The 143,713-nt window shown below is 44.2% G+C and overlaps 8 protein-coding genes across 9 annotated transcripts; 7 read left to right on the top strand and 1 right to left on the bottom strand.

The window, feature by feature from the left end:
* The first annotated feature begins 1,224 nt into the window (after positions 1-1,224).
* On the top strand, positions 1,225-10,878 carry LOC120920136 (high affinity immunoglobulin gamma Fc receptor I-like). The gene is made up of 5 exons (XM_040332050.1): positions 1,225-1,597; positions 1,682-1,951; positions 3,718-3,999; positions 6,919-7,200; positions 10,787-10,878. The coding sequence occupies exons 1-5, from the start codon at positions 1,225-1,227 to the stop codon at positions 10,876-10,878; spliced, it is 1,299 nt and encodes a 432-aa protein (XP_040187984.1).
* A 7,176-nt stretch (positions 10,879-18,054) lies between these two features.
* LOC120920549 (Fc receptor-like B) lies at positions 18,055-42,363 on the top strand. Of its 2 annotated transcripts, XM_040332691.1 has the most exons (9): positions 18,055-18,450; positions 22,368-22,388; positions 25,520-25,780; positions 25,865-26,134; positions 32,192-32,473; positions 34,503-34,652; positions 37,034-37,096; positions 38,833-38,849; positions 41,475-42,363. In XM_040332691.1, the coding sequence occupies exons 1-9, from the start codon at positions 18,420-18,422 to the stop codon at positions 41,520-41,522; spliced, it is 1,143 nt and encodes a 380-aa protein (XP_040188625.1). In that variant the 5' UTR covers positions 18,055-18,419; the 3' UTR covers positions 41,523-42,363. The 2 variants fall into 2 exon arrangements, with proteins under 2 accessions (XP_040188625.1, XP_040188624.1); XM_040332690.1 differs by lacking the exons at positions 18,055-18,450; positions 22,368-22,388 and having other exon boundaries at positions 25,230-25,780.
* A 10,721-nt stretch (positions 42,364-53,084) lies between these two features.
* LOC120920660 (high affinity immunoglobulin gamma Fc receptor I-like) lies at positions 53,085-69,034 on the top strand. The gene is made up of 8 exons (XM_040332863.1): positions 53,085-53,164; positions 54,022-54,045; positions 60,441-60,701; positions 60,786-61,055; positions 62,750-63,022; positions 66,950-67,210; positions 67,295-67,564; positions 68,570-69,034. The coding sequence occupies exons 1-8, from the start codon at positions 53,134-53,136 to the stop codon at positions 68,863-68,865; spliced, it is 1,686 nt and encodes a 561-aa protein (XP_040188797.1). The 5' UTR covers positions 53,085-53,133; the 3' UTR covers positions 68,866-69,034.
* Positions 69,035-72,695: 3,661 nt separating this feature from the next.
* Positions 72,696-78,740, top strand: LOC120920446 (Fc receptor-like B). The gene is made up of 4 exons (XM_040332551.1): positions 72,696-73,217; positions 73,302-73,571; positions 74,575-74,847; positions 78,287-78,740. The coding sequence occupies exons 1-4, from the start codon at positions 72,884-72,886 to the stop codon at positions 78,376-78,378; spliced, it is 969 nt and encodes a 322-aa protein (XP_040188485.1). The 5' UTR covers positions 72,696-72,883; the 3' UTR covers positions 78,379-78,740.
* Positions 78,741-100,615: 21,875 nt separating this feature from the next.
* Positions 100,616-105,213, top strand: LOC120920650 (Fc receptor-like A). Its single transcript, XM_040332846.1, has 2 exons — positions 100,616-100,878; positions 104,688-105,213. Exons 1-2 carry the CDS (start codon positions 100,662-100,664, stop codon positions 104,777-104,779), a joined length of 309 nt encoding a protein of 102 aa, XP_040188780.1. The 5' UTR covers positions 100,616-100,661; the 3' UTR covers positions 104,780-105,213.
* A 1,459-nt stretch (positions 105,214-106,672) lies between these two features.
* Positions 106,673-118,192, top strand: LOC120920876 (low affinity immunoglobulin gamma Fc region receptor IV-like). Its single transcript, XM_040333243.1, has 3 exons — positions 106,673-106,828; positions 114,944-114,964; positions 117,714-118,192. The coding sequence occupies exons 1-3, from the start codon at positions 106,798-106,800 to the stop codon at positions 117,977-117,979; spliced, it is 318 nt and encodes a 105-aa protein (XP_040189177.1). The 5' UTR covers positions 106,673-106,797; the 3' UTR covers positions 117,980-118,192.
* LOC120920877 (ubiquitin-like protein FUBI) lies at positions 108,428-109,213 on the bottom strand. Its single transcript, XM_040333245.1, is given in 3 exon segments — positions 108,428-108,568; positions 108,570-108,755; positions 109,089-109,213. Coding segments are annotated over 3 exon segments (414 nt in total). The 5' UTR covers positions 109,176-109,213.
* Positions 118,117-126,079, top strand: LOC120920135 (Fc receptor-like protein 6). The gene is made up of 5 exons (XM_040332049.1): positions 118,117-118,121; positions 118,225-118,325; positions 120,677-120,952; positions 121,085-121,372; positions 125,608-126,079. Exons 1-5 carry the CDS (start codon positions 118,117-118,119, stop codon positions 125,697-125,699), a joined length of 762 nt encoding a protein of 253 aa, XP_040187983.1. The 3' UTR covers positions 125,700-126,079.
* Positions 126,080-143,713: the final 17,634 nt, after the last annotated feature.

Here is a 143,713-nt window from a genome sequence, read left to right as displayed (position 1 = left end):
CGTTGCACCACTAGTACGACGTGACAAGCTTTGCACACCTGGACTGTGGTATTTTATGCATTCTTTCTTGCAACTAAATCCTCTCTAGCTCAGTCAGGTTGGGGGGGGGGGGGGGTACTGTTGGTGGACAGCCATTTTCAGGTCTAGGCTAAACTTAGGCTTTAAGAGAAGTCGTTTTCTTTATTACAGAGATGTTGAAAAATCTCTGTGCCAAGGACTACAAACCAGTGGCGGCTGACAACCAGTGCACCCGACCACCCGACTCCCTCCCGACAACGGGGCCCCACGCAGGTGGTACTCACGCGGATAAGCTGTGTTGGTGCTGATGCAGAGCACTGCGAGATCGCTCTCATGAGGACGCTCTCCTCCGGATCTCCCGGATGTCTACGTACATCCTCCCCCCTGCCCAGCCAATACGGTGGCTTCTCCTCTCGGCTAATCGGGTCTCAGGACCAACTTCCTGATTGGTGGGGAGGAGAAGCAGGAGGACAAAAGCGAATATTAATTTGCTATTGTTACACAAGTGGGTGGGCTCAGGGCACATATATGACATTGCTATGACTCTGTAGCACCCGCTAGTGTGCGACTGGTGTTAGTGCAGAGAAATTCAAGTTATGACTCATGATTCGTTTCTGAAGCCTCGTACACACGGCCCATATTCTCGTCAGGAAAAAAACGTTGTTTTTCCTGACGAGATTCCTGGCAAGATTCTCTTGGCGGCCGAGTGTACAGACGTACCATTCAAAAGAACCGCCGTTCTTTTGAATGGCACGAACGCGGTGACGTCATCGACTATGACGAGCATGCACTCATCACATTCGATGCCGTCACCGCCATCTTGCTTCACCCTACCTATGCCTTGGAAGCTACCGCGCATGCGTCAAAGTCATTTCGAGCATGCGCGGGTTTCCACGTCGACAGTTAAGTATACAGACGCTCGGGTTTCTCATCGGGAAACAGGCCGACAAGAGCCCAGACGAGAAAATAGAGAGCAGGAACTCTATTTTTCTCGTCGAGATTCTGGGCAGATTTCTCGACGAGAAACCTCAAAGCCTCGTACACACGCACGGTTTACTCGTGCGTGTGTACGAGGCTTGAGTCTGAAATTGGGTCAGGTTACAGCTGGTCAGGCTGGATGGCTCTACAGAGGCAGGTGTAACATGACAAAATGTGGAAAATGTCAAGGGGTATGAATACTTTTTCAAGGCACTGTAAATGTTGAACATGCAACATGACAACTTTCTTTTTTACATAAAATGTGATCACCTCTCTGTGTTTTGCTGCACACTGTGCTCTCTATGTGTTCTGTGTGATCTCTTTTCTTCTATAGGAGGGGCCATCAAACCTGTGGTGACCTTCACACCCAACTGGGGGAATATATTATATTATGACAATGTGACTCTAATATGTGATGTGCCGTCTACTGTACCAGAGGAGCCCCGGACCTATCAGTGGTTTAGAAACAAGACACCGATAGAAGGAAATCAACAGAACCTTTATATCATTAAATCTTCAGTAAAGGAGAACAGAGGATATTACCAGTGTCAGACCATCAGTGGTGATATCAGTGATCCCGTCTTCCTAAATGTTGAATATAGTGAGTGATCTCATCTCATCTCCATCATTACAGATTGTTGGGTGTGAATAGAACAACATAAAGTATCATTTTATTACATTTCAGGTTATGTCATCCTGCAGAGACCCCCATCTTCCATCTATGAAGGAGACCCCCTGACTCTGAGATGTCATCATGTAAAAGACTTTAATTCAATAAACAGAAAATTCTACAAGGAAGATCAGGAGATACAATCATCAGAATCTGACTCCACATTCCATATTCCTAATATAAGGAGGAGTCAGTCTGGACTCTACAAATGTACTCAACGAATACACCGATATGATGATTCAACTGTACAGGAGCGCTCAAGTGTATCCTTTATCTCTGTGAAAGGTAAATTAATGCCCAAGTCATGGCAACTTTATTTTCTTAATGATGCCCCAGCCATAGTTAAAAATAAAAATCAACCTGGCATACACACCTCCTCTCTGACTCTGTCCCCACAGTGATTACATTCTACAACTAGATGTCGACAGGCTTCTGGGTTGAATGAAACCCAGCGTCATTAAGCCTGAAAGGTTGAAGACATCCTGTGGCTGTAGGGTGTCATGGACATCCTGTGGCTGTAGGGTGTCATGGACATCCTGTGGGTGTAGGGTGTCATGGACCTCATGTGCCTGTAGGGTGTCATGGACATCCTGTGAGTGTAGGGTGTCATGGACGTCCTGTGAGTGTTGGGTGTCATGGACATGAGTGTAGGGTGTCATGGACATCCTGTGGCTGTAGGGTGTCATGGACATCCTGTGGCTGTAGGGTGTCATGGACATCATGTGGGTGTAGGGTGTCATGGACCTCATGTGGCTGTAGGGTGTCATGGACATCCTGTGAGTGTATGGTGTCATGGACATCCTGTGGCTGTAGGGTGTCATGGACATCCTGTGAGTGTAGGGTGTCATGGACATCCTGAGAGTGTAGGGTGTCATGAACATCCTGTGAGTGTAGGGTGCCATGGACATCCTGTGAGTGTAGGGTGTCATGGACATCCTGTGAGTGTAGGGTGTCATGAACATCCTGTGAGTGTAGGGTGTCATGGACATCCTGTGAGTGTAGGGTGTCATGGACATCCTGTGAGTGTAGGGTGTCATGGACATCCTGTGAGTGTAGAGTGTCATGAACATCCTGTGAGTGTAGGGTGTCATGCACATCCTGTGAGTGTAGGGTGTCATGCACATCCTGTGAGTGTAGGGTGTCATGGGCATCCTGTGGCTGTAGGGTGTCATGGACATCCTGTGGGTGTAGGGTGTCATGGACATCCTGTGGCTGTAGGGTGTCATGGACACACAGGAGGTGTTACCCCTATGCTCTGCACTCACAGTGTAATGGGGCAAACATTGGCTTCAGCCCCACTCTCTGCATCATTGAGAACAACCCAACACCAGAGGAGAGGACCCTGTATGTCACATGACTGGCCTGAAGACATTCTAAAAAGGTCAGTATTAAGAAAAGAAAATACATGCAGAAATAAAATTAAAAAACAAAGTTTCCTCAAGCCAATTCTCTGACTTTCTTTTAGAGCAAAGTAGTGGGAAAAAAACATCATATCCTAGTCCCCAACCATGCCATCAACTGTTCCCTATAGCACTACAGTACCTGACTGTCTGTCTGTTGTCTTCTATAATGTCTAGTGTGGCTTCTCTGTCACCCATTGTTGTTAGTGCTAATTGACCCTGGAACTGTGTGAAGGTGTTCTGTGTTGTACTTATGATAATGTATAATCTACTGTGCGAAGCTGGGTGACAACAAGTCTGACCTGTAGTGAAATCCTGATTTATCATAACAATGACCAGGCTGCTTTAAGGGATTAGTTAATTAGCTCATGTTAATTTATGTTCCGGTTACCTCCTCTTTGACTGTATATAAGACTTGTATTCTGGTTCTTAAAACAGTCCATGTTCAGCAACTAAACGAGTCTCGTCTTGCTTGATGTTGATAGCGGTTGGATTATCTGATATCTATATTCAGACTTGGAGGAAGTGGTATATGACGAAAGCACTCAAGCGGATTGTGGGACGTTTCGTTACACCGGGTGTATCATCAACATTTTGCTTATAATTAATATATTCCAATCAATTTTAATTTTTAACAATTTCCTCTTCCAGAGCTCTTCTCTCCTCCAGAAATAAAAGTGACCCTGTCCAGGGTAATAGAAGGAGATGAGATGACGGTGACATGTGACACCAGACTGGATCCTCTCAGAGGCGGCACAGAGCTGCACTTTGCCTTTTACAGAGATGGACGGACTGTGCGGGAATTCGGTATATCCAATACATACAGAGTGCGATCATCTCAGCTGGAGGATTCTGGGAATTATACCTGTGAAGTGAGGACGGCGTCTGACACTGTGAGGAAGATGAGTGATGGGATCTATATCCACATACATGGTGAGTGTGTTAAATTAGGCCATTTTTAGTTATGTCCAATTGTAAATTACATTACTACTGTAGCACTACCCCCATAGGGGCCACTGGTAATCGACTCTCCTATTCCGGCACAGCCAGGCAACACACACTTTACCACTTGCAGCCAGACACAAGAAGTCAGTCCCGAAACTTTATTTTTATTTTTTTTAGGGGATAACAACTTGTATAGCGTAAAGGGATTCATGGAATGCCCAGCAAACAATGAACTAGGACTGCAAGATTATTTGTAAAAAATCGTTATCACAATTCAACCCCCCTCATAATCTTTTTTTTTAAATAACAAACATATCATACTTCCCTACATTGCGCAGTTTGTTTTGTACAGAGTTGCCCCGATCTTTGTCTTCTGGGGTTCCCCAGCGGAGGTGGTACCTCCTCCCCGCATTGTATAACTCCCTGGGAGAAGCACTCTGCCAGGGGGTTACCTTGCTGGTACGCTCCCAAGTCCAGCATTTGCATCCATAGACGCAGAATGCCGGACTCGGCCCCCGGCGCCCACATCATTGGATTTGATTGACAGCAGCGGGAGCCAATAGCTGTGCTGCTATAAACTCAGGTGATTAAAATGGGAGGCTGGTCAGTGACAGAAGTTGTTTCACCTTAATGCATAGGATGCAGGCCTTTTTTTCAGCAGGAAAGCGGGGGAACACAGTTCCGGCACCTCCAGCTCTGAATGTATGTTATGGTGCTCGGAGGTGGGTAGGGGGTGGAACCAAGGAACGGTGCTCGGAGGTGGGTAGGGGGTGGAACCAAGGAATAGTGTTCGGAGGTGGGTAGGGGGTGGAACCAAGGAATAGTGTTTGGAGTTGGGTAGGGGGTGGAACCAAGGAATAGTGCTCTGAGGTGGGTAGGGGGTGGAACCAAGGAATAGTGCTCTGAGGTGGGTAGGGGGTGGAACCAAGGAATAGTGTTCGGAGGTGGGTAGGGGGTGGAACCAAGGAATGGTGCTTGGAGGTGGGTAGGGGTGGAACCAAGGAATAGTGCTCAGAGGTGGGTAGGGGGTGAAACCAATGAATGGTGCTTGGAGGTGGGTAGGGGGTGGACACAAGAGGTTACTCAGAAGGAGGGAGTTCCTGCACCTATTCCCTGATAGTATGTATTAAGGTGAAAAAACATGAGGGTTTACAACTCCTTTACAATCCACTTTGTACTACAGGTAAGCCTATAATAAGACTTACCTGTAGCTACACGGTTTAGGAGCTATCCCCTCTATCTGCATGTGCCGACGTTATCGTATCGACGTATCAACTGTGGGTATGGATTTGGGTATATGGGATTGTACGATATTTTTTTTTTTATGGTTGAACTGGGTGGACTTGTGTCTTTTTTCAACCTGACTAACTATGTAACTATGTACGTACGTGCCGTTGCTTCAGTGAGTGTGCCATTAACAGCGGCTCCCATGCGCATGCGCAGGAGTGACATCATCGCAGCTCCAGCCAATTACAACGGCGGAGCCCGCGATACCCGGAAGTAAACATATATTTCAATGAATTAAAAAAACTAAACAGTAAAGTTAGCCCAAATGTTTTGCATAATGTGAAAGAGGATGTTACACCGTGAGAATCGCGAGAGAATCGTGATCTGTATTCTAAACAAAAAAATTGTGATTCTCATTTTATCCAGAATCGTGCAACTCTACAATGAACACAGCAAAAACTTGGGGACAATCTTCCTCTCTCTGTACAAAAATCCTGAGCTGCTTCTTTCTGTACAAACTCACAGCCCTCCGTAGATTAATAGCAAGAGTCCATTTTCGACTAAGGGCCCTGGACCCTTCTGGAAAGTAACTGCTTGCAGGGGTATATCCCCTCTCTCTGTGGATCTGGTCCCAGCTCCACTACTCATCTGGTCCTACCAGCCCACCTGGCTGCTCCAGAGATCTCTCAGGGTAAGGATGAAGGGATGAAGCACACCGCTGTCCCTCCAGAAAGCTGGCTTCATATGGTATACTTTCCCCTTGTAGTATACTTGAGTGTGCTAATGTAATTACTGTCCTCTCTTTGCTCCCTGGTGGTGGTCCCAATTACACGTCACTGCAGACGGGATCCTTCCTGAGCTTGCCCAAGCCTTCAGCCTGTGGGCCCCCCCTAGACCTATAGAGAGCCCCTTAAGACCAATGACAGACTCCTCAGCACTCCATCTTTATCTTCCACCAGACTCTCTTTGCCATGAAAAAAAACAAACAAGGAAAAAGCACCTCTGTTTTAATAGAGTAGTAAATTAATATATCGAACACTTACATAGTAGTAAACGAAGCAATGCTCGTGACGGGACAATGGCATAGTCCTAGTTGGTATAGGGTCCAGAGAAGGAGGGTACATCCAAAGGTGTCCTCAGGTCCAGACTGTAGTGGCCGCTCGGAGACGGGGAGAAGCGACTATGTCCGTAGATGGAGGTGGCGGCTAAGCTGGAGTCTCGTGGACTAGTGTGTGACGTCAGCTGGACAGGAAGCAATGGGAAACCACGACGCATTTCAGAGCATGCACAGGGGGAGGAGCTCTTTGCCAGTCTGACTCATTCATACTTAATTCATACTCATTCATACTTAAGGGCTGGCTCAGGCACCCTGCCATGTCCACTGCCTGGGGATTGCCCAAGCTCCCCTGAGTATGCAGAATGATCCTCCTAGCTTCTGCCGTCTAGTTTCCAGAACGTTTTTTAACTTTCCAGAACCAGTGGGAGGCACCAGAAACCTGGCTGTATGAGTCAACCAGCCTTGAACTCAGATAAACCCTGACCCAGATTCCACGACTCAAACTTAACCATAAGCCAAAATATGTTTTGCCTGTTGTTCAGACACTAGTAGCCCACTAGAGGGTGCTACACTACATTCATACTCTTTTTACTGTTTCAACCAATCATTATTTCCTCTTCCAGAGACCTTCTCTCCTCTGGAAATAAAAGTGACCCCGTCCAGGGTAATAGAAGGAGGTGACATGATGGTCAGATGTGACACCAAACTGGATCGGTTTAGAGGTGGCGCAGAGTTTCACTTTGCCTTCTACAGAGATGGACGGACTGTGCAGGAATTCAGTGTATCCAATTCATACAGTGTGCGATCAGCTCAGCTAGAGGATTCTGGGAAATATACCTGTGAAGTGAGGATGATAAATGACACAAGGAGGAAGATAAGTCACGGGCTCTATATCCAGATATATGGTGAGTGTAACCCTAAATTAATGTACAATCATACATTATCCTTATACAGTAGAACCCCAGTTTATGAGTAACTCAGTTAACAAGCTTTTTGAAAGACGAGCAACTTTTTTAAAATTATTCTGACTCGGTTTGTCTCGCAAAACAAGCAGAATTCAAGCTAATGGGGCCTTCAGTACCGCATTTGGCCTGAGGTGGGGGGGCGCCGGAGCCGAACGGCAACAATCGGCGCCGTTCGGAAACGGGCGGAAAGGCCCGAGAGCAGTTCGGCTGACCTCAGCAAACCTCGGAAATGTGGCCTAACTGAAAAAACATATGAAATGAATATATTTTTACTAACAATCTTCTCAACACCATAAATTATTGTCTGTACCACTTACACAACACTTTACGAAAACACTTCAACGTAGACATGCTAGCTTGGTGGACGTCAGCATTTGTATGGTCAACAGGACGGCCATGATTAATTTGGTGGTACAAGAACTTAACAATGGTGGCTATCTAAGTATGCTGTAAAGGGAGATATAGAGGATGTATAAGAACAAAAATAAGGGCCAGGAAGAAACCGAAACCCAACCTAGCTTCAGTGGAGTTTTGGTTTCTTCCTGGCCCACATGACATTAAAGGCCTTTTTCTTTCTCCTCTTCTTATACATCTGTGATGAAACCAGGACTATGTCCGCTGTCAATGCTTCCTCTGTCCAGAACCAGCACTATCCAAGACTCTTTAGCCCATCCAGTCCCAAGACAACACCAGTCTTGGAGTACATCAGGAATAGCCTCTTTATTTGAGATCTCACACAAATATATACACAAGGATGACAATACAAACTGTAACCAGAAACTTAATTAACATGAGCTAATTACTAATTATTTGGACAGCCTAGGTGACTCAGAGACATGACCTTTAGGATAGACTTGCCGTCTTTTAGCTCAGAAGACACAATCAACATTATCATATATAGAAACATAGAAAACCTTCTCACAATAGCAGAGTTAATTAACACAAACAACAACGGGTGAAATACTCCTAGAACCCACAATAGCCTTATTTACAATAAACACATTATAGCAGACAACAGACAGGTGGCTGGAGTTGATGACATCAGCATCTTCTATGAACCCCAACATTATGAAGCCATCACCATAATATGGCATATACAGGGTTCCCAGAGTGAACTTGAATTACTTCAAGGTCCCCAGGCATACACCTTGCAAAGAGTATTGTTCCCTTAAAATCCAGGGCCCATAATCAGAAGGCAAGAGGCTAGCATTCAGTCCTCTCCAAAAGCCTCTGTCCCAGCTAGGTCTGTCACACCATCTTTCAGGTGGACCTACACTGGCATGGTAGGCCCAAATAAGGCCCTGATGTTGGGGCTTTGAATCTTATCTCTTCTCTAACCAACAACTATATTTAACCACCTATCCCGTCTAAGTACCTATCATGAATCAACAGCAGGGGCCAAATCTGCGTTGCTGCACTAGTAAACTGAGGCCAGACTACATATGATTTAAGCAAATTTATTAACAGTGAAACAAAGGACATCCAAACACCAGCAAATAGGAAACACAATAAAAACATGAAAATATACAAGTAAACCATCAACTTAGTGCATTTGTTTTCGTCCGAATGCATTTTCAGGGATTTTCACGTTCGTTTTAACAAATGATAATGAATGTGCAGAGTCCGAAATCCAAAAGATCCAACGTAAAAAATGCTTTATTTTCGTTTTGTTGCGACAACAGTTCAATATAGATAGAAGATTCGACATGACGGTGATAATAGTGATTTGTGTCTATCGAATCTGCGGTTGAAAGTGCCTAACCTAACTCTATTAGTCCAAGATTATTCTACATAGAGAGAAAAGATTCGACATAGAGAGAAAAGATTCGACATTATAGAGACATGAAGATTCAATGAAGCAGTCGCCGAGCAGACATTTATGGTCAAATGCTCCGCCCATAGGCTATAGAAGAATTCTAATGTTGGTTGACTAGTAATAATAATTAATAAATATAATTATTACTAGTCATACTACATTAGAATTCTACTATAGCTTGTGGGCGGAACATTTGAGCGGAAATGTACGATCGCGGCATCGTACAGTTTAGCTGCTTCGTCCAATCTTCTTAGAACATTCGACAAACACCATAAGCCTTCAATTGACAGATTCGACCTTAAAGCCAGGGTTCACCCAAAACATTTTTTTTAACATTACATTCAGCCGAGTTGTTAGAATCACATTAGGCTGTTTTTTTTAATTTCCTTGCCGTACATACCGTTTTATATATATATGTTCCTAATTGATTGACATGCTTCCGACCGGCGCATACAGCGTGTCACAAGTTGCCGAAAGAAGCCGGACTGCGAGTCGGCTCTATACGGCGCCGGCTTCTTTCAGGAAATCGTGACGCGCTGTATGTGCCGGTCGGAAGCATGTCAATCAATTAGGAACGCCCAGTCCCGCAGATTATACCCGGAAGCCGCGGTGAACATATATATATAAAACGGTATGTACAGCATGGTAATTAAAAAAAACAACCTAATGTCATTCTAACAACTCGGCTGAATGTAATGTTAAAATTTTTTTTTTGGGTGAACCCCCGCTTTAATTAATTCGGATTATCGGACTAATACATTTTTAACGAAACTAAATAAATAAAAACGAATTTCAGAAGTAACTAACTAATTGTATTTTTCGGACGAAACCGAAATTCCGAAACAAAATAATTCAGTGTGCACATGTGTACTAACAAGTAGTATAACTAGGTAAGAGAAATCCTAACTACAAAATGAACTACATACAATTATGTTCAAAATGAGGAACACAAATAAATAAAGCAAGACCAGAGATGCAAGGAAGGGGGGAGCCAGGACTGGGATCAGGAACAAGGAGAGCAGGTACAAAGGAGCAGGGTAGAGGATACAGAGCAAAAGCAGATCAAGATCAGGGTCAGGATAAATGGCAAGCAGTATCTGGCTAGCAGAGCAAAACACTGAAGTGAGAGGTACTGGTAGAGGAGTGACTAAATACCTTCCCAGCAGCCAGCATTAGGTGGAGACTGATGATACTGGGAGACACCTGCTGGTGGAAATCGGAACTAGAACCTTCCGCTCTGGGAACCACAGTGCCACAGCAGGTGATCCAGGTTCTGACAGTAACATTTCAGGCTGTAATAAAAAAATATGTACTCGTTTACCTCAATAACGTGAAGACACCGTAGAGAAAAATTATTGTAAAAGGTCTTCTAATATAAAACATAAGGTTAAATACACAGTTGAAATACATATTTTTAACAGTTTGCCTGCCAATGGATTTGTAATCTTGGTTAACCAATCTTGTGACTTGCGCTTCTCTCTTGGGGGTGACGCACTTATCTCTCAGTTTAGTTTTGTTTCTTCCTGTATCACGTCTCCTCCTATTAATGGAATATATTAGAACATACTGTATTACTGGAACATAAAACAACAGTATTTCTTCTGTTCAATGAGAAGAAAACTTATCCAGGCCTTTCATAAACAATTTTTGTAATATTTAAAAATTGTAATGTAAAAATCACATGACTTCCATCTCTGGTTCTCTCCTCAGATTACACGGCACAGAATATAATACGACTGGTGATCTCTGGATTTATATTATCTGCTGCTGTTTGTGTCACCTACTTCCACAACAAGTGGTAGAGAAGAAGAAGAAGAACTTCTAGGAATCTGAGGACCTCAATGAAACAAGTGAATATGGAAATGGTCTTTGGTTGAATTTCAAGGAACCTCCGCATATTTACAATTAACCACTTGCTTACTGGGCACATATACCCCCTTCCTGCCCAGGCGAAATTCCAGCTTCCGGCACTGCGTCGCCTTAACTGACAATTGCGTGGTCGTGCGACGTGGCTCCCAAACAAAATTGACGTCCTTATTTCCCCACACATAGAGCTTTCCTTTGGTGGTATTTGATCACCTCTGCGTTTTTTATTTTTTGCGCTATAAACAAAAAAAGAGTGACAATTTTGAAAAAAAACACAAGGGGCCGAATTCAGAAAGACTTACGACGGGCGTATCAGTAGATACGCCGTCGTAAGTCCGAATCCGCGCCGTTGCAACTTTAAGCGTATGCTTAAACTGAGATACGCTTAAATGTTGCTAAGATACGACCGGCGTAAGTCTCCTACGCCGTCGTATCTTAACTGCATATTTACGCTGGCCGCTAGGGGCGTGTACGCTGATTTACGCCTAGAATATGTAAATCAGCTAGATACGCCTATTCACGAACGTACGCCCGGCCGTCGCAGTACAGATACGCCGTTTACGTAAGGCTTTTTCCGGCGTAAAGTTACCCCTGCTATATGAGGCGCAGCCAATGTTAAGTATGGACGTCGGGACCGCATAGAATTTTACGTAGATTACATCATTTGCGTAAGTCGTTCGCGAATAGAGCTGTGCGTAATTTACATTCACGTCGAAAGCATTATACACGTGGGGTCACAATAAATTAACATAAAACACGCCCACATCTTCCACATTTGAATTAGGCAGGCTTACGCCGGCCTATTTACACTACGCTGCCGCAACTTTGCTTTGTGAATACTGCACTTGCCTGTCAAAGTTGCGGAGGCGTAACGTGAATAGGATACGTTACGCCCACACAAAAATATGCGCTCCCTACATGAATCTACCCCAATATTTTTAACTTTTTGCTATAATAAATATCCCAATTTAAAAAAAAAAAAAAAAAATTCTCAGTTTAAGCTGATACGTATTCTTCTACATATTTTTGGTAAAAAAAAAAAAAAAAAATAAGCGACTCGTTTGCGCAAAAGTTATAGCGCCAACAAAATAGGGGACAGCATTATTATTTTTTTTTATTATTATTTTTTTATTAGTAATGGCGGCCATCTGCGATTTTTATTGGGACTGCGACATTATGGCGGACACATCGGACACTTTTGACACATTTTTGGGACCATTCACATATATACAGCGATCAGTGCTATAAATATGCACTGATTACTGTATAAATGTGACTGGCAGGGAAGGGGTTAACACTAGGGGGCGAGGAAGGGGTTAAATGTGTGCACTGCATAGTGTTTCTAACTGTGGGGGAAGGTCACTGACTGGGGGAGGTGACCGATCTGTGTCCCTATGTACAAGGGACACATCATCGGTTTCCTCTCCCTGACAGGACGTGGATCTGTGTGTTTACACACACAAATCCACATCCTTGTTTGTGTAACCGGCGATCGCGGGTATTTGGCGGACATCGCGGCCGTCAGGCACGCGCATCGGCACCGCAGTGATGCGGCGGGCGCGCGCCCCCCAGTGGCCGGAGGAGCCGAGGACGTCTATAGAAGTCCTTCCGGCAATTGAGAGCCACCTTGTGGCCATGGGAGACAAAGTGGTTAAATTAATATTCAACAAAAAATTGGTATTAACCACTTGCACTCCGGATGGTTTTATCCCCATCATGATCGGGGGAATTTTTGATATTCAGAACTGCGCTATTGTGCGGACATAAATCACTGTGCCCACATTAGAGCTTTCTTATTTTGTATTTTTTATTTACTGCTATAAAACATATCCAATAAAGAAATTCAAAAATCATTTTTTTTTATGAATTTAGGCAAACATTTATACTGCTACATGTCTTTGGTACAAAAATCCCAATAAATGTATATTATTTAATTCTGTGAAAGTTATAGCATCTGGTATAGTGACCAGAATATATATATATATATATATATATATATATATATATATATATATTTTTATACTAGTAATGGTGGTGATCAGCGACTTGTGCGTGGCACTGTGATAGTGTGGAGAGCAATCTGACACTAACTGACACTGACATCAATAGTGACACTAATACAATGGTCAGTGCTAATACTATGAGATACTTAAAGCGCCGCATACTAGCTCATTATGAAATACTTACCTGAGAACGAGGTCCCTGTATCGCAGGCTGGTCCATGCCGAGGGCGCTGACATTTTGCCCTTGGCATGTCTTCAGCGCTGTGAGTGGCTGAAGCCGCGATGACGTCACTCCCACAGACCTTCAGCTGGGCATTCACAGCGCATGCGCCTCTGACGTCAGTGGCTACATGCAAAGTGAATATCTCCTATACCGTACAGGTTTAGGAGAAATTCATTTTACCTACAGGTAAGCCTTATTTTATGCTTACCTGTAGGTAAAAAACAAAAACAAATGGGTATACAACCACTTTAAAAAAGAACAAGCGCCAGAACAAAAGGCCTGACCAGAACTCTGGTGTAGCTGCAGTGGAGGATGGAATTCAGTGGGTTGAAGTTGGACTTGAGAAAGCGGATGCACGTGAAATGTGTTGTCATAGCAGTCATGGTTTCTGAGAGCAGGCTCCCATCAAAAGCCGCAGATGGAGATACAGAAGGTGGCATCCCTGTGCGTAGGCTAGGGTCGCGGCACCCAAGAATGACGTCATAACAGGCCGCGACGATTGTCGACCGAAGCTGAAGAGGAGTCGCACCCTGTGGAGAGCACAAACAATGGTGTGGGGCGTTACTATGAAAACATGTTTCGCACGCATGCGCTTTCTCAAGTCTAACTTTAACCCAATGAATTCCATCCTCCACTGCAGCTACACTGGGGGCCTGGTCAGTTTATTCATATTTCTATCGGCTGAGAATTTCTTTTTACCATCTCCACTCAGCATGCAGATGTAAGCACTACCGCTATGTGTTATGGCAACTAAACTTCTGAGCTTGTACACCGAATACAGTAAGTTGTGGTGAAAGAAGAAGTGGTCACTGAGATCACACATTGAGGAGAGTTTATCAGGAAGGAAATAAAGTGGTTTTCTTGAAAAACAAAAACGAAGATAAGATCCAAAACACAAATATAGCAAAATATTAGGTGGCCATGGACATTTTGAGGAGCACATAGATATAACCAAAACACTGTATATACAGTCTCTCACAAAAGTAAGTACACCCCTCAAATTTTTGTAAATATTTTATTATTTCTTTTAATGTGACAACACTGAACCAAATACGTTTATCTTGGTCTCGTCAGACCACAGGACGTGGTTCCAGTAATCCACGTCCTTAGTCTGCTTGTCTTCAGCAAACTGTTTGCAAGGCTTTCTTGTGCATCATCTTTAGAAGAGTCTTCCTTCTGGGACGACAGCCATGTACACCAATTTGATGCAGTGTGCGGCGTATAGTCTGAGCACTGACATGCTGAACCCCCACCCCTTCAACCTGCTCCCAATTCACACCTGAGACCTTGTAACACGAATGAATCACATGACACCGGGGAGGGAAAATGGCCAATTGGGCCCAGTTTGGACATTTTTACTTAGGGGTGTACACACTTTTGTTGCCAGCGGTGTGTTGAGTCATTTTGAGGGGACAGCAAATTTACACTGTTAAACAAGCTGTACACTCACTACTTTACATTGCAGCAAAGTGTAATTTCTTCAGTGTTACATGAAAAGATAGAAGAAAATATTTACAAAAATGTGAGGGGTGTACTTACTTTTGTAAGATACTGTATAAAGAAACACATTTTATTTATACATCAATAAAAGAATAATACAAAATCCTCAATAAAGTATGTCTGTGTTGAAGGTTCACATAAATAGATAGATCTACTGTAGTCCACATGGACACTCCACATGCTCCTGGAATCACAGAAAAGGTATTTTCTCCCATTCGTTGAGAATGACCAAAGACTGAAAATTGTGGTTTTGCTTTGCCCCATTTAAAATAGTCCCCCCCCTGTGAAAAAATATATCCCACTTGATATACACTCACCAGCCATCATACAGGTGATCTCTGTATTTGTATTGGCTGTGTGTTTCATCTACTTCCACAACAAGCGGTAGAAAAGAGGAAGATCTTCTAAGAAACCGATGACCTCATTGAATCTTTGTAAGTATGAAAAACATATTTTTGAAGTAGGATTTAAAAAGGAACCATCAGCTAGAAGTCAATATTATTCTTAGCCAGACATTAGACATAAAAATTGAACCAATTAAATCATACACTAAACACAATGAGCCGTGGACAAAGCAGAAGTGGTCGCTGAGCTCACATATTTAGGATTGTTTAACAGGAAGGAAATTAAGTGACGTTCATAAGAAAATCTAAGATGAGATAAAGATGGATTTTGCTAGTTGCCTAATTTTTGCTGTGCTCTAAAATTTACAGTAAAAAACGAGCAGTGTAAACTTCAATACTGGATGGACATAAATACAAATCATTCGGCACGTATCTCATCTGTGTATTCAGATTTTGTTTGGAGTTCAGAATGTGCAGATCAGTACAATGCAGTGGTGGCCAGTGGTAATTTTTTTTGGGGGGGGGGCAGCAAACAGTTACACCCCCAAGTCGGTTCGACCAGGTCTGGAGCACTTACCCCATCTATGGTGGGCAGTGCTTCTCCCGGGCTTCACCGGCGGCTTTCCAGAGCTTTACCGGTGGCTTCACCTTCCCCTGCCCTCCACGGCATCACCGGGGCTTCCTTTTCCTCCCTCCTCCTCGGCAGCCAATTGGGACTCTTTTCGAGCCAGTCGGAAAATGTGTCTCATACCGGCTGTCACGGTCTGGAGTCGGGCTCAGAGGCCAGTAGCTATGACAGCAGAGCAGGTATTTACACAGGTCACCCTGGCTCATGACACGGGTTCACATGAGGTGCGGGGTCTAAGCACTAACCGGTATTCACCAGAGCTCCCGATGGTGGAGATGGTCTTTGCTGCGTGTTAGTGCCAGGTCGCGGTCCTCAGGATAGCCCCACCAGGAGGTGAGCAAACCGTGGTCCGGAAGCAGATATAACAGGTAGGGATCAAGCAGAAGCGTAGTCGGGCGACGAGCCAAAAGTCGGTAGCAAATGGTTGCAGGTTGGGATTCAGCAGAAGCGTGGTCGGGGACAAGCCAAATGTCGGTAGCGAATGGTAGCAAAGATACGGTCGGCAGCAGGAGGCAGGAGGCAAGATATTGGCTGGTAAAGGCACAATATTCTGGCAACCAGGAAGTGCAGGGACATGGATTAAATAAGGAAGTTCATGGGAGGAGCAAAGGGTTCAAGGTTCAAGGCAAACAAGATTCAAGAAAAGATAATTCAAGGAAATGTCTAAGGAACTATCCAAGGAACTCTCCAAGGAGCTATCCAGCATTCCACGTGGCTCAGCAAGCAGAGTCACCACCAGACACACCAGAGGTCCCAGGTTCAAGCCCAGGTCCTAACACCTGCTTCTGATTGGCCGGATTGTGAATATTCATTTACACAAGCCCATGTTATTTGGAAGCCTTAGAGGTGCTTAAAAAAAAAACCTGCCACTGTAATTCAGGCGTCTGGTGTCCTGAAAGGGGTCAGATGCATGAATACGGGGTAGCGGCCGTGGATCATAGAGCATTAATTAGGATGTGGCTGCCGTGGATAGAGGGGGCAGCGTCCTCTATCTAATGGATGGGCCACCACCGGTACAATGCCGTAAACAGAAAAGGTGGTGGAAATTATTTCCTCCCAGGACCCGTCTCCTGAATTTCATTCCTACACTCGTGGAATTACACTTCCTGTTGAATAGAACATGAAAAAATTAAGGTGACCATGTTACCAACTCAAAAAATTGCAAGTAGATCACAAACAAGTCAAGTATTTTAAATGTTTACTTTAACTCCTTTCTATAAATGATGTTTTATTTGCTTGGAATGTGCCTTTAAACTTGCTAGAAAATGTGACTATTCCAGGAGAGTCAATTCACTAGTACAGCCCTCTCCATCATTGTACATCATAAACTGGCCCAGCTCCTCCACCCCTCACTTCTTTACTTAAAGCAGAGTTCCACCCATTTAAAAGTCAGCAGCTACAAAAAGTGTAGCTTCTGACTTTTAATAATCGGACACTCAACTGTCCCGCGGTCCAGCAATGCGGGCGAACGAACCCCCGCTCCTCGCCACCTCCTCTCTGTGGCGCCAGCATTGAAACTGTGGGTGCCTGGCTGTGGCTTCACAGCCGGTCAGGCATTGCACATGCGCGAGCCACACTGCATGCTGTGAATGGCCAGGCAATCTTCTGGGACCTGTGACGTGTCCCAGATGATTTCCAAGAGGTAGGGGGGAGAGGTGAACTTCCTTACGGTGCCACAGAGCCCCGGGAGGAAGTGGGGGCTGGATGCCTCTAAAAAGAGGGCATCCGCTCCCCCCCCCAAAAAAATGACATGCCAAATGTGGCATGTCAGGAGGTCGCCATCACTTAAAGCGGAGTTCCCGGCTTTTTTATGTTTATTAAAAGTCAGCAGCTACAAAAAGTGTAGCTGCTGACTTTTAATAAGCAGACACCTACCTGTTCCACGGTCCAGCGATGCGGCCTCACGGAGCGTCGCTCCTCTCCGCTGGCACCTCCATTGCCACTCTGGGCACCCGGCCGTGACAGCTTTCGGCATCACGGACAGGCACGCACTGCGCATGTGTGAGTCGCGCTGCGCTTCCGGAGTGGACAGGTGATCTCCTGGGACCTGTTACGTGTCCCAGGAGATCGCCTTAAGGGAGGGGCCATCTAGGGGCAGAGGAGGAGTCGCCTAGGCAGCCCCTGGGTGGAAGGAGGAAGTGGGACAGGAAGTCCCACTCCTAACGAAGCCTCCACCCCCCCAAAAAAAAATTACATGCCAAATGTGGCATGTAAAGGGCGAGGAGTGCTTAAAGCGGAAGTTCCACTTTTGGGTGAAACTCTGCTTTAACCTTTTATGTAGCAGCTGGGTGAGGAACGAATACTATAGAGTGTTTACTATTCTTAATTCTTCCCCAAAAAAGTGCTTATTTCTATTCTAATTGGTACATCCGCCCCAAAGAATTGCCGTTAGGGTGTAACCTGACATTACAATTTGGTACATTTACCCAATAGAGGGCACACATGGTATCACCTGAGTGTACTATGCAGTGTGGTAGAGCAATGAAAGCCATACCATTGCCAAAGTGACAACATTGGACTCCAAACATGACTCCTGACTATTGGATGATCCAGATAGACCAGCAATCCCGGGTGCAAACCAGCAATGTCCACCCTCAAATGTAATACAAGTTTTGTCTTAGATCTGATTGGTTCTCAAAGATTATTCCTCTTTCTACATTTTCACTGCATTTTTTTTATCTCTTATGAAACGTCTCTTGTATAAAGCTCAGGAAATGTGAGGACACTCATAACTTCTGCTTCTCAGAAAAACAGTCGCAACATCTGAGTCTCGGCTAACATGACTGTCGTCCTCGCCATTGTGTTCCTGTGTAAGTAGAACGGTTTTATTCTTTCTATTATCTGAGTATCAGCTGAGTGTCTTTCCTTCGAGATCACATGAAACACAAAGAACATCTCATTGTTATCAACCTGTTGAAGGATTAACGTAATTATATTTGCTTTTTTGTGGACAAAGTATGTCGACCTTTCTTCTTGTTCTTGTTCTTCTTCTTTTTCTTCTTCTTCTTATTATTATTTGGTATTCACCATCTAATGGGCACTGTACCAACTGTCTTGTTTCATGAGAAATACATTATGATACAACAGTTTAGTATAACTCGATGTCAGTAATGGTGGATTACACATCATAGGAAGGAGCTCTGAGCATTTCTTGACTTGTGTTGCCTTGTAAGTGCCGATTGTAGGTAATGTTCCTGGTCTTGTCACACAGGCTGGAAGGTTCCCATGTATCTAGATAAATCAGCACTGCAAGATAGATTTTCAGAAGAACTTTGTTGTAATTGCCAGTAATGAAGGTAGCTGAGTGTCATCTCTAAGGAGAAAACTGTAGTTAAAGGTTGGTGCAATGTTAGGGTTGGGCACCAGGGTGAGTGTCCTGGGTCTACTGCCAGGTGCCCCTATCTCATATATATTATTATAATATTAATATTGTTTTAAGTTATATCATCTTTCCTAGTACTAGTACATCCCAAAATCCCAGTATCTCCCCCCTATGACCTATACAGCTCGGGGGGGGGGGGGGTGCTGGGGGTTCTGGTTGTTTGTTTTAGTAAAGGGGCAGCTGGTGGCTTCATAGTTCAGTCCTGATGGTTCTATGATTAAGTTCCAGTGATGGAGGTAATATAGAAAAAAAGGAATTTGGGACTTTAAATGAAGCAATTTGAAATGCAGAGGTAAGAGTGGTTAAGAAGTATTTTATTCATGACATAAATATAAGGTAAATAAAAGAATAATTTCATGTACCGTATTTATTCGAGTATAACGCGCACATGTGTATAACGCGCACCCCTAATTTTCGATTAAAAATCGGTATAAAATCATTGTAATTGCCAAAAATCATTTATTGTATTTATTGTATGTCCAGCCATGTCCCCCGTATGTCCAGCCATGTCCCCCGTATGTCCAGCCATGTCCCCTGTATGTCCAGCCATGTTCCCCGTATGTCCAGCCATGTCCCCTGTATGTCCAGCCATGTCCCCCGTATGTGCAGCCATGTCCCCTGTATGTCCAGCCATGTCCCCCGTATGTGCAGCCATGTCCCCTGTATGTCCAGCCATGTATGTCCAGCCATGTCCCCCGTATGTGCAGCCATGTCCCCTGTATGTCCAGCCATGTCCCCCGTATGTGCAGCCATGTCCCCTGTATGTCCAGCCATGTCCCCCGTATGTGCAGCCACCTACTGTTAATCACCGCGGCGCGGGAACATTACAGACAGCGTTCGTTTGAACAGCTGTTTTCCCTGCCGCGCATAGACACTCCCCCTTGCTCGCGATTGGACAGATCCGTCCAAGGGGGAGTGTCTATGCGCGGCGGGGAAAACAGCTATTCAAACGAAAGCTGTCTGTAATGTTCCCCGCACTGCAGGGATTAACGTTGTAGCAACGGCGGTAGCAGCGGCGGTAGCGGCGGGGGGAGGGGGGAAGTATTCTAGTATCGGCGGTATTAGCGGGAGTACGAGTACTCCCGCTAATACTCGGTATCGGTCCCGCCACTGTCATCCCATCCCAGTCCTCGTGTATAACCCGCACCCAAAACTTTGATTTTTTTTGGGTATAAAATTTTGCGCGTTATACTCGAATAAATACGGTATATACATATAATTTGCACAAGGTATAAGCATGATGGATAAACGAGTACATATAAATCAACACATAATCATAGCAGATACATGGTAATTGATGTAATTATATATAGAACAATAATATGGCCAGCAAGTGCCAACGGCGGCATGCCTGATAGCTGTATCTTGTATTCACATGATATATAGATATATTAGTTTGTATATTGGTGACATCTTCAAATATGATAAATGGTAGGTAGATAACAATCCATATATGGTGTAGCTGTGGCATCAGGTCTAGCTCGATGCATTTTGTGGATGTGTCCACTCCTCAGTGATGGCGGGGAAGATATCAGGGTAGCTGTCACACCAGGTGGATTTTGAATGTTGCATCCTTTAGCTCAGTGGTTCTCAACCTTTCTAGTGTCGTGACCCCTTGATAAAATTTCCCAGGTTGTCGGGACCCCTAACAGTAAAATTATTTTCGTAGCGTGGGTTGTCAGCACCCAAGGCAAGACAAGTAATTTGCACCCATTACCCATGAAAATTTACAGCTCCCTGAGTTCCTTTCCACTTTTACAATATTAAAACCCCTTTGTGGTGTCTCGTAGCAGTGACACCTATGCCGAAATAAGGAGATAGGGTCTCCTCCAGCCCCTCCCACTTCACATTCCTCACCAGTCAACTGACCTCTAGTCTCTGCCCCCCAGTCATGCCGTGAACTGAACGGGCGGCTGCGAAGAGGCTGAGTGGGCAAAAAGGCTGGGAGGGCAGTGCGGGCTTCAGGAACAGCCCAGGATTCAGTGACCCCTAGCAAATCATCATTCGACCCCTGAGGGGGTCCCGACCCCAGGTTGAGAACCACTGCTTTAGCTGTATATTGAATTTACATTGGCCTTTTGGTGAAAGTTTTTTTCCAGAAGACTTATATGCAGTATTGAGCGCTCATTGACTGGATATGTATAGCGAGCAATAAGAAGGGTCGGGCTGCTGATTAAAATACACTTATAAAGGTCGTGATGGGCTGACTGGAGGCAACATAATGCATACTAGAAGTGTCTTGGTAAGGGGGGTTGATGATGGATACATGAAAGGATCTTTTAGGTAAATTAACATGGCAAGTCAATGTCTACTGAGCCAGAGGTGGTGGAACTGAGTTCCACCAAGTTCCCCCTGAAAAAAAGCCCTGTTAAAAACCAATAAGTTACTACAGTTACGAAAATTCTCGTACGACTTTGGAAGTGATGTAATGTGTTGTAATGTATTCTGTTGTTTCTAAAGCACTCGTGGTCTGAGGCCTCGTACACACGACCGAGGAACTCGTCGGAAAAGACACATCGTTTTCCTCGACGAGTTCCGTGTTAGGCTAGTCGAGGAACTCGACAAGCTTGCTTTTGCGTACACACGGTCAAGACCAAATCTCGTTGTTCTCAAACGCGGTGACGTACAACACATACAATGGCAGGGGAAGTTCGATTCCACTGGCACAACCCTTGGGGCTGCTTTTGCTAATCTCATGTTACTGCGTGTTAAGTAAAAGTTTGGTGAGAGACGATTTGCACTTTTCAGTCTGTTACAGCGTGACGAATGTGCTATCTCCATTACAAACGCTACTTTTACCGAAGGTGCGCTCCCACCTTATATTTTATTCTGAGCATGCGCGGGTTTCTTAGCATACACACACTCGCGTTCCTTGTCGAAAACCAGCCCGACGAGGAACACGACTAGGAAATTGAGACTCCCGTCGAGGAAAAAGAGAACTTGCTCTCTTTTTTCCTCGTCGAGTTCCTCGACAGTTTCCTCGATGAAAAACGTACACACGACCGGTTTCCTCTGCAAAAAAGCTCTGCCACCAAGTTTCTTGATGGATTCTGTCGAGGAAAACGGTCGTGTGTACGAGGCCTTAGTCTTCAGATTTTTTTTTCCGGATAAATACTGTACTGATTAATCGAAAATCATATGATCCGGTATTGTATGAGAAAAAAAAGAGTGGCAGTTTGATCTACTGATGACCTGAGAAAATGGTGATCCCAACATCTTTGTTATAAATAAAATGCATAATTTCTAACTGATCATAAAAGAAAAAAGAATGAAAATGCTTTAGATATTTTTTAATGACGCGCACTGTTCATGATTTTTTCTAAAAAGTGCATTTTGGCTTTTCAGCTTTAAATGTGGGAAGATCTGGTGAGTACAGAACTGATACTGAATGATATGCCATGAATACAACAATATTACAAAAATGTTGATCTAACTTTTTTTATATAAAAAAAAAAGGTTTGGGTCACTAATTATTATTTTGTTTATTGATTTTCATTAATGTATTGGTAGAAGACTATAAAAAAATAGTCCTGGTTCATCTAAAATCTCCAAAGTTCAAAGCCAATAGGAGATGTTTCTTGGTGGTCATATTTGGCTCTATGGAGTGTTCCTTAATAATTTCTAGACATGTGCACAAGAAAAATTTTCGTATTTTTTTTGTTCCGTTTCGTCTTGTTGCGTAGATTCGTAAAGACGCAAGTTTTCCTATTGGGACCCGTTCGTATTTCGTAAGACGCAAGTTTTCCTCTTCGGACCCGTTCGTATTTTCGTAGCAGTTTTGTTTTCGTTTATACTGAATGATTCGTAATTCTGTCTAATTTATTTTCGTTGATTCGAAGTTCGTAATTTTGTTAGATAATAAATTTCATTTAATGGATTTGTAATTTTGTACTTTCGTAAATACATCGCAACACGCGGCTAATCCATATTAAGGGCCAGATCCACAGAGCGAGTACGCCGGTGTATCTACTGATACGCCGGCGTACTTTCAAATTACCCGCGCCGTATCTTTGGTTTGAATCCTCAAACCAAGATACGACGGCATCTGGGCTAGATCCGACAGGTGTACGTCCTCGTACGCCTTCGGATCTAAGATGCAATACTTTGGCATCCGCTGGGTGGCGTTCACGTCGTTTTCCGCGTCGGGTATGCAAATTAGCTATTTCCGACGATCCACGAACGTATTAGCGGCCGTCGCATTCTCTTACGTCGTCTCTAGTCGGCTTTTTCCGGCGTATAGTTAAAGCTGCTTTTTGGCGCGTATAGTTAGACTTGCCATGTTAAGTATGGCCGTCGTTCCCGCGTCGAAATTTGATTTTTTTTTTTTGCGTAAGTCGTCCGTGAATCGGGATGGACGTAATTCACATCTAAGTTAAAAAAAATGACGTCGTTGCGACGTCATTTAGCGCAATGCACGGCGGGAAATGTAGAAACGGAGCATGTGCAGTCCATTCGGCGCGGGGACGCGCTTTATTTCAATGAAACACGCCCCCTAATCGCCGATTTAAATTCCGCCGCCAGAGATAGACTACGCTGCCGTAACTTACGGCGCAAAATCTTTAAGGATTCAAAATTACGCCAGGTAAGGTACAGCGGCGTAGCGTATCTCTGAGGCCCCGTACACACGTCAGAGGAACTCGACGTGCCAAACACATCGAGTTCCTCGTCGAGTTCAGTGTGGAAGCCGCCGAGATCTCGGTGGGCCGACTTTCCTCATTGAACAACGAGGAAATACATGTTCTCTTTTCGGCCCGACGAGTTCCTCGTCGGCTTCCTCGCTGAAAAGTGTACACACGACCGAGTTTCTCGGCAGAATCCAGCTCCGACCGAGTTTCTGGCTGAATTCTGCCGAGAAACTCGGTCGTGTGTACGGGGCCTGATACGCTGCACGGGTGCAGATCTCTGTGGATCTGCCCCTAAGATAGACTTTCTCTTAAGCCCCGTACACACGGTCGGACTTTTTGCCAACAAACGTCAAAATGAACGTTTTCCAAAAGATCCGACCGTGTGTACGCTCTATCGGACAAACTTTTTCGGTTTCAAAAGTCCGGCCAACTCCCTTCAGACAAAAATCCACGGAAAAGTTTGTTTGAAGTCTGATCGTGTGTACGAGGCTTTACACTGTACAATGTGACTCAGCACAAAAGAGATAAGCTGATTGGCTAAGATATTAAGTAATCACTCACTAACTACACTGCCCAGTGCCCATTCTAAAGAACGATACAAGTACACAAATTTACCAACAGACAAAGAAACGGATTTACAAAACACACAAATGAAAATACGAACATACGAATGAAAATACGAACAGATTTAAAATACGGAAACGGAATGCAAATCGTTCGTTATAGATGTCATTTTCGTTCTTTTGCTTTTTCGGTGTTTGGCATTTTAGTAATCGTACATTCGTATTTTCGCTTGTTCATTATTTTACTTATTCGTAATTGCGTAATTTTCGTATTTTGGTTCTTTCAGCTTTTCGGATGTTCGAATTGATGCGAATGTACGAAAACTAACAAATTCGTACGAAAATCCATTCATTACGAACGGGAACGCACATGTCTATAAGTTACTGTCACCCTAAAAACATGGCCAAATGGGCACAGCTGCGGGGATCTTCCCAAAGTACAAGGCCTCCTTAGACAAGCAAAATAACTAGTTTTAAAACGTTTTTTTGGGATGGACAATAATCTTTTCTATATACGGTAAATATACAGTGCCTTGAAAAAGTATTCATACCCCTTGAATTTCTTTTTTCACATTTTGTCACCTTACAGCCAAAAACGTAAATGAATTTTTTGGGGGATTTTATGTGATAGACCAACACAAAGTGGTATATAATTGTGACGTGGAAGGAAAATGATAAATGTTTTTCCCAAAAATATCAGAAAAGCGTGGCAGGTACGCAAATATGCGGCCCCGGGGAAAAAAAAGCCCAGTCCAATGGGGCCGCATATTTGCGTGAAGGCCTTAAAACACTATAAAGTGGATGTAAAGCCACTCTCATCCTTTCTAAACTACTGCCATAGTGCTGATCTATAAGGATATAGACGCCTCCTCCATGTATCCTCACCTGTCAAATGTCTCCCCTCTGTCTGTTATGAGATCCGAAAAACTGCAGATTCTGTGGGTGGATCTGTTGTCTGGAGCTCTGTGGGTGGAGTCGTGATGTCAGTAGACTCCCCGCCCACCTCTACACTCCCCTTGTCAACATGCATTTTCTCTTGTGTATTCCTTACACTAAATTCTGCTATGATCACTAACATCCAGTCAAAATTCAGAAAAGTAACCTCATGACTTCTGAAAAGGAGTGGGGGTGGGAATGAAAAAATAATGCCTGTCTTCAGGCTAGTGCAAATCTCTGTTACCAGGAGGACTACAAACATTCCCATTTCTATAGAGAATGTATTTTTCTCATACAAGATGTGATCATCTCTCTGTGTTTTGCTGCACACTGTGCTCTCTATGTGTTCTGTGTGATCTCTTTTCTTCTATAGGAGGGGCCATCAAACCTGTGGTGACCTTCACACCCAACTGGGGGAATATATTATATGGTGACGATGTGACTCTAACATGTGATGTGCCGTCTACTGAGGAGCCCCGGACCTATCACTGGTACAGAAACCAGACACTGATAGAGGGAGATCAACAGAGACTTCAGATCATTAGATCTTCAGTGATTCGGGACAGAGGAGATTACAAGTGCCAGACCATCGGTGGTGATATCAGTGATCCCGTCTTCCTAAATGTTACATATGGTGAGTGATCTCATCTCATCTCCATCATTACAGATTGTTGGGTGTGAATAGAACAACATAAAGTATCATTTTATTACATTTCAGGTCGTGTCATCCTACAGAGACCCCCATCTGCCATCTATGAAGGAGACCCCCTGACTCTCAGATGTCATCATGGGATATTTTCTAATGGAACAAACACAACATTCTACAAGGATGATCAGGAGATAAACTCATCAGAATCTGACTCCACATTCCATATTCCTAATATAAGGAGGAGTCAGTCTGGACTCTACAAATGTACTAAAAAAATATGCAACAATGATTGGTCATCTGTGTTTGATCAATCAGATGTCTCCTTTATCTCTGTGAAAGGTAAATTCATGTCCTGTTTAAAACTGTATCCTTAGAAAAATTGGTTGATCCAGAGGAAGGTGATCTCGTACAAAAAAAATGCTTTAAAGTGACCCTGTAGCAGAAATACAAATATAAAAGTCCCCCCCATACAAGAACAGACTTAATATTTACCCATACCACCGCCTATTCCTCCTTGAACCCTTGTTCTTGGGCAGAGCATGACAGTTGGCAAAATCTTCCCATCCAACATACTCCTCCCGGGTTTGTTGATGTCTGATGCCCAGGGCTGGACTGGGACAAAAATTTGGCCCTGGACTTCATCCAGACTGGCCCACTTTCACAGGTCTCTCCCATGGGGGCCGGACAACTCCCGCACCCCCCCCGGCCACCCAAGCCCCCTCTCCCCCTTCACTAGCCACTAGCCGTTCTACTTTATTAGAGTAGAACGGCTGGTACTGGTACTTTTATAGGCAGTACCAGTAGGGAAGCTAGACATTATTTCACCCAGGGAAAAGAATCAGTTTGGTGCCCCCCCTTATGGGACAAGATTAGGCAGAAGTGAGAAACTCCCAGGCCATAGCTGTTAAGTCAGCTGTCTGTCCCCTCCCCCATGCTCCTCTCTGTCATCCCCCCTGCTCCTCTGGTCCTCTCCCTGCTTCTCTGTTCCCCCCAGGTGAGCGCTGCGGGAAGGGAGAGGAGGTGAGTGCCGGCGGGAAGGGAGAGACAGAGGAGCGGAGGGGGGCGGTGGTCCGCTGTCACTGAAGCCGGCCCACTGAGCCACCGGCCCACCGGGAAACTCCCTGTAGTCCCAATGGCCAGTCCATCCCTGCTGATGCCCCGTACACACGATCGGAATTTCCAATGGAAAAAGTCAGAAATTCAGAAATTCCGACCGTGTGTATGCCCCGTCGGATTATTTCCATCGGAAATTCCAAGGAATTCCGTCGGAGTTTAGATAGAGAACATGTTCTCTTTTACAAAGGTCCGACCATGTGTACGGGGCTTTAGTCTTCTCCCCATGCATTGTGGTTCCATTCACTGGCCCAGACGTCAAAACACAACACACACAACTAATAAAAAAATATTTTTACTCCTAACCATAATGACCAACTAAAGACCAATCAATGGGGTTGATTTACTAAAATTGACTGTGCAAATTGACTGCAAATTCTATGTCTATTCTCATAACCGAGGTTCTCCATACTCCTTGTTAGTTGATGCACCCTTCCCAGTTCCAGGAAATCCATATTATGGACTGTTAACCAAAAGTCAACTGCAAAATCAATATGAGGTCTTACTAATGCTTTGAGTATGGACAAAATTATGTGTTTTTCTTCAGTTTACACCTTAACCACTTCAGCCCCGGAGGACTTGGCTGCCCAATGACCGGGCCATTTTCTGTGTTTCGTCTTTTTAACTGACAATTGCACGGTCGTGCGACGTGGCACCCAAACAACATTGACGTCCCTTTTTTCCCCACAAATAGAGCTTTTTTTGGTGGTATTTGATCACCTCTGTGGTTTTTATTTTAAAAAACAAAAAAAGAGCGTCAATTTAGAAAAAAAAAAGTTTTTTGTTACTATAATAAATATCTCCCAAAAATATATATATATATATTTATATATATATATATATATATATATATAAAATCTTTCTCAGTTTAGGCTGATACGTATTCTTCTACATATTTTTGGTAATAAAAATCGCAATAAGCGTATATTGATTAGTTTGCGCAAAAGCTATAGCATCTACAAAATAGGGGATCATTTTATGGCATTTTTATTATATTTTTTTTATTAGTAATGGTGGCGATCAGCGTTTTTTTATCGTGACTACGACATTATGGCAGACACATCGGACACTTTTGACGCTATTTTGCGACCAGTGTCATTTATACAGCAATCAGTGCTATAAAAATGCACTTATTACGGTGTAAATGACACTGGCAGGGAAGGTTTTAACCAATAGGGGGTTAAGTGTGTCCTAGGGAGTGATTCTAACTGTGTGGGGGCTGGGCTACCAGTGACATGACATTGATCACTGCCCCAATGACAGGGAGTAGTGGATCAGTTTCCTGTCACTAGGCAGAACAGGGAAATGCCTTGTTTACACAGGCATCTCCCCGTTCTGCAGCTCCGTGACACGATCGCGGGACACGGGCAGACACTGTCTCTTCCTTTTCTGCATGAACACAATGGGGTTGATTTACTAAAACTGAAGAGTGCAAAATATGGTACAGCTGTGTATGATAACCAATCAGCTTCTAACTTCAGCAGTTCAAATATATGTTGACAAAAAAACCTGAAAGCTGATTGGTTTCTATGAACAGCTGCACCAGATTTTACACTCTCCAGCCCCAATGGGTTATCGGTACTGATCACTCACTGTGTTCATTCATAACTGCATGGAAGCATTGTAAACTGGGCTTACTATGCTTCCGTTTATGAATGAACAGGAGCCTCTTTACAGAGCGCCTCCTGTTCATTCATCTCCGCTGCAGCTGAGGCTGCAGAGAAAGGATTGGGAATCTATGTCCTCAATTCCTTTCTGTATCTCAAAAGTAGAGCCACCAGAAATGCCCTCTCTATTGAGGTTGCCTGCCTTCTACTTGTTTATGTGGTTCTTTCCTTGTACTCCAGTTTCCTTCCATTAGCCATACACATAACTGGGTTGAGGTTTGTAACAAAACGTACCATACTGCGATTGAGTGCTTTCGTCATATACCGCTTCCCACACAGTCTGAATATAGATATCAGATATTCCAACCACTGACAAGCACCAAACAAGACAATACTCGTTTGGTTGCTGAACATGGACTGTTTTATTTGAGATGACACACAAATATATACAGCAGGATTACAATACAAACTGTAACCAGAAACCTAATTAGGATGAGCTAGTTAACAAAATCACTTACCTAGACTAGGTGTCTCAGAGATACAACCTTTTAGGGTAGACTTCACGTCTCCTAGCTCACCGACTATACAATACACATTATCATAAACACAAACACAGTACTTCTTCACACAATAGCAGGGTTAATTAACACAAACAACAATGGGTGAAATCAGGCCCGGATATATTCCATTTGCCGCCCCAAGGCCGGGTCCTTCAATGCCGTCCCCGCCTGCGCAGTGCAGGGGGGACATTATCCGCCGGGGGAAATTACATTGGGAACCATCTCACCTCCTCTTCTCTCTGTTTTCTCTCCTCTCACCATCCGTGACATGACAGGGAGGAACTCCCGAAATGAAAGTGAAAGTGTCTTCTCCTCTCAGCCGCAGTGCGGCCCCTGCACCCACTGCCGCCCCGAGTCCTGGCCTTGTTGGCCAGGACTGGAATCTGGCCCTGGGTGAAATACTCTTAGAGCCCACACTAGCCTTAGTTGAAGACATCAGCATCTTCTAGGAGTCCCAACATTATGAATCAGTCACTGTAACGGAATGGCCCGTGATACCCAGAGATTTTTGAAGGATGCAGGGTACTCCTGTGAACAACAAAAACCTGGGGAATGCCCAGGGAAAAACCAAGCCTACTTACCGATCAGCTTGCGGAAAACCAATTAACCTGTCTACAGTATGCGTTAAAAACAGGGGTTCGGTCCGCACGCATTTGCAAACACATGCGTGAGCCACAGAGCCGCGCCAAGGCACCCTGTAATATCTGTGGTCCTAACACTAAACAATGAGCGTCCCCACAGTGGAGGCACATGCATTTTAATGGATAGACAGGGGCAGGTGAACTGAAGGGAAGCCACCCCTCCTTTAAAGGTACAAGAGCACACCAAGCACCCAGCATGTAGCACAATGGCTGCAAAGGTGTTGGTGCACTGATGGACCAATATAAACACCACAGGTGAAGCATAAACATGTCCACTGCCCCATCTATAGCTGACCATAACAGTAAGTAGCATTGGAAGGCTAAAGCAGATAACAACAAAAACCTGGGGAATGCCCAGGGAAAAACCAAGCCTACTTACCGATCAGCTTGCGGAAAACCAATTAACCTGTCTACAGTATGCGTTAAAAACAGGGGTTCGGTCCGCACGCATTTGCAAACGCATGCATGAGCCACAGAGCCGCGCCAAGGCACCCTGTAATATCTGTGGTCCTAACACTAAACAATGAGCGTCCCCACAGTGGAGGCACATGCATTTTAATGGATAGACAGGGGCAGGTGAACTGAAGGGAAGCCACCCCTCCTTTAAAGGTACAAGAGCACACCAAGCACCCAGCATGTAGCACAATGGCTGCAAAGGTGTTGGTGCACTGATGGACCAATATAAACACCACAGGTGAAGCATAAACATGTCCACTGCCCCCATCTATAGCTGACCATAACAGTAAGTAGCATTGGAAGGCTAAAGCAGATAACAACAAAAACCTGGGGAATGCCCAGGGAAAAACCAAGCCTACTTACCGATCAGCTTGCGGAAAACCAATTAACCTGTCTACAGTATGCGTTAAAAACAGGGGTTCGGTCCGCACGCATTTGCAAACGCATGCGTGAGCCACAGAGCCGCGCCAAGGCACCCTGTAATATCTGTGGTCCTAACACTAAACAATGAGCGTCCCCACAGTGGAGGCACATGCATTTTAATGGATAGACAGGGGCAGGTGAACTGAAGGGAAGCCACCCCTCCTTTAAAGGTACAAGAGCACACCAAGCACCCAGCATGTAGCACAATGGCTGCAAAGGTGTTGGTGCACTGATGGACCAATATAAACACCACAGGTGAAGCATAAACATGTCCACTGCCCCCATCTATAGCTGACCATAACAGTAAGTAGCATTGGAAGGCTAAAGCAGATAACAACAAAAACCTGGGGAATGCCCAGGGAAAAACCAAGCCTACTTACCGATCAGCTTGCGGAAAACCAATTAACCTGTCTACAGTATGCGTTAAAAACAGGGGTTCGGTCCGCACGCATTTGCAAATGCATGCGTGAGCCACAGAGCCGCGCCAAGGCACCCTGTAATATCTGTAGGGTACTCCTGTGCCAGCTTCACCAATGACTCTTGGGTCTAGGGTCATCCTATGTCCAATAGGGGAATAGGATGACTGAGAAATGATATCCCGGATAACATGAGATGGGACAGTAATGATATTTGATGTATTGCAGGATATCTTAAAATATTACAGGTGGTTAATTCTGACCCCAACAGGTCAATAGGAGAGTGACTCATTCATGTGGGGACACATACTGTTGAGGTGTTAATTGAGTCTGGCTCCTAAGATATTTCATTGTGTAAAGTGATGATAATATGTGTTGTGACTTAGCACCCACTAAAGGTCAGATGTCTGACTTACGTCTACAAAGGAATGTGTATTGTGTAGCAGGTGAGAATAACTTATCGCGGAGTCAGAATGTCTGGGTAATAATTAGTAAATTAGTTCATGTAGATTATCTGAATGTCATTATCTAAAGGAATGTGTATTGAAGTTCCTTTTATCATGTTGTGGGTGAAGTTGAGTCAATGTCCATATTTGGTTGCTAACTGTACAAGAAGAGCTGAGTTTACCATTAAAATATTCATTTGTTTTGGAACCATAGACAGAGCTATGTGTGTCTCGTTTCTGGGGGAAATCCAATGGGTCCTGTCTGCTGGATTGTGGCGTGTCGGAAGCTGTCTTGGGTTGGTGGAATGGAATATCGTAACAGCGTTAACCCCTGACCTTTACAGTCACTATTTCTAATATGGCATATACAGGGTTCCCAGAGTCTGTGTGTCTTGGGGGGACATGGACCTGAATCCAAAGTAACACCACCTCGGGGGTCCCCACGCATACAGCTCACAAAGAGCACCGTTCCCCCAAACGCCAGGGCCCATGATCGGTAGGCAAGAGGCTAGCATTCAGTCCCCTCCAAAAGCCTCTGGCTAGGTCTGTCACAAGGTTCTCCATCTCTATGGATGATATGACTATACAGAAATTCCTTTCAGGGACTAATCAGAGATTCATTGATGATATAGGTGCAGGAAGTGAATCACTCAGCATAATAAAACATAGACTGTTACCAAGTGGATAGAAAACCGACTCCAGGAATGGGTCACTGTCATGTATTTCTCTTCCAGAGCTCTTCTCCCCACCGGAAATAAATATAACTGCTTATTGGGTAATAGAAGGAGATGAGATGACGGTGAGATGTGACACCAGACTGGATCCGCTCAGAGGCGGCACAGAGCTGCACTTTGCCTTCTACAGAGATGGATGGAATGTGCGGGGATACAATGTATCTGATACATACAGAGAACGCTCAGCTCGGCTGGAGGATTCTGGGAATTATACCTGTGAAGTGAGGACGGTGTCCGACACTGTGAGGAAGATGAGTGATGGGATCTATATCCATATATACAGTAAGTGTTTAATAACTGCTTCTATCATCAGCGTGCTTTTAAAAAAGAATAATCGCCTCAAATGACATCATATTTTAGTTTTGCCACATCTTCACACCTACCTGTCAAAAAATGCAAGTACCAAGCGCAATGAGGTTCCAAGGGGATCTGTAGATAACCACCGTGAGGGCATCTCCAACTACTCACCCAACCAGCAATGAGATGTAGAACCCTGTAGAAGTGTGCTACTAGTGTCAGAGTAGGTAAAACTAATTCTGACTCAAGTCTAAACCTTGTAAGTCCTAATCTGTTTTAGGGTTTAGCGCTAGCTGACTCATGCAGACAAGTCTCTGTTGCCTCCGCCTGGGTCTGGAAGTTTGGAGAAACTTATAGAGGCTAGTGGGCGGAGGCCAGGAGGATTCATCTGCATACTTAGGGGAGCTTGACCAATCCCTGGATGGTGGGTGTAACTGAACGTCCCACACTCCGCTTGAGTGCTTCAGTCATATACCGCTTCCTATCAGTCTGGATATAGATATCAGATATTCCAGCTGCTCACAAGCACACGAGACGAGACTTGATTGTCTGCTGAACATGAAGGGGTAGATCCACAAAGAAAGTATGCCGGCGTATCTATTGATACGCCGGCGTAATTTCAAAATTCCCACGTCGTATCTTCGTATCTTTGTTCCTCAAAACAAGATACGACGGCATCTGGGTTAGATCCGACAGGCGTACGTCTTCGTACGCCTTCGGATCTTAGATGCAATTTTTCGACGTCCGCTAGGTGGCGTTCCCGTCGTAATCCGCGTTGAGTATGCAAATTAGCTATTTCCGACGATCCACTAACGTACGAGCGGCCGTCGCATTCTTTTACGTCATTTCCGTTCGGCTTTTTCCAGTGTATAGTTAAAGCTGCTATCTGGTGGCGTACTCAATGTTAAGTATGGCCGTCGTTCCCGCGTATCATTTTGAAAATTTTACGTCATTTGCGTAAGTCGTCCGTGAATGGGGCTGGACGCCATTTACGTTCACGTCGAAAACAATGACGTCCTTGGGAGCAATGCACCCTGGAAGTTTTGACGGACGGGGCATGCGCAGTTCGTTCGACGCGGGGAAGCGCTTCATTTAAATGAAACACGCCCCCTACTCGCCGCATTTGAATTCCGCGCCCTTACGCCGCGAGAGATACCCTACGCCGCCGTAACTTACGGTGCAAATTCTTTCAGGATTCAAAGAATAGAAAAGTAAGTTACAGCGGCGTAGCGTATCTCACATACGCTGCGTCCACGCAGATGTATGTGGATCTGCCCCGGATTGTTTATTAGAACCAATAATACAATCTTATATACAGTTAAAGAGGAGGTAACCAGAACATAAATTAACATGAGCTAATTAACTAATCATTTACCCAGACTAGGTGACTCATAGATATGACCTTTCAGGGTAGACGTCACTTCTCCTCAATCACCTGCTATACAATACACATTATCATAAGTGTAAACACAGGACATCTTCACACAATAGCATGGTCAATTAGAACAGAGGACAGACAGATGGCTGGAGGTGACGGCATTAGCATCTAACAGTATGTGTCCCAACATTGCTGATAAGAAAAGAGGCTCGGGATCGGGCAGTGGATAAAGGCCAATCAATGTTCATTGTTGACCGCAGTGATGAGAAAATTCGAAGGTGCAGGATAGACTATTTTTTTTTAAACAAAAATATTTCTAACAATGTATATGGTTTTAATTTGGTACATTTAATCCAAAAGTGAATGTTGAAGCATACAAAGTACGTTTGAGCGACATTCACCAAGTCATCGAATATACTCACGAAGAATCTCCTAGTGTGTGGCCAACTTAGGTTTTTCTCTTCTGGTAAATTTCAAGTTTGCACGACAGCAAGCCCAGACTTATACCAAAAACAGGCGCTTCTTAGCATATATATATATATATATAACATCTTTACCCATTGATTTCCTTATTTTGTGTGATTTCCTCCAATTTTCACAACAATATTTATGGTCTTTTTATTTTATTTCCTACAGGCCGAGAAGTCTATGTGACAGTCATTGCTGTGGGCTCAGCTGGGGTTCTTCTGATCATGGTCCTTTCTGCTGCCCTTATCTGGAGATGTAAACATAGAAAAGGGTCTTCTGCTTCTTGTCAAGTAACATCCCAAGAGACGGCTACAATGGGTAACAGCATAGCTCCCAACTGTCCCTGATTTCAAAGGAACTTTCCCTGATTTCGAGGGACCGTCCCTGATTTGGAGCAATGCCCCTCTGTCCCTCATTCCTTCTCATTTGTCCCTCATTTTGGTCTGATCTATATAGTTGTATATAAAATGCATTATTTTTTTTTCAAAAAGTGTTTCCCAGTGCTAAACCTTTCATCCAATCTCTAAATTGCTGCGTTTGTAAATTTCAAAAGCCAATTTACAAGAATGGTAGTGGTAAAAAAAACAAAAAAAAAAACAATGTCCTATGCCTACATACTTTTGCTAATAGGGGCAGGGCTATCTTAATGAGAGGGCACACCTGGGCACTGCCCAGGGGCCCCAGCTGCATGGTATACAAAGAAACACCCGCATGAAGCGCTACACCATAAGGACGGTAAACCACAGTGTTGTCAGTGGTTAAAGAAGTTTCACTAAAACACAATCCGTGCAGCTGTCAACCACTAAGGAGACATGGGCAAAAAGCAAAAGAACAAAAACATACAGCGCACAAGGGTTAAGTGAATGTCACTTTATAGTCTGTGATGTGTGGAAAAACATATATGCATGAAAAATTGAAAAGTTGAAAAAATTTAAAAAATTGAAGTAGCCACAAATAGCACACAGGAAAATAGCACATTAAAATTTTTTAAATTTAAAAAAAAAAAAAAAAAAACTAATAACAATAGTCCGCATAACATAAGCAGCAGTTCACGTGGAGATGGTAGAGTGAAAACACATACACTTCGGGGGAGATGTTAGGAATGAATCCAGGTAGTGTGCATACACTTGTATGCAGAGGTAAAACAATACCTCAATAAAAGCAGCCGCTTCTACGTCTCAATGCAGGGAGATGGAATCCGTTGGTGGGATGATGACAGCCACACTGGGAGCAGATGTAGAAGTTATATCCATGCAGAGATGGATACTGCCGTTTAAAGACCACTAGCTCAGGGGCTGATGGAAAGGAAACCTTCCTCGCAAACAGAAATCTCCAGCGGCAGGGGAAGTCCTGGAGGGGAGCCACCAAGCCGGTTCAGTGACGCAGCCGCGTCACACGGGAGCGAGGAAAGGGGGATGGTAGCCTGATGGAGTCACACAGAGAGCAGGAGGTGTCCGGACACCTTCGATCCAGCGTCAGGTGACTCAAAGCACCAATCAGTGTGGGCAGAAAACGAGCAGTAGAGATGCTGGCGCTAGTGTCACTGAGAGAATTTCCCGAGTGTCGGCACTACACATCAGCTGCAGTGTGCTTGCTGCAAACATATAGGGGCATCAAAGATTGTACTGGTGAGCCGTGACTGACATGTTTCGCGTGCCAGGACGCTTTATCAAAAGCTCTGACATGTTTCGCGTGCCAGGACGCTTTATCAAAAGAGCTTTGGGGTGCCCTGCACATTTCCCAAAGTAGCTGGTCCTTGAGCCCACACTGCCCTGAAATTTCCCCATGATGGCACTTAGGCCTCGTACAAACGGACAGGCTGTTCGCTGAAAACGGTCCACCGGACCGTTTTCAGCGGACATGTCCGCCGGACCGTTTTCAGCGGACATGTCCGCCCGGAGATTTCTGTCTGATGGTTGTACACACCATCAGACAGAAATCTGCGCGTACACGATCCGCGGTGACGTGGCCGTGCCGTCGCCGAGACGATTATGCGGCGACGTGCACGGCCCTGGAAGGTCAATGCTTCCACGCATGCGTCTAATCACTTTGACGCATGCGAGGGATGGCGGCCGATCGGACATGTCCGGTGAGTCTGTACAGACGACCGAACATGTCCGACGGACAGGCTTCCAGCGGACATGTTTCTTAGCATGCTAAGAAACATTTGTCTGCCAAAAAACGGTCGGCTGGACAAATGTCCGCTGGAAACCTGTCCGGTCGGCCGTACACACGACCGAACATGTCTGCTGAAACTGGTCCGTGGACCAGTTTCAGCAGACATGTTCGGTCATGTGTACGGGGTCTGAGAGTTATAGATGCAAAGGGGAAACAGTCTGCCTCCTACCTACTTAATGTCTGTTTACCTGCACTGTCATCATTGTAGGGGCCCCAGAGCATTACTTTGCCCAGGGGCCCATTATGCTATTAAGACGGCCCTGAATAGGGGTCCCTCGCTCCCATCAGAAAGTTGGGAGGAATGGGTAACAGTATTATCATGGGTGTACACTCCCTCAGTACAGAAGAAAGAAGGGTGAGCAGAGTTGGGGGGGTGGAAAAAAGGGTGAGTGAGCAAAGTTTGGGGGGTGTGGAAGAGGGGGTGAGCAGAGTTGGGGGGATGGAAAAGAGGGAGGGGGGGTGAACAGAGTTGATGACATTACTATTATTGAATAGAACATTTTTTTGACCTTCTTTCTCAGTAACTGATGCAAACCCAGATCCACAAGATGTTTGCTACCTAGAATTAAGTCACATGCCTAAAGGTAAGTTCAGTTATTTTGTGGCAGTAGAGTGATCTAGAAAGTTTTTTAATGTTCTGTCATATTTCACCCCTTCCTGTCCTCAATCTGTATACTACACTCCCCAGTACAATGCCCCATGCTGGCGATACGTTATTAAATGTCCTCCATTTGACATCCATCAACTGACTCTATGCAGCGGGTGACTCACAATTCTGGCTGCCAGCTTCAGTCTCCACTGAAGCCTCGTACACACGATCGAGTTTCTCGGCAAAAACCAGCAAGAAACTTGCTGTTTTTTTTTGCCGAGGAAACCGGTCATGTGTACATTTTTCGACGAGGAAACTGTCGAGGAACTCGTCGAGCCAAAAAGAGAGCATGTTCTCTATTTCCTCGACGGGAATGTAGAAAATTGGCTTGTCGAGTTCCTCGACAGCCTAACAAGGAACTCGACGAGCAAAATAATGTGTTTCGCCCATCGAGTTCCTCGGTCATGTGTACGAGGCCTGAGGGTCAGGAACCAATCAGATTAGTTTACAATTATGTAAGCTTCATATCATATACATTGTTTATATGCAGACTGGAGGCTAGGCTGACAAAATGAGCTTTTAGCCTTCAGATGTTACTGCAGCCAGGGCCGGTGCTACCACTAGGCAAACTAGGCAGCCGCCAAGGTGCACTGCTGCCTAGGGCATCCGGCCACAGGTGTTGCTAAGCTCTTCTCTCTGCAGCAAGCAACTAAGTCTCGGCATCAGCAGGCAGCACATATTGTCAGAGGCCTGTGTCTGGACTCCCGAATGAATGGAAGCAATCAAATATTCATTGATGGGCGTTTCATTTAAAGGGTGGGGTATACAAGGGCAAGGCAAAGGGGGTGGAGTCAGAGGTGGAGCCAGGGGGGGGGGGGGCAAAATTAGGTTTCGCCAAGGGTATCAAAAATCCTTGCACCAGCCCTGACTGTAGCCTGGTTGTGACAGTGGGCATCTTTTTAATACTGTAATTGTCATCACTATCACCGATGAGAAAAAGCTTAAGGGTCCACACTCATGCTGTCAAGCCCCGAAGAGTTGGATGCCACTGACTAGTGAGGGTGCAGGTTGAGGAAAGGTCTGTCCAGATCCAAAACATGCTGCAGAAATAGGAAGAGATAGCCCGGGTGCTGAACATCTAACCAGTCCCGAGTGGTTAGCAGGTGAAAGCAGCCTCAGCTCCATTCATGGACTATGCTCCATGATTAGGCCCCAGGGGTGGGGGGGGGGACATGTTAGAGTCATGGTATGGATCAGTGGGTCTCCAAACTGCGGCCCGAGGGCCGAATGTGGCCCTTTGCTAGCCTTCATCCGGCCCTTGGGGTACTATTGCTCCCAATGATATGAGGCACTATTCCTCCCAATGACACCAACAATGGGGCACTATTTCATCCACTAACACCAATGATGGAGCCTGAAGTCTGAAGGACAGTAAACTGGCCCTTTGCTTGAAAAGTTTGGAGACCCCTGGTCTGGATGAATCAAGCTGAGGCTGCTTTTACCTGCAAAACCACTTGTGACGGGAGAGGTGTGAGTGGCAGCTGGGCTATCTCTTCCTATTTCTACTGTAATTGTCATATATATATGTCAATTTGATCAAAAATATTTAATTATTTTTCTATGATTAAACCTTTTGTGATAATTATTATTATTATTATTATTATTATTATTATTATTATTATTATTATTATTATTATTATTATTTTTGTTTTTGCATTTCATCCTTTGTAGGAAATAAAATCAGAAATGTAAGTATGAAAATACTTTTCACACTATATCTGAGATTGATAGTATCACAGTGCCAATTTTTTTAGATAGATATATAGATAGGAATAGATAGATAGATAGATAGATAGATAGATAGATAGATAGATAGATAGATAGATAGATAGATAGGAATAGATAGATTGATAGATAGATAGATAGATAGATAGATAGGAATAGATCGATTGATAGATAGATAGACAGATAGATAGATAGATAGATAGATAGATAGAAAGATACATAGATCGATAGACAGATAGACAGATAGACAGATAGATAGATAGATAGATAGATAGACAGATAGACAGATAGACAGACAGATAGATAGATAGATAGATAGATAGATAGATAGACAGACAGACAGACAGACAGACAGACAGACAGACAGACAGACAGACAGACAGACAGACAGATAGATAGATAGATAGATAGATAGATAGATAGATAGATAGATAGATAGATAGATAGGAATAGATAGATAGAAAGGAATAGATAGATAGACAGACAGATAGATAGATAGATAGATAGACAGATAGACAGATAGATAGATAGACAGATAGACAGATAGATAGATAGATAGATAGATAGATAGATAGATAGATAGATAGATAAATAGATAGGAATGGATAGATAGATAGGAATAGATAGATAGACAGACAGATAGACAGATAGATAGATAGTATAGTATTGGGTGTCCCAACCTAGCTGACAGCGCCCCCCCCCCATGTTACATATGTTTGTGAGATGCTGTGTCATTAATTCTGAATGACACCCCACACCCCAACACACCCCGACCATTGGAATCCAATGCGTCCGGCACCCTGTATGTAGATCAGGGGGCTGGACACATCATGGACGGGGGGGGGGGCGTAGCTGACTGGCCACACATCTGTTGCAAGGTGCATTGGGGTGTTATTCAGAATTTATCAGCCCAAGGCATATAACACGCATTGCCACAACACCATAGCATGAAGAGGCATTAAATTCCATTGCAAACATCTGCTTAGAGTACAAGAGGTGACCCCAATACATGTTAAGCCAGGTCAGCCCACCAGGGGGAGGGCAGGAGGTACCTACAAGCAGGGCTGGACTGGGACAGAAATTTGGCCCTGGACATCATCCAGACTGGCCCACTTTGACAGGTCTCTCCCATGGCGGCCGGACAACTCCCGCAACCCCCCCCGGCCACCCAAGCCCCCTCTCCCCCTTCACTAGCCACTAGCTGTTCTACTTTATTAGAGTAGAACGGCTGGTACTGGTATTCTTATAGGCAGTACCAGTGGGGAAGCTAGACATTATTTCACCCGGGGCAAAGAATCAGTTCGGTGCCCCCCTTATGGGACAAGATTAGGCAGAAGTGAGAAACTCCCAGGCCATAGCTGTTGAGTCAGATGTCTGTCCCCTCCCCCCATGCTCCTCTGTCGTCACCCCTGCTCCTCTGGTCCTCCCCCTGCTTCTTTGTTCCCCCCAGGTGAGCGCTGCGGGGAGGGAGAGGAGGTGAGCGTTGCGGGGAGGGAGAGGAGTTGAGCGCTGCAGGAAGGGAGAGACAGAGGAGCGGAGGGGGGTGGCGGTCTGCTGTCACTGAAGCCGGCCCACTGAGCCATCGGCCCACCGGGAAACTCCCTGTAGTCCCAATGGCCAGTCCATCCCTGCCTACAAGGAATGATATTGCTGCTCCCCCAATATGAGTTCACTGCTGAACAATATGAGAAATGATATCGCTAATATAAGGGATGATATCACTGGTCCCAAATTATAGGGGAGTGCCCTCGGGTTCCGGGACAAAGCTCTGAAGTTCCAGCAAGGTATGTTGGACCTTCAGAGCGCATGCGCCAGTGATGTCACTGGCTGCAGGATGAATATCTCCTAAACGATGCACGCTTAGAAGATATTCATTTTTCCAACCAGTAAGACTTATTAAAGACTTATTATAGGCTTACCTGTAGATAAAAATCACAAATCTGGCTTTACTAAAGCTTTAAGGGCTCATTCTCACAGGTATTCTGTTTTTTTCATGTGGGTGAGGCCGTCTGTTAGACTTGGTTCACTGTTACTTTCATCTAGGCCGTATGGGGCCCCATGATTTCGAACAGCAACCCTGCTTGATGGGTCACCCTCACATCTGGGCGGCTCAACTCTGCTAGTCCCAGGCAAGAGGCAGGAGCGGGGCCAGTGGAAGTCTGATTGACAGTGCTCCCAAGTCAAGAGTTGACCAAGACTTGACCCACCAAGGCTGTCACTGGAGGGTTGCAAAGGAACGCAGCATGTCCACCTAATTCACTGGCGGTTTTTCATGTTCCAGTAACAGCCAGTGAGTTGGGTGGACATGCCGCATTCCCTCACGATTCTGTGACAGCTATGGGGGAGATGCCTTAACTCTCCATGGTACAGTACTTCCAAGCTACTGACCCCCCTGCTGATCCAATGGGGCCTGGGCCCAATACGCGAGGGATGGCTGTTCCCCCCTCCAGTGACCTTAAGAACATCCCTATAGCTTTATACATAGTGGTGCAAAGTTCCCAGAGTATTATTGCAGAACACCTGAGATGATATAAAGCCACCGAATGTCTCCACTCACTAACCTGTCATATGTCGCAATTCTTTCCCAGGATGGGATGACCGTCACCTATGCTACTGTGAAGGATCCAGATATCTGAGCGTGTATAGGAGACCCAAACCGGCTGGAGCATCTTCACTGTCCAGGATGTTAAAAAAAGTTCTTATGTGGTCATCATATCCCGAAAATAACTTCAAAGCTATTATTAAAGTCAACAGTCAAAATAATTGGACTTGATGGAGTGAAGAAAGATTAGAACCTTTTAGATGTTCTCTGTGTCTGAGTTGGGGAAATGTCACTTCCCTAATGAAGGGGTCTTTTGTGGCCCTGAAATGTCACTATTTTGCCGTGATGGGATAAAAAAAAGCTTTGGACCCTTTTTGGAGATCCTTTTGTACTGGTGACATATCCTTCAATCCCAGTTGGGGAAATTTTCCCTCACTCGCTCTGCTGGCTGACACCCATCAGGGGACAGAAAGTAAGGATGAATCTCCCCTGCTGGCACACATATAACAATGAAAACCGGACAGAGGTTCTAATCCTACATTAAAAAAGTTTTGTCCGGAGTTTTTTATCAGTAAATGGAGCATTTATCTTCAGGGCCGCTAATAGGGGTGGGCCACCGGTCCTCTTGTAGGGGGCCAGAACACACAGTGGAGCCCACACAGCAGAGCCCACACAGGGAAGGAGAATAGTGATGGACGACAATTGCAGAACTTATCCTCCAGCAGCTGAAAGCTGGTCTCTCCCCCTCTCCCTGCTGCCAGCTTTTATATGCTGAGAAAGAGACAGTCCTCCATCACTAATTCCCCTCCCTGTGCTGGCTCTAATGTTAGCTCCGCTCCTGAGTTTGTTATCTCTGTAACTTTGTTTTTCTCCCTCTGTCTCTCTGATCCCGGCACTCCTGCCTCTGTCTCTCTGATCCTGGAGCTCCTCCCTCTGTCTCTGTCTCTCTGATCCCGGAGCTCCTCCCTCTGTCTCTCTGATCCCGGAGCTCCTGCCTCTGTCTCTCCGATACATGAGCTCCTCTTTCTGTCTCTCTGAACCCGGACCTCCTCCCTCTGTCTCTCTGATCCCGGAGCTCCTCCCTCTGTCTCTCTGATCCTGGAGCTCCTCTCTCTGTCTCTCTGATCCCGGAGCTCCACCCTCTGTCTCTCTGATCCCGGAGCTCCTGCCTCTGTCTCTCTGATCCTGGAGCTCCTCTCTCTGTCTCTCTGATCCTGGAGCTCACTCCTCTGTCTCTCTGATCCCAGATCTCCTCCCTCTGTCTCTCTGATCCAGAGCTCCTCCCTCTGTCTCTCTGTTTCCAGAGCTCCTCCCTCTGTCTCTCTGATCCCGAAGCTTCTCCCTCTGTCTCTCTGATCCCGGCGCTCATGCCTCTGTCTCTCTGATCCCAGAGCTCCTCCCTCTGTCTCACTAATCCCGAAGTTCCTCCCTCTGTCTCTCTGATCCCGGAGCTCCTCTCTCTGTCTCTCTGATCCTGGAGCTCCTTCCTCTGTCTCTCTGATCCCAGAGCTCCTCCCTCTGTCTCTCTGATCCCGAAGCTCCTTCCTCTGTCTCTCTGATTCTGGCACTTCTGCCTCTGTCTCTCTGATCCCAGAGCTCCTCCCTCTGTCTCTCTGATCCCGGAGCTCCAACTGCCCAGCCTGTATATTTTATTCATCTCATCTTTTTATTTGTTAACTCAGTTTTGTGTCTAATGATTCTATTTTTTTATAATGATTTTATTGTATTTTTAGTGAAATGTAGCTTTAATATTTTCTTGGGGGGCCCTTTCGGGTAGTCTGTATGGGGCCCTGCGATTTCTATCAGCAGCCCTGTTCACCTTACTTAAGCAATCTGTGAATTAAGAGATGTATAACTGTTACACGTTTTGTTTTGGCTGTAAATAAATTATTTCATTTTATAAAACATGTTTGTAATTTATTTCGACCCCCTTCACAAAAGAAGGTTCAAGAAGAAGAGTTTGATGTTAAAAGTTTTCTTATTGGAAGATGGAAAATAAAAGTTACATTGTACAGTCTTTTGCATGGCTTCTATGTGGTGGTTGTTAGATTCCTCCTACTGGAGTGGTTAGGGATAACCAATCAGAAGAGAGCACAGGGATTTCTACTGTAGGACAACCTGAGCTCCCTCAATCCTGACATGTGATCAGAGGAGGACAGCGCTATCAGGGGGCTCCAAAGTAGGCCAGGTGTACAGGGTAGGTGAAGACTAAGTCAAGCTTCAGACCAGAACGGCTAAAGTACAGTTTCACTGAAGAGTTAAAGCAAACCTACAGAATTTAGGACCCTGCAGCCACCTACCTTCCCTTGAAGCCCCTCCCTCCAAGTGTTTTTCATTGAAAATTGAACCCTACACATACCTTTTTCCTGCAGTCTTCTACCTGGTGATAACACCAGTTCTTCCTCTGGAAGCAAAAGGGGGTGAGCATTCTTCCAGGACTGAACAGCAGTCAAGTTATGACAAGTGAGCGCTGCTCATTCCTGGAATACTGTGAACTTAGCCTGCTTGATATCCCGCCCCCGAGGTGCTGTGTCAACCACAGGCCAGGCTTACAGGATGTGGGAAGAATGATGTGAGTGTCATTGTGCCCAAAGAGGACTACCGTCTCTGGACCAAGATGGAAGTTAGGGCTGGAGCATGAAGAGTTTAAATGAAGATTAAAAAAGAAAAGCGAAATCTTGAATTTTTTTTAATGATTATTTGTACTTTACTTTGAACCGATTAATAGCATTTTATATTATGTTTTGTTTTTACTTACTAGTTCATTTTATAATCACCATTTAAAATTACCATTTTATATTGACAATTACACCTGTTACATAATTAGAAGGAAAGATTATGCAATTCTTGATGTATGTAAGAATTACCAAACCCATACGTATATTCAACAATAGTGTCACGTACCTGGGTGAAGTCTGAAGTGACGAGGTCAGCCTCTCTTGAATCTCCGGCCCCGGTCCCACTGAGAGTGGAGACAGGGGAAACCAAGGGCCAGGGGAGACACGAGTGCCTGCGGATGTAATTCCAGAAGGCCTCAGCAGGTGATGCGAATCTTGAGAAGCAGACAGTCGCAGCCGGTCGCAGAGACCAAGTCGCAGGTACCCGGGAAGTACAGCGGAACAAGACAGGAGACAGGTGCGTAGTCACATGGAAAGCCGGGTTCAGCAACGAGCGGGCAGCAAGGCACAAAGTCATCAGGCAGGAAGCAGGGTCACGAGGGAAGCCGAGATCAGAAACCAGGAATCAGAGAATAAGCAAATCCAAAGCAGGGTCAGGGAAGCCGAGGTTCAGTAACAGGAAGTCAGGAACGCAGGAACAGGCACAGAAAACAGGAACCGGAATAGCTGAGATCCGTCAGCACTGGGCTGGAGTCAGTGCATCCTTTAAATAGGGCGTTTGGCGCCAAATACGCGCGGGTACGCTCCCGCGCCCGTGCGCGTGCATGTGCACGCGCATGTGCGCGTGCACACGCGCGCACACTGCCGCGAACTCGCTCGCAAACGCGCGCATGCGCGCGCGCGTTGCCGCGAGTTCACAGGGACAACTCTGGTTGTTCTCTTACATTGCCCCCTCCCTACGGGCAGCCTCCGGATGCCCCTCAGGGGTTTCTTTTCCGGATGGCGCTGAAAAAAGGCACAAATCTTTTGTGGGGCATGCACATTGGAAGCTGGTTCCCAAGAGTTCTCTTCCGGACCAAAACCCTTCCATTTAATTAAGAATTGGGTTTGACCCCTCTTAGTCTTGCAATCCAGAACAGCTTCGACTTCATACTCCTCGTTGCCTTCGACAAGAAGTGGAGGAGGGCTTTCCGGATCCCGATTGGAAAATGGGTTAGGCACCGTTGGTTTTAGTAGGGAGATGTGAAATACCGGATGAATTTTCAGGTTCCTAGGTAGAATTAGCTCAAAAGCCACAGGGTTAATTCTCCTTTTAACTGGGAAAGGTCCTAAAAACTTTGGTCCAAGTTTCCTGGAGGGACATCTCAGCTTTAAATTTGCAGTAGACAACCAGACCTTGTCTCCTGGTTCCAGATTTAAATTACCTCTCCTCTTTTTGTCAAAGAACCTTTTGTTACTAGTTTGAGCTTTAGAGATGGTATCCTGGAGTAATTTATTGTTAGTGTTAAAAAAGTTCAGTTTGTCTTGTACAGCAGGTACGGAGGACTCAACAGGCAGTTCAGGCAAAAAGGAGGGATGGTAGCCATAATTGGCGAAAAAGGGTGATTGCTTGGTAGCAGAGTGGATAGAGTTGTTATATGCGAACTCCGCCAATGGGAGAAGGGAAGACCAGTCATCCTGAGAGAAGGAGGAAAAGCACCGCAGGTACTGCTCCAGGGTTTGATTAGTTCTCTCCGTCTGTCCATTAGTCTGGGGATGGTAAGCCGTGGACAGACGGAGCTCAATGTTTAATGCTTTACACAGGGACCTCCAAAATCTGGAGGTGAACTGCACCCCACGGTCAGAGACAATGTTGTCAGGGATCCCATGCAATCTCACTATTTCTTTGATGAATGTGGAGGCCGTCTCGGCGGCAGAAGGGGTGCCCTGTAAAGGGACAAAGTGCGCCATCTTGGTCAGACGGTCTACCACAACAAAAATAGAGGTGAAGTTCTCAGACGGGGGAAGTTCAACAATAAAATCCATAGAGATCATGCTCCAGGGTTTCTCAGGTACAGGAAGGCTTTCCAGTAGACCCCACGTTTTGGCACGGCTGGTCTTGCAGCGCAGGCAAGTCACACAGGATCCTACATATTTGTTACAGTCCTGTATCAGGTTGGGCCACCAAAAAGAACGGGAAATTAAGTCTATAGTCTTGTGGATACCAAAATGGCCTGCCAGGGGATGATCGTGACACCGTTTGAGAACAGAGACTCTGAGCTGTTCCGGGACAAAGATTTGTTCCCTGTGATAGTAGAGCCCATCTTTAAACTGGAGAGATAAATCTGGAGATGGGGAATGCTCTGCCACATCCGACTTTATTTGGGACATCAGGTCTGACTGAAGAAGAAGGAAGTTCTTGGCTGGCAGAATGGTGTCTGGCTCTGAAAGTTGAATTGAATCATGGAACATGCGCGAAAGCGCATCTGGTTTGCCATTTTTTGAACCAGGACGGAAGGTAATGTGGAATATGAAACGGGAGAAAAATAATGCCCATCTTGCCTGCCGGGGTCTTAGTCTCTTGGCTGTCCTCAAATATTCCAAGTTCTTATGGTCAGTGAATATGAGAATAGGGTGGGCGGCTCCTTCCAACAAATAACGCCACTCCTCAAGTGCAGCTTTAATGGCTAATAGTTCCCGATCCCCAACATCGTAGTTCCTTTCAGAAGGATTCAACTTTTTGGAGAAAAAGGCTACGGGATGTAATAAGGATTTAGGACCTTGTCGCTGCGACAGAATAGCCCCAACGGCACTTTCGGAAGCGTCCACTTCCAAAACATAGGCCAGGGACGGGTCAGGATGCTTCAGGATGGGAGCCGAAGTGAACAGGGTCTTTAATTGTTCAAATGACACTTGTGCTTCAGGAGTCCATCGGAAAGGAACATGCTGTTTAGTTAGTTGGGTAATAGGCGAGATTATGCCAGAAAAATTCTTAATAAATTTTCTATAAAAATTTGCAAAACCCACAAACCTCTGCACTGCCTTCCTGTCAGTAGGAGCCGGCCATTCTAGAACTGCAGCGACCTTCTGGGGATCCATGGAAATGCCATCAGCAGAGATGACGAGTCCAAGGAACTGTATGGTCCGTTTTTCGAAGTCGCACTTCTCAGCTTTGGCATAGAGATGATGTTCACGGAGTCTATTCAAGACCTTCTTCACATGGGAACGGTGCAGCTCAATTGTTTCAGAGAATATGAGAATGTCATCGAGATAGACTATGATAAACAGATCAAGAAAGTCCCGAAATACGTCATTTACCAAGTGCTGGAAGGTGGCCGGGGCATTGCAGAGCCCGAAGGGCATAACTAAATACTCAAAATGCCCGAAGCGTGTTCTGAAGGCTGTTTTCCATTCATGTCCTTCTTTGATCCGGACTAAATTGTAAGCACCCCTAAGGTCAAGTTTGGAAAATATCTGTGCTCCCCGCAACCTCTGGAATAATTCAGGAATCAGCGGAAGTGGGTACCGGTTCTTGACCGTGATTTTATTAAGGTCCCGATAATCAATACAGGGTCTTAGAGAGTGGTCTTTCTTTTCGACAAAGAAAATACCAGCTCCTGCAGGTGAGGAAGAATGTCGAATAAACCCCTTTTCCAGACTTTCGTCTATATATATGCGCAGGGCTTCTAGTTCAGGTTCTGAAAGCGGGTAGATTCGACCGAAAGGAATCTCGGATCCGGGTAAAAGTTCAATAGGACAGTCATAAGTCCTGTGTGGGGGCAAGGCATCTGCACTTTTCTTATTGAACACATCCAAGAATTCATGGTAGGCAACAGGCACTAATTTCACAGTTTCAGGGTCCGGACAAATACTGAGAAGGGGAGTAGAATTACAGATCCTTTCTGGAAAACATTGTACTTGACAATAATCAGATGTGAAGGAGACTTGTCCAGAGGCCCAGTCTATATGAGGGTTGTGGGCTTTTAGCCAGGGTAGCCCCAAGATTATAGGGAACATTGGAGAAGCAATCACATCTAAACGAAGGAGTTCCAGATGACCAGAGAGAGCACGGCAAGGAATAGGTATAGTCTCTTGAGTTACTGGCCCGGACTTTAGACCAGAACCATCTGCTAAATGGACGATAAACTCCTGTCTCTTGGAGCATAGGGGTAATTGGTGTAGAGTAGCGAATGCAACATCTACAAAGCAGCTGCAAGCCCCTGAGTCTATAATAGCAGATACAAGAATAGTCTTTTCTGGTAACTGTAGCTGAAGTGGTAAGGAAAGATGACTCGGGCCCCTTCCAGGGAGATGCATCATGTAGGGCGACCGGGAGGCAGGCTTGGGAGGTTTCACAGGACAAGTCTGAATAAGATGACCAGTTCCCCCACAGTACAGGCATAGTCTATTTTGTAGTCGCCGGAGGCGTTCAGACGAAGACAGAGCTGGTCTCGGGTAACTTTCATGTGAGGGTTCATGGAGCTCCTTATTCTTGATGAAAAGTGAAGAATCCGGGCTGGGAAATGCAGATGATTTGGTATTGGTCCTCTCTGATTGCCTTTCTCGTAACCGACGGTCAATCTGAATGACAAGATTAATTAAATCTTCCAGAGAGGTGGGGGTTCCCACGCGTGCTAATTCATCTTTTAATGGATCAGAAAGTCCACGACGAAATTGATGGTGGAGAGCAGTTCTATTCCACCGAGTGTCCATACTCAGAACACGAAAGTCAGACACATAATCTTCTACAGCCCTTGGGCCTTGCTGGAGTCTACCGAGTGCGGATTCCGCCGATTGCTGGAGGAACGGGTCGGCATACAGCTGGGACATGGCAGAGAAGAAAGAGTCCGTGGTTGCCAGGGCCGGGTCTTGTTGCTCCCGAAGGTGATGGGCCCAGGAAAGAGGCTCTCCAAGTAGCAAGGTGATGATGAACCCCACTTTGGTGTCTTCGGAAGAGAAGGTTTGAGGTAGCAAGGAAAAATATAGTTCACAGGCATTTCGGAAGGTACGAAACTGTTTGCGATTTCCAGAAAAACGCACAGGCAATGGCACTCTGGGCTCAGGAAGCGTGGCGGTCACACAACACAGGCTAAAGTCCGTTTGAACTGAAGAGTTCGCAACAACAGGGGAGAAAACAGGCTGATCCCGAAGCTGACCTTCTATCCGATTCAGATCTGTCTGAAGATTCTGTACTGTGTGGGCAAGTGCCGAGAAGGATTGGCAAATGTCTTTGAAAGGAGAGGCCTCCCTTTCAGACTCCATTGATGGCTGACGGATACTGTCACGTACCTGGGTGAAGTCTGAAGTGACGAGGTCAGCCTCTCTTGAATCTCCGGCCCCGGTCCCACTGAGAGTGGAGACAGGGGAAACCAAGGGCCAGGGGAGACACGAGTGCCTGCGGATGTAATTCCAGAAGGCCTCAGCAGGTGATGCGAATCTTGAGAAGCAGACAGTCGCAGCCGGTCGCAGAGACCAAGTCGCAGGTACCCGGGAAGTACAGCGGAACAAGACAGGAGACAGGTGCGTAGTCACATGGAAAGCCGGGTTCAGCAACGAGCGGGCAGCAAGGCACAAAGTCATCAGGCAGGAAGCAGGGTCACGAGGGAAGCCGAGATCAGAAACCAGGAATCAGAGAATAAGCAAATCCAAAGCAGGGTCAGGGAAGCCGAGGTTCAGTAACAGGAAGTCAGGAACGCAGGAACAGGCACAGAAAACAGGAACCGGAATAGCTGAGATCCGTCAGCACTGGGCTGGAGTCAGTGCATCCTTTAAATAGGGCGTTTGGCGCCAAATACGCGCGGGTACGCTCCCGCGCCCGTGCGCGTGCATGTGCGCGCGCATGTGCGCGTGCACACGCGCGCACACTGCCGCGAACTCGCTCGCAAACGCGCGCATGCGCGCGCGCGTTGCCGCGAGTTCACAGGGACAACTCTGGTTGTTCTCTTACAAATAGTTTGTTTTTCCCATGTTGTCCCATTTTTTCTTACCACTCTCTAGTTATGTAACTGAGCTGGTTTTAGTCCCAAGAAGGAGCGATTATGTTATGTCGGTGTAGTCCCAGACTGTACAATGGACCTCACTAGCCCTTAACGCATTTCACCACTACTCAGCAGCTTCCTCAGTGCTTCAATCAGACAAAGGGAATCTTAGAGCTGCTGTGCTGTCTCTTTAGATGATTAGTCCATTTTTATTTAAGTAACACAGTACAACCCTATCAAGAGACAGCCCCCTCTGGGTGTCACCCTGACAAGCTTAGCCATAGAGATCATTGGCTGAATAAAAATTGACTGAGCCAAGTGACGTTATCAGACTGCGACTTTACCTGTTCTGTCAGAGTATAAACATTTATAAAGGATTACCAGAGCTCTAATCATCTAAAGAGATATCACAGCAGCAGCTGCCTGCTTTAAGGCTTGCTTTGTCTGATTGAAACCTTATATGGAACTGTCATATGTGGGAGGAGTCAATGCTGTGAATTATTTCCCTGTATGTGGAGTATGTTTTCTGTCCCAAGGAGTGGAGGCATGTGTGGTTCGTTTTGTTCTGAATTATTATACGGTTGAATTTTTCATTATTCTGTGATTTAGATACAGCCGAATACCCAAATTGCAGTATAAATTAAGTTTACTGAATGCTCCGAATATCTAAACTAAATTTGTCTGAGCTTCCGAAATTCTAATTTAATTCCGAATAGAATTTTACATCGAATTCCATTTGAATTTGAACTGTAAACATACTTCTGAAATCAAAGACTGTGGGCCAGATTCACAGAAGAGATACGATGGAGTATCTCAGATACACCATCGTATCTCTGATTTTTACTGGTCCTATCTATGCGCCTGATTCATAGAATCAGTTACGCATAGATAGGGCTGAGATCCGACAGTGTCACACTGTGTTACACTGTCGGATCTTTTTTTGGATTTAAAAATGGCGCCGGGGGCGCTCCCGCTGATTTACACTGAATAATATGTAAATCAGCGAGATACGCGAAATTCACGAACGTACGCGGACCCGACGCAGTGTTCTTACGTCGTTTCCGTAGCGCGGTACCCGTCGTATACTTACCCTTTCTAAAAGCAGGGGTAAGTATTGTTAAGTATGGCCGTCGTTCCCGCGTCGAATTTGAAATTTCCTACGTCGTTTGCGTACGCCGATTCACGAACACGCGCGTCGCAAGTCCCGCTCACGTCGCAACCACTGACGTCCTATTGACGTCAGTGGGAGCAATGCACGCCGGGAAATTCCCCGGACGGCGCATGCATATTTAAATCGGCGCGGGAGCGCGCCTGATTTAAATAGTACACTCCCCCAGCTGCGGAATTTGAATTCCGCCGGGGGAGTTAGGATCCGCCGTCGCAAGTTTGGAGGTAAGTGTGTTGTGAATTTGACACTTTCCTCACAAACTTGCGAGGGCGGATCTTAAAACACATAGGTTACACGGATCTAAAGATCCGCTAACCTTTGTGAATCTGGCCCTGTTTTTATTATTACTATTTCCAAATAACGCTGTTTTGTATTAAGCCAATGGTGATTTAAAAAGTAATTGTAATCATTTGGTGAAGATTTTTCTTTTGTTTGTTCACTTTGCCGCATTTGAAAATCGAAAAAAGAATAACATTTTAGTTTCGATCGATTCAAAATTTTGTAATTTGAATGTTTCGAATTGAAGAAAATCGATAAATTTGAAGACAATTTGAAAAAAGACGAAACAAATTCCAAATACGAATCCCGAATATAAATTGAACAAATCAACCAAGTTTAACTAAACTCAATAACTAGATTAACAAATCTAAATAAAGCTAAACTCATTTTTTCGTCATGCAGATGTCTACCATAGACTAGTACTTGATTGGATTTGCAGCAGTCGAAGCTTGGGGCGGTGATCCTTGCATGCATCACTGATAGCTAAAACTTGACTTCAAGCAAGTTTCCTCAACATTGTATATTCTAGCTAGATTAGCAACCCAAGTTACAAAGCCAGCAGTGTCCACCATAAAATGTAATGTTTTGTTTAGGCTTTCATACCCAACAAGGCACTTTTATCAGAACCGGTTACTGTAAGGGTCCAGGGCTTACTACGCATGCACCAAGGAGCAAATCCGTGCCAACTGAACATGCGCCAAAGACACCTCAGTGCACCAACCCGCACCTGCACAGAAGACCTGATGGAAAAAGGCAGGAAAATACCCAGGAGGCACACAGGAAGTGACCTCAACCTGATGGAAAAAGGCAGGAAAATACCCAGGAGGCACACAGGAAGTGACCTCAACCTGATGGAAAAAGGCAGGAAAATACCCAGGAGGCACACAGGAAGTGACCTCAACCTGATGGAAAAAGGCAGGAAAATATCCAGGAGGCACACAGGAAGTGACCTCAACCTGATGAAAATGGCAGGAAAATACCCAGGAGGTCCATAGGAAGTGACCTCAACCTGATGGAAAAAAGGCGGGAAAATGCCCAGGAGACGCACAGGAAGTGACCTTAAACTTCCCTATATAAACCCAGCACATACACTGCCAAATTGCTGGATTATCTTCCCCCTTGTTACTGTGTGATCTGTCTGAACTTGTTGTGACCTGGAAACCTGTTTGACTACTCTTAATTGCTGCTTGCCATTTGACTTTGGATTTGCACCTTGACCATTCTACATCTTTGCCCCTTTTGTAGTCAGCTGCCAGATTGGAACCGACCCCGGCTTGGATCTCGACCATTCTTCTTCTGATTAACCCTTCTGTACTTCGTTGCCAGAGTGGACTTGACCTCGGCTCGGATCTCGGACTAAGGCTTGCACGGTCCTCTGCACCCCTGGCACCCGTGCCACTCGGTGTCCACCAAGTCTCTGTCTCCATCTCCAGAGGCTTCAAGCACCCGAGGTGCAAGGGGGGCCTACCCACTACTTCGGTCTCACCTCAGGTACGTGGCCTTCATGACAGCTACACTGATCTTAGATCTGATAGGCTATCACAGATTATTCCTCTTTCTACAATCTTGCAACATCAGAATAAATTCTGTAGAAACGTCTATAAATAAAACTCAGGAAGTGAGAAGATGTTCATAACTTCTGCTTCTTAGAGACACAGTCACAGCTTCAAGGTCCCGGCTACCATGTCAGTCTTCCTCGCCGTCGCGTTCCTGTGTAAGTAGAAAGGTTTTTTATTTTTTTAATTATCTGCATTTCTGTTGAGTGTCGTTTCTTTGAGATCTTATGAAACACACAAAACAAGTCATTACTAGGAACCTTTTGGAGGCTCTATCTAAAGCACACCCATTAAATTTGCATCTGCTGTGGATAAAGTGTGATGACCTCTCTTCTCCTTCTTCCATCATATTCACTAAGGACGCTGTCTAAGTACAAGCTGTTTTGTTCCATAGGTAATGTCACAGTTGTTTAGCATAATCCTCTCATTGCTGGTGGATAACACATCGCAGAGAGGAGCATCTGGGCAGAGAATTTCCTAACTAGTGCTTTTTTATAAGTATTAATTGTAAGCTCTGTCCGTGGTCTTGTCACACACGCCGGAAGGTTCCTGTTTATTATAGATAAGTCAGAACTGCAAATGTGATTTTCAGAAGAGTTTTGTTTTAATTGCCAAAGTCAATGATGACAATGATGGTGTTGGATTGGCTGGAGGTTGCATTAAGCATAATAGAAGAAGCTTGATAAAGGGTTATAATGGATGCAAGGAAGGATTTGATGGATTAATTAACATGTCTAATCATTGTGTAAGAGGGCTTTGGAGAATACATATAAGGGCAGTTGATGGTTACACAATGGGGGAGTATCAACATAAAATCTGGTTGCTCTACGCAGCCTCCCAAAGCCATAGACTTAGTTTTTCCATGTCTGCTTTCACCTAAGTGAGAGCAACGGGTCCAACCTTATGGTGACCTAAGACAATTGGGACCCTAACAAAATTCTTCTCATAAACAAAAATAATATGTTTTAATGACATGTACATGATAGTTTCTAACAAGTGCATTTTGGCTTTTCAGCTTTGCACGTGGCAAAAACTGGTGGTGAGTACAGAGCTTATACTGGATAATATGCCATTAATGCAACAATAATATACAAATGTGATCCTAAAGTTTTCTGAGAAAGGCATTTAGGTCATTAATGCAGCTGTAAGAGGCTATACAAACACAGTGTGGGTTAAAATTGTGCAGGTTCGCTACATTTTGCACACTACTGAGCTATAGTGCCCGTTCACACTAACGCGACTTGGAATCCGACTTGTGTCGCCCGACATGAGAAATTACATTAAAGTGAATGAGAGCCATCTTAATGCACACTACTGAAGTCGCTCCGACTTCAGAAAAAGGTTCCTGTACTACTTCAATCCGACTTTTAGGCGACTTGTACCCATTGATTTCAATGGAAGTCGCCTCCAAAGTCGAATCAGTGTCTTAACTGAAGCAACTTTACAGGAAGAGAAAATTGTTTTCTCAGGCAAACCCCTCCCTCCCACATAGCTGATTATTGTTTGATTGGCCACTGGCAAAGTTGCCCTGTCCCGGAGGCAACTTGAACGTGCCTCGAAGTGGCATTGAAGTTGCCTCTAAGTCTCCTTAAAGTTTCCTTAAAGTTGCCTTGAAGTTGCCTCGAAGTTGCCTCAAAGTTTCCTTGAAGTTGCCTCGAAATTGCCTTAGAAGTTGCCTCAAAGTTTCCTTGAAGTTGCCTCAAGTTGCCTTGCAAAGTCATGCTGACTTTTATGTCGCTGTAGTGTGAACCGGCACTAAATGTTTATTTGAATGTATCACTTTGTGGGAAAGGCCATATTGCTTTGATTTGAATTTGGATCAGACTAAAGTTCATCTGAAATTTCCAAAGCTCAAAGTTGATGGAATGTTTATGTATTTGTAAGGACATCTCACTGAGGCTCATATGGGCCTGTTGGTGTTGTATATGGGCCTGTTGGCAGGGCTGTCTTAATGAGAGGGCACACCTGAGCACTACCCAGGGGCCCCAGCTGCATGGGGGGCCCCTGCATTCCTGCCCTTTCCCCAAAGCAGCTGATCCTTGAGCCTGGGCTGCCCTTCCACATCCCAGTTATCCCTCCAGCACCTTGACCCCTCTACACCCTAGATATCCCCTACCTCCTACCTACTTGATTTCTGTTTACCTGCACTGTCACCATTGTAGGGGGCCCCGGAGCATCACTTTGCCCAGGGGCCCATGATACTATGAAGACGGCCCTGCCTGTTGGTGTTGTCAGAAAACTGTGGTGCCACTAGTCAATGTCAAGGTCCATACCTGAGGGCTTTAGCTCTAATGTTTAGAAGCCTTTCTGTGGCTTGTGACAACTAAGTGTAGCAATAAAATTACTTTAATAAAGGTAAAAGAATATCACTCACAAAAAGAGTAAAATCTCAAGCATGTAGCTCTGTATAAAAGGGTCCTTGCCATGACTAAACCCGGTCTCAGGTCTGAAGAAGGAGCACATGCTCCGCAAAAGCATTACCATGTATTTACATCACATCAACCGGGCTCTGTGTTCCATGCATCCAGGAAGCCCTGAGAGCCCCTGGCGCTTCTGACAGCTTGGACCGCAGCCCTCCAACCCCAGACAAATGTAGCCCGGGTTTAGTAATGACAAGGACCCTTTTATACAACGCTACATGCTTGAGATTTTGCTCTTTTTGTATCTCCCTCCTTGTACCCTCACAGAGTTGCTTTTTACTCCCAGACTGAGCTGCCACGACGGTGAGCTTCTCTTCATGTGGACCTTTTTTTTTATCTATGGACATTCTATTGTGAACCTATTTTTGTTCCCCATATTTGTGCCGTTTTTTTTCTTTTTTTGCTTTTGTCTTCCTGTGGCTTGTGTTTCTGAATTTAGGTCTTTTGGTATGTAATGCAAGTGTATCTGTCTTCAGTCAAAGACAAGTGAAAAAAAAAAAGCTTTTTTCTGACAACCAATAAATTTGAGTATTTTGGAGAAACAGCTTCTGCAGGGCAAAGCAGGTCTAGTACTGTTTGATGAAAACATATCTAGGTAGATTCATGTACAGCCGCCTATCTTTAGGTCGGCGTAGCACATCCCATTTGCACTACGCCGACGTAAGATAGTGAGGCAAGTACTGTATTCACAAAGCACTTGCCTCCTAAGTTATGCGGCGTAGCGCAAATGGCCCGGCGTAACCCCGCCTAATTCAAAATAGGCAGGTAGGGGGCATGTTGTATGGTAATGAATTCACGATTCATTACCATACATGTAAATGAAGCGCCGATTGTACGGCGCATGCGCGCGCATGCTCAGTATCACGTCGCAAATACTCCTTGCTATGTACGTAACCTACTCCCAGCCCCATTCTGAATCGACTTACGCAAACGACATAAACGACGTGAAATTCGACGGCTGTCCGATGTCCATACTTAACATTGGCTGCGCTATCTTTTTGGTGGTTTATCTTTATGCCTGAAATTGCCTTACGTAAACGGCGTATCTTACATGCGACGGGCGAGCGTACGTTCGTAAAATAGGCGTATCTACGTCATTTACATATTCTCGGCGTAAATCGACGTACACGCCCCTAGCGGCCAGCATAAATATGCAACTAGGATACGATGGTGTAGGAGACTTACGCCGGTCGTATCTTAGCAACATTTAAGCGTATCTCAGTTTGAGCATACGCTTAAAGATACAATGGAGCGGATTCGGACTTACGACGGCGTATCTACTGATACGCCCATCGTAAGTCTATATGAATCTAGCCCATCATTGCTACATAGATACACCTGGGTGGTGTAGGCACATCATATGATAGGCAAACTGCCAAGGCAGCCCCTCCATCAATACGAGGTCCATGATCTCTCTTGGTCCTCCATCCCTGCAGCTGACATCTTCACCTGGTAATCTTCCAGGTTCAGCCATCATGCCAACCTGGCCTGAGAAACAGATGAGAATAGATCTGAGCTGAGGATGTGCAGCTTATTGTACAATCAGAAGACAATTGTTAACACAGCCTTACATTGCTATAAAGATACACAGGGGAAATTTTACCAAAACCGGGGCACACAGAATCTGGTGCATCTCTGCACACTAACCAATCAGCTTCCAGGTTTTTTCCTATAGACACTAGGCCCTAGAGCTTGCAGATTGACTCCATAATCGATGGTTCACCGGCAAATCATGCTCCTTGCTGCAGGTTTCTGCTAGATCTGTGACTCCATTTCACATGTGGTGTTTGCAGTGGCGGCTGGTGCTCAAGATTATTGGGGGGGCGCAAACGAAAAAGAAAAAAATTGCAGCCTCACTGTGCCCATCAAATGCAGCCACTGTGCCATCAATTGTCACCACTGTGCCATGCCATCAAATGCAGCCACTGTGCCATGCCATCAAACGCAGCCACTGTGCCATCAATTGTCACCACTGTGCCATGCCATCAAACACTTTGATGTCACTGCGCCATTTAATTGTCGCCACTGTGCCAAATTGTCGCCACTGTGCCAAATTGTCCCCACTGTGCCACATTGTCCCCACTGTGCCACATTGTCCCCACTGTGCAAAATTGTCCCCACTGTGCCAAATTGTCCCCACTGTGCCCATTCATGCCGCTGTGCCAATTGTCCCCATTGTCGCCACTGTGCCCATTGATGTCACTGTGCCCTTCGTCGCTGCTGTGCCTCCCCCCCCCACCCGGCACTTACCTTTACTGGAGTCAGCCATCCACGTCCCTCGATGTCTTCTCCTGCCCTCGATGACGCTTCAGCCAAACAGGTTACCGATAGCCAGAACCGGTGAACCTGATTGGCTGAGACGCCTGTCAGTCTTATCCAAGGAACGCACCACCGGTACGTTCCGAGGATAAGCATTCGGAAGCTGACTACAGCCTGAGGGCTGTACTCGGAAAGCCTATCAGAGCCGCTGACTCTGATAGGCACTTCCGTACAGCCAACCAGCTGCCGTTATTCAGGTGGCCGGCGCTCTATGTCCGGCCATCTGAATAGACCAGCGGCAGCGGCGTCAATAACATCGTTTCATGCAATGCAATGAATCTATGTTGTTAGTCAGTGGCGGTGTGGCGCCAGGGGGGGCGGCGCTCCAGCGCCCTCTATGGACGAACCGCCACTGGGTGTTTGGCTTCTCTGTTCACCTTTTCTGTGACATTGGTTGCCTGGAGAAAGAGGGCGAGTCACCCTAGAGCCTACTGTCTGTAGGTGTGTCCTTCAATAATCTGTGGTTTTCTGTATTCGATTGTAAGCTCTGTGGACTAAAGCTTGGGCATCCTGCCATGAAACTACAACTCCCAGCATTCTCTGCATGTTCTGGTTTCCAAATTTTAAAGGTCTAGATTGCAAGCTCTGGGGGCTAGAGCTTGGGCATCCTGCCATAGAACTATAACTCCCAGCATTCCCTCCATTGCCTGGACCCCAATATTTAAAGGTCTAGATTGCAAGCTCTGGGGGCTAAAGCTTGGGCATCCTGCCATAGAACTATAACTCCCAGCATTCCCTCCATTGCCTGGACCCCAATATTTAAAGGTCTAGATTGCAAGCTCTGAAGGCTAAAGCTTGGGCATCCTGCCATAGAACTATAACTCCCAGCATTCCCTCCATTGCCTGGACCCCAATATTTAAAGGTCTAGATTGCAAGCTCTGGGGGCTAAAGCTTGGGCATCCTGCCATAGAACTATAACTCCTAGCATTCCCTCCATTGCCTGGACCCCAATATTTAAAGGTCTAGATTGCAAGCTCTGAAGGCTAAAGCTTGGGCATCCTGCCATAGAACTATAATTCCCAGCATTCCCTCCATTGCCTGGACCCCAATACTTAAAGGTCTTGATTGCAAGCTCTAGGGCCTAGTGTCTATAGGTGTGTCCTTCAATAATCTTTGTTTTTTTTGTATTCGGTTGTAAGCTCTGTGGACTAAAGCTCGGGCATCCTACAACTCCCAGCATTTCCCGCATGTTCTGAATCCCAAGTTTTTAAAGGTCTTGATTGCAAACTCAGATAGTTAGAAAAAATTTACAGAGGGTCTAATCCAGGGGTGTCCAACCTTTTGAAGAGCGAGGGCTACATAAGCAACTTGGTAACCAGTCGCGGGCCACAATGAGTGGAGCGGGCGGATGACAGGTCACGGCTACTCTATAGCCGCACTCCGGATAAACTTGAGAAAGTTGTCTTTATTGATTAAAGTAAGACATGTACATCCAAAGATACAGTCACATAAGGGGACAGCCGACGCGTTTCGCACACAGTTAGTGCTTAGTCATGGCGAAACACGTCGGCTGTCCCCTTATGTGACTGTATTTTTGGATGTACATGTCTTACTTTTATCAATAAAGACAACTTTCTCAAGTTTATCCGGAGTGCGGCTGTCCATCGATTTCCATGTTTTCCATGTTTGCCTAGTGCATTGCCAGCACCTTGGACTCCTGGGATGTTCCTTCAATTGTCTGCTAAAGATCCACCTGGAGCGGTGACTCCCTTTCCACGGCTACTCTATAGGCCCTCCGATCCGCCCAGATGAAAGGGGACGAATTCCCTTCTTTTTTTTTCGGATTGGATGTAGGCGGGCGTGAATGGACATCTGTCGCTCTATAGCGGTGAATTGAGGGTCCCATTTGGTTGGGTTAATCGTGTGAAAAGGGCCTAATGCCGCGTACACACGACATTTTTTTTGAATGTCATTAAGAACGATCGTGTGTGGGCTCCAGAGCATTTTTCATGACGTGAAAAATGGGCATTAAAAATTTAGAACATGCTCTATTTTTTCGCGTCGTGTTTCACGTTGTAAAAAACGGTCGTGTGTAGGCTTTAATGACGTGAAAAAACTGTGCATGCTCAGAAGCAAGTTAGAATAAGGCATAAGACTGCTCTCACACTGATGTGCTGCGGTTTACCCACACCGCGGGTGCAGCGTAGTGCACCTGTGTCTACCCTGCGTCTTAGCTGAACTTTGCCATAGACTCCGCCTGTGGCAAAAGCCGGCGCTGTAGAGGACGCATCGGCTTATGGGGCTCTGCTCCGCAGCCACTTTCTTCCTCTACCACCAGCTTCATTCACAACACTGATGCTGCGGTATGGCGGGTCGGCAACCTGCGATCTGGGCTTGCTAACCCGCCATTCCAGAGCAGGAGGTCGCGGTCCACATCAGAGGGCTCCACGGGCCACTGGTTGGCCACCCCTGGTCTAATCCCTCGCCAATGGATACAAAAAATATTCTTATTATGATTTTTTTTTTTAATGGAGCTTGATTGCTTCAGGTAATTGGACTGATTCGGTCATCACTTGCAGTAACCAGAAGACGTGCTGTGTAAGGGGAGTCGTTTTCTTTTTTGAAAACACAGATCTGACTAAAAATATTCCCTTTTCAACAATTATTTCTTTCACACTAAATGTGTTCACATTTTTGTGTTTTGCTGCACACTGTGCTCTCTATGTGTTCTGTGTGATCTCTTTTCTTCTATAGGAGGGGCCATCAAACCTGTGGTGACCTTCACACCCAACTGGGGGAATATATTATTATATGACGATGTGACTCTAACATGTGATGTGCCGTCTACTGAGGAGCCCCGGACCTATCGCTGGTACAGAGATAACCAACCAATACCAGGAGATCAACAGAGTCTTCATATCATTGGATCTTCAGTGATTCGGGACAGAGGAGATTACCAGTGTCAGACCATCGGTGGTGATATCAGTGATCCCGTCTTCCTAAATGTTACAATAAGTGAGTGATCTCATCTCATCTCCATCATTACAGATTGTTGGCTGTGAATAGAACAAAATAAAGTATAATTTTATTACATTTCAGATTATGTCATCCTGCAGAGACCCCCATCTGCCATCTATGAAGGAGACCCCCTGACTCTGAGATGTCATCATGCAAAAGATTTTAATGCAATAAACACAAAATTCTACAAGGATGATCAGGAGATAAAATCATCAGAATCTGACTCCACATTCCATATTCCTAATATAAGGAGGAGTCAGTCTGGACTCTACAAATGTACTAAACAAATACAACGTTATGATCGTTCTGAAGGACAAACGCACTCAGATGTCTCCTTTATCTCTGTAAAAGGTAAATTAAAGTCCTATTTAAAACTGTGGGGGTTATCCACAAAGCCGCGGCGCAACGTAACTTTTCGGATTTAAGTTACTCCGCCGCAAAATTCCCAAGTTAGGTGCCGATCCACAAAGCACTTACCTGGAATTTTGCGGCGCTGTAACTTAAATCCGTCCGCGCAAGGCGTTCCTATTCAAATGGGCGAGTCCCATTTAAATGAGGCGCGCTCCCGCGCCGGACGTACTGCGCATGCTCCGTTGCATTGCGCTAACTGACGTCGCTCCGACGTCATTTGCTTAGACGTTAACGTAAATGGCGTCCAGCGCCATTCACGGACGTCTTACGCAAACGACGTAGAATTTAAAATTCGACACGGGAACGACGGCCATACTTAACATGGCTTAAGACAACTAGGGCTTAGCCCTAGTTTTACGCAGCGGAACTCGACGTAAACGACGTAGATTTAGAGCGACGGGCCCGTCGGAACGTTCGTGGATCGCCGTAACTGGTCATTTGCATATTCTACGCCGGCCGGAATGGCCTCGCCACCTAGCGGCCGGCCTAGAATTGCATCCTTAAGATCCGACAGTGTAATTCAATTACACATGTCGGATCTTCGTCCTAACTATGGGAAACTGAGTCTGTGGATCAGTTCCATAGTTAGGACCAGGGATACGACGGAGTAACAGCAGTTACTCCGCCGTATCTCTTTTGAGGATCTGGCCCTAGATCTTTAGTAACCTTAGCAGATCCAAAGGAAGGTGAAATCCCACCAAAAATTGCTCTTTAACGAATAAATTGACCTTTGGGAACATATTTCCGCTCTTGCAGCCACTCCCCCCTTTATTGTGACAGCAGTCTGGGGAACTTTTCCCTGCACCCACTGTCAATATTTGGAAAGAGCGGGTAGTGCGTGGCTCCACCCACATGGCCACGTCATTCATTCACAGAGTTCTGTGAATGATTGAACACTTTTTGCAGCTGAAGGCTTGTAGTCATCGATGAAATAACTAACTGTCTAGTTTTTTAACTAAAAATAAAATGTGATTTTTTTTAACCACTTAAAGGGGTTGTAAAGATTTGTTTTTTATTTTTTAAATAGTTTCCTTTAATCACTTCCTGCCCAGTCAGCGATTTTTTTCGTGACTGCGACATTACGGCGGACACATCGGACACTTTTGACACATTTTTGGGACCATTGTAATTTTCACAGCGATCAGTGCTATAAAAATGCACTGGTTACTGTGAAAATTACACTGTCGGGGAAGGGGTTAACCACTAGGTGGCGCTGCAGGGGTTAAGTGTTCCCTGCATAGTGATTCTTACTGTAGGGGGGATGGGCTCTGTGTCACATGACACTGATCTCCGCTCCGAGTACACGGAGCTGACATCAGTGTCATTGTCACTAGTCAGAGCGGGGAGATGCTTGTTTACACAAGCATCTCCCCGCTCTATACCTCCGTGAGATGATGGCGGGGATCCCCACGGCGATCGAGTCTGACTCACGGGGAAGGTGGCAGGGTCATGAGCATGCTGCCGCCGGCGCGCTCGCGACCACATGGCAGACATTTAAAGGGCCACGTACAGGTACGTGATAATGCCTGTCCGTGCCATTCTGCCATACGTAGATATAAAGTGGGCGGTCCTTAAACCGTTAAAGAATAATTAATGCATTCCCATCAATTGTTATTTTTTATTTCCTCTTCCAGAACTCTTCTCTCCTCCAAAAATTATAATTCTGTACAATAAATCGGGAAGAGATTCCACGGCGGTGAGATGTGACACCAAACTGGATCCACTCAGAGGCGGCACAGAGCTGCACTTTGCCTTCTACAGAGATGGACGGACTGTGCGGGAATTCGGTATATCCAATACATACAGAGTGGAGGATTCTGGGAATTATACCTGTGAAGTGAGGACGGCGTCTGACATTGTGAGGAAGATGAGTGATGAGATCTATATCCAGATAACACAGATACATGGTGAGAATTGGATAAGCCTCTGATCTGTACATGTTCTGTCTCTAATATCACTTTATACAAAAGACATTCCTCCTGAGACCCTGTCTGTATGGATAGTTTAGCAACTTGCTGACTTTGGAAGATCCACAGGCAACACACCAAAATCACTTCATTTCCTCTTATTGTCCATTTATAAATATTCTTTCATTCCTTTCGAGAACCGAAATTCATCCCATTTTTGCCATATTACTGGCATTTGACTATTTATGTATCCTTCTTCTCTTATCTGTCTTTCCATATATTGTATTTAGTTAATTTCACATATCCACTCTGTTATATTTAGCCTTTTATTTTCTCTCCAATTGCCAGCTATTATTGTTCTAGCTGTTGTTATCATATGATGAAAAATATCCTTCTTAACCACCTAAGACCCGTACCTTTAGGCAGCTAAAGGACCTGGCCAGTTTTTGTGATTCGGCACTGCGTCGCTTTAACTGACAATTGCGAAGTCGTGTGACGTGGCTCCCAAACAAAATTGGCGTCCTTTTTTTCACACAAATAGAGCTTTCTTTTGGTGGTATTTGATCACCTCTGCGGTTTTTATTTTTTGCGCTATAAACAAAAACATTTTGCATTCTTCTACCTAAGTGTTTATCGGTTGGTTTGCGCAAAATGTATAGCGTTTACAAAATAGGGGATAGTTTTATTGCATTTTTAGAAAAAAAAATAGTTTTACTACTAATGGCGGTAATCAGCGATTTTTTTCGTGACTGCGACATTATGGCGGACACTTCGAACAATTTTGACACATTTTTGGGACCATTGTCATTTTCACAGCAAAACATGCATTTAAAATGCATTGTTTACTGTGAAAATGACAAATTGCAGTTTGGGAGTTAACCACAGGGGGCGCTGAAGGGGTTATGTATGACCTCATCTGTGTTTCTAACTGTAGGGGGGTGTGGCTGTAGGTGTGATGTCATTGATTGTGGTTCCCTATAAAAGGGAACACACGATCGATGACTGCGCCACAGTGAAGAACGGGGAAGCTGTGTTTACACACAGCTCTCCCCGTTCTTCAGCTCCGGGGACCGATCGCGGGACTCCAGCGGCGATCGGGTCCGCGGGTCCCGCAGTCACGGACCTTCGGACCAGGTCGCGGGAGCGCATCGCGGCGATCGTTGTTGCAGGGTGTCAGTCTGACACCCCGCAACACCGATCTCGGTAAAGAGTCTCTCACGGAGGCTCTTTACCACGTGATCAGCCGTGTCCAACCACGGCTGATCACGATGTAAACAGGAAGAGCCGTTGATGGCTCTTCCTCACTCGCGTCTGACAGACGCGAGTAGAGGAGAGCCGATCGGCGGCTCTCCTGACAGGGGGGGTTCGCGCTGATTGTTTATCAACGCAGCTCCCCCTCTGATCGCCACACTGGACCACCAGGGAAGCCCACCCTGGACCACCAGGGAAGGGCAAACTAAAAAAACTGTCTTAAAAAAAAAAAAAAAAAAGTCTGAAAAAAAAAGCATTAAAAAATAAAAAAAGATAGCAATCAGTGCCCACCTGATTGGCTGAGACGCCTGTCAGTCTTATCCAAAGAACGCACCACCGGTACGTCCCGAGGATAAACATTCGGAAGCCGACTACAGCCTAAGGGCTGTACTCGGAAATCCTATCAGAGCCGCTGGCTCTGATAGGCACTTCCGTACAGCCAACCAGCTGCCGTTATTCAGGTGGCCAGCACTCTATGTCCGGCCATCTGAATAGACCAGCGGCAGCGGCGACAATAACATAGATTCATGAAATGCAATGAATCTATATTATTACTCAGTGGCGGTGCGGAGCCAGAGGGGGCGGCGCTCCTGCGCCCTCTATGGACAAACCGCCACTGGGTGTTTGGCTTCTCTGTTCACCTTTTCTGTGACATTGGTCGCCTGGAGAAAGAGGGCGAGTCACCCTAGAGCCTACTGTCTGTAGGTGTGTCCTTCAATAATCTGTGGTTTTCTGTATTCGATTGTAAGCTCTGTGGACTAAAGCTCGGGCATCCTGCCCTGAAACTACAACTTCCAGCATTCTCTGCATGTTCTGGTTTCCAAATTTTAAAGGTCTAGATTGCAAGCTCTGGGGGCTAAAGCTTGGGCATCCTGCCATAGAACTATAACTCCCAGCATTCCCTCCATTGCCTGGACCCCAATATTTAAAGGTCTAGATTGCAAGCTCTGAAGGCTAAAGCTTGGGCATCCTGCCATAGAACTATAACTCCCAGGATTCCCTCCATTGCCTGGAACCCCAGATTTAAAGGTCTTGATTGCAAGCTCTAGAGCCTAGTGTCTATAGGTGTGTCCTTCAATAATCTTTGTTTTTTTTGTATTCGGTTGTAAGCTCTGTGGACTAAAGCTCGGGCATCCTACAACTCCCAGCATTTCCTGCATGTTCTGAATCCCAAGTATTTAAAGGTCTTGATTGCAAACTCAGATAGTTAGAAAAAATTTACAGAGAGTCTAATCCAGGGGTACCCAACCTTTTGAAGAGCGAAGGCCACATAAGCAACTTGGCAACCAGTCGAGGGCCACAATGAATGGAGCGGGCGGATGACAGGTCACGGCTACTCTATAGCCGCACTCCGGATAAACTTGAGAAAGTTGTCTTTATTGATTAAAGTAAGACATGTACATCCAAAGATACAGTCACATAAGGGGACAGCCGACGCGTTTCGCACACAGTTAGTGCTTAGTCATGGCGAAACACGTCAGTTGTCCCCTTATGTGACTGTATCTTTGGATGTACATGTCTTACTTTTATCAATAAAGACAACTTTCTCAAGTTTATCCGGAGTGCGGCTGTCCATCGATTTCCATGTTTTCCATGTTTGCCTAGTGCATTGCCAGCACCTTGGACTCCTGGGAGGTTCCTTCAATTGTCTGCTAAAGATCCACCTGGAGCGGTGACTCCCTTTCCACGGCTACTCTATAGGCCCTCCGATCCGCCCAGATGAAAGGGGACGAATTCCCTTCTGTTTTTTTTCGGATTGGATGTAGGCGGGCGTGAACGGACATCTGTCGCTCTATAGCGGTGAATTGAGGGTCCCATTTGGTTGGGTTAATCGTGTGAAAAGGGCCTAATGCCGCATACACACGACATTTTTTTTGAATGTCATTAAGAACGATCGTGTGTGGGCTCCAGAGCATTTTTCATGACGTGAAAAATGGGCATTAAAAATTTAGAACATGCTCTATTTTTTCGCGTCGTGTTTCACGTTGTAAAAAACGGTTGTGTGTAGGCTTTAATGACGTGGAAAAACTGTGCATGCTCAGAAGCAAGTTAGAATAAGGCATAAGACTGCTCTCACACTGATGTGCTGCGGTTTACCCACACCGCGGGTGCAGCGTAGTGCACCTGTGTCTACCCTGCGTCTTAGCTGATCTTTGCCATAGACTCCGCCTGTGGCAAAAGCCGGCGCTGTAGAGGACGCATCGGCTTATGAGGCTCTGCTCCGCAGCCGCTTTCTTCCTCTATCACCAGCTTCATTCACAACACTGATGCTGCGGTATGGCGGGTCAGCAACCTGCGATCTGGGCTTGCTAACCCGCCATTCCAGAGCAGGAGGTCGCGGTCCACATCAGAGGGCTCCGCGGGCCACTGGTTGGCCACCCCTGGTCTAATCCCTCTCCAATGGATACAAAAAAAAATATTCTTATTATGATTTTTTTTTAATGGTGCTTGATTGCTTCAGGTGATTGGACTGATTCGGTCATCACTTGCAGTAACCAGAAGACGTGCTGTGTAAAAACACAGATCTGCCAACATGTTGGGAACATTTCAGTGCCCAGGACTGCAAATATTCCCTTTTCAACAATTATTTCTTTCACATTAAATGTGATCACCTCTCTGTGTTTTGCTGCACACTGTGCTCTCTATGTGTTCTGTGTGATCTCTTTTCTTCTATAGGAGGGGCCATCAAACCTGTGGTGACCTTCACACCCAACTGGGGGAATATATTATACGATGACGATGTGACTCTAACATGTGATGTGCCGTCTACTGAGGAGCCCCGGACCTATCAGTGGTACAGAGATAAGAGACCAATATCAGGAGATCACCAGAGTCTTCATATCATTGGATCTTCAGTGATTCGGGACAGAGGAGATTACCAGTGTCAGACCATCGGTGGTGATATCAGTGATCCCGTCTTCCTAAATGTTATATATGGTGAGTGATCTCATCTCATCTCCATCATTACAGATTGTTGGGTGTGAATAGAACAACATAAAGTATCATTTTATTACATTTCAGATTATGTCATCCTGCAGAGACCCCCATCTGCCATCTATGAAGGAGACCCCCTGACTCTGAGATGTCATCATGTAAAAGGTTATAATTCAATAAACACAACATTCTACAAGGATGATCAGGAGATAAAATCCTCAGAATCTGACTCCACATTCCATATTCCTAATATAAGGAGGAGTCAGTCTGGACTCTACAAATGTACTAAACGAATACAACGTTATGATCATTCTGAAGGACAAACGCACTCAGATGTCTCCTTTATCTCTGTAAAAGGTAAATTAAAGTCCTATTTAAAACTGTATCTTTAGTAACCTTAGCAGATCCACAGGAAGGTGAAATCCCACCAAAAATTGATCTTTAACGGATAAATTCACTTTTGGGAACATGTTTCCGCTCTTGCAGCCACTCCCCCCTTTATTGTGACAGCAGTCTGGGGAACTTTTCCCTGCACCCACTGTCAATATTTGGAAAGACCGGTTTGTGCGGGGCTCCACATGGCCACGTCATTCATTCACAGAGTTCTGTGAATGATTGAACACTTTTTGCAGCTGAAGGCTTGTAGTCATCGATGAAATAACTAACTGTCTAGTTTTTTAACTAAAAATAAAATGTGATTTTTTTTAACCACTTAAAGGGGTTGTAAAGGTTTGTTTTTTATTTTTTAAATAGTTTCCTTTAACCACTTCCTGCCCAGTCAGCGATTTTTTTTCGTGACTGCGACATTACGGCGGACACATCGGACACTTTTGACACATTTTTGGGACCATTGTCATTTTCACAGCGATCAGTGCTATAAAAATGCACTGGTTACTGTGAAAATTACACTGTCAGGGAAGGGGTTAACCACTAGGTGGCGCTGCAGGGGTTAAGTGTTCCCTGCATAGTGATTCTTACTGTAGGGGGGATGGGCTCTGTGTCACATGACACTGATCTCCGCTCCGAGTACACGGAGCTGACATCAGTGTCATTGTCACTAGTCAGAGAGGGGAGATGCTTGTTTACACAAGCATCTCCCCGCTCTGTACCTCCGTGAGATGATGGCGGGGATCCCCACGGCGATCGAGTCTGACTCACGGGGAAGGTGGCAGGGTCACGAGCCTGCTGCCGCCGGCGCGCTCGCGACCACCCGGCAGACATTTAAAGGGCCACGTACAGGTACGTGATATTGCCTGTCCGTGCCATTCTGCCGACGTAGATATACAGTGGCCGGTCCTTAAACCGTTAAAGAATAATAAATGCATGCCCATCAATTGTTATTTTTTTTATTTCCTCTTCCAGAACTCTTCTCTCCTCCAAAAATTATAATTCTGTACAATAAATCGGGAAGAGATTCCACGACGGTGAGATGTGACACCAAACTAGATCCGCTCAGAGGCGGCACAAAGCTGCACTTTGCCTTCTACAGAGATGGATGGAATGTGCGGGAATTCGGTATATCCGATACATACAGAGTGGAGGATTCTGGGAATTATACCTGTGAAGTGAGGACGGCGTCTGACATTGTGAGGAAGATGAGTGATGAGATCTATATCCAGATAACACAGATACACGGTGAGATTTGGATAAGCCTCTGATCTGTACATGTTCTGTCTCTAATATCACTTTATACAAAAGACATTCCTCCTGAGACCCTGTCTGTATGGATAGTTTAGCAACTTGCTGACTTTGGAAGATCCACAGGCAACACACCAAAATCACTTCATTTTCCTCTTATTTTCCATTTATAAATATTCTTTCATTCCTTTCGAGAACCGAAATTCATCCCATTTTTGCCATATTACTGGCATTTGACTATTTATGTATCCTTCTTCTCTTATCTGTCTTTCCATATATTGTATTTCGTTCATTTCACATATCCACTCTGCTATATTTGGGCTTTTATTTTCTCTCCAATTGCCAGCTATTATTATTATAGCTGTCGTTATCATATGATGAAAAATATCCTTCTTAACCACTTAAGACCCGGACCTTTAGGCAGCTAAAGGACCCGGCCAGTTTTTGTAAATCGGCACTGCGTCGCTTTAACTGACAATTGCGCGGTCGTGCGACGTGGCTCCCAAACAAAATTGGCGTCCTTTTTTTCCCACAAATAGAGCTTTCTTTTGGTGGTATTTGATCACCTCTGCGGTTTTTATTTTTTGCGCTATAAACAAAAACATTTTGCATTCTTCTACCTATTTTTGGTAAAAAAATCGCAATAAGTGTTTATCGGTTGGTTTGCGCAAAATGTATAGCGTTTACAAAATAGGGGATAGTTTTATTGCATTTTTAGAAAAAATTTTTTTTTACTACTAATGGCGGTAATCAGCGATTTTTTTCGTGACTGCGACATTATGGCGGACACTTCGAACAATTTTGACACATTTTTGGGACCATTGTCATTTTCACAGCAAAACATGCATTTAAAATGCATTGTTTACTGTGAAAATGACAAATTGCAGTTTGGGAGTTAACCACAGGGGGCGCTGAAGGGGTTATGTATGACCTCATCTGTGTTTCTAACTGTAGGGGGGTGTGGCTGTAGGTGTGATGTCATTGATTGTGGTTCCCTATAAAAGGGAACACACGATCGATGACTGCGCCACAGTGAAGAACGGGGAAGCTGTGTTTACACACAGCTCTCCCCGTTCTTCAGCTCCGGGGACCAATCGCGGGACTCCAGCGGCGTTCGGGTCCGCGGGTCCCGCAGTCACGGACCTTCGGACCAGGTCGCGGGAGCGCATCGCGGATTGCGGCGATCGTTGTTGCAGGGTGTCAGTCTGACACCCCGCAACACCGATCTCGGTAAAGAGTCTCTCACGGAGACTCTTTACCACGTGATCAGCCGTGTCCAACCACGGCTGATCACGATGTAAACAGGAAGAGCCGTTGATGGCTCTTCCTCACTCGCGTCTGACAGACGCGAGTAGAGGAGAGCCGATCGGCGGCTCTCCTGACAGGGGGGGTTCGCGCTGATTGTTTATCAACGCAGCTCCCCCTCGGATCGCCACACTGGACCACCAGGGAAGCCCACCCTGGACCACCAGGAAAGGGCAAACTAAAAAAACTGTCTTGAGAAAAAAAAAAAAGTCTGAAAAAAAAAGCATTAAAAAATAAAAAAAGATAGCAATCAGTGCCCACCTGATTGGCTGAGACGCCTGTCAGTCTTATCCAAGGAACGCACCACCGGTACGTCCCGAGGATAAGCATTCGGAAGCCGACTACAGCCTAAGGGCTGTACTCGGAAAGCCTATCAGAGCCGCTGGCTCTGATAAGCACTTCCGTACAGCCAACCAGCTGCCGTTATTCAGGTGGCCAGCACTCTATGTCCGGCCATCTGAATAGACCAGCGGCAGCGGCGACAATAACATCGATTCATGCAATCCAATGAATCTATATTATTACTCAGTGGCGGTGCGGAGCCAGAGGGGGCGGCGCTCCTGCGCCCTCTATGGACAAACCGCCACTGGGTGTTTGGCTTCTCTGTTCACCTTTTCTGTGACATTGGTTGCCTGGAGAAAGAGGGTGAGTCACCCTAGAGCCTACTGTCTGTAGGTGTGTCCTTCAATTATCTGTGTTTTTCTGTATTCAATTGTAAGCTCTGTGGACTAGAGCTCGGGCATCCTGCCATGAAACTACAACTCCCAGCATTCTCTGTATGTTCTGGTTTCCAAATTTTAAAGGTCTAGATTGCAAGCTCTGGGGGGCTAACGCTTGGGCATTCTGCCATAGAACTATAACTCCCAGCATTCTCTGCAGGTTCTGGTCTCTAAATTGTAAAGGTCTTGATTGCAAGCTCTAGGACCTAGAGTCTATAGGTGTGTCCTTCAATAATCTTTGTTTTTCTGTATTCGATTGTAAGCTCTGTGGACTAAAGCTCGGGCATCCCGCCATGAAACTACAACTCCCAGCATTATCTGCTTGTTCTGGTTTCCAAATTTTAAAGGTCTAGATTGCAAGCTCTAGGGGCTAAAGCTTGGGCATCCTGTCATAGAACTATAACTCCCAGCATTCCCTCCATTGCCTGGACCCCAAGATTTAAAGGTCTTGATTGCAAGCTCTAGAGCCTAGTGTCTATAGGTGTGTCCTTCAATAATCTTTGTTTTTTTTGTATTCGGTTGTAAGCTCTGTGGACTAAAGCTTGGGCATCCTGCAACTCCCAGCATTTCCTGCATGTTCTGAATCCCACGTTTTTAAAGGTCTTGATTGCAAACTCAGATAGTTAGAAACATTTTACAGAGGGTCTAATCCAGGGGTACCCAACCTTTTGAAGAGTGAGGGCCACATAAGCAACTTGGTAACCAGTCGCGGGCCACAATGAGTGGAGCGGGCGGATGACAGGTCACGGCTACTCTATAGCCGCACTCCGGATAAACTTGAGAAAGTTGTCTTTATTGACAAAAGTAAGACATGTACATCCAAAGATACAGTCACATAAGGGGACAGTCTACGCGTTTCGCACACAGTTAGTGCTTAGTCATGGCGAAACGCGTCGGCTGTCCCCTTATGTGACTGTATCTTTGGATGTACATGTCTTACTTTTATCAATAAAGACAACTTTCTCAAGTTTATCCGGAGTGCGGCTGTCCATCGATTTCCATGTTTTCCATGTTTGCCTAGTGCATTGCCAGCACCTTGGACTCCTGGGAGGTTCCTTCAATTGTCTGCTAAAGATCCACCTGGAGCGGTGACTCCCTTTCCACGGCTACTCTATAGGCCCTCCGATCCGCCCAGATGAAAGGGGACGAATTCCCTTCTTTTTTTTCGGATTGGATGTAGGCGGGCGTGAACGGACATCTGTCGCTCTATAGCGGTGAATTGAGGGTCCCATTTGGTTGGGTTAATCGTGTGAAAAGGGCCTAATGCCGCGTACACGCGACATTTTTTTTAATGTCATTAAGAACGATCGTGTGTGGGCTCCAGAGCATTTTTCATGACGTGAAAAATGGGCATTAAAAATTTAGAACATGCTCTATTTTTTCGCGTCGTGTTTCACGTTGTAAAAAACGGTCGTGTGTAGGCTTTAATGACGTGAAAAAACTGTGCATGCTCAGAAGCAAGTTAGAATAAGGCATAAGACTGCTCTCACACTGATGTGCTGCGGTTTACCCACACCGCGGGTGCAGCGTAGTGCACCTGTGTCTACCCTGCGTCTTAGCTGATCTTTGCCATAGACTCCGCCTGTGGCAAAAGCCGGCACTGTAGAGGACGCATCGGCTCATGAGGCTCTGCTCCGCAGCCGCTTTCTTCCTCTACCACCAGCTTCATTCACAACACTGATGCTGCGGTATGGCGGGTCAGCAACCTGCGATCTGGGCTTGCTAACCCGCCATTCCAGAGCAGGAGGTCGCGGTCCACATCAGAGGGCTCCACGGGCCACTGGTTGGCCACCCCTGGTCTAATCCCTCGCCAATGGATACAAAAAAATATTCTTATTATGATTTTTTTTTTAATGGAGCTTGATTGCTTCAGGTAATTGGACTGATTCGGTCATCACTTGCAGTAACCAGAAGACGTGCTGTGTAAAAAGACAGATCTGCCAACATGTTGGGAAAATTTCAGTGCCCAGGACTACAAATATTCCCTTTTCAACAATTATTTTTTTCACATTAAATGTGTTCACTAAATGTGTTTTGCTGCACACTGTGCTCTCTATGTGTTCTGTGTGATCTCTTTTCTTCTATAGGAGGGGCCATCAAACCTGTGGTGACCTTCACACCCAACTGGGGGAATATATTATTCTTTGATGATGTGACTCTAACATGTGATGTGCCGTCTACTGAGGAGCCCCGGACCTATCACTGGTATAAAGATAAGAGACCAATACCAGGAGATCACCAGAGTCTTCATATCATTGGATCTTCAGTGATTCGGGACAGAGGAGATTACCAGTGTCAGACCATCGGTGGTGATATCAGTGATCCCGTCTTCCTAAATGTTATAAATAGTGAGTGATCTCATCTCATCTCCATCATTACAGAGTGTTGGGTGTGAAAAGAACAAAATAAAGTATCATTTTATTACATTTCAGATTATGTCATCCTGCAGAGACCCCCATCTGCCATCTATGAAGGAGACCCCCTGACTCTGAGATGTCATCATGCAAAAGATTTTAATGCAATAAACACAAAATTCTACAAGGATGATCAGGAGATAAAATCATCAGAATCTGACTCCACATTCCATATTCCTAATATAAGGAGGAGTCAGTCTGCACGCTACAAATGTACTCAACAAATACAACGTTATGATCGTTCTGAAGGACAAACGCACTCAGATGTCTCCTTTATCTCTGTAAAAGGTAAATTAAAGTCCTATTTAAAACTGTATCTTTAGTAACCTTAGCAGATCCAAGGGAAGGTGAAATCCCACCAAAAATTGCTCTTTAACGGATAAATTCACCTTTGGGAACATGTTTCCGCTCTTGCAGCCACTCCCCCCTTTATTGTGACAGCAGTCTGGGGAACTTCTCCCTGCACCCACTGTCAATATTTGGAAAGAGCGGGTCGTGCGGGGCTCCACATGGCCACGTCATTCATTCACAGAGTTCTGTGAATGATTGAACACTTTTTGCAGCTGAAGGCTTGTAGTCATCGATGAAATAACTAACTGTCTAGTTTTTTAACTAAAAATAAAATGTGATTTTTTTTAACCACTTAAAGGGGTTGTAAAGATTTGTTTTTTATTTTTTAAATAGTTTCCTTTAACCACTTCCTGCCCAGTCAGCGATTTTTTTCGTGACTGCGACATTACGGCGGACACATCGGACACTTTTGACACATTTTTGGGACCATTGTAATTTTCACAGCGATCAGTGCTATAAAAATGCACTGGTTACTGTGAAAATTACACTGTCGGGGAAGGGGTTAACCACTAGGTGGCGCTGCAGGGGTTAAGTGTTCCCTGCATAGTGATTCTTACTGTAGGGGGGATGGGCTCTGTGTCACATGACACTGATCTCCGCTCCGAGTACACGGAGCTGACATCAGTGTCATTGTCACTAGTCAGAGCGGCTAGATGGTTGTTTACACAAGCATCTCCCCGCTCTATACCTCCGTGAGATGATGGCGGGGATCCCCACGGCGATCGAGTCTGACTCACGGGGAAGGTGGCAGGGTCACGAGCATGCTGCCGCCGGCGCGCTCGCGACCACACGGCAGACATTTAAAGGGCCACGTACAGGTACGTGATAATGCCTGTCCGTGCCATTCTGCCATACGTAGATATAAAGTGGGCGGTCCTTAAACCGTTAAAGAATAATTAATGCATTCCCATCAATTGTTATTTTTTATTTCCTCTTCCAGAACTCTTCTCTCCTCCAAAAATTATAATTCTGTACAATAAATCGGGAAGAGATTCCACGACGGTGAGATGTGACACCAAACTGGATCCGCTCAGAGGCGGCACAGAGCTGCACTTTGCCTTCTACAGAGATGGACGGACTGTGCGGGAATTCGGTATATCCGATACATACAGAGTGGAGGATTCTGGGAATTATACCTGTGAAGTGAGGACGGCGTCTGACATTGTGAGGAAGATGAGTGATGAGATCTATATCCAGATAACACAGATACACGGTGAGAATTGGATAAGCCTCTGTACATGTTCTGTCTCTAATATCACTTTATACAAAAGACATTCCTCCTGAGACCCAGTCTGTATGGATAGTTTAGCAACTTGCTGACTTTGGAAGATCCACAGGCAACACACCAAAATCACTTAATTTTCCTCTTATTTTCCATTTATAAATATTCTTTCATTCCTTTCGAGAACCGAAATTCATCCCATTTTTGCCATATTACTGGCATTTGACTATTTATGTATCCTTCTTCTCTTATCTGTCTTTCCATATATTGTATTTCGTTCATTTCACATATCCACTCTGCTATATTTGGGCTTTTATTTTCTCTCTAATTGCCAGCTATTATTATTATAGCTGTCGTTATCATATGATGAAAAATATCCTTCTTAACCACTTAAGACCCGGACCTTTAGGCAGCTAAAGACCCGGCCAGTTTTTGTGATTCGGCACTGCGTCGCTTTAACTGACAATTGCGCGGTCGTGCGACGTGGCTCCCAAACAAAATTGGCGTCCTTTTTTTCCCACAAATAGAGCTTTCTTTTGGTGGTATTTGATCACCTCTGCGGTTTTTATTTTTTGCGCTATAAACAAAAACATTTTGCATTCTTCTACCTATTTTTGGTAAAAAAATCGCAATAAGTGTTTATCGGTTGGTTTGCGCAAAATGTATAGCGTTTACAAAATAGGGGATAGTTTTATTGCATTTTTAGAAAAAAAAATTGTTTTACTACTAATGGCGGTAATCAGCGATTTTTTTCGTGACTGCGACATTATGGCGGACACTTCGAACAATTTTGACACATTTTTGGGACCATTGTCATTTTCACAGCAAAAGATGCATTTAAAATGCACTGTTTACTGTGAAAATGACAAATTGCAGTTTGGGAGTTAACCACAGGGGGCGCTGAAGGGGTTATGTATGACCTCATCTGTGTTTCTAACTGTAGGGGGGTGTGGCTGTAGGTGTGACGTCATTGATTGTGGTTCCCTATAAAAGGGAACACACGATCGATGACTGCGCCACAGTGAAGAATGGGGAAGCTGTGTTTACACACAGCTCTCCCCGTTCTTCAGCTCCGGGGACCGATCGCAGGACTCCAGCGGGCGATCGGGTCCGCGGGTCCTGCGGTCACGGACTTTCAGACCGGGTCTTGGGAGCGCGCCGCGGGCGCGTGCCCGCGACCCATGGCTGGGCACTTAAAGAGGACGTACCTGTACGTGCTTGTGCCCAGCCGTGCCATTCTGCCGACGTATATGTGCAGGAGGCGGTCCTTAAGTGGTTAATACTCTTTATTGATTCTGGCATCAGAATCAGATAATCCGATCTTGTGTATAAATCCAAAGTACAAACTTGCATGCTCGGAAAGCAAAGCTAACCAAAACACATTAGCAGAAGTTGCCCAAAGGGTGGCGCTAAAGAGCTGAAAAAACATGTAGTTTGGTGTTTGTTAGCCAACAATTCTTTGCTGTTTGTATGCAATACAAGTTCAAGGGCAACGCCCTTCGGACAAAAGTCCTATCGTGTGTACAAGGCTTTACACTATATAGAAGTCGGGTATACAGGAACATACCAAAACTCAATACAAAATACTGCTGTGGCAGCACAGTATAATTATACATTGGTAATATAAATGTACACTATCTACTGTATATAAGACACATCCAATCCAGCATAACCAGTGCAAAGGCACTTACAGACATTTAAAGAAGGTTTTGTTGAAGATTCTCATTTATCCAGGGTATGGTATAGTTAGTGTCACTTTTAGTTGGACTTGTTCTGTTGAAGACCCCAACACCCTCATACTGGAACAATCATCTTCAAACAGTGGTAGGGCCTTCAGGCACTATATATTACCCATAAATAATACAGTTTTAACAACGCTACACCAATGATTTGACAAAAAATAACACCTTCTGTAACACATTTAATTAACACCTCTCCCATACCCCATGTCATGGTGGTGATTGGGTAAAGTAATTAGAACTAGTTGTTTCCACAAACGTTTTTCTCCTCCAATCCTGTTGTTGGACAATCCTCATTTGCCTTAACTCATTCCACGGTGATTGGATAAAGGTCGAAGGGTTTCCTATGTGGATATAAATATTGGGGTAAGTTCCTGACACTGCCTAGGGGTAGAAAAAGCTAAAGCCTCTATTGGTACGAGTTGCAAGAAAAGGAGGTGAAGTCAGTGTACCATCATCCAATAGAAAGGGGAAAAAAGAGACTGGGGGATCGAGCCCCACTCGATCACACCAAAGGAGAATTTTGGCGAAGGACTATCTTGGTACAACTTAAAAAGCATACAATCAAAGTTTTATAAAAAAAATAATTATTAATACAAAAAAGCTTACAAACATAGGATATCCAAGTACTTAATAATAGACATCAAAGGGATATGCAAAAACAATCCATGTACACTATATCACCAGCATTCATGTCCTCTAGGGGTGAGGATCAAGATATGATGGATTCCCACGGATATCATTGTTCTCAACAAGTTTCGTAGCATTTAACCGCTTTCAGGAGAATATCTGTAATTATTCATTGAGATAATAAAAAGCAGATATGACAGTGTAACAATGTAAAAGATAACTATCAACAGCAATATTTCTATTCCCTTATTCTCTTTTCCTTTTTTTTACTTGCCTTATTCCTTTCATATATTTTCATATATTCTTTCTTGCATTCCCTTATACTCTTTCCCTTAGGCCCCGTACACACGACCGAACATGTCCGCTGAAACTGGTCCGCGGACCAGTTTCCCCGGACATGTCCGACCGTGTGTACGGCCTAGCGGACAGGTTTCCTGGCCTAGCGGACAGGTTTCCAGCGAACTAAAGTGTCTTAGCATGCTTAGAAACTTGTCTTCTGGAAACCTGTCCGTCGGACATGTCCGATGGTTAGTACACCTAATCGGACATGTCCGCTGGTTATGACGTATAACCAGCGGCCTGAAATCCCGCGCATGCGTCAAATTGATTCGACGCATGCGTGGAAGCATTGAACTTCCGTGTTAGAGAACGTCGGTGTCTTCTACGTCACCGCGTTCTCTGTCCGCGGGGATTTTGGTCTGATGGTGTGTACACACATCAGACCAAAAGCTCCCAGCAGACATGTCCGATGAAAACGGTCCACGTCTTTTCTCCCTTCCCTTATTCTCTTTCCCTGAGTCTTTATTCCCTTCCCTTATCCATACACCATCTTGTAACTTACGCTCCTCTTCAGCAGGTGATGCACTTATTTCCCAGTTGAGTTTTCTTACTTTCGGTGTCACCTCTCCTCCTACAGGAGAACTGCTAGAACATAAAACAACATCATTGCCTCCATCCAACAAGATGGAAGCTGATCCAGACCCTTCATATACACATTATATACATTTGTAACAGTTCAAAATCACACAATATGTTCTAAAAATCTCTGGTTCTCTCCTCAGATTACACGACGCAGAATATAATACGACTGGTGATCTCTGGATTTGTATTATCTGCTGCCGTATGTTTCACCTACTTCCACAACAAGTGGTAGAGAAGAAGAGGAGGAAGAAGAAGAAGAAGAAGAAGAAGAAGAAGAAGAAGAAGAAGAAGAAGAAAAAGAAGAAGAAGAACTTCTAGGAATCTGAGGACCTAAATGGAACATCTAAGAGAACATGGAAAATGTATTTGTTGAATTTAAAGGAAATTCATAATTTTTCAATAAATTAATATTCCCCCAAAAAATTGATATTAATAAAAAAAAATAAAAAAAGATTAAACTAACGAGTTTATATACACTAGATATAGAGAGCGGTGGAGAAAACAGAAGTGGTCACTGAGATCACACCTCAAGGAGAGTTTCTCAGGAAGGAAATAAAGTGTTTTTCTTTGAAAAAATAAAAACTAAGATAAAATTCAAAACTCAAATGTCACACTTTACTGATCATGTTGTTTATTCTAAGTTTTGAAAACTAAAAAAAAGTATGAAGTGGGTTTTGTATATATTGTCCTTTTTTAGTAATGATCAGGTAACAAATTATTATTATATATAAATATCTTGTATTCTTATTTTTAGCCAGCAGATAACATTGTAGGCAAATTTTCATTTGTTTCTCCAATCTTCTTACCTCTTTTTGTAAAAAGCTTGTAGGCTGATACCTACGTTATTTTATGTTACCGTTTATACTCGAATATAAGCCGAGGCACCTAATTTTACCACAAAAAACTGGGAAAACTTATTGACTTGAGTATAAAACTAAGGTGTCCATCTGCATGCCTCACTGTGCCTCACTGTGCCCATGACTCACTGTGCCTCACTGTGCCTATGACTCACTGAGTCCATGCCTCACTGTGCCCATGCCTCACTGTGTTCATGCCTCACTGTGCCCATGCCTCACTGTGTCCATGCATCATGTGCCCATGCCTCACTGTGCCCATGCCTGACTGTGTCCATGCCTCACTGCGCCCATGCCTGACTGTGTCCATGCCTCACTGTGTCCATGCCTCACTGCGCCCATGCCTGACTGTGTCCATGCCTCACTGTGCCCATGCCTCACTGTGTCCATGCCTCACTGTGCCCATGCCTCACTGTGCCCATGCCTCACTGTATCCATGCCTCACTGTGCCCATGCCTCACTGTGTCCATGCCTCACTGTGTCCATGACTAGACTGACGTTTAACATGGGAGTATATAAAAGGGGTGCTCAGCTTTGAAAAATCGTTGTTCCCCAGCCGTAGGTCCCCCAGACAACAAACTTTGCACACTTGTAGAGGAGAAATGGGGCTACATGTGTGCCAAGTTCCAGGTCCAGAGGACCTAGGACCAGCCAGTCCTGGGTCCACAAAATCACCAGAGAATTGACCGTTTAACATGGGAATCTATTGAAGGGGTACACAGCTTTAGGTCTCCCAGACAACAAACTTTGTACACTTATAGGAAGAGTGGGGCTACATGTGTGCCAAGATTGGGTCCCCAAAGTCCGGGAGATCAGGCGCAAAAAGGTGACTTAAGTATAAGCCGAGGGGGGCCTTTTCAGCACAAAAAAATTTGCTGAAAAACTCTGCTTATACTCAAGTATATACGGTAGTTCACTTCTTGCGTGGCCTGTACAGTCCGAAATCGTTCTTTGCTTGCTTTCCAACTATACAGCACGTACGATGGCCATGAGTGGCACTTATGTTGTGGGAGTTTAAAGGTAAGGGCAGCGAGATCAGAAATGACACCACATACCAATCTAACATGTAAAAAGAGAAGAGGAACAAACCACGGGACTTTTAAGGCGCCAATAAAAAAAATTAAAAAATGATTACAATTGATAAAATTCAATACATTTTATTTTAAAATAAAAAATTCATAACAAAATCCTTGTTATATCACATGTTCAATTCATAAACCAATACAGACACTACCGCTCTACATGTTTCGCTCCATAAAGAGCTTCTTCAGGAGCTCAAGAGTGCTGTATGAATTAAAAGCTATAAATGACAAAGAAACACAGGAATAATTACATAAAGTTTTGAACAGAGATTTTGCATCTGTCACAATATTGGTGCACATTTTTTTTATTTTATTTATATGTTCTGCCCAGCTCTACCGGGTACAAGGCCAGCATTGTCCACCCTAAAATGTAATATGAGTTTTGTTTAGACTATCACATCAAATAAGCCAGAAATGACTGAACTCAACGTGAATCATAAACAAACATTTGTGTCAATTGATTAAGACTCTTTAAATATTTTTCAATGATTAAACCTTTTGTACCTTAGGTTAGATATTGGGATATTGGTAGACATGTTGGCCTTTATGTTGGTCTGCTTGCAATGTGATAATTATTATTATTATTATTATTTTATTTTCTCTTTGCATTTCATCCTCTGTAGGAAATAAAATCAGAAATGTAAGTATGAAAATACTTTTCACACTATATCTAAAAATTGATAGTATCACAGTGCCAATTTTTTTTTTAAACTAACCAATAATTACTTACTTTTTGATGAAAACATCTTAAAGTTTTTTCGCCATTTTGGGGTGAAAGTCTTCCACTTCACAACAAGGGACAAACTGATAGGGAGAGCGGAGTGACAGAGAGATGAGCTAAGAGGTCTGCTGCTGATCCCTTCATTATCCAGTCACAGGCCAAGGGAGGGACTATATCTTATTAGGGATAACTGAACTGCAGCAGAGAAAAATGAGCTGTGCTGTATGGTGGAGCTGTGTAAATCTCACGAGTCACGACTGGATAGACAGAAATACAAATCCTTTGACAGGTAAAACAAATCCTATGTATTGCGTCTTTTTATTTAGCTGTTTGTTGCAGCTATAAATACATAATAGGTAATAGATAAATAGATTGATGGATGGATGGATGGATGGATGAATTGATCGATAGATAGATAGATAGATAGATAGATAGATAGATGGGTGGGTGGATGGATGGATGGGTGGGTAGATAGATAGATAGATAGATAGATAGATAGATAGATAGATAGATAGATAGATAGATAGATAGATAGATAGATAGATAGATAGAGTTTAAAAATTAGCCGCTTTATTATACCAAACACCATTTTCACCCATTTTGGTGTTTCTTTCATTCTGTTATTGGTATATTCATCTCCTATATCAAGTCACCTCTAATTGCTTTGTACATTCACTTGGCGCCGACAGTGCATCTTTGGGCCCTTACTTGCACTCTTCACTCTCAGATAGAAAGATAGGTGGGTAGATTGATAGATAGATAGATAGATAGATAGATAGATAGATAGATAGATAGATAGATAGATGGGTGGATGGATGGATGGATAGGTAGGTAGATGGATAGATAGATAGATAGATAGATAGATAGATAGATAGATAGATAGATAGATAGATAGATAGATAGGTGGATGGGTAGATTAGCATTGGGTGTCCCAACCTAGCTGACAGTCCCCCCCCCCCAGGTTACATATGTTTGTGAGATGCTGTGTCATTAATTCTGTATAACACCCCACACCCCAACACACCCCCACCAATCCATGCGTCCGGCACCCTGTATATAGATTATGGGGCTGCACACATGGATGGGGGGGGGGGGGGGCGGCCGCCACTGATTAATTCTGAATGACACCCCACAGTCCCAAACACACCATGCAATGAACATGCATTGCACTGCCAAAAAAATATTGCATGCACCATTCTTTGGGGATGCAACACACATCTATTGCAAGGTGCATTTGGGGTGTTATTCAGAATGCGTCAACCCAAGGTATATAACACGCATTGCCACAACACCATAGCATGAAGAGGCATTAAATTCCATTGCAAACATCTGCTTAGAGAAGGTGGCCCCAATACATGTTAAGCCCAGGTCAGCCCACCATGGGGCGGCCAGGAGGTACATATGAGGGATGACATTGCTGATCCCCCAATATGACTTCACTGCTGAACAATATGAGAAATGATATCGCTAATATAAGGGATGACACCACTGGTGCCCAATTATAGGGATGTCATCACCGCTTTATTATGCAGTATGACATCACTGCTTTCCCAATAATGAGGAATAACATCAGCGCAACACACATTCGTTTGGGTATGGAATGCGTAGCCCGGGATTTGATCCCACTACATAACCTAAGCCCAAGCCTAGGGTCCTGTCTTGGCAGCAGGGCTGCTGATATGGGGGTAGAACCTGCCCTCCTGTACAGGGCCCAGACACCATAAGTTCAACAGGGGGGGCCCAGAGCAGCAGGAGGAGCACAATTACTGGAACCAACCCCCCCTGTGTTTACTATGCTTCAGTTTGTAAATGAACAGGGAGCATCTGTACAGAGCGCCTCCTGTTCTTTCTTTCTGAAGCTGAGGCTGCACAGAAAGGATTGAAGAATCCGTGTCCTCAATCTCTTTCTCATAAGTGAGACATTGGGTGTCTGTTTAGACCACTGATATTTCAGCCACCCCCACGGGTCTAAAAAATGAAAAAAACGAAATGGTAAAAAAGTAATAAAAAAAACATAAGTAAAGCAGTTGTAAACCCCGGATGGTAAAAAAAAACACCTGTAAGGCAATTGTATAAAGTGCTAGTCTAGTGTCGCATACTAGCACATTATGGAATACTGAGAGGGCTGACATCTTCCCCCCGTCTTCCTTCTGGGTTTGCACGCTCTGGCTGTGTGATTGGCCAGAGGCGCAATGACGTCACTCCCTCGGTTCGGGCACGAAGCTCTGAACTTCCAGCAAGGTATGTTGGACCTTCAGAGCGCATGCGCCAGTGATGTCACTGGCTGCAGGGTGAATATCTCCTAAACGATGCACGCTTAGAAGATATTAATTTTACCTACCGGTAAGACTTATTATAGGCTTACCTGTGGATAAAAATCACAAATCGGGCTTTACTACCGCTTTAAGGGCTCATTCTCACAGGTATTCTGTTTTTTTTCATGTGGGTGAGGCCGTCTGTTAGACTTGGTTCACTGTTACTTTCATCTAGGCCGTATGGGGCCCCATGATTTCGAACAGCAACCCTGCTTGATGGGTCCCCCTCACATCTGGGCGGCTCAACTCTGCTAGTCCCAGGCAAGAGGCAGGAGCGGGGCCAGTGGAAGTCAGATTGACAGTGCTCCCAAGTCAAGAGTTGACCAAGACTTGACCCACCAAGGCTGTCACTGGAGGGTTGCAAAGAAACGCAGCATGTCCACCTAATTCACTGGCCGTTTTTCATGTTCCAGTAACAGCCAGTGAGTTGGGTGGACAAGCCCCATTCCCTCACGATTCTGTGACAGCTGTGGGGGAGATGCCTGAACTCTTCACGGTACAGGACTCCTCCTACTTCCAAGCTACTGACCCCCCTGCTGATCCTATAGGGCCTGGGCCCAATACATGAGGGATGTCTGTTCCCCCCTTTCAGTGACCTTAAGAACATCCTTATAGCTTTATACATAGTGGTGCAAAGTTCCCAGAGTATTATTGCAGAACACCTGAGATGATATAAAGCCACCTAATGTCTTTATTCACTAACCTGTCATATGTCGCAATTCTTTCCCAGGATGGGATGACTGTCACCTATGCTACTGTGAAGGATCCAGATATCTGAGCGTGTATAGGAGACCCAAACCGGTTGGAGCGTCTTCACTGTCCAGGATGTTAAAAAAAAGTTCTTATGTGGTCAGCATATCCCGAAAATCAATTCAAAGCTATTATTAAAGTCAACAGTCAAAATAATTGGATTTGATGGAGTGAAGAAAGATTAGAACCTTCTAGATGTTCTCTGTGTCCGAGTTGGGGAAATGTCACTTCCCTAATGAAGGGGTCTTGTGTGGCCCTGAAATGTCACTATTTTGTCGTGATGGGATAAAAAAAATAAACTTTTGACCCTTTTTGGAGAGCCTTTTGTACTGGTGACCTATCCTTCAATCCCAGTTGGGGAAATTTTCCCTCACTTGCTCTGCTGGCTGACACCCATCAGGGGACAGAAAGTAAGGATGAATCTCCCCAGCTGGGACACATATAACAATGAAAACTGGACAGAGGTTCTAATCCTACATGAAAAAAGTTTTGTCCGGAGTTGACTGTTTTATCAGTAAATGGAGCATTTATCTTCAGGGCCGCTAATAGGGGTGGGCCACCGGTCCTCTTGTAGGGGGCCCGAACACACAGCGGAGCCCACACAGCAGAGCCCAAACAGGGAGGGAGAATAGTGATGGACGACAATTGCAGAACTTATCCTCCAGCAGCTGAAAGCTGGTCTCTCCCCCTCTCCCTGCTGCCAGCTTTTATATGCTGAGAAAGAGACAGTCCTCCATCACTAATTCCCCTCCTTGTGCTGGCTCTAATGTTAGCTCCACTCCTGAGTTTGTTATCTCTGTAACTTTGTTTCTCTCCCTCTGTCTCTCTGATCCCGGAGCTCCTGCCTCTGTCTCTCTGATCCTGCAGCTCCTCCCTCTGTCTTTCTGATCCTGGAGCTCCTCCCTCTGTCTCTCTGATTCCGGAGCTCCTGCCTCTCTGATCCCGGAGCTCCTCCCTCTGTCTCTCTGATCCTGGAGCTCATCTCTCTGTCTCTCTGATCCCAGCGCTCCTCCCTCTGTCTCTCTGATCCCGGAGCTCCTCCCTCTGTCTCTCTGATCCCGGAGCTCCTGCCTCTGTCTCTCTGATCCTTGAGCTCCTCTTTCTGTCTCTCTGAACCCAGACCTCCTCCTTCTGTCTCGCTGATCCAGGAGCTCCTCCCTCTGTCTCTCTGATCCCGGAGCTCCTCTCTCTGTCTCTCTGATCCCGGAGCTCCACCCTCTGTCTCTCTGATCCCAGAGCTCCGCCCTCTGTCTCTCTGATCCCGGAGCTCTTGCCTCTGTCTCTCTGATCCCGGAGCTCCTCTCTCTGTCTCTCTGATCCTGGAGCTCCTTCCTCTGTCTCTCTGATCCCGGAGCTCCTCCCTCTGTCTCTCGGATCTCGAAGCTCCTCCCTCTGTCTCTCTGATCCCAGAGCTCCTCCATCTGTCTGTCTGATCCTGGAGCTCCTCCCTCTGTCTCTCTGATCCCGGAGCCCCTCCCTCTGTCTCTCTGATCCCGGAGCTCCAACTGCCCAGCCTGTATATTTTATTCATCTCATCCTTTTATTTATTAGCTCAGTTTTGTGTCTAATGATTCTATTTTTTTAATAATGATTTTATTGTATTTTTAGTAAAATGTAGCTTTAATATTTTCTTGGGCGGCCCTTTCGGGTAGTCTGTATGGGGCCCTGCGATTTCTATCATCAGCCCTATTCACCTTACTTAAGCAATCTGTGAATTAAGAGATTTATAACTGTTACACGTTTTGTTTTGGCTTTAAATAAATGATTTTATTTTATAAAACATGTTTGTAATTTATTTCGACCCCCTTCACAAAAGAAGGTTCAAGAAGAAGAGTTTGATGTTAAAAGTTTTCTTATTGGAAGATGGCAAATAAAAGTTACATACGTACGGTCTTTTCCATGGCTTCTATGTGGTGGTTGTTGGATTCTTCTTATTGGAATGGTTAGGGATAACCAATCAGAAGAGAGCACAGGGATTTCTACTGTAGGACAACCTGAGCTCCCTCCATCCTGACATGTGATCAGAGGAGGACAGCGCTGTCAGGGGGCTCCAAAGTAAGCCAGGTGTAAAAGGTAGGTGAAGACCAAGTCAAGCTTCAGACCAGAACAGCTAAAGTACAGTTTCACTGAAGAGTTAAAGCAAACCTACAGAATTTAGGACCCTGCAGCCACCTACCTTCCCTTGAAGCCCCTCCCTCCATATGTTTTTCATTGAAAATGGAACCCTACACATACCTTTTTCCTGCAGTCTTCTACCTGGTGATAACACCAGTTCTTCCTCTGGAAGCAAAAGGGGGTGAGCATTCTTCCAGGACTGAACAGCAGTCAAGCTATGACATGTGAGCGCTGCTCATTCCTGGAATACTGTGAACTTAGCCTGCTTGATATCCCGCCCCCGAGGTGCTGTGTAAACCACAGGCCAGGCTTAGAGGATGTGGGAAGAATGATGTGAGTGTCATTGTGCCCAAAAAGAACCACCGTCTCTGGACCAAGATGGAAGTTAGGGCTGGAGCATAAAGAGTTTAAGTGAAGATTAAAAATGAAAAGTGAAATCTTGAATTTTTTTAATGATTATTTGTACTTTACTTTGAAAAGATTAAAAGCATTTTATATTATGTTTTGTTTATACTTAATAGTTCTTTTTATAATTACCATTTACAATTACCATTTTATATTGACAATTACAAGAGATGGCCCCCTCTGACATGTGTCACCCTGACAAGCTTAGCCATAGAGATCTGAATAAGAATCTACTGAGCCAAGTGACGTTATTAGACTGCGACTTTACCTTTTCTGTCAGAGTATAAACATTTATAACAGATTACCAAAGCTCTAATCATCTAAAGAGATATCACAGCAGCAGCTTCCTGCTTTAAGGCTTGCTTTGTCTGATTGAAACCTTAGATCAGGGGTGTCAAACTCAATTTCATTGTGGGCCCGCATCAGCATTATGATTGTCCTCAAAAGGGCCGGTTGTATCTGTAAGATTAGATGTCCAGCACATCCCCTCCCCTTTACATTAAATGTCAAGAGCCACCCCACCAACAGAAGTTGAGTCGCCTACTCTACCTTACATCACAGTGTACCCCCTTTCCTTATGCTGCTGCTGGGAAGAAGATGGATGCATTGTTTGAAATCAGAAAGTAAGGGTCTGGAGGAGTACCAGTGGAGGGCTGGAACTCTAATACAGCTGCAGGAGAGGTGCGAGGGCCACATGAAATGGCCTGGAGGGCCAGATTTGGCTCTCGGGCCTTGTGTTTGACACCTGTGCCTTAGATGGAACTGTTTTTTGTCCCGAGGAGAGGAGGCATGCACGGTTTGTTTTCTTCCAAATTAATATTCGGTTGAATTTTTCGTTATTCTGTGATTTAGATATAGCCGAATACCAAAATTACAGTATAAACTAAGTTTACCGAATTCTCCGAATAACTAAACTCAATTTTTCCGACCTTCCGAAATTCTAATTGAATTTCGAATTTAATTTTACATCGAATTCCATTTGAATTTGAACTGTAAACATACTTCTGAAATCAAAGACTGCGTGTATTATTAGAGTAAAATAGAGAAAATTTTGATACTGCGCTAAACTAGCTAAATACACAACAAAAGTGAAAAAAGCTGCAACAAAAATTGTGATATACACACAATAAGGATCAAAAACAAAACGGATAAGTTGCGCTAACAGTGAATGAGTGTAATAAATCAATATGATTGAAAAAAATAGTGTCCATGGGTATACAAAACATCATACATAATATGGTATATAGTGAAAAGTTCAATTTTTAGTGAAAAAAAAAAAAAAAATTGTTGGATGAAATTGTGCCCGTGACTAAACAAAAATAGAAATCCTCCACCGGTGTAGTAATTGAATAGATATCTATGCGCTTACCAGAAGGGCAAGCAAACAGGGCTTGCAGCTGAAATCCCCCAGCTAGGGTCTTTAATGGAAATCCAGATATTATTCCTCCAAATTGGGTAGATAGTTCCGAAATCCAAGAAGCATGTAAATAAATGTATAAGCAAATAGTGATGCACCGTAGACAAATGAACATAGGCACACCAAGGGAAAACCTCCACCGAAAAGAATCACCAATTAAAGGGGACTCTTACCAGAAATAAGTGATAAAGAGCTTGTGGCCAAACCCAGCCAGGGCCTTTAGGGTTAAATCCAATCAATCGATTCTCTCACGGAGCAAGACCGAATATATCACCATAAAAAAGAAAGATTCCACATAGTGACGTACCATAGGTAAAAAGATTTAATAAGGTAGATGCACTTACATGGGAACAGATAAAATCAGCATATAAAAGATTCGAGCCGGCCGGCTACTACAAACGCCCGTCCTTCGGGACCTAGACGCAGCACGTCAAAGCGTCTCCTCCTCCCAATTATTAGAGTACCATTTCCAAATAAGGCTGTTTTTTAATAAGCCAATGGTGATTTAAAGAGTCATTGTAATCATTTGGTGGAGATTTTTATTTTGTTTGTTCACTTTGCCGCATTTGAAAATCGAAAAAAGAATAACATTTTAGTTTCGATTGATTCACAATTTAGTAATTTGAATGTTTCGAATTGAAAAAAATCGATAAATTTGAAGACAATTTGAAAAAAGACTAAACAAATTCCAAATACGAATCCCGAATATGAATTGAATCAACCAAATTTAACTAAACTGAATAACTAGATTAACGAATCTAAACAATACTAAGCTCATTTTTTCGTCATGCAGATGTCTACCATGGACTAGTACTTGATTGGATTTGCAGCAGTCGATGCTTGGGGCGGTGATCCTTGCATGCATCACTGATAGCTAAAACTAAGACTTCAAGCAAGTTTCCTCAACATTGTATATTTTAGCTAGATTAGCAACCCAAGGGGGGTGGGAGGGAGGGTGTTCTGTTGTTCTATCTGCTATCTGTGATGGCATGGTTTTTATGTATCTGGTCATGTTGGCCATTAGGTAAGCTTGGTGTTGTGCCTAGAAATGTATGTTTTGTTATGTCTAAAACTTTCAATAAACAGAAATTTTCAAAAAAAAAGATTAGCAACCCAAGATACAAAGCCGGCAGTGTCCACCATAAAACGTAATGTTTTGTTTAGGCTTTCATACCCAATAAGGCACTTTTATCAGAACTGGCTACTGTAAGAGTCCAGGGCTTACTACGCATGCACCAATGGCGTGTTGCCGCAGGAGGAAATCCGTGCCAACTGAACATGCGCCAAAGACGCCTCAGTGCGCCAACCTGCACCTGCGCAGAAGACCTGATGGAAAAAGGGAGGAAAATGCATAGGAGGCACACAGGAAGTGACCTCAACCCGATGGAAAAAGGCAGGAAAATACCCAGGAGGTGCACAGGAAGTGACCTCAACCTGATGGAAAAAGGCAGGAAAATACCCAGGAGGTGCACAGGAAGTGACCTCAACCTGATGGAAAAAGGCAGGAAAATACCCAGGAGGTCCATAGGAAGTGACCTCAACCTGATGGAAAAAATGAAGGAAAATACTCAGGAGGTGCACAGGAAGTTACCTCAACCTGATGGAGAAAATTAAGGAAAATATCCAGGAAGCGCACAAGAAGTGACCTCAAACTTCCCTATATAAGCCCAGCACAGACACTGCCAAATTGCTGGATTATCTTCCCCCTTGTTCCTGTGCTACTGTGTGATCTGTCTGAACTCGTTGTGACCTGGAAACTTATTTGATTACTCTTAATTGCTGCTTGCCATTTGACTTTGGATTTGTACCTTGACCATTCTACATCTTTGCCCCTTTTGTAGTCAGCTGCCAGATTGGAACCGACCCCGGCTTGGATCTCGACCATTCTTCTTCTGATTAACCCTTCTGTACTTCGTTGCCAGAGTGGACTTGATCTCGGCTCGGATCTTGGACTAAGGCTTGCACGGTGCTCCACACCCAGGGCTGCTGATAGAGGGGGACCACCGGTCCTCTTGTAGGGGGCCCAAGCACACAGGGGGGCCACACAGAAAGAGGGATTAGTGATGGGCGACAATTGCAGAACTCTTCCTCCAGCAGCTGAAAGTTGGTCTCTCCCCCTCTCCCTGCTTCCAGCTTTTATTTGCTGGGAAAGAGACAGTAGTCCCTCACTAATTCCCCCTCCCTGTGCCCAGCCTGTATATTTTTTCATCTCATCTTCATTTTTATTTATTAACTTAGTTTTATCTTTTTGATTTAGCAGGAGTCCTGTGAGTTATGTTGTATTCGTGTCTGCTAATAATGATTTTATTGTATTTTTAGTGAAATATATTATTTACTTTGGGGGAACCTGTAAAGTAGTCTGTACAGGGCCCCGCAATTTCTATCAGCAGCCCTGTCCGCACCCCTGGCACCCGTGCAACTTGGTGTCCACCAAGTCTCTGTCTCCATCTCCAGAGGCTTCAAGCACCCGAGGTGCAAGGGAGGCCTCCCCACTACTTCGGTCTCACCTCAGGTACGTGGCCTTCATGACAGCTACACTGATCTGAGATCTGATAGGCTATCACAGATTATTCCTCTTTCTACAATCTTGCAACATCAGAATAAATTCTGTAGAAACGTCTATAAATAAAACTCAGGAAGTGAGAAGATGTTCATAACTTCTGCTTCTTAGAGACACAGTCACAGCTTCAAGGTCCCGGCTACCATGTCAGTCTTCCTCGCCGTCGCGTTCCTGTGTAAGTAGAAAGTTTTTTTATTTTTTTAATTATCTGCATTTCTGTTGAGTGTCGTTTCTTTGAGATCTTATGAAACACACAAAACAACTCATTACTATGAACCTTTCTGAGGCTCTATCTAAAGCACACCCATTATATTTGCATCTGCTGTGGATAAAGTGTGATGACCTCTCTTCTCCTTCTTCCATCATATTCACTAAGGAAGCTGTCTAAGTACAAGCCGTCTTGTTCCATAGGTAATGTCACAGTTGTTTAGCATAATCCTCTCATTGCTGGTGGATAACACATCACAGAGAGGAGCATCTGGGCAGAGAATTTCCTAACTAGTGCTTTTTTATAAGTATGAATTGTAAGCTCTGTTCGTGGTCTTGTCACACACGCCGGAAGGTTCCTGTTTATTATAGATAAGTCAGAACTGCAAATGTGATTTTCAGAAGAGTTTCATTTTACAGTAATTGCCAAAGTCAATGATGACAATGATGGTGTTGGATTGGCTGGAGGTTGCATAAAGCATAATAGAAGAAGCTTGATAAAGGGTTATAATGGATGCAAGGAAGGATTTGATGGATTAATTAACATGTCTAATCACTGTGTAAGAGGACTTTTGAGAATACATATAAGGGCAGTTGATTGTTACACAATGGGGGAGTATCAACATAAAATCTGGTTGCTCTACGCAGCCTCCCAAAGCCATAGACTTAGTTTTTCCATGTCTGCTTTCACCTAAGTGGGAGCAACGGGTTCTAACCTTATGGTGACCTAAGACAATTGGGACCCTAACAAAATTCTTCTCATAAAAAAAAATGATATGTTTTAATGACATGTACATGATAGTTTCTAACAAGTGCATTTTGGCTTTTCAGCTTTGCACGTGGCAAAAACTAGTGGTGAGTACAGAGCTTTTACTGGATAATATGCCATTAATGCAACAATAATATACAAATGTGATCCTAAAGTTTTCTGACAAAGGCGTTTAGGTCATTAATGCAGCTGTAAGAGGCTATACAAACACAGTGTGGGTTAAAATTTTGCAGGTTCGCTACATTTTGCACACTACTGAGCTATAGTGCCCGTTCACACTAACGCGACTTGGGATCCGACTTGTGTCGCCCGACATGAGAAATTACATTAAAGTGAATGAGAGCCGTCTTAATGCACACTACTGAAGTCGCTCCGACTTCAGAAAAAGGTTCCTGTACTACTTCAAGGCGACTTCTAGGCGACTTGTACCCATTGATTTCAATGGAAGTCGCCTCCAAAGTCGGATCAGTGTCTTAACTGAAGCAACTTTACAGGAAGAGAAATTTTTTTCTCAGGCAAACCCCTCCCTCCCACATAGCTGATTATTGTTTGATTGGCCACTGGCAAAGTTGCCCTGTCCCGGAGGCAACTTGAACGTGCCTCGAAGTGGCATTGAAGTTGCCTCTAAGTCTCCTTAAAGTTTCCTTAAAGTTGCCTTGAAGTTGCCTCGAAATTGCCTTAGAAGTTGCCTCAAAGTTTCCTTGAAGTTTCCTTGAAGTTGCCTCAAGTTGCCTTGCAAAGTCATGCTGACTTTTATGTTGCTGTAGTGTGAACCGGCACTAAATGTTTATTTGAATGTATCACTTTGTGGGAAAGGCCATAGTGCTTTGATTTGAATTTGGATCAGACTAAAGTTCATCTGAAATTTCCAAAGCTCAAAGTTGATGGAATGTTTATGTATTTGTAAGGACATCTCACTGAGGCTCATATGGGCCTGTTGGTGTTGTATATGGGCCTGTTGGCAGGGCTGTCTTAATGAGAGGGCACACCTGGGCACTACCCAGGGGCCCCAGCTGCATGGGGGGCCCCTGCATTCCTGCCCTTTCCCCAAAGCAGCTGATCCTTGAGCCCGGGCTGCCCTTCCACATCCCAGTTATCCCTCCAGCACCTTGACCCCTTTACACCCTAGATATCCCCTACCTCCTACCTACTTGATTTCTGTTTACCTGCACTGTCACCATTGTAGGGGGCCCCAGAGCATCACTTTTCCCAGGGGTCCATGATGCTATGAAGACGACCCTGCCTGTTGGTGTTGTCAGAAAACTGTGGTGCCACTAGTCAATGTCAAGGTCCATACCTGAGGGCTTTAGCTCAAATGTTTAGAAGCCTTTCTGTGGCTTGTGACAACTAAGTGTAGCAATAAAATTACTTTAATAAAGTTAAAAGAATATCACTCACAAAAAGAGTAAAATCTCAAGCATGTAGCTCTGTATAAAAGGGTCCTTGCCATGACTAAACCCGGTCTCAGGTCTGAAGAAGGAGCACATGCTCCGCAAAGGCATTACCCTGTATTTACATCACATCCACCGGGCTCTGTGTTCCATGCATCCAGGAAGCCCTGAGAGCCTCTGGCGCTTCTGACAGCTTGGACCGCAGCCCTCCAACCCCAGACGAATGTAGCCCGGGTTTAGTAATGGCAAGGACCCTTTTATACAACGCTACATGCTTGAGATTTTGCTCTTTTTGTCTCTCCCTCCTTGTACCCTCAGGCCTCGTACACACGACAGAGGAACTCGACGTGCCAAACACGTCGAGTTCCTCGTCGAGTTCAGGGATGAAGCCGCGAGGAGCTCGGCGGGCCGCCTTCTCCCATAGAACAACGAGAAAATAGAGAACATGTTCTCTATTTTCTCGACGAGTTCCTCGGCGGCTCCATCGGGCCAAAAGTGTACAGACGACAGAGTTTCTCGGCAGAATCCAGCTCTGACCGAGTTTCTCGCTGAATTCTGCCGAGAAACTCTGTCGTGTGTACGAGGCCTCACAGAGCTGCTTTTTACTCCCAGACTGAGCCGCCACGACGGTGAGCTTCTCTTCATATGGACCTTTTTTTTTATCTATGGACATTGTATTCCATATTTGTGCCGTTTTTTTTCTTTTTTTGCTTTTGTCTTCCTGTGGCTTGTGTTTCTGAATTTAGGTCTTTTGGCATGTAATGCAAGTGTATCTGTGTTCAGTCAAAGACAAGTGAAAAAAAAAAAAGCTTTTTTCTGACAATCAATAAATTTGAGTATTTTGGAGAAACAGCTTCTGCAGGGCAAAGCAGGTCTAGTACTGTTTGATGAAAACATATCTAGGTAGATTCATGTACAGCCACCTATCTTTAGGTCGGCGTAGCGCATCCCATTTGCACTAGGCCGACGTAAGATAGTGAGGCAAGTACTGTATTCCCAAAGCACTTGCCTCCTAAGTTATGCGGCGTAGCGCAAATGGCCCGGCGTAACCCCCGCCTAATTCAAAATAGGCAGGTAGGGGCGTGTTGTATGGTAATGAATTCACGATTCATTACCATACATGTAAATGAAGCGCCGATCGTACGGCGCATGCGAGAACATGCTCAGTATCACGTCGCAAACACTCCTTGCTTTTGACGTGAACGTAACCTACGCCCAGCCCCATTCTGAATCGACTTACACAAACAACGTAAACGACGTGAAATTCGACGGCTGTCTGATGTCCATACTTAGCATTGGCTGCGCCATATTTTTGGTGGTTTATCTTTATGCCTGAAAACGCCTTACGTAAACGGCGTATCTTACATGCGACGGGCGAGCGTACGTTCGTAAAATAGGCGTATCGACGTCATTTACATATTCTCGGCGTACATCGACGTACACGCCCCTAGCGCCCAGCGTAAATATGCAACTAAGATACGATGGCGTAGGAGACTTACGCCGGTCGTATCTTAGCAACATTTAAGCGTATCTCAGTTTGAGCATACGCTTAAAGATGCGACGGCGCGGATTCGGACTTACGACGGCGTATCTACTGATACGCCCGTCGTAAGTCTATATGAATCTAGCCCATCATTGCTACATAGATACACCTGGGTGGTGTAGGCACAGCATATGATAGGCAAACTGCCATGGCAGCCCCTCCATCAATACGAGGTCCATGATCTCTCTTGGTCCTCCATCCCTGCAGCTGACATCTTCACCTGGTAATCTTCCAGGTTCAGCCATCATGCCAACCTGACCTGAGAAACAGATGAGAATAGATCTGAGCTGAGGATGTGCAGCTTTTTGTACAATCAGAAGACAATTGTTAACACAGCCTTACATTGCTATAAAGATACACAGGGGAAATTTTACCAAAACCGGGGCACACAGAATCTGGTGCAGCTCTGCACACTAACCAATCGGCTTCCAGGTTTCTTCCTATAGACACTAGGCCCTAGAGCACTGGTTCTCAACCTTCTAGTGCCGTGACCCACTGATAAAATTTCACAAGTTGTGGGGACCCCTAACAGTAAAATAATTTTTGGAGCATGGGTGGTTAGCACCCAAGGCAAGACAAGTAATTTGTGCCCATAACCCCTAACCCCCCCTAACATTTAGCACTCCCTGAGTCCCTTCCACTCGTACAGTATTAAAACCCCTTATGGTACATTTTGGGATGTACCACTCTTTCTCTTTGTTCTCCTTTCTTTTCCTTCAATCTCTCTCTATCCTAATTTTTTATTTTTTTCCCATCCCTCTCTCTAGCTGCCTTTCTTGTTCTTTCTCCCATTCTTTATCTCCCTTTTTTTTTGTTCCTCACCCTCTTTTCCTCTCCCTTCGATGTATTCTCTATTTTTATTTCTTCCCTTACTCCTTGGTGGGGGTAAATGGGATGAATGGCAGTGCTGGCGGGGAGTTGGGATGAGTGGCAGTGCTGGTGGGGGTGGGATCAGCCAACTTAGGTACTCTCGATCAATGTCATCTGCTGATCTGAAAACTGTAGTGGGGGCTTTTAATGGCAACTATATTCACAGGTAGTGTTACTCACTGTGTCTCTGGCTTCATTGTGTCTCCGACTTTGTGGTGTTGTCCAGCAGTGACACCTATGCCGAAATCAAGAGATAGGGTCTCCTCCAGCCCCTCCCACTTTACATTCCTCACCAGTCAGCTGACCTCTAGTCTCTGCCCCCCAGCCATGCCGTGAAGTGAATGGGCAGCCGCAAAAAGGTTGGGAGAGCGGTGCAGACTTCAGGAACAGCCCAATGACCCCTGGCAAATCATCATTTGACCCCCGAGGGGGTCCCGACCACTGCCCTAGAGCTTGCAGATTGACTCCATAATCGATGGTTCACCGGCAAATCATGCTCCTTGCTGCAGGTTTCTGCTAGATCTGTGACTCCATTTCACATGTGATGTTTGGCTTCTCTGTTCACCTTTTCTGTGACATTGGTTGCCTGGAGAAAGAGGGTGAGTCACCCTAGAGCCTACTGTCTGTAGGTGTGTCCTTCAATAATCTGTGGTTTTCTGTATTCGATTGTAAGCTCTGTGGACTAAAGCTTGGGCATCCTGCCATGAAACTTCAGCTCCCAGCATTCTCTGCATGTTCTGGTTTCCAAATTTTAAAGGTCTAGATTGTAAGCTCTGGGGGCTAAAGCTTGGGCATCCTGCCATAGAACTATAACTCCCAGCATTCCCTCCATTGCCTGGACCCCAATATTTAAAGGTCTATATTGCAAGCTCTGAAGGCTAAAGCTTGGGCATCCTGCCATAGAACTATAACTCCCAGCATTCCCTCCATTGCCTGGAACCCCAGATTTAAAGGTCTTGATTGCAAGCTCTAGAGCCTAGTGTCTATAGGTGTGTCCTTCAATAATCTTTGTTTTTTTTGTATTCGGTTGTAAGCTCTCTGGACTAAAGCTCGGGCATCCTACAACTCCCAGCATTTCCTGCATGTTCTGAATCCCAAGTTTTTAAAGGTCTTGATTGCAAACTCAGATAGTTAGAAAAAATTTACAGAGGGTCTAATCCAGGGGTACCCAACCTTTTGAAGAGCGAGGGCTACATAAGCAACTTGGTAACAAGTCGCGGGCCACAATGAGTGGAGCGGGCAGATGACAGGTCACGGCTACTCTATAGCCGCACTCCGGATAAACTTGAGAAAGTTGTCTTTATTGATAAAAGTAAGACATGTACATCCAAAGATACAGTCACATAAGGGGACACCCGACGTGTTTCGCACACAGTTAGTGCTTAGTCATGGCGAAATGCGTCGGCTGTCCCCTTATGTGACTGTATCTTTGGATGTACATGTCTTACTTTTATCAATAAAGACAACTTTCTCAAGTTTATCCGGAGTGCGGCTGTCCATCGATTTCCATGTTTTCCATGTTTGCCTAGTGCATTGCCAGCACCTTGGACTCCTGGGAGGTTCCTTCAATTGTCTGCTAAAGATCCACCTGGAGCGGTGACTCCCTTTCCACTGCTACTCTATAGGCCCTCTCATCCGCCCAGATGAAAGGGGACGAATTCCCTTCTGTTTTTTTTCAGATTGGATGTAGGTGGGCGTGAACGGACATCTGTCGCTCTATAGCGGTGAATTGAGGGTCCCATTTGGTTGGGTTAATCGTGTGAAAAGGGCCTAATGCCGCGTACACACGACATTTTTTTAAATGACAGTAAGAACGATCGTGTGTGGGCTCCAGAGCATTTTTCATAACGTGAAAAATGGGCATTAAAAATTTAGAACATGCTCTATTTTTTCGCGTCGTGTTTCACGTTGTAAAAAACGGTCGTGTGTAGGCTTTAATGATGTGAAAAAACTGTGCATGCTCAGAAGCAAGTTAGAATAAGGCATAAGACTGCTCTCACACTGATGTGCTGCGGTTTACCCACACCGCGGGTGCAGCGTAGTGCACCTGTGTCTACCCTGCGTCTTAGCTGATCTTTGCCATAGACTCCGCCTGTGGCAAAATCCGGCGCTGTAGAGGACGCATCGGCTTATGAGGCTCTGCTCCGCAGCCGCTTTCTTCCTCTATCACCAGCTTCAATTGTCACTGATGCTGCGGTATGGCGGGTCGGCAACCTGCGATCTGGGCTTGCTAACCCGCCATTCCAGAGCAGGAGGTCACGGGCCACATCAGAGGGCTCCGCGGGCCACTGGTTGGCCACCCCTGGTCTAGTCCCTCGCCAATGGATACAAAAAAATATTCTTATTATGATTTTTTTTTAATGGAGCTTGATTGCTTCAGGTAATTGGACTGATTTGGTCATCACTTGCAGTAACCAGAAGACGTGCTGTGTAAAAACACAGATCTGCCAACATGTTGGGAACATTTCAGTGCCCAGGACTACAAATATTCCCTTTTCAACAATTATCTCTATCACATTAACTATGCTCTCTATGTGTTCTGTGTGATCTCTTTTCTTCTATAGGAGGGGCCATCAAACCTGTGGTGACCTTCACACCCAACTGGGGGAATATATTATACGATGACAATGTGACTCTAACATGTGATGTGCCGTCTACTGAGGAGCCCCGGATCTATCAGTGGTACAAAGATAAGAGACCAATACCAGGAGAGCAAAAGAGACGTCATAGCATTGAATCTTCAGTGATTCGGGACAGAGGAAATTACCAGTGTGAGACCATCGGTGGTGATATCAGTGATCCCGTCTTCCTAAATGTTACCAGAAGTGAGTGATCTCATCTCATCTCCATCATTACAGATTGTTGGGTGTGAATAGAACAACATAAAGTATCATTTTATTACATTTCAGATTATGTCATCCTGCAGAGACCCTCATCTGCCATCTATGAAGGAGACCCCCTGACTCTGAGATGTCATCATATAAAAGATTTTCATGCAATAAACACAAAATTCTACAAGGATGATCAGGAGATAAAATCATCAGAATCTGACTCCACATTCCATATTCCTAATATAAGGAGGAGTCAGTCTGGACTCTACAAATGTACTCAACAATTATACCTTTATGATCGTTCTAATGTGAATGAGTTCTCAGATGTCTCCTTTATCTCTGTAAAAGGTAAATTAAAGTCCTATTTAAAACTGTATCTTTAGTAACCTTAGCAGATCCAAAGGAAGGTGAAATCCCACACAAATTGCTCTTTAACGAATAAATTGACCTTTGGGAACATGTTTCCGCTCTTGCAGCCACTCCCCCCTTTATTGTGACAGCAGTCTGGGGAACTTCTCCCTGCACCCACTGTCAATATTTGGAAAGACCGGTTTGTGCGGGGCTCCACCCACATGGCCACGTCATTCATTCACAGAGTTCTGTGAATGAATGAACTACAGGTCCCAACACTTTTTGCAGCTGAAGGCTTGTAGTCATCGATGAACTAACTAACTGCCTGCGTATAAGAGGTATGAGCAGACAGACACACTGACAGTCTGCAAGAGCCTTGCATTGCACCCGCAATCTGCTGATCACTATTGCAATGCTTTCCAGGCTCCTCAAAAAAAGTCGTAAATGCAAGTTTTTTAACTGAAAATAAAAAGTGAATTTAATATTATTTTTTAAACCACTTAAAGGGGTTGTAAAGGTTTGTTTTTTATTTTCTAAATAGTTTCCTTTAACCACTTCCCGCCCAGTCAATAGCAAATTGACGTCCGGGAAGTGGTTTCGTTATCCTGACTGGATGTCTATGGACGTCCTGCAGGATAACAGCCGCCGCGCGCCCGTGGGGACGTGCATTGCGGCGATCGGTGGTGTGGAGTGTCAGTATGACACACCGCTACACAATCTCGGTAAAGAGCCTCTGATGGAACCTATATGGAAAATAAGAAACAAACCTTTACAACCCCTTTAAGCCCCGGACCACTTTTTGCGATTCGGCACTGCGTCGCTTTAACTGACAATTGCGCGGTCGTGCGATGTGGCTCCCAAACAAAATTTACGTCCTTTTTTCCCCACAAATAGAGCTTTCTTTTGGTGGTATTTGATCACCTCTGCGGTTTTTATTTTTGGCGCTATAAACAAAAATAGAGCGACAATTTTGAAAAAAAAAAGCAATATTTTGTACATTTTGCTATAATAAATATCCCCACTTTTTTTTAAAGCAAATTTTTTCCTCAGTTTAGGCCGATACGTATTCATCTACATATTTTTCGTAAAAAGAAAATCGCAATAAGCGTTTATTGACTGGTTTGCGCAAAAGTTATAGCGTCTACAAAATAGGGGATAGACTTATGGCATTTTTATTAATTATTCTGACTTATTTTGTGACTGCTAAAATATGGTGGACACATCGGATACTTTTGACACATTTATGGACCGTTGTCATTTTCACAGCGAACAGTGCTATAAAAATGCACTGATTACTGTGAAAATGACACTGGCAGTGAAGGGGTTAACCACTAGGTGGCGCTGTAGGGGTCTTGGCTCTGTGTACTTGGAGCGGAGATGAGTGTCATGTGACACAGAGCCCATCCCACCTACAGTAAGGCCAGGTACTAACGAGCAAACATGTACTGTGAAACCGGTCCGTTGGGCCGTTTTCACCGTACATGACTGCCAGAGGGCTTCTGTACGATGGTTGTACTAACCATCGTACAGAAGTCCGCGCGTAAACATTACGCGGGGCGTGTCCGCGTCGTCGCCGCGATGATGATGCGGCGATGATGCGGCGACGTGGGCGGGCCTGCCATTTAAAGGCTTCCACGCATGTGTCGAAGTCATTCGACGCATGCGAGGGACGGCGGGCGCTCGGACATGTACGGTAGGTCTGTACTGACGACCGTACATGTCCAAGCGGGCTGGAATTCGGCCCGCTCGCGCCTACACACGACCGAACATGTATGCTGAAACTGGCCCGCGGACCAGTTTCAGCATACATGTTTGGTCGTGTGTACGGGGCCTAAGAATCACTATGCGGGAAACACTTATCCCTGCATAGTGATTCTTACTGTAGGGGGGATGGGCTTTGTGTCACATGACACTCATCTCCGCTCCGAGTACACGGAGCCAAGACCCCTACAGCGCCACCTAGTGGTTATTGTCATTGTCACTAGTCAGAGCGGGGAGATGCCTGTTTACACAAGCATCTCCCCGCTCTAAACCTCCGTGAGACGATCGCGGGGATGCCCGCGGAGATCAAATCCGACTCACGGGGAAGGCGGCAGGGTCTCGAGCATGCCGGCGCGCTCGTGACCACACAGCATGTTTTTTAAGGGCCACGTACAGGTACGTGATAATGCCTGTCTGTGCCATTCTGCCGACATAGATATACAGTGGGCGGTCCTTAAACCGCTAAAGAATAATTAATGCATTCCCATCAATTGTTATTTTTTATTTCCTCTTCCAGAACTCTTCTCTCCTCCAAAAATTATAATTCTGTACAATAAATCAGCAAGAGATTCCATGACGGTGAGATGTGACACCAGACTGGATCCACTCAGAGGCGGCACAGAGCTGTACTTTGCCTTCTACAGAGATGGACGGACTGTGCGGGAATTCAGTATATCCGATAAATACAGAGTGGAGGATTCTGGGAATTATACCTGTGAAGTGAGGAGGGCGTCTGACACTGTGAGGAAGATGAGTGATGGGCTCCATATCCAGATAATGCAGAAACATGGTGAGCTCGAAGAGTTGACTAAGCCTCCGATCTGTACATGTTCTGTCTCTAATATCACTTTATACAAAAGACATTCCTCCTGAGACCCAGTCTGTATGGATAGTTTAGCAACTTGCTGACTTTAGAAGATCCGCAGGCAGCGTTAACCCACCAAGACAACACAGAAGTGAAAACCATTGTAGCTTATTCTAGGCTGTCATACAATTTTGCAGGTGAAAAGACTTTCTGATCTAAAAGCCTCCTGGTTCTCCAGGAAGAAAAAACTAACATGGCACACAAAGGGACATTCCTAGCTAAGGGCTGATACTGTATATCTAAAACCTCGTACACACAATCAGATTTTCCGACGGGAATTGTGTGATGGCAGGATGTTGTCGGATAATCCGACCATTTGTACGCTCCATCGGACAACTGCTGTCGGATTTTCCGACAACAAATGTGGGATAGCATGCTTTCAAATTTTCCGACAACAAATGTGTGATGTCGGATTATCCGATCTTGTTTTCACTTTCTTTTTATTAGTCTTATTTTTCTTAAATACAATTTTTTTTACATTTATACAAAATTCAATTACAATATGCATTTGTTCCCTCTCGTTATTCAGTATATAAAATCATGATGCATATCTATTAATTGCTTTATCATTAAAACAAAAATCCCCTTCAACATTTATCTACATATACTCCTACTGACTTCCATACCCATTCATCTTCCATCCAATCACAAAAAAAAAGGTAGATCTCTGCCTTATTTCTCTCCCCTCCCTTTCCATTTGCTAATTTTTCGCTTAATTTAAACTCCCCCTTCATTTTCCTCTTTTTTTCCATTGATAAATATTCTTTCATTCCTTTCGAGAACCGAAATTCATCACATTTTTGCCATATAACTGGCATTTGACTATTTATGTATCCTTCTTCTCTTATCTGTCCTTCCAGATATTGTATTTCGCTCATTTCACATATCCACTCTGCTATATTTGGGCTTTTATTTTCTCTCCGATTGCGAGCTATTATTGTTCTAGCTGCCGTTATCATATGATGAAAAATATCCTTCTTAATATTCTTTATTGATTCTGGCATCAGAATCAGATTATCCGATCTTGTGTACACAAGTCTGTCAGAAAAAAAAATCCAAAGTACAAACACGCATGCTCGGAAGCAATGCTCACCATAACACAACATTAGCAGAAGTTCACCAAAGGGTGGCGCTAAAGAGCTGGAAAAAAAACATGTAGTTTGGTGTTTGTTGGCCAACAATTCTTTGCTGTTTGTATGCAATACAAGTTCACAGGCAACGCCCTTTGGACAAAAGTCCTATTGTGTGTACAAGGCTTTACACTATATATGTCATGGACATGCAATAATGTCTGGCAGCTTACCTTCTCCTCCATGTGTCCATTAGAGGCCTGACTCTCTTTCTGGCTGCCTTTTATCATCTCTCCTCCCTGTATGGCTCCACCCCAGGCCATCCCAGGAAGTCTATATTAACTGTTGCACTGCAGGTCTGCTTTGCTGTTCAACTTTGTTTGTTAGCTTGTGTTCCTGTCTGCCGTGTGCTACGTTAACCTTTCTGTGTACCAATTTTGGCTCGTCTCTGACTACTCCTGTTTGCCTGTGACCCTGACCTTTGGCCTGTCCCTTGGTTACCCTTGTCTGTCTGTTCCCCCAACCTCGGCTTACCCATCACCATCCCTTGTGTCCTCAGTGGCTGCTTCCCCTCTCTCCCTACGGAGCGTGACCTGGGGGACTCCAGGGGCCGTGACCTGGGTTCAGTTGCAGCGAAGGCCATCCTCACCACTAGAGGCTCTGGTGAACACCTGCTGGACTTTAGACTCTGCTCCCTGGGGAATCTTGGGTTCACGTTTCTTGTCCATCTGCAGCAGTCTGCTATTGGGTTCACTACCTAGCGGTGCACCCCTGTTCCCATCTGGGTACATTTACCTGGCCACAGGTGACCTGACAATATAGAAGTAGGGTATAGAGGAACATACCAAAACTCAATACAAAATACTGCTGTGGCAGCACAGTATAATTATACATTGGTAATATAAATGTACACTATCTACTGTATATAAGACACATCCAATCCAGCATAACCAGTGCAAAGGCGCCTACAGACATTTAAAGAAGGTTTTGTTGAAGATTATCATTTATCCAGGGTATGGTATAGTTAGTGTCACATTTAGTTGGACTTGTTCTGTACTTGTTCCCATCTCCCTCATACTAAAACAATCATCTTCAAACAGTGGTAGGGCCTTCGGCACTATATATTACCCATAAATAATACAGTTTTAACAACGTTACCCCAATGATTTGACAAAAAATAACACCTTCTGTAACACATTTAATTAACACCTCTCCCAGACCAAATGTCATGGTGGTGATTGGGTAAAGTAATTAGAACTAGTTGTTTCCACAAACGTTTTTCACCTCCAATCCTGTTGTTGGACAATCATCATTTGCCTTAACTCATTCCATGGTGATTGGATAAAGGTCGAAGGGTTTCCTATGTGGATATAAATATTGGGGTAAGTTCCTGACACTGACTAGGGGTAGAAAAAGCTAACGCCTCTATTGGTACGAGTTGCAAGAAAAGGAGGTGAAGTCAGTGTACCATCATCCAATAGAAAGGGGAAAAAAGAGACTGGGGAATCGAGCCCCACTCGATCGCACCAAAGGAGAATTTTGGCGAAGGACTATCTTGGTACAACTTAAAAAGCATACAATCAAAGTTTTATAAAAAAAATAATTATTAATACAAAAAAGATTACAAACATAGGATATCCAAGTACTTAATAATAGACATCAAAGGGATATGCAAAAACAATCCATGTACACTATATCACCAGCATTCATGTCCTCTAGGGGTGAGGATCAAGATATGATGGATTCCCACGGATATCATTGTTCTCAACAAGTTTCGTAGCATTTAACCGCCTTCAGGAGAATATCTGTAATTATTCATTGAGATAATAAAAAGCAGATATGACAGTGTAACAATGTAAAAGATAACTATCAACAGCAATATTTCTATTCCCTTATTCTCTTTTCCTTTTTTTACTTGCCTTATTCCTTTCATATATTTTCATATATTCTTTCTTGCATTCCCTTATACTCGTTCCCTTAGGCCCCGTACACACGACCGAACATGTCCGCTGAAACTGGTCCTACTGTGTGTACGGCCTAGCGGACAGGTTTCCTGGCCTAGTGGACAGGTTTCCAGCGGACTAAAGTGTCTTAGCATGCTTAGAAACTTGTCTTCTGGAAACCTGTCCGTCGGACATGTCCGCTGGTTATGACGTATAACCAGCGGCCTGAAATCCCGCGCATGCGTCAAATTGATTCGACGCATGCGTGAAAGCATTGAACTTCCGTGTTAGAGATCGTCGGTGTCTTCTACGTCACCGCGTTCTCTGTCCTTGGGGATTTTGGTTTGATGGTGTGTACACATATCAGACCAAAAGCTCCCAGCAGACATGTCCGATGAAAACTGTCCACGTCTTTTCTCCCTTCCCTTATTCTCTTTCCCTGAGTCTTTATTCCCTTCCCTTATCCATTCACCATCTTGTAACTTACGCTCCTCTTCAGCAGGTGATGCGCTTATTTCCCAGTTGAGTTTTCTTACTTTCGGTGTCACCTCTCCTCCTACAGGAGAACTGCTAGAACATAAAACAACATCATTGCCTCCGTCCAACAAGACGGAAGCTGATCCAGACCCTTCATATACACATTATATACATTTGTAACAGTTCAAAATCTCACAATATGTTCTAAAAATCACATGACTTCCATCTCTGGTTCTCTCCTCAGATTACACGATGCAGAATATAATACGACTGGTGATCTCTGGATTTGTATTATCTGCTGCTGTATGTTTCACCTACTTCCACAACAAGTGGTAGAGAAGAAGAAGAAGAAGAAGAAGAAGAAGAAGAAGAAGAAGAAGAAGAAAAAGAAGAAGAAGAACTTCTAGGAATCTGAGGACCTAAATGGAACATCTAAGAGAACATGGAAAATGTCTTTGTTGAATTTAAAGGAAATTCATAATTTTTCAATATATTAATATTCCCCAAAAAACTTGATATTAATAAAAAAATAAAGATTAAACTAACGAGTTATAGAGAGCCGTGTAGAAAACAGAAGTGGTCACTGAGATCACACCTCGAGGAGAGTTTCTCAGGAAGGAAATAAAGTGGTTTTCTTTGAAAAAATAAAAACTAACATAAAACCTAAAACTCAAATGTCACACTTTACTGATTATGTTGTTTATTCAAAGTTTTGAAAACTAAAAAAAGGTATGAAGTGGGTTTTGTATATATTGTCCTTTTTTAGTAATGATCGGGTAAAAATTTATTATTATGTATAAATATCTTGTATTCTTATTTTTAGCCAGCAGATAACATTGTAGGCTAATTGTCATTTGTTTCTCCAATCTTCTTATCTCTTTTTGTAAAAAGCTTGTAGGCTGATGCCTACGTTATATTATGTTACCGTATATACTCGAGTATAAGCCGACCTGAATATAAGCCAAGGCACCTCATTTTACCACAAAAAAAACTGGGAAAGCTTATTGACTTGAGTATAAAACTAAGGTGTCCATCTGCATGCCTCACTGTGCCCATGCCTCACTGTGTCCATGCCTCACTGTGTCCATGCCTCATTGTGCCCATGCCTCACTGTGTCCATGCCTCACTGTGCCCATGCCTGACTGTGTCCATGCCTCACTGTGTCCATGCCTCATTGTGTCCATGCCTCATTGTGTCCATGCCTCACTGTGCCCATGCCTCACTGTGCCCATGCCGCAGTGTGCCCATGCCTGACTGTGTCCATGCCTCACTGTGCCCATGCCTCACTGTGCCCATGCCTCACTGTGTCCATGCCTCACTGTGCCCATGCCTGACTGTGTCCATGCCTCACTGTGCCCATGCCTCACTGTGTCCATGCCTCAGGGTGCCCATGCCTCACTGTGTCCATGCCTCACTGTGTCCATGACTAGACTGAGGTTTAACATGGGAGTATATGGAAGGGGTGCTTGGCTTTGAAAAATCGTTGCTCCCCAGCCGTAGGTCCCCCAGACAACAAACTTTGCACACTTGTAGAGGAAAAATGGGTGCCAAGTTCCAGGTCCAGAAGACCTAGGACCAGCCAGTACCGGGTCCATAAAATCACCAGAGAAATTACCATTTAACATGGGAGTCTATTAAAGGGGTGCCCGGTTTTGTACAGTCCAAAATCGTTCTTTGCTTGCTTTCCAACTATACAGCACGTATGATGGCCATGAGTGGCACTTAATTTGTGGGAGTTTAAAGGTGAGGGCAGCGAGATCAGAAATGACACCACATTCCAATTTAACATGTAAAAAGATAAGAGGTACAAACCACGGGACTTTTAAGGCGCCAAATTTTTTTTTTAAATTGATTACAATTGATAAAATTCAATACATTTTATTATAAAATAAAAAATTTATAACAAAATCCTTGTTATATCACATGTTTCAATTCATAACCCGATACAGACAGTACCGCTCTACATGTTTCACTCCATAAAGAGCTTCTTCAGGAGCTCAAGAGTGCTGTATGAATTAAATGCTGTAAATGACAAAGAAACACAGGAATAATTACACAAAGTTTTAAACAGAGATTTTGCATCTGTCACAATATTGGTACACATTTTTTTTATTTTATTTATATGTTCGGCCCAACTCTACCGGGTACAAGGCCAGCATTGTCCACCCTAAAAAGTAATATGAGTTTTGTTTAGACTGTCACATCAAATAAGCCAGAAATGACATCTGATTGGCTATAGTTATTCCACGTACTTCGTTCTCACGACATTGGTTTTTAACCACCCAGGAAGTGAGAAGTCGGTCAAAACTTCTGATTCTCAGAAAGACCGTCACAAGTGCCAGGTCTCGGCTGCCATGTCTGTCTTCCTCGCCATCGTGTTCCTGTGTAAGTAGAACAGTTTTTATTCTTTATATTATCTGAGTATTGGTTGAGTGTCTTTTCTTTTCGAGATTATGTGGAATACACAAATCATCGAATTTCTATGAGCCAGTTGGAGGCTCTACATAAGATACACTTATTATATTTGCATCTGTTGACTTGTGCTGCTTTATAAGTATTGATTGTAAGCTCTGTTCGTGGTCTTGTCACACAGGTTGGAAAGTTTCCATCTACAGGGGTAGGCGTCCTCATTGTTCTGCTGAGTACCCCTTGTCTCAAGTCATTAAAATATTGTTTTTACGTTATACCCCCTTCCTCAGTAGATCCCAGCCTTGTATCTCCATCCCTCAGCTTATACAGCTTTTGAGGGGTGGGGGGGGGGGGGTCTGATCCCTCCATAAGGGAGCTGAAGGTGCCTGATTTAGGGATATGGGGCCAGGTTCACGCAGAAGTGCGTCGTCGTAACGTATCGTAGCTAATCAGTAGGTACGTTACACCGCCGCAAGTTTTCATCGCAAGTGCCTGATTCACAAAGCACTTGCAATGAAAACCTACGCCGGCGGCCTCCGGCGTAAGCCCGCGTAATTCAAAGGGGCGTGTGCCATTTAAATTAGGCGCGCTCCCGCGCCGGACCTACTGCGCATGCTCCCTTATTCGAAATTCCCGCCGTGCTTTGCGCGAAGTGACGTCATTTTTTCGAACGGCGACGTGCGTAGCGTACTTCCGTATTCCCGGACGTCTTACGCAAGAATTTTTTTTTTTGAATTTCGACGCCGGAACGACGGCCATACTTTAACATGGGCTGTGTAAAGTTAGGGCAGCTAAAACGACGACTAACTTTGCGACGGGAAACTAGACTAGCAGCGACGTAGCGAACGCGAAAAACTGTCGTGGATCGCCGTAAGTACTAATTTGCATACCCGACGCTGGTTTAGGACGCAAACTTCCCCCAGCGGCGGCCGCGGTATTGCATCCTAAGATCCGATAGTGTAAAACAATTACACCTGTCGGATCTTAGGGCTATCTATGCGTAACTGATTCTATGAATCAGTCGCATAGTTAGGAAGCCCCTAAAACAGAGATACGATGGCGTATCAGGAGATACGCCGTCGTATCTCTTTTGTGAATCTGGCCCATGGTGAATACATTAGGGCTGCAACTAACGATTATTTTCATAATCGATTAGTTGGCCGATTATTATTTTGATTAATAACCTTAAAAAAAGTGTGGTGTATAATTTAGTTAATATGTAAAGTTTAAAAAAAGAAAATGTATTCTTAAATATCCCTATAAAGTGGTAAATATAAATCACCAACTATATGGTTAGGGAGCGAAATCTCGAATCCACTCTGAGAATAATTGACAGAATAGATATACTGGATATACTATGAGAGGGCGAATCTGGTAAATATCATCAGATCAAATTTATTTATTTAAAGAATAAAATAGTTAAAGACTGTTTTTCAAACAGAACTGTAATATATTATATGCTGGCCATACAACGTCTTCCTTCAAAAAAAAAAATTATAATTTTAAAAACTTTCGTTCAATTTTCTTTTCTTTTTTTTTTTTTTTAAGTTCTACATCTGTTTATTAACCCATGACTTAAGAGTTAGCATTGGGTCCCTTCTTTTTGCCAAAAGTGGGCACAACAATAACAAAGCGCCTGTTGTATTGAATGCGCCTCTTTGCCCGGCCAGTCTTCTTTTTCTTCTTCTCTTGCTTGGCCACTTAGGCCAAGCAACTTTTGGCCTCGTACTTTTCCGGCACAAGCTAGAGAACCATGGACGTTACCTCCCAACAGACGAGCAGCAACATCCAAAGTGCTCAGATCACATGCTCCACTCTGGCCAAGGGTGTCTTCATCAGGCAAGGGGGCACCAGCAAGAAGAATAACTTGGTCTTCGCAGGCAATTCCCTCTAGAGAGGAGACCTGGGCATTGATATGGTAGACCAGGTGTTTCAAACTCAATTTCATTGTGGGCCACATCAGCATTATGATTGCCCTGCAAGATTAGATGTCCAGCACATCTGCTCCCCTTACATTAGATGTCAAGAGCCCCCCACCATCAGAAGTTGAGTCCCCCACTCTCCCTTACATCACAGTGCACCCCCTTTCCTTATGCTGCTGCTGGGAAGAAGCTGGATGCATTGCATGAAAGCAGAAAGTACAGGGTCTGGAGGAGGAGGAACAGAGGAGGGCTGGAGCTCTCCTGCAGCTGGGGCCACATGAAATGGTCTGGAGGGCCGGATTTGGCCCGCGGGCCTTGTGTTTGACACCTGTGTGGTAGACAGTCTCTAGCCCAGACACCTCAAGGGTGTGTAGATTTTGAGCTCTTACAAAAATCGGCATGGTTGCGGCCACTCCGCGTCTCTCAAAATGGAGGAAAGAAGGAGCTCATTCAATTTTCTAATTGTCAGTGGGGTCAAATCGACATTCGTTTTTAACCACAGTGATGGAAAAGTTTAGAAATAATAGAAAACTTCTCGGTCAAAGGAATTTTCAGACCGTGCATGTGGTTTTCGTTCAGAAATGACATTCATTTTAAAACTGAATGTTAACCACTTCAGCCCCGGGAGAATTTACTCCCTTCCTTACCAGAGACGTGGCTCCCAAACAAAATTGGCGTCCTTTTTTCCTCACAAATAGAGCTTTCTTTTGGTGGTATTTTGATACAATAAATATCCCCCCAAAACATAAAAAAAATATTTTTTCCTCAGTTTAGGCCGATACGTATTCTTCTACATATTTTTAATAAAAAAATCGCAATAAGCGTATATTAATTTGTGCAAAAGTTATAGCGTCTACAAAAAAGGGGATAGTTTTATGGCATTATTTTTATTTATTTTTATTTTTACTAGTAATGGCGGCGATCAGCGATTCTTAGCATGACTGCGACTTTATAGCGGACACATCGGACACTTTTGACACATTTTTGGGACCATTGTCATTTTTACAGCGATCAGTGCTATAAAAATGCACTGATAATGTGAAAATTACACTAGCAGTGAAGGAGTTAACCACTAGGTGGCGCTGAAGGGGGTTACGTGTTTCCTAGGGAGTGATTCTAACTGTTAGGGGGCGTGGCTATGAGTCACACGTCACTGATCGCTGCTCCCGATGAGAGGGAGCATTGGATCAGTGACATGTCATCAGGCAAAACAGGGAAATGCTTGTTTACACTTTCCTCTCCCCGTTCTGCAGGTCTGTGATCCGATCGTGGACATCGAGTCCGCGGGTCCCGCAGGCACGGTCATGGTGCTCGCAGCAAGGGCGCGCCTGCCGCTGGTGGCACACGCAAGCCTGCACAGCGGGAATTTCAAAGTGACGTAGATATACGTTACTTTTCCCAGCCGTGCCATTCTGCCAACGTATATGTTCAGGAGCCGGTCGGGAACAGGTTAAAGAAAAAAATTGTTAAAGACTGTTTTACAAAAAGAACTGTAATATATTATATGCTAGCCATACAACGTCTTCTTTAAAAAAAAAAAAAAATCATAATAATTTTTAAGAACTTTCGTTCCATTTTCTAATCGTCAGTGGGGTCAAATCGACGTTCGTTTTCAACTACAGTGACGGGAAAGTTTAGAAATAATAGAAAACTTAGTCAAAGGAATTTTCAGACAGTGTATGTGGTTTTCATTCAGAAATTACATTCATTTTAAAACTGAATGTTAAAAGCAAGAGAAAATTTCAAACAACATTCTTTCATTCAGCGAATGTACCAAGATTTTTCGAATTTTAATCTAATATTAACAGTAGTGATTTTTTTGCCCTTTTTGTACTATAAAGGGTTACATTTTCATTTTTTTTAAACCATTATGTTACTGGCCGATTAATCGATTATGAAAATAGTAATCGATTAATTTCATAATCAATTACCCTATATACTCGTGTATAAACCAATTTTTTTAGCACATTTTTTTGTGCCCCCCTCGGCTTATATTCGAGTCTGCATTTAATCTGCTGCTTCGTGTGCCTGATCTCCCGGCACTGTGACGTTAGTCTAGTCGATGGCCGTGCAGTGTATCAAAGCCCCGCCTCCTCCTCGTCCTTGCCGTGATAGGCGGAACACTGACTCACTGCTGGGAAACTGAGTCAATGTACCGTCACAGATGAGGACGAGGAGGAGGCGGCGCTTTGGTACACTGCATGGCCACCGACTAGACTGACTGCATGTCACAGCACCAGGGTATCACAAAGCTGCAGATAGACACAGCGCTGGAGATCAGGTAGGGAGATTGGGCACAGTAAGGCATGGGCACAGTGAGGCATGGGCACAGGGAGGCATGGACACAGTGAGGCATGGGCACAGTGAGGCATGGGAGGGGTATTTAGGGGCAGACGCCATTCGCTCGAGGTTCTTCCTCGTGTGGCGCCCACCATTGGGGTAGCCATTTCACGACACCCCTGCAAATGGCCCTCCTGGCCGGGGTGTGCGTGTGTCGCAGTGTTCCTGATTCCGGGACCACGTTGGCCCGTAGCAATTGATCTGCTGTGCAGACCCAGTGATCGAATGGGTCCTCAACCTAAAGGGGGTCCCGAGCTGTCCGTCCAATTGGAGGAAGCTGACCGATGAGGAGTGTGTTCGAAGGATACCAACCACGAGGCTGGTGTTCCAGGAGGGGCCTATCCATTCATCGGGGGACAACCTTGGTTCTGACAGGCTGGATGTTGGTCGCCTGTCAGTCGCTAATTTCACAAAACTACCTGAAGGAGATCTGGGTGCTGAATCTATTGAGAGAGGATTCCGAACCATAATTGTCTCCAATCTTTTAGGAGGGTCTGTGGCAGAGACTTAATCCTAAATTCTAGTGACACTCTGGCTGCCAGGCTGTGAGAGAGGCCTGTCCAGGTGCGCTGTACCCACTCCGGCTGGAGTGGTGAAGTAAAGTATCGTTGGAAGCAGGACTGTTTCCCATATTCAGTTACACCTGAATCTGCTGTCTCCTATTTGCTATCCTTTCACCTTTCTGCTGTTTAATCGGTTTTACCCAGCTGGGTAATAAAAGCACAGAAAATACATTCCCTTTACTACAACTCTCATCAAGTACCCTAGACGGCGGAGATACAGAGGTAACATGTCACCCAAAACAAACCAGCAGCTCTTTCGGGGGTAGTGCTACATGGGGGGGCTCGTCCGGGATTGCCTGTTACCTCTGGCAATGGAACTGAGCAATTCATTCCACCATTGAGAGCCTGGAATTGTCATGGTGTTGGACTGTGCTGGTGAAGGAGGGGTTAACTTCAGGTACTAAAAGTCTGGGCGCACGTGCAGCGGAGTGGCGTGTGCCCGCAACGTGCCCAGAAGAGAACTCAACGTGGGAGGAGTTACCCACCCCTGCGTGAGACGTAGGGCGAGTTTGGTGGCAAAGGACAAAGGGATTGCCCGCCCACGAGAGAGGATCGTGCAAACATGTCTGTGCCCCCAACACCATTCGAGAGATTGAGGCTTCCAATGTCCTCCGTGGGAGTCAATCCGATTCCTGTTGCCACCGGAGCTTCCCTGACGGATACCGGAATCCAGATGGGGATGCAAGGGCAGTTTGTGCTGTTCACCAGAGGCAGCGTGGAGACCTTTGGCTTGTCTTGTCCCCGATGTGCAGAGCTGGCCATCAGAATCCTGCCTTTTGCTCGATGTAAAAAATTTGGCGAGTACTTGTTTCAAGTGGAGCAACCAACAGAGTCGCCCTGCAAACATTGGGTCGATTGGATCACCGGAATGGTGACAGCAGAGGAAGTTATTCCCTGCTGCTACTACTACTACGGCCACTATGTCGTCGGTCACCACACCAATGGTGTCCCCCGAAGTAAGTGACTGTGATGCTAAAGAGACTGTGCCTGCTGTGAAGGTGGATGCCGCCACTGAGACCGCGTGCATGGCGGTAGTGCACGCGTGTCTCACCCTGAGAAAAGTGGGCTCCGTAAAAGCCTCCCACGGTTGTGGGCGAGGCCTATCCATGCGCAGATCTGAACTGGACTTCAGGGAGGAAGTTGCCCCTGTCAAGACCAAGGGCAAGGTCAGTAAGCATAATGTTCCACGTGTTTGTTTGCCCGTGGAGGAGTACAACAGCTCCGAAATTGATTCCTCCTCTGATGTAGGCTAAGATCAGTGGTTTGGACCGGAGCTGCCCGAGCTACAGTGGGGCAGAGGGTTCCGTGCTACAAAACCCTGCAGCTCCAGAGAACGTTCATGGGATACCACGCCGCTGGCGGATATCCCGCAGTTAAATTGGGAAGTCGCAGTACCCAAAGGTAGTGACACCAGAGAGACTGCTCCGATCCCAGCTACACTGCCTGTGTTAAAGAGAGCTCCCAATACTCTCGTTATGCCGAGACTGGGACACTCCCGTACGCTGCCAAAACTAGCCCGTCTTCAGCGGATCGTCATGAAGAAGGTAGCGCTGGATTATGGGTGGGAGTTCCCATATGTGCCCGCAGATCTAATAAAGGAGATTGAATCAAAACAGGAGGAATGGTGCGCAGATGCTGTTTGGGACTACTTGAAGGTAGACAAACCTTCGATTAGCACCGACTATGCCTTCATAAGTGTTCACGGCCGGCTTGAGGGTTGCCTGGAAGCCTGGAGCTATGGCCTGCACATTTGTCATGACAGAGTGGACATCAAGAGTCCCGGTAAAGTTGATCGGGTCTTTTCGGTTACCTCACTGAATGATCAGGGGGACATCATTACTTTTCCTGATCCCAGGTTTTATCTGTAGGCTAACACCTATAGTGTTTGTTTTTGCTTGAAGAAGTCCCGAACAGAAACGTTTGCTGTGATGTGGCTGACTCTGTGGGGAATGAAAATGTTTAGTCAGTTAGACTAGGTTCCTGTGGACTCCATTACTGAAAAGAGAGGATTCTTCTTGCCATGTTCTATTTCCTGGTACAGACTTTAGTGCACTTACTTGATCGAAACGCTGCCGCTAGAGGCAACTTTCTGCTTGGAGAGACTTGTTATGGGCCTTTATAGTTGCTAATGCCTAGCATTTCATTTGTAATGCTCCTAGGGGGGGAGGAAGGAAGCTTTGCCTTTGTTTTAAAAGGTGCAGCTTCATTCGCCCTTAGTGACTGTAAATAATGTAATATTTGTGTGTGTTCTCTTGTTTCTGTTTTTCAGGTCTTGAGGATCACCTGTCAAGGCTGTCGGAGAGTGGGCAGACAAGATAGTTAGACAGATTAATGTCAAATGTATCATTGTGTAAACCTAAAGAAAAAAAAGTTTTATATTTTTGTACTGTTTTATCTCTTCTTTTCTTCTACTCTACTGTTAGATCCAGGTAGATTTACTGCAGACCCAGGTAGGTGTTCAGGATTGAACACCATATTTTTTTTTCTGACACTGAGGACAGTGTCTATTTGACAGGGGGGAGTGTGTAGTGCCTGGCTATTTTCAGAGACGGTGCTATGTTAAATTTAGGGGAAGGATTCAGAGAAATAGTTAGCTCTGAACTAGTTTGATTGTTAAATTTAGGGTCTCTGCTCTAGCTTGGCTGTGCTGTGTGCTATCCTTTTGTCCGGGGACTCCCGTCACCCCTGGACGGCAGGTGGCAGCAGTGGGGCCAAGCGTTTAGGTATCACTCCTTAGCAGCCAATCGGGAGGTTGGGCCACCTCTCGCTGTGCATGCTGGGGAGGGGTATTTAGGGGCAGAAGCCATTCGCTCGAGGTTCTTCCTCGTGTGGCACCCACCATTGGGGTAGCCATTCCACGGCACCCCCGCAAATGTCCCTCCTGGCCGGGGTGTGCGTGTGTCGCAGTGTTCCTGGTTCTGGGACCACGTTGGCCCGGAGCAATTGATCTGCTGTGCAGACCCAGTGATCGACTGGGTCCTCAGCCTAAGGGGGGTCCCGAGCTCTCCGTCCAATTGGAGGAAGCTGACCGATGAGGAGTCTGTCCGAAGGATACCAAGCACGAGGCTGGTGTTCCAGGAGGGGCCTGTCCATTCATCGGGGGACAACCTTGGTTCTGACAGACTTGAGAAAATCGGGATCATTGCAATATTCTTGTTAGAATTGTATACATTTTCACTGAAATTGGAAGAGAACAAAATTATTGAAACACATAATAACAAACACTGTACATAAAATTTTCTAAATAGTGCATTTTTTATTTTCAGCTTTGAACGTGGCAAACTCTGGTGAGTACAGAACTAAAACCCATACCATAAATATCACTAATAATATAAAAATTATCCATGTGAGCTTACATTTTCTGAGTAATCTATGTGAAGGGGGTTGGGTCATTGATTATCATTTTCTAGAAGGCTTTTTAAAATCAGCGCGGGTTAACCAAAATTTGCCAGTATGATCGGCATACTAACAAGGCAGCCCCCCATTGATTTGAGGTCTGTGACCCCCCCCCCATTACTCCTTCACCATAGCAAATATCTTCACAGAACATCGGCTTGTGAGCGAGCCTGCTCAGCTGTCCCCATAGGAAGCTACTTACTGTGGGGGCATTCAGCAGGGGGGAGGGGTCAGGGGTGCCTAGGAGGGACCTGAGAAGAGGAGGATCGGGGCTGCTGTGTGCAAAAATATTACACATATTAGATAAGTATAACATGTTTTGTTGTTTTAAAAAAAAGTCTGCCTTTAACCACTTCCATACCACAGTAGGTCAAATGACGTCCTGGACTTCAGGGGGGGGATATCTGAATGATGGGTGCAGCTACAGGCGTCATTCAGATATCACTGTTTTCAGGCGGCGATTCTGCGCAGCATAAGAACGATCATAGCGAATATTCCACCGTTTGATCGTTCTTATAGGCGGCAGGAGGGAACATCCCCCCTCCTAAAGCCCGGAGAATGAATCGGCCGCCGCCAGATGAAGAGCATTGAGATTTCCCATAACCAAATGGTCACCGGTCATCTCTATGACCATCGGAGGCCCGGAGAACGAATTGGCCGCCGCCGGATGAAGAGCATTGAGATTTCCGGTGACCAGATGGTCACTGGTCATCTCTATGACCGTCGGAGGCCCAGGGAATGAATCGGCCGCTGCCAGATGAAGAGCATTGAGATTTCCCATAACCAGATGGTCACCGGTCATGTCTATGACCATCGGAGGCCCAGAAAACGAATTGGCCGCCGCCGGATGAAGAGCATTGAGATTTCCGGTGACCAGATGGTCACCGGTCATCTCTATGACCGTCGGAGGCCCAGGGAATGAATCGGCCGCCGCCAGATGAAGAGCATAGAGATTTCCCATAACCAGATGGTCACCGGTCATCTCTATGACCATCGGAGGCCCAGAGAACGAATTGCCCGCCGCCGCCGGATGAAGAGCATAGACTCCGACGGTCTCTATGACCGTCGGAGACCCGAAAGTACCCGGAAGTAAACAAAGCCGCAATCACGACTGTCAGCATGAGATCAGTGAATTTTTTTTCTCGATCTCAAGCTTCCCAGCCTGGAGGAGAGATGTGAGGTCTTATTGACCCCGCATCTCTCCATAAAGAGGACCTGTCACACACATTCCTATTACAAGGGATGTTTACATTCCTTGTAATAAGAATAAAAGGGATTAAAAAAAAAAAAAAAAGAAAAAAAAAAGGAAAATAAAAAAATATATATAAAAAAAAAAATTAAAAAGCCCCTGTCCCCAGTAGCTCGCGCTCAGAAGTGAACACGCACATAACTCTCGCCCACATATGTAAACGCCGTTCAAACCACACATGTGAGGTATCGCCGCGTGCGTTAGAGCGAGAGCAATAATTCTAGCACTAGACCTCCTCTGTAACTCTAAACTGGTAACCTGTAATTCGCCTATGGAGATTTTGAATTTCCGAAGTTTGGCGCCATTCCATGAGTGTGCGCAATTTTAAAGCGTGACATGATAGGTATCTATTTATCTAACATCATCTTTCACATTATCCCAAAAAATTGGGCTAACTTTATTGTTTTGTTATTTTTTAATTCATGAAACAGTTTTTCTTCCCAAAAAAAGGCGTTTGAAAAATTACTGCGCAAATACCGTGCAAGATAAAAAGTTGCAATGACCGCCATTTTATTTCCTAGGGTGTCTGCTAAATATATATATATAATGTTTAGGGCTTCTGAGTAATTTTCTAGCAAAAAAATTATGATTTTTACATGAAGGTGAGAAGTGCCAGAAGAGGCACTGTATGGAAGTGGTTAAAGAGGACCTGCAGTCTGCTCACCTAATTTGTAAAAAAAAAGTTCTTTGCCATTCTGAAGCTTCCCTCCAACCACTTTGCATATTTTTTTATATATACTGTGATTCTGTACTTTGCCAAATATGCTGCAGAAATCTCCCTCCACTGAGTCCGGCTGCAGCCATTTTAACTGTGGGCAGCTGAAGCTGCTGCCTGTTCACGTCCTGGATTTACACAGACACACCTCCGCAGCTCTCATTGTCCCTCTGGTGACTCCTCCCTTTCTGGCAAACTCTCAGGAGAGTGAGAGAGAGAGAGAGAGATCTGTGCATGATGTCATAAGCCTAGGCTAATGGCCAGACAGGAAACAGGAAGTGGGCTGTATAAGGAAACAGGAAGTGGGCTGTATGAGGAAACAGGAAGTGGGCTGTATGAGGAAACAGGAGGTGGGCTGTATGAGGGATTTACTGGCAGAAAAATAAAATGTTTTACTATCCAAAGATAAAACAACAACAACAAGGGAAGAAGATTTAATAGATGGAAAAATGAAAAAATATCTGAAGGTTCACTTTATTATCACTGTAAGGGGAATGGTTTTCATTGTTGAATATAAAGATTTACCAACGTGAGGGAAAATCTCTGTTCTCAGGACTATAAACATTCCCATTTCTATAGAGAATGTATTTTTCTCATACAAGATGTGATCACCTCTCTGTGTTTTGCTGCACACTGTGCTCTCTATGTGTTCTGTGTGATCTCTTTTCTTCTATAGGAGGGGCCATCAAACCTGTGGTGACCTTCACACCCAACTGGGGGAATATATTATTCTATGACAGTGTGACTCTAATATGTGATGTGCCGTCTACTGAGGAGCCCCGGACCTATCGCTGGTACAAAGATAAGAGACCAATACCAGAAGAGCAACAGAGTCTTTGTATAAAATATTCAAGAGAGAAGGACAGTGGAGATTACCAGTGTCAGACCATCGGTGGTGATATCAGTGATCCCGTCTTCCTAAATGTTACGAGAAGTGAGTGATCTCATCTCATCTCCATCATTACAGATTGTTGGGTGTGAATAGAACAACATAAAGTATCATTTTATTACATTTCAGATTATGTCATCCTGCAGAGACCCCCATCTGCCATCTATGAAGGAGACCCCCTGACTCTGAGATGTCGTCATTGGGGATTATATATTGCAATAAACACAAAATTCTACAAGGAAGATCAGGAGATAAAACCATCAGAATCTGACTCCACATTCCATATTCCTAATATAAGGAGGAGTCAATCTGGACTCTACAAATGTACTAAAAAAATACAACATTTTCATAGTTCAAATGTGATAGAACACTCAGATGTCTCCTTTATCTCTGTGAAAGGTAAATGAATGTCTTATATAAATCTTTATCCTTAGAGATATTGGTGGATCCAGAGGAAGGAGAATTCAGACAAAAATATCATCTTTGAAGTGACTTTGTTGCAGAAATAAAAATAAAAAATGTAAAACATTAGTAAACCGCGGGACGTGTTTATTTTATTTTTTTATACCTGGAAGGCAATCTCACTCCTAGCAAAAATCCTCCCCCAATCCCCCCTCCTAGTACAAATCCTCACCCTAAATCCCTCCTCCTAGCCTAAGCCCTCCCTCCAAAGCCCCCCTCCTAGTGTAAGTTGTCCCTCAAATCTCCCCTCCTAGCACAAATCCTCTCCCCCAAATCCCCCCTCCTAGCACAAATCCTCTCTCCCTAATTCCCCCTCCTAGCACAAATCCTCTCCCCCAAATCCCCCCTCCTAGCACAAATCCTCTCTCCCTAATTCCCCCTCCTAGCACAAATCCTTTCCCCCAAATCCCCCCTCCTAGCACAAATCCTACCCCAAATCCCCCCTCTTAGCACAAATCCTCTCCCCAAAATACCCCCTTCTAGATTAAATCCTCACCCTAAATCCCTCCTCCAAGCATAAGCCCTCCCTCCAAAGCCACCCTCCTAGTGTAGGTTGTTCCTCAAATCTCCCCTCCTACCACAAATTCTCTCCCCCAAATCCCCCCTCCTAGCACAAATCATCTCTCCCTAATTCCCCCTCCTAGTACAAATCCTCTCCCCCAAATTCCTCCTCCTAGCACAAACCCTCTCCCCCAAATTCACCCTCCTAGCACAAATGCTCTCCCCAAAATACCCCCTCCTAGCAAAAATCCTCCCCCCAAATTCCTCCTCCTAGCACAAACCCTCTCCCCAAAATACCCCCTCCTAGTACAATTCCTCCCCCCAAATTTCCCCTCCTAGCACAAATCCTCTCCCCAAAATACACCCTCCTAGCACAAATCCTCTCCCCAAAATACACCCTCCTAGCACAAATCCCCCCCCCCAAATTCCTCCTCCTACCACAATTCCTCTCCCTCAAATACCCCCTTCTAGATTAAATCCTCACCCTAAATCCCTCCTCCTAGCATAAACCCTCCCTCCAAAGCCCCCCTCCTAGTGCAGGTTGTCCCTCAAATCCCCCCTCCTAGCACAAATCCTCCCCCCAAATTCCCCCTCCTAGCCCAAATCCTCTCCCCAAAATACAAACTCCTAGCACAAATCCTCCCCACAAATTCCCCCTCCTAGCACAAATCCTTTCCCCAAAATCCCTCCTCCTACCACAATTCCTCTCCCTCAAATACCCCCTCCTAGCCTAAAACCTCCCTCCAAAGCCCCCCTCCTAGTGTAGGTTGTCCCTCAAATCTCCCCTCCTAGCACAAATACTCTCCCCCAAACCCTCTCACCAAATCCCCCCAAAATTCTCCCCCAACAATCCCACTTCTAGCACAAATACTCCCCTCAAAGCCCCCCTCTTAGCACTAATCTTCTCCCCCTAATCCCCCCTCCTAGTAAAAATTCTCCCCCCATATCCCCTCTCCCAGCGCAAATCTTCTCCCCGACAGGAGAGGAGCTTTTAGCTGGTTGACAGCCTCAGCTCTGTTCCTGTGCGGAGGAGGTGTGCCCCTTCCCTCCAATCAGCTCACAGAGTTGTCCTCCCTGATGTTACTTCAGCTCCCACCTCCCTTTTTTGGACAGCCGTTAAAGCTTCATAAATTCAACACTTTGAATGGATGTAGAGAAGAGAAGATCGCAGATAAACAGGTACAACTTATATAGGATTTGTTTAATCCTATTGCCTGAGGCCATTCGCTTCACTGGGTATATTGAAGAGTCTACACCCACTTTAATTCTCTATAGAGGGGGACACCTTTGCAGCACTGGAGCTCTGAGCCCAGTTATCACTCAGGACAATGACCTATTGAAGTCTGTATGATTGTGTTGGTTTCCTCTAGAGTCTCGGTTTACCGCTCACCATCCAGATATATATACAGGTAGAATAAATGACTTGTGTCCATAATGGGTTCTCTATTAACGTGTATTACTGTACCGGATACAACAGGTCAACTTAGCTAAAGACCGATGGGGTTGATTTACTAAAACTGGAGAGTGAAAAATGTGGTGCAGCTGTGGATGGGAGCCAATCAGCTTCTAACTTCAGCTTCTTCAATTTAGCTTTGACAATAGAATCTGGAAGATGATTGGTTTCTATGTAGCGCTGCACCACATTACGTACTCTCCAGTTTGAATAAACCCCCCCCCCCAATGTAAATTGTCCCATGTCCACCACAATGCATTGTGTGATTGTCGTCATTTCAAGAATAAATAATATATTCCCATCATTTATCATTTCTATCAATTTCCTCTTCCAGAGCTCTTCTCTCCTCCAGAAATAAAAGTGACCCCGTCCAGGGTAATAGAAGGAGATGAGATGACATGTGACACCAGACTGGATCCTCTCAGAGGCGGCACAGAGCTGCACTTTGCCTTCTACAGAGATGGACGGACTGTGCGGGAATTCGGTATATCCAATACATACAGAGTGCGGTCATCTCAGCTGGAGGATTCTGGGAAATATACCTGTGAAGTGAGGACGACGTCTGACACTGTGAGGAAGATGAGTGATGGGCTCCATATCCAGATACATGGTGGGTGAGTGGCCTTTGGCCCAACCAGTCATTATCCTTGTACACACTTTTCATTTGTTTACTCCCTGACAGTCACATGTTGAGGGAATAGAACTCATACTGACCAATCATTGTCATCCTTTCCTCTTCCAGAGATCTTCTCTCCTCCGGAAATAAAAGTGACCCCATCCAGGGTAATAGAAGGAGATGAGATGACGGTGAGATGTGACACCAGACTGGATCCTCTCAGAGGCGGCACAGAGCTGCACTTTGCCTTCTACAGAGATGGACGGACTGTCTGGGAATTCGGTATATCCAATACATACAGAGTGCGGTCATCTCAGCTGGAGGATTCTGGGAATTATACCTGTGAAGTGAGGACGGCGTCTGACACTGTGAGGAAGATGAGTGATGGGATCTATATCCAGATACACATACATGGTGAGGATATGAAATGAAGTCAGTATTGGGTATTTGACCCAGGAGGACCATGGTTTCCATGAACGATCAAACTCATCTATCTAACCAGCTCACAACACAATTTGTTTTCATATCCAGAAGTAAGGTTGATAGAAGTCACCACTTCGGACAGATTAGGGGTGAAGTCTTTCTTCCGGTATTTGGTTATTTTACTTCCGGATGCTAACAGTATGTGGGCGACTATTAAGTGAAAATGAGGTGGAAAGTTTTCAATTTCTAAATTTAGAATGAACAAATCTGGGTTAGGTGGAGTTAGCATGCATGTAACAGAGGAGATTAGACCAAACATTTGGTTCCAGAAGCTTGTGAGACTCTTGCAAGACCAGAGAATAGGATAGCGGTTGCCTACATGACCATAGTTGCGCCAACATAGAGGCGAAGGGTAAAATTGGACTACTCGGTAGGGTGTAAGGTAACAGCGAGAAATGATTTTTTGGGAGATTTTCTAGTGCCCAGTACAGTGGGAAATACCATGTGTAAATGTAAAAGCTTGGAGCCATTGTGCTGGGTTATAAGTATTCTGTAGATCTTCCTCCCATTTTAGGAGAGGACTAGATTTGCACAACATAGTTTTGCACTGAAGGGTATTGTAAAAGAGAGAGATGCCTTTTAGACAAGATGTTGGGCAGATCCCTGTGCGTTTCACCTCACAGGAACCAACAAGAAGCGCTTCCTGAGGACGTTATTACGAAACATACGTCGAGGCGGTACCTTGTCACGCTACGTACGTCATTTCCTGCCCTGCTGTTTGTTGGTTCCTGTGAGGTGGAACACACGCCACGGACAGAGTGCGGTGGGAGGCGGTGGGAGCACGGCAGATTCCTGTGCGTTCCACCTCACAGGGACCAACAAGAAGCGCTTCCTGAGGACGTTATTACGAAACGTACGTCGAGGCGGTACCTGGTCACGCTACGTACGTCATTTCCTGCCCTGCTGTTTGTTGGTTCCTGTGAGGTGGAACGCACGTCACGGACAGAGTGCGGTGGGAGGCGGTAGGAGCACGGCAGATCCCCAGACTCCTGATTAGAGCCAGCAGCCCCAGTGTCGGGATAGGCACTTTGAAATGTGAGTAGCCATTTGGCTAAGTTTTAACTTAGCTCTTTTTTTAATAAACTAAATTACGCAATGGATGTTTCCATTGTTATTTCATATCCGGCCGAGACCTTTAAGGAGGAAGTCGCCTAATATCTCCATTTCAGCCTATGTGAGCGGCATTATCCTGCATAAGCTCTCATTGACTCTCTTTTTGAGTAAAGGAGTCAATGTGCTCTGGTAAGCAGATCACTCATCCAGTCACTTTGGGTGTTTATTCAAGTTTGGTGAAGGATCACTCTTCTATCAGTATAGCACAGAATGGACGTTTGGTGTTTTATGGACTTTGATTTATTATCATAGGCCCGGATTCACAAAGCACTTGCGCCGACATATCTCCATATACGCAGCGTAAGTGCAAATATGCGCCGTCGTATCTGTGCGCCGGATTCAGAGACTAAGATACGCCTGAAAATAGGCTTCATCCGATCGATGTAACTTTCCTACGCCGGCGTAGAGTGGGCGCATATTTACGCTGGATGTATTTGGCGCACCCATTGATTTTCTATTCACATATGCAAATGAGGGAGATACGCTGATTCACGAACGTCCGTCCGTCCAACGCAGTGCGCATAAAGTCATACGTCCGGCGTAAAGTTATGCCCCATAAAGGAGGTGTAACTCAGCATCCATGCAAAGGGCTGCACCAGGGAATACAAGCCAACGTATTTTACGCTGTTGACGAGAATATGACTAGGCGTAGGTTACGTTCACTCTGTAGGCGTATCTTAGGGAGTAGTTCCGACGTGATTCTGAGCATGCGCACTGGGATGCGTCCACGGGACGGCGCATGCGCCGTTCATTATAAGTATCTGTCTGAGACTCAGCCCATCATTTGCATGGGGTCACGCCTCATTTACATGGCTCACGCCCACTTCCACCTTCGCCGACTTACGCCTAGGAAACCCAGCGCAGATTTGGCAGCGTGTTAAAGAGATACGCTACGGCGGCATAAATATGCGCCGATGTATGTGAATCCGGGCCATAATATTTTTTGGTGCTTAAGATTGGGACTGAATATTATTTGCACTAATTGATATTTCACAATATTTTTAAATCATATGTTGTTTGATAATGTTTTGTGCACATTTGTTTATTTGATAAGGAATAGTGACATCAGGAGTGCAGTCCTATGATTTTCATTGTAATTTTTATTAATTATTAGCGCCCCCTATATTTTACCCATATCAAGGGAGGGAGCTTTATCATTGGAATGGGATAGTTGCACAAAAATATGTTTATCCGAATATATGAATAAAGTTCAGTGGGGGGGGGGGGATATCATATTGACCAATTATCTCTGGGAAGGGCATGGATAAGCTGTTATTAAGGATGTCCTCTACCCACTGAATGCCCTGATCTCACCACTTCTGAATTGATAAATACGGGATAAGATTTTCCAACACTGTAAACGGCATCCGTAAGTGCTAAGCCTTGGAGGGGTCTCCTCTTATTTCACTTTTATACCTCACTGAATTTATTGCAATCTGTTTCTATTTCAAAATCAAATTCATTTTAATTTCAACATAACAAATACAACAAAACAAAATTATGAACTTAAACAAATCCAAAATAAACAAAATACATTTTTCCGTTCTGCACATTTCTAAAGTGTAACATCAGTTTAAGATCTGGTGGAAGAAAATCAATGTATAATGAGATTTCCCTCAAAAAATCTTTGTAGTCAGTGCCGGGACCGGTGTCACTGGCTGGTGGAAAGACGTTATCCCTCCAGTGTGGGGCCTGGTGTAGTACTTAGACCTCCGACCACTTGGGGCGATATCTCACACATGAAAGCAGATCTCCATGTAAATACTGGACTAAATAGTGAGTGAGAATTGATTGCATGTAATTCCCCACCCCTGCCAACAAGCATATGAAATCACCTTATCGTTAGTTATGTCCATCCACACCTTTATACATTTATATATACCCAATACCTTGAGGCTGGGTTCACACCTATGCAAATTGAATGTGCATTTCCCGCATTCAATTCCCATAGCCAGAGAATGTGACTGGTTCTCTATGGAGCTGGTTCACATATCTCTACAGTGGGTCTGGTGCGGTGTGTCGGAAAAAAACGTGCCTTTTTTGGTGCGTTTCAAGTTCGATTTCAGACCAAAATTCAGGGTGAAATCGGACCTGAAACGGTGAACCAGAACGCACCGGACCCCTGCTGTGAGCCACATGCAGCGACGGTGTGAACCAAGCCTAAAAGTTCTTTCACTTAGGAACAGTAAAAAATAAACAAATACAACACACAGGGAAGAAGGGAGTTTCTAGCTAAGGGCTTCAAAAAGGCTGTGCTTACTATAATGGGACTTGTGGGCCGGGGCCTAGGGTGGCAGGATAAGATGAGCAGCACCAAGACTCAACATTTACATATTGTGATACATTATTATCTTTCCTTTTTTTTTAATCCTTTCCCTTATTTACTTCCCCTTAGTCTTCCTTCCCGTATTCAATTTACATTAGTATTCCCTTAGGTTTTTTCTTTTCCAATATTCTCTTTCCCTTAGTCATTCTTCCCTTCCATTATTCTCTTTCCCTTAGTCATTCTTCCTGTCCCCTTTTCTCTTTCTCTTGAACTCCATCCACATGGACTAACCCTAATTGGAGCACTAATTCCACATGGAACCCTAATTGAAGCTCTCCCAATTCAATTTCCCTTTATGTCACGGCGGAGTCAATAAAGTGTCATAAAATAGAGGTCCGTAATGTGAAGACACTGGGCAGAGAAATTATTGACAAAGCTCTTCATAGTAAAAAATACAGTTAAATATAAAGTTGAAATACATATTTTTAATGGTTTGACAACAAATGGATTTGTAAGTTTGGTCAGCCAGTCTTGTGATTTACACTTGTCTTGAGCAATTGAGCAAGTGACACACTTATCTCTCAGTTCAGCTTCATTGTTTCCTGTGTCACCTGTCCTCCTATTATTTGAATAAGTTAGAACGTATTGCTGGAACATAAAAAATCATCATTGCTTCTGTCCAATGAGAGGGAAGCTAATCCAGATCCTTCATATACATTCAGAATTTGTAATAATTCCAAATTTTTCTTATCTAAAAATCCTATTCCTTCCATACTTCTCTCCTCAGATTACACGGTGCAGAATATAATACGACTGGTGATCTCTGGATTTGTATTATCTGCTGTTGTATGTTTCCCCTACTTCCACAACAAGTGGTAAAGAAGAAGAAGAAGAACTTCTAGGAATCTGAGGACCTCAATGAAACATCTAAGTGAACATGGAAAAGGTTTTGGCTGAATTCAAAGGAACTTCATATTTTTAAAATAAACTAATTTATAAAACTTGATCTGATTAATCTGAAAACATATGAGTGATTAAACTAATTGGCCTTTACACTGAATACAGTAAGAAGTGGAGAAAGTAGAAGTGGTCACTGAGATCACACATGGAGGAGAGAATAACAGGAAGGAAATAAAGTGTTTAATTTAAAAATAAAAACTGAGAAAGGACCCAAAACACAAATGTCACACTTTACTGATCACATTGTTTATTCTAAGTTCTGAAAACTAAAGAAGATATGAAGGGGGTTTTGTATATATTGGGGGGGGGGGGGTGATTTATCAAAACTGGAGAGTGCAAAATCTGGTGCAGTTGTGCATGGGAGCCAATCAGCTTTTAACTTCAGATTGTTCAATTAAACTTTGTGGAAAAAAAAATGGAAGCTGCTCCAGATTTTGAACTTTTTAGTTTTAATAAATCGACCCCCATTGTCTTTTTTTAATAATAGTCAGGTAAAGTAGAATTATTATATTTTATCATTTTATATTCTTATTTTTAGCCAGCAGATAACATTGTAGGATAATTTTCATATGTTTCTCCAATCTTCTTACCTCTTTTTGTAAAAAGCTTGTAGCCTTGTACCTACATTATATTATGTTATGCCTGTTACTGTGTTATGTTTTTTAAGTTTCTGGTTGATGCATGTAGGGGTTAATGTAATTGTATGACGTGTCTTCCCCTGTATGTGTGTGGCACCTCCCTTCTTCAGCCACTATAAATAACTTCAGATTGTTCAATTAAACTTTGTGGGGAAAAAAACTGGAAGTTGCTCCAGATTTCGAAATTTCTAATTTTAGTAAATCAACCCCCATTGTCTTTTTTTAATAGTAGTCAGGTTAAGTAGAATTATTATATCTTAACATTTTAAATTCTTATTTTTAAATAATTTTCATATGTTTCTCCAATCTTCTTACCTCTTTTTGGAAAAGCTTGTAGCCTTGTACCTACATTATATTATGTTATGCCTGTTACTGTATTATTATTTTTTAAAGATTATGGCTGATGCATGTAGGGGTTAATGTAGTTGTATGACGTGTCTTCCCCTGTATGTGTGTGGCACCTCCATTCTTCATTGCCTATATATACAGGGGGAGCCGACCTCATGGTGCAGTCCGGTGTGGAAGACCAGAATCATACAGTGATGATCTGTGTATTATGTAAACCATTCTACCGGCAGCATCACACTTTATTGTGACCTGTTTTTGGGCAACCAAGTGAATGGATTTTATATATCAGAACTTTCCTAATTTTAAGGTATGGACAGCACCACTAGGGAAACAGAACAGCCAAATCAATGTACAGACAAATGTAGTGTAAAGTGAAATCCTTTATGTAAAGGAATTATTATGTAATAATGTGCCAACTCAACTGTATTCTGCAAATCAATTTAATAAACTGAGTTCTTCTTCAAAGAAGAAGTTGCCTTGTGTCGTTTACTTGAGGTGGGGAGAAGGACATTAAAGTGATGTACAGTCATGCAGGACCATCTTTAAGGTGGGTCAAAAGGGGCAGCTTCCCTAGGCCTAGTCATTGCTTTGAGTGAGTGAGTGAATTACTTATATAGCGCTACAAATGCGAACTGAATCGCCTCAAGGCGCTTGGCATCCATTTTCTTTCAGTTTGACCCTCAGAATAGATGGGTCTTTAGTTTTTTTCTGAAGGCCAGGTGATCAATTTCCATTCGGATATTAGTTGGTAAAGCGTTCCAATGGGGCCTGAATCAGCTGCCCCATACTTGCCAACTGTCCTGGTCTGCATTCCTTTATCCTGTGAAGGCTTTGTCCTGTGCTGTGTCCAAAAAGCTCAGCGTGAAGTGCCGTCACTAAAGCTGCTCAGCTTTGCCCTATTGCAGTGTACAGATGATTCACGTGTCAGCATTCACAAGTAAATAGTGGAGTCATTGATGTGTAAATAGTGTTGGTATTCATATGGATATGATGCCCCCCTTAGGTCCCATCACCTCTGCTGAATGCTGCCCAGTGCCCACTGCCTGCAACTGTGGTCAACTGTGGTCATCTTTGAGTCTACTATAAGGTTGCTCTGCAAAGGTAAGCAAAGGGTGTGTGTGGGGGGAGGGTTGGTGTGTGGTGTGAAGAGGTAGGAAAATAAGGAATTTGAGTTTGGGGTACACAGGTGTGCAAGGAGGGGATGTGCAGAGGTAAAGACGGTGGGTGCACAGCAGAGCAGAGCAGAGCAGAGGAGGCTTTAAGGTGGAGGTGGTTTGAGTTGAGAGAATGGGGGTGGTTTGGGGTGCAGGGGTTAGCAGGGGGATTTAGGATGCAAAGATATACTGATGGGGTGGATAAAGATGTATGTTGTGTGTAGAGCAGACTATTCATTTCATTGGGCTGCTCTATGCGGCGCTAGAAATGTGGAAAAAAGTTCCTGACCCTTTTAGCAACCAATCAGTAATTAGTAATGATTCGCTGTATATTCTAGCAACCAATCTGGAAGTAATAATGATGTGCAGTAACTGCTTACAACCAATCAGTGAGAGGTAATGATGTGCAGTAATCTCTTGCAACCAATCAGGAAGCATAAATTATGTGCTGTAACTTTTAGCAACTAATTAGTGGGCCGTAATGTGCGCTGTAACTTCTAGCAACTAGTCAGTGAGCAGTAATGGTATGGTGTGCTGTAACCTCTGGCAACCAATCACAATTGCTGCCTGATCTGCTGCAGTAAACTGATTTTTGAGTCTAGCTGCTATTTATTGTATGCCTCAGAACAGGTAGAGAGTGAAATTGCATAGAGGGGAAATCTTCCACTGAGGACACTATTTCTGGTGGCCTGGGGGTCCCCAAGAAGGAGAAGCAGCCAGCTGGCAGAGGAAGTGGTGTCGGTGGCTGGTGATGGAGGTTTTTGTGATGGGTAGCTTAGTACTTCATACACCCGTGACCTCACTTAGTGGCAGTGGAAGTGATAGAGAAGAGGAAGAACTTCTATGAAAGTGCCAACCTCAATGAAACTTTGTGAATCTGAAAAACGTTCTGGTTGAACTAAAGGGTAAAAAGCTAGAAGTCAATATTAATCTTAGTCAGACGTCTGAAAAAAAAAAAAAAAACAAGCAATACATAAAAATGTAACCATTTAAATAATACACCAAATATGATGATTAGAGCCCGATGTTCGAGTCGAACGTAAGTTCCACTCAAATATCGGGTGTTCGCCTGTTCGCCAAATAGCGAACAATTTGGGGTGTTTGCAGCAAATTCGAACACCCTCTAAAAGTCTATGGGAGAAATCAAAAGTGCTCATTTTAAAGGTTAATATGCAAGTTATTGTCATAAAAAGTGTTTGGGGACCCAGGTCCTGCCCCAGGGGACATGTACCAATGCAAAATAAAGTTTTAAAAACAGCCGTTTTTTTCGAGAGGAGTGATTTTAATAATGCTTAAAGTGAAACAATAAAAGTGAAATATTCCTTTAAACTTTGTACCTAGGGGGGTGTCTATAGTATGCCTATAAAGTGGCGCATTTTTCCCGTGTTTAGAACAGTCCCTGCACAAAATTACATTTCTAAAGGAAAAAAGTCTGCTCGCAGCTATAATGAATTGTTGGGTCATTGAAAAAAACGCCCCCCCTTCCCAGCCCATTACCAGGCCCTTTGGGTCTGGTATGAATATTAACGGGTACCCCGAACCAAAATAAAAAATTCAATTGCGTGGGGGTCCCCCCAAATTCCATATCAGGCCCTTCAGGTCTGGTATGGACTTTAAGGGGAACCCCATGCCAAAATTACCCAAGGGGCCTGATGTCCATAATCTCCCTTGTCTCTCCATTGCCACAGCTGTCATCTACACCTGCTTGTCTTCAGGTTTGGCTAACTTGGTAGGCTGACTTGGGTTGATGCTCATGTGTGCATGAGTTACTGCATCCTGCCACTGAGGCATGCCCAGAATATACACTGAACTGAGCATGTGCGTCTCATCGTCCAATCAGAAGACAATTTCTAGCAGAATCTTATAGGGAAGAAAAGACACACAAGGGGGATTTATTAAAATTGGAGCACTCCAAATCTGGTGCAGATGTGCATGGTGGACAATCAGCTTCTAACTTCAGCTTCTTCAGTTAGGCTTTGACAATAAAACCTGAAAGCTGTAAATTGCCATCCAAGTCTATTTTACTATAAAAAAGCCTTTCTGTTAAAAACTGAGTATACAACACTTTCGTTTTTAATACTTTAAAATAAAGAAGCTTTTTAACTTCCAGCTATGTGTAAGCAATACAAAAATAAAAGTCCAAAAAAATATTAATGATACATCCAGATTTTGTTATTATTATTATACACGATTTATAATGCGCCAAGAGTTTATGCAGGGCTTTACAATGTAGAGGGGGGGACAGCACAATTACAGTACAGTTCAATACAAAAGGTACAGGAGGGCCCGGCTTGTAGAGCTTACATTCTAAAGGGAGGGGGTGGTGGTACAAAAGGTAATAGCTGCAGAGAATGATTTGATGGGGGTGCTTTGCCCAATCATGGCATAGTGAATAACTGGCTGTTAGAGATCACCACTTTACAGGCAGACTAAGGGGACCCCCAGGCACTATATTTAAAGGATTTTTTTGTTTTATTGTTGCACTTTAAAATAATTTCTCCTGATTAAAATTTTCATTGATACATGTCCCCCAGGGCAGTACCCGGTCCCCCATACCCTTTTTATGGCCAATTACATGCCTATAAGCCTTCAAAATAGGGACTTTTTATTTTTCAAATTTGGGTCCCACAGACTTTAATAGGGTTTGCTGTTCGGGTGAGAACTTTTTCTCTGTTTGGGAGTTTTGGTGTGAACCGAACAAGGGGGTGTTTGGTCCAACTCTACCGAGTACAAGGCCAGCATTGTCCACCCTAATATGTAATATGAGTTTTGTTTAGACTGGTTGGCTAAAGTTATTCTACCTACTTCATTCTCACGACATTGGTTTTTAACTTTGGTAAAATGTCTATAAATAACACTCAGGAAGTGAGAAGAAGGTCAAAACGTCTGATTCTCAGAAAGACCGGCATAGCTTTCAGGTCTTGGCTACCATGTCTGTCTTCCTCGCCATCGTGTTCCTGTGTAAGTAGAACAGTTTTTATTCTTTATATTATCTGAGTATTGGTTGAGTGTCTTTTCTTTGAGATTATGTGGAATACACAAATCATCTCATTTCTATGAACCAGTTGGAGGCTCTACATAAGATACGCTTATTATATTTGCATCTGTTGACTTGTGCTGCTTTATAAGTATTGATTGTAAGCTCTGTTCGCTGTCTTGTCACACAGGCTGGAAGGTTCCCATCTACAGGGGTAGGTGTCCTCATTGTTCTGCTGAGTACCCCTTGTCTCATGTCATTAAAATATTATTTTTAGGTTATACCCCCTTTCCCAGTAGATCCCAGCCTTTTATCTCCATCCCTCATCTTATACAGCTTTTGAGGGATGGGGGGTCTGATCTCTCCATAAGGGAGCTGAATTAAGGTACCTGGTTTAGGGACATGGTGAATACATTAGCCTAGGTTCACACTGCTGCGAATTCTGCGGGTTTTTTTGCCGCGATTTCGGCCGCGATTTAATGTACATCGCGGCCCAAAATCGCAAAAAGTAGTACAGGAACTACTTTTTGAAATCGCAGATGCGGCGTCGCACTGATTAGGACAGTGCCATTGCCGACAATTGCCGGCAAATGCCACCGATTTGAGATGCGATTTGACATGTCAAATTGCATCTCAAATCGTTCCAAATCGTACCCAGTGTAAACCAGGGCTTAGGGCTGCAACTAACGATTATTTTCATAATCGATTAGTTGGCCGATTATTATTTCGATTCATCGATTAATCGGTTAATAACCTAAAAAAGTGTGGTGTATAATTTAGTTAATATGTAAAGTTTAAAAAAAAGACAATTTATTCTTAAATATCCCTATGAAGTGATAAATACTGTATAAATTACCAACTATATGGTTAGGGAGATAAATCTCTAATCCACTCTGAGAATAATTGACAGAATAGATATACTGGATATACTATTAGAGGGCGAATCTGATAAATATCATCAGACTCAGATCAAATTTTTTTATTCAAAGAAAAAAATAGTTAAAGACAGAACTTTCCAGAACTGTAATATATTATATGCTGGCCATACAACGTCTTCCTTCAAAAAATAAAAAAATAATAAATTATTTTAAGAACTTTCTTTCCATTTTTTAATCGTCAGTGGGGTCAAATCGACATTCGTTTTCAACCTCAGTGACGGGAAAGTTTAGAAATAATAGAAAACATCTCGGTCAAAAGAATTTTCAGACAGTGTATGTGGTTTTCGTTCAGAAATTACATTTATTTTAAAACTGAATGTTAAAAGCAAGAGAACATTTCTAACAACATTCTTTCATTCAGCGAATGTACAAAGATTTTCGTATTTTAATCTAATATCTAATATTAGTGATTTTTTTGCTTTTTCAACTATAAAGGGCTACATTTTTTTTTTTAAACCCATTATGTTACTGGCCGATTAATCAATTTTGAAAATAGTAATCGTTTAATTTCATAATCGATTCGTTGTCGATTAATTGATTAGTTGTTTCGTCCCTAGAATACATAATACAAAGTCTGATTGCTGATTGATTTGAACTGAATAGGATTGAAGATGATAAAAAAAAAAGATCTTCATAAAAGTGATGGTGGGGGGTTGGATGGTGGATACATAAGTCATAAGAGACGAGTCTTGGTAAGAAGGTTATGACGGAAGCATGGAAGGATCTGATGGGTGATATAACTTGTCCAATTATTATTATAAAGGGGGCTTATGGGGTGAATATGAGGGCAGTTGATGGGACACTATTGTGGAGTGGCTATATAAGGTCTGATTGCTTAATCCATCCTCACCAAACCATGCTTTAGTTTTTCCATGTGTATTTGTGAAGAAAGAGTGAAGCCTCGTACACACGTCCGAGGAACTCGGCGGGCGAAACACATCGTTTTGCTCGTCGAGTTCTTTGTGAAGCCGCCGAGGATCTTGGCGAGCCAAGTTTCCCCGTTGACTAACGAGGAAATAGAGAACATGTTCTCTATTTGGCCCGACGAGATCCTCGTCGGTTTCCTCGGCCGAAAGTGTACACACGGCCGGGTTTCTCGGCAGAATACGGCTCCGATCGAGTTTCTGGCTGAATTCTGCCGAGAAACTCGGTTGTGTGTACGGGGCCTGACAGTTCCAATGTTCCTTTGACTTGAGAAAATCGGGATCATAACAATATTCTTGTTAGAATTGTATACATTTTCACTGAAATTGGAAGAGAACAAAATGACTGAAACACATAATGACAAGCGAAAAAAGATTTTGAAAAAACAGCGCTAATAAGTAGTAAACAAACCCGTACCTCAAACGGGTAAGAAAGTGATTGCTAATGAAGCAAATTGTAAAGCTGCACCTTACTGTGTGGCATTAACCACTTAAGCCCCGGACCAATATGCTGGCTAAAGACCCAAGGTGTTTTTACAGTTCGGGACTGCGTCGCTTTAACAGACAATTGCGCGGACGTGCGACGTGGCTCCCAAACAAAATTGGTGTCCTTTTTTCCCCACAAATAGAGCTTTCTTTTGGTGGTATTTGATCACATCTGCGTTTTTTAGTTTTTGCGCTATAAACAAAAATAGAGCGACAATTTTGAAAAAAATTAAATATTTTTTACTTTTTGCTATAATAAATATCCCCCAAAAACATATATCAATTTTTTTTCCCTTAGTTTAGGCCGATACGTATTCTTCTACCTATAATTGGTAAAAAATTGCAATAAGCGATTGGTTTGCGCAAAATTTATAGCGTTTACAAAATAGGTGATAGTTGTATTGCATTTAAATTTTTTTTTATTTTTTTACTACTAATGGCGGCGATCAGCGATTTTTTTCGTGACTGCGACACGGGGAAGCCGTGTTTACATACGACTCTCCCAGTTCTTCAGCTCCGGGGAGCGATCGCGAGGGGGCGGCTAGAAACGAATAGCCGTGCCCTCATCCCGGATCGCTCCCTGAGGCTTACCGACTGCCACATGTACCGGGGGGGTCCCGATCGGACCCCCGACCCGCGGAAAGGCAGCAACGGGCATGTCGTTCTGCCTGTCCGTGCCATTTTGCCGACGTATATGTACATGCGGCGGTCGTTAAGTGGTTAAGGGGAACCGCGCCATCAATTTAAAAAAAAGAAATGTTGTGGGGTTCCCCCCAAATATCCATTCCAGACCCTTCAAGTCTGGTGTGGATTTTAAGGGGAACTCCACCCCAAATTTAAAAAAAAAATGTCGTGGAGTTCCCCCAAAAATCCACACCAGACCCCTTATCCGAGCACGTAACCTGGCCGGCCGCAGAGTCCCCCCCTCCTGAACCATACCAGGCCACATGCCCTCAACATGGGGAGGATGTCCCCATGTTGATGGGGACAAGGGCCTCATCCCCTGGTTGGTGGTTGTGGGGGTCTGCGGGTGGGGGGATTATCAGAATCTGGAAGACCCCTTTAACAAAGGGGAACCCCAGATCCTGGCCCCCCCTATATGAATTGGTAATGGGGTACATTGTACCCCTACCATTTCATGAAGGAAGTGTAAATAGTTGTGCAGGGACAGTTCTAAGTACGGGAAACATGCGCTATTTCACATGCTTACTTTACACCCCCCCTAGGTACGAACTTTAAAGGAATATTTCACTTTTATTGTTTCACTTTTAGCATTATTAAATTCACTGCTCCCGAAAAAACGTTGTTTTTAAAACTTTTTTTTCCATTGATACATGTCCCCTGGGGCAGGACTCAGGTCCCCAAACACTTTTTAGGACAATAACTTGCATATTAGCCTTTAAAATTAACACTTTAGATTTCAAACGTTCGAGTCCCATAGACTTTAACGGGGTTCTAAAGTTCACACGAACGTCTGGTGTGTTCGCAGGTTCCGGTGCTAACCAAACGAGGGGGGGGGGGGGGTGTTCGGGTCATCCCTACACGTTGGAGTAGAGGTAAAGTTAAGTCTGGTTGCTTAACTCAACCACAGCTTGTCACCTAAGAGAGAGCGTCAGTTCCAATCTTCTGGTCATCTGAGAAAATTGTGATTCTAACGTTTTTGTTATAAAGAAAATGTATAATTTCTAAGTGAAAATGAAAGGAAGGGAAAATGATTGGAATGCATTAGATTTGTTTTACTGTATTGTACATAACATTTTCTAAAAAGTGCATTTTGGCTTTTCAGCTTTGAACGCGGGAGAGTCTGGTGAGTACAGAGCTGACACTGAATAATATATCATAGACACATAAATACTACAAAAAATAAAATGTACGATTTTCTTTTGTTTCTACAATTTTGGTCTTATCATTTTCTGAGAAAGCAGGGGTTTGGATCATTGATTATAATTATGTTAATAGCTTTGTATTAATGCAGTGATAGAAGATTATTTAAAAAGTGCGGGATATCTACATTTACACACAACCGAGATTAAATAAATTTTACTTAACTACTAGGGGTCCGCGCTATAGTCGAATGACGGCTACAGCGCGGACCTGAAAAGCCAAGTGGACGTCAATTGACGTCCGCCCCTTGGACACAGCCAATTACAGATCGCCGCGAACGACCAATCACAGTGGCCGTTGGCGATGCGATCTGTGCGGCCAATGAGAGATGATCTCATATGTAAACATATGAGATCATCTCTCATTGCCATTTTACACAGAGACAGCGGTGCTGTCTCTGGAGAGGAGACCGATCTGTGTCCCTTGTACATAGGGACACAGATCGGTCACCTCCCCAGTCACCCCCCCTCCACCTACAGTTAGAACACTATATAGGACACACATTTAACCCCTTCCTCACCCCCTAGTGTTAACCCCTTCAATGCCAGTCACATTTATACAGTAATTAGTGCATATTTATAGCACTGATCGCAGTATAAATGTGAATGGCGCCAAAAATGTGTCAAAAGTGTCCGATGTGTCCACCATAACGTCGCAGTCCCAATAAAAATCGCAGATCACCGCCATTTCTAGTAAAAAAAAAAAAATTATAAAAAATAATAATTCTGTCCCCTATTTTGTAGGCGCTATAACTTTTGCGCAAACCAGTCGCTTATTGCGGATTTTTTTTTTTACCAAAAATATGTAGAAGAATACATATCGGCCTAAACTGAGAAAAAAAAATGTGTTTTATTTTTTCTTTAAATTGGGTTATTTATTATAGCAACAAGTAAAAAATATTGTATTCTTTTCAAAATTGTCGCACTTTTTTGTTTATAGCGCACAGGCGATCAAATACCACCAAAAGAAAGCTCTACTTGTGGGGAAAAAAGGACGTCAATTTTGTTTGGGAGCCACGTCGCACGACCGCGCAATTGTTAGTTAAAGCGACGCAGTGCCAAAAGCTGAAATTTCACCTGGGCAGGAGGGGGGTATATGTGCCCAGTAAGCAAGTGGTTATATGTATCACACAAATACTTGCTGGAAAGACCCGTAGTGCTGAGATTTGAATTTGGGTAAAACATAAATTGATCTGAATCTTCCAAAGTTCAAATTTGAGTACATTTTTAGGAATATATTATTTGAATACATTGAAGTGAATGGGAGCCGTTTTTTGATGGTTGCACTTCAGAGGGTTTCTAAATGAACACCAAATGGAGGGAAGACGGGAAGGGTTGGGGGAGATCTTTGCAAAGTACATGACCCGATTAGACCGGCATCAGCTCAATCGGTCTGTATACAACCACAGTCAGCTCAACCGGCTCAATCATCCTCTATGTGTGTAAAGAAACCGCTCCGCCGTCCTCTCCAGAGACTCGCCATGCATTCCACCTCAACCTGATGTGACGCCACCTATTGTTAGGGTTAGGAGGTGACGTCACATCCGGGTGAGGTGGATCACACGACGTGTCTCTGAGTTTCACGCTGTTGGAAAACATTTATATTTTTTTACATTTGGTTGATCCATCTAAAGTCTACACCCACTTTAATTCTCTATAGAGGGGGACTCCCTTGCAGCACTGGAGCTCTGAGCCCAGTTATCACTCAGGACAGTGACCGATTGAAGTTTGTATGATTGTGTTGGTTTCCTCCAGAGTCTCGGTTTACCGCTCACCATCCAGATATATATACAGGTAGAATAAATGACTTGTGTCCATACTGGGTTCTCTATTAACGTGTATTACTGTATCGGATACAACAGGTCAACTTAGCTAAAGACCGATGAGGTTGATTTACTAAAACTGGAGAGTAAACAATGTGGTGCAGCTGTGGATGGGAGCCAATCAGCTTCTAACTTCAGCTTCTTCAATTTAGCTTTGACAATAGAACCTGGAAGATGATTGGTTTATATGTAGCGCTGCCCCACATTATGTACTCTCCAGTTTTAATAACCCCCCCCCCCAATGTAAATTGTCCCATGTCCACCGCAAAGCATTGTGTGATTGTCGTCATTTAGAGAATAAATAATATATTCCATCATTTATCATTTCTATCAATTTCCTCCTCCAGAGCTCTTCTCTCCTCCAGAAATAAAAGTGACCCCGTCCAGGGTAATAGAAGGAGATGAGATGACGGTGAGATGTGACACCAGACTGGATCCTCTCAGAGGCGGCACAGAGCTGCACTTTGCCTTCTACAGAGATGGACGGGCTGTGCGGGAATTCGGAATATCCAATACATACAGAGTGCCGTCATCTCAGCTGGAGGATTCTGGGAATTATATCTGTGAAGTGAGGACGACGTCTGACACTGTGAGGAAGATGAGTGATGAGATCTATATCCAGATACAAAGTGAGGATATGAAGTTGAGCTGATTATGTCTAATTGCACATTACTTATTATTATTTTCATGTACTCATTGACATTGGCATGCTGATGATTCCTACTAACCAATCACTGTCATCCGTTCTTCTTCCAGAGATCTTCTCTCCTCCAGAAATAAAAGTGACCCCGTCCATGGTAATAGAAGGAGATGAGATGACGGTGAGATGTGACACCAGACTGGATCCACTCAGAGGCGGCACAGAGCTGCACTTTGCCTTCTACAGAGATGGACGGACTGTGCGGGAATTCGGTATATCCAATACATACAGAGTGCCGTCATCTCAGCTGGAGGATTCTGGGAATTATACCTGTGAAGTGAGGACGGCGTCTGACACTGTGAGGAAGATGAGTGATGGGATCCATATCCAGATACATGGTGGGTGAGTGGCCTTTGGCCCAACCAGTCATTATCCTTGTACACACTCTTCATTTGTTTACTCCCTGACAGTCACATGTTGAGGGAATAGAATATGGTGAGGATGTGAAATGAAGTCAGTATTGGGTATTTGACCCAGAAGGACCATGGTTTCCATGAACGATCAAACTCATCTATCTAACCAGCTCACAACAATTTTTTTTCATATTTATAAGTAAGGTTGATAGAAGTCACCACTTCGGACAGATTAGGGGTGAAGTCTTTCTTCCAGTATTTGGTTATTTTACTTCTGAATGCTAACAGTATGTGGGAGACTATTAGGCGAAAATGAGGTGGAAAGTTTTCAATTTCTAAATTTAGAATGACCAAATCCGGGTGAGGTGGAGATTGGATACATGTGACAGAGGAGATTAGACCACTTGGTTCCAGAAGCTTGTGAGACTCTTGCAAGACCAGAGAATAGGATAGCGGTTGTCTACATGACCACAGTTGCGCCAACATAGAGGCAATTGAGAGGGGTAAAAATGGGCTACCCAGTGGGGTGTGAGGTAACAGTGAGAATTTTTTTTTTGGGAGAGTTCTTAGGGGTTAGTACAGTGGGAAATACCATGTGTAAATGTAAAAGCCTGGAGCCATTGTGCTGGTGTATAAGTATTCTTATACACCATAAATATGTTTATCCGAATATATGAATAAAGTTCAGTGGGGGGGGATATCATATTGACCAATTATCTCTGGGAAAGGCATGGATAAGCTGTTATTAAGGATGTCCTCTACCCACTGAATGCCCCGATCTCACCACTTCAGAATTGATAAATACGGGATAAGATTTTTCAACACCATAAACGGCATCCGTAAGTGCTAAGCCTTGGAGGGGTCTCATCTTATTTCACTTTTTTACCTCATTTTAAAATCAAATACATTTTTATTTCAACATAATAAATACAACAAAACAAAATTATTAACTTAACAAATGAATCCGAAATGAAACAAAATCATTTTTCCATCCTGCACATTTCTAAAGTGTAACGTGTTGAAGATCTGGTGGAAGAAAATCAATGTATTATGTGATTTCCCTCAAAAAATCTTTGTAGTCAGTGCCGGGACTGGAAAGACGTTATCCCTCCGGTGTGGGGTCTGGTGTAGTACTTAGACCTCCGGCTACTTGGGGCGATATCTCACTCATGAAAGCAGATCTTCATACAAACACTTGGCTAAATAGTTATTGAGAATTGATTGCATGTAATTCCCCACCTACACCAACAAGCATATGAAATCATTGTATCATTAGTTATGTCCATTCACACCTTTATACATTTATACTCTTTTAACTTTTTCATCTCGTCATTGACATCTTACTGACCAATGAGTGTAATCATTTCCTCCTCCAGAGATCTTCTCTCCTCCAGAAATAAAAGTGACCCCGTCCAGGGTAATAGAGGGAGGTGAGATGACGGTGAGATGTGACACCAGACTGGATCCGCTCAGAGGCGGCACAGAGCTGCACTTTGCCTTCTACAGAGATGGACAGACTGTGCGGGAATACAATGTATCTGATACATACAGAGTGCGGTCATCTCAGCTGGAGGATTCTGGGAATTATACCTGTGAAGTGAGGACGGCGTCTGACACTGTGAGGAAGATGAGTGATGAGTTCTATATCCAGATACACGGTGAGCTTGAATAACTGAATAAGCCTCTGATCTGTACATGTTCTGTCTCAAATATCACTTTATCAAAAATAAATACTGTATTTATTGGCGTATAACACTCACTTTTTTACCCTGAAAATGGAGGGTAAACTGTGCCTGTGTGATATACGCAGGGGGCTTTGGAAAGTTTTTTTCCTGAAACTTCCATCTTAAAGTTAGGGTGCGTGTTATACACCGATAAATGAGACCCAGTCTGTATACAGTAGATAGTTTGACAACTTTCTGACTTGAGAAGATCCACAGGCAGTGTTAGCCCACCAAGACAATGTTGAAGAGAGTCCATTGTAGTTTGTTCCAGACTGGCATATACAATGGATGCTTTAGGGGGGGTTCTTGCATTTGAAAATACATTTTGATCTAATAGCCTCCCAATACCTTGAGGCTGGGTTCACACCTAAGCAAATTGAATGCACATTTCCCCACATTCAATTCACATAGCAGGAGAATGTGACTGGCTCTCTATGGAGCCGGTTCACATATCTCCACAGCGGGTCCGGTGCGGTGTGCCGGAAAAACACCTGTATTTTTTGGTGTGTTTCAGGTTCGAATTTGGGCTTAAATCAGACCTGAAACAGTGAACCAGCACACACTGGACCCCTACTATAAGCTGCATGCGGCAACAGTGTCAACCGAGCAAATAAGTTCTTTCACTTAGGAACAGTACAAAAAGAAACAAATACAGCACACAGGGAAGAAGGGAGTTCCTAGCTATAGGGTTAAAAAAGGCTGTGTTTAGCATTATAGTACTTGTGGGCCAGTGCCTAGAGTGGCAGGGTAAGATGAGCAGCACCAAGACTCAACATTTACACATTGTGTATCTTTCCTTTTGTTTATTCCTTTCCCTTATTTACTTCCCCTTAGTCTTCCTTCCCTTATTCAATTTACATTAGTGTTCCCTTAAGCCTCACACACGCTCGGTTTTCTCGGCAAGAACCAGCAAGAAAATTGCTGGCAGAGCTTTCTTGCCGAGTAAACCGAGCGTGTGTACGATGCTTTCAGGTTTCTCGTCTTGAAATCTGCCCAGAATCTTGACAAGAAAAATAGAGAACCCGTTCTCTATTTTCCTCATCGGGAGTCTCAATTTTCTCGTCGGGCTGGTTTATGACGAGAAAAACACTGTTTTGTTTACGACAGGATTCTTGACCGTGTGTACAGGGCTTCGGGCTTTTTTCTTTTCCAATATTCTCTTTCCCTTAGTCTGTCTTCCCTTCCATTATACTCTTTCCCTTAGTCATTCTTCCCTTCCCTTATTCTCTTTCCCTTAGTCATTCTTCCCTTCCCTTATTCTCTTTCCCTTAGTCATTCTTCCCTTTTTCTCTTTCCCTTAGTCATTCTTCCCTTCCCTTATTATCTTTCCCTGTCTTCCCTTCCCTTATTCTCTTTCCCTGTCTTCCCTTCTCTTTTTCTCTTTCCCTTAGTCATTCTTCCCTTCCCTTTTTCTCTTTCTCTTGAACTCCATCCACATGGACTAACCCTAATTGGGGCACTAATTCCACATGGAACCCTAATTGAAGCTCTTCCAATTCAATTTCCCTTTTTGTCATGACCGAGTCAATAATGAGTCATAAAATAGAGGTCCGTAATGTGAAGACACTGGGAAGAGAAATTATTGCCAAAGCTCTACATAGTAAAAATTTACAGTTAAATATAAAGTTGAAATAGATCTTTTTAATGGTTTGCCAACAAATGTATTTGTAAGTTTGGTCAGCCAGTCTTTTGATTTACGCTCCTCTTGAGCAAGTGACACACTTATCTCTCAGTTCAGCTTCATTGCTTCCCGTGTCACCTGTCCTCCTATCATTGGAATATGTTAGAACGTATTGCTGGAACATAAAGCAACATCATTGTTTCTGTCCAATGAGAGGGAAGCTAATCCAGATCCTTCATATACATTCAGAATTTGTAATAATTCCAAATGTTTCTTATCTAAAAATCCTATTCCTTCCGTACTTCTCCCCTCAGATTACACGATGCAGAATATAATATGACTGGTGATCTCGGGGAAGAAGAAGAAGAAGAAGAAGAAGAAGAAGAAGAAGAAGAAGAAGAAGAAGAAGAAGAAGAAGAAGAAGAAGAAGAAGAAGAAGAAGAAGAAGAAGAAGAAGAAGAAGAAGAAGAAGAAGAAGAAGAAGAAGAAGAAGAAGAAGAAGAAGAAGAAGAAGAAGAAGAAGAAGAAGAAGAAGAAGAAGAAGAAGAAGAAGAAGAAGAAGAAGAAGAAGAAGAAGAAGAAGAAGAAGAAGAAGAAGAAGAAGAAGAAGAAGAAGAAGAAGAAGAAGAAGAAGAAGAAGAAGAAGAAGAAGAAGAAGAAGAAGAAGAAGAAGAAGAAGAAGAAGAAGAAGAAGAAGAAGAAGAAGAAGAAGAAGAAGAAGAAGAAGAAGAAGAAGAACTTCTAGGAATCTGAGGACCTCAATGAAACATCTAAGTGAACATGGAAAAGGTTTTGTTTGGTTGAATTCAAAGGAACTTCATATTTTTTAAATAAACTAATTTATAAAACTTGATCTGATTAATCTGAAAACATATGAGTGATTAAACTAATTGGCCTTTACACTGAATACAGTAAGAAGTGGAGAAAGTAGAAGTGGTCACTGAGATCACACATTGAGGAGAGAATAACAGGAAGGAAATAAAGTGTTTAATTTAAAAATAAAAACTGAGAAAAGACCCAAAACACAAATGTCACACTTTACTGATCACGTTGTTTATTCTAAGTTCTGAAAACTAAAGAAGATATGAAGGGGGTTTTGTATATATTGGGGGGGGGGTGATTTACTAAAACTTGAGAGTGCAAGATCTGGTTCAGCTGTTCATGGGAGCCAATCAGCTTCTAACTTCAGCTTGTTCAATTAAACTTTGTGGAAAAAAACTGGAAGCTGCTCAGGATTTTGAACTTTTTTAATTTTATTCAATTAACCCCCATTGTCTTTTTTTAATAATAGTCAGGTAAAGTAGAATTATTATATGTTAACAATTTATATTCGTTTTTTAGCCAGCAGATAACATTGTAGGATAATTTTCATATGTTTCTCCAATCTTCTTACCTCCTTTTGTAAAAAGATTGTAGCCTTGTACCTACATTATATTATGTTATGCCTGTTTCTGTATTTTTTTTTTTTTTAAAGATTATGGCTGATGCATGTAGGGGTTATTGTAATTGTATGACGTGTCTTCTCCTGTATGTGTGTGGCACCTCAATTCTTCAGGACCTATATATACAAGGGGAGCCGACCTGGTGCTGCCATCCGGTGTGGGAGACCAGAATCATACAGTGAGGATCTGTGTATTATGTAAACCATTCTTTTTTTTTTTTTTTTTTTTTTTCTTTTTTTTTTTTTTTACCACCTCAGCTTTTGTCATATTCTAGAGACCAGCTCATAATTTGATGCTTCTTACGTCTCTGATTGCAGTTTGCATCATATGTGGTGTTTTTTTTTTTTTTTTTTTTTATGTATACATATGAAAAAAGATTGTATATGTCGCCTTCCCACTAGGGTACTAAGAGCTTTTCCACACTCCTTTATATTCTTCACCCAGCAAGGGTGGCTGAGACATGCTTTCTCGTAATACATTCACCCCCCGGCCCCCCCTCCAACCCCCCCCCCCACCCGCCCCGTGGCTCCCAGAGGTCTAATGCTTATCCAAGGAAAGGCAAAATATAGAGATTCACCAAAATAAATAAAATTTTGCATATAGCGGTCGGGGAATCAAACTTGAACCGGGACAGCATATAAGTACTGTGTTGTCCGGAATATATAAATTAAGGGCCTCTTAATCTCTCTGCATAGCTCCATGTTTTTTTGTATTCCTTCCACTTTTCCCATTTGGCCTTAATGTCACTATTTGTCTCCAAGAGGCTGTCCTTTAGCTCTTCTAACCTATAGGTTTCCTCCACTGCGTCCACCCAGTTCCACAAATGTGGGCTTTCCATTTCGTGCCACCTTTTTGGGATCAGTCTCTTGGCTGCGTTCAGAAGGTGAGGAATTAGGGATTGCTTGTATTTTTTTATACCCTCT

This window comes from Rana temporaria, chromosome 13 (genome assembly GCF_905171775.1).
Source record: "Rana temporaria chromosome 13, aRanTem1.1, whole genome shotgun sequence".
NCBI classification, from domain to species: domain Eukaryota; kingdom Metazoa; phylum Chordata; class Amphibia; order Anura; family Ranidae; genus Rana; species Rana temporaria.
Note: the sequence above shows the minus strand (reverse complement) of the source record. Positions and strands in the feature narration are given on the sequence as shown.

What these genes read in the sequence shown, in the direction of transcription:
- LOC120920446 (XM_040332551.1), top strand. Translation starts at nt 72,884, where the DNA reads ATGTGTTCACTAAATGTGTTTTGCTGCACACTGTGCTCTCTATGTGTT. An exon ending in CTTCCTAAATGTTATAAATA is followed by an intron (nt 73,218 to 73,301) that starts GTGAGTGATCTC and finishes ATTACATTTCAG; the next exon opens with ATTATGTCATCCTGCAGAGA. An exon ending in CTCCTTTATCTCTGTAAAAG is followed by an intron (nt 73,572 to 74,574) that starts GTAAATTAAAGT and finishes TTCCTCTTCCAG; the next exon opens with AACTCTTCTCTCCTCCAAAA.
- LOC120920876 (XM_040333243.1), top strand. Translation starts at nt 106,798, where the DNA reads ATGTCTGTCTTCCTCGCCATCGTGTTCCTGT. An exon ending in CCTCGCCATCGTGTTCCTGT is followed by an intron (nt 106,829 to 114,943) that starts GTAAGTAGAACA and finishes TTTTATTTTCAG; the next exon opens with CTTTGAACGTGGCAAACTCT. An exon ending in TTTGAACGTGGCAAACTCTG is followed by an intron (nt 114,965 to 117,713) that starts GTGAGTACAGAA and finishes TTTCTTCTATAG; the next exon opens with GAGGGGCCATCAAACCTGTG.
- LOC120920136 (XM_040332050.1), top strand. Translation starts at nt 1,225, where the DNA reads ATGCAACATGACAACTTTCTTTTTTACATAAAATGTGATCACCTCTCT. An exon ending in CTTCCTAAATGTTGAATATA is followed by an intron (nt 1,598 to 1,681) that starts GTGAGTGATCTC and finishes ATTACATTTCAG; the next exon opens with GTTATGTCATCCTGCAGAGA. An exon ending in GCTCTATATCCAGATATATG is followed by an intron (nt 7,201 to 10,786) that starts GTGAGTGTAACC and finishes TTCTCTCCTCAG; the next exon opens with ATTACACGGCACAGAATATA.
- LOC120920135 (XM_040332049.1), top strand. An exon ending in GCTCCATATCCAGATACATG is followed by an intron (nt 120,953 to 121,084) that starts GTGGGTGAGTGG and finishes TTCCTCTTCCAG; the next exon opens with AGATCTTCTCTCCTCCGGAA. An exon ending in TATCCAGATACACATACATG is followed by an intron (nt 121,373 to 125,607) that starts GTGAGGATATGA and finishes TTCTCTCCTCAG; the next exon opens with ATTACACGGTGCAGAATATA.
- LOC120920549 (XM_040332690.1), top strand. Translation starts at nt 25,426, where the DNA reads ATGTATTTTTCTCATACAAGATGTGATCATCTCTCTGTGTTTTGCTGC. An exon ending in CTCCTTTATCTCTGTGAAAG is followed by an intron (nt 26,135 to 32,191) that starts GTAAATTCATGT and finishes TTTCTCTTCCAG; the next exon opens with AGCTCTTCTCCCCACCGGAA. An exon ending in CCAAGAGACGGCTACAATGG is followed by an intron (nt 34,653 to 37,033) that starts GTAACAGCATAG and finishes CTTCTTTCTCAG; the next exon opens with TAACTGATGCAAACCCAGAT.
- LOC120920650 (XM_040332846.1), top strand. Translation starts at nt 100,662, where the DNA reads ATGACGGTGAGATGTGACACCAGACTGGATCCACTCAGAGGCGGCACA. An exon ending in CCAGATAATGCAGAAACATG is followed by an intron (nt 100,879 to 104,687) that starts GTGAGCTCGAAG and finishes TTCTCTCCTCAG; the next exon opens with ATTACACGATGCAGAATATA.
- LOC120920660 (XM_040332863.1), top strand. Translation starts at nt 53,134, where the DNA reads ATGTCAGTCTTCCTCGCCGTCGCGTTCCTGT. An exon ending in CTCCTTTATCTCTGTAAAAG is followed by an intron (nt 61,056 to 62,749) that starts GTAAATTAAAGT and finishes TTCCTCTTCCAG; the next exon opens with AACTCTTCTCTCCTCCAAAA. An exon ending in CCAGATAACACAGATACATG is followed by an intron (nt 63,023 to 66,949) that starts GTGAGAATTGGA and finishes TTTCTTCTATAG; the next exon opens with GAGGGGCCATCAAACCTGTG.